This window comes from Ornithorhynchus anatinus, chromosome 7, assembly GCF_004115215.2.
Source record: "Ornithorhynchus anatinus isolate Pmale09 chromosome 7, mOrnAna1.pri.v4, whole genome shotgun sequence".
NCBI classification, from domain to species: Eukaryota; Metazoa; Chordata; class Mammalia; order Monotremata; family Ornithorhynchidae; genus Ornithorhynchus; species Ornithorhynchus anatinus.
Genome location: NC_041734.1, coordinates 71,777,094 through 71,918,034, shown reverse-complemented (window position 1 = coordinate 71,918,034; position 140,941 = coordinate 71,777,094). Strand labels below are relative to the sequence as shown.

The 140,941-nt window shown below is 49.9% G+C and overlaps 4 protein-coding genes and 1 non-coding gene across 11 annotated transcripts in view; all 5 read left to right on the top strand.

Moving 5' to 3' along the window:
- Positions 1-3,829, top strand: part of PHLDA3 (pleckstrin homology like domain family A member 3) — a 4,399-nt gene extending 570 nt beyond the window's left edge. The window contains exons 1-2 of the mRNA XM_001510182.3: positions 1-71; positions 3,041-3,829. The exon at positions 1-71 is cut by the window's left edge and continues 570 nt beyond it. Of these exons, the coding sequence (XP_001510232.1) occupies positions 1-8 (8 nt within the window). The 3' untranslated portion in view covers positions 9-71; positions 3,041-3,829. The remainder of the gene's footprint in view (positions 72-3,040) is intronic.
- A 19,367-nt stretch (positions 3,830-23,196) lies between these two features.
- On the top strand, positions 23,197-23,334 carry LOC114813374. Its single transcript, XR_003761095.1, has one exon. It is a non-coding gene; the product is annotated as a small nucleolar RNA SNORA7 (small nucleolar RNA).
- A 12,620-nt stretch (positions 23,335-35,954) lies between these two features.
- Positions 35,955-64,026, top strand: TNNI1 (troponin I1, slow skeletal type). The gene is made up of 9 exons (XM_029069677.2): positions 35,955-36,103; positions 44,081-44,200; positions 54,232-54,262; positions 57,073-57,114; positions 57,396-57,527; positions 58,681-58,770; positions 60,721-60,897; positions 62,713-62,823; positions 63,452-64,026. Exons 1-8 carry the CDS (start codon positions 35,955-35,957, stop codon positions 62,818-62,820), a joined length of 849 nt encoding a protein of 282 aa, XP_028925510.1. The 3' UTR covers positions 62,821-62,823; positions 63,452-64,026.
- A 12,845-nt stretch (positions 64,027-76,871) lies between these two features.
- On the top strand, positions 76,872-97,401 carry LAD1 (ladinin 1). Of its 2 annotated transcripts, XM_029069041.1 has the most exons (11): positions 76,872-76,977; positions 86,725-86,850; positions 87,486-87,777; positions 87,808-88,446; positions 89,245-89,346; positions 90,564-90,607; positions 91,637-91,709; positions 92,355-92,495; positions 93,844-93,933; positions 94,237-94,317; positions 95,528-97,401. In XM_029069041.1, exons 1-11 carry the CDS (start codon positions 76,940-76,942, stop codon positions 95,531-95,533), a joined length of 1,632 nt encoding a protein of 543 aa, XP_028924874.1. In that variant the 5' UTR covers positions 76,872-76,939; the 3' UTR covers positions 95,534-97,401. The 2 variants fall into 2 exon arrangements, with proteins under 2 accessions (XP_028924874.1, XP_028924873.1); XM_029069040.1 differs by having other exon boundaries at positions 87,486-88,446.
- Positions 97,402-100,004: 2,603 nt separating this feature from the next.
- Positions 100,005-125,980, top strand: TNNT2 (troponin T2, cardiac type). 6 transcript variants are annotated; one of them, XM_029069044.1, is made up of 17 exons: positions 100,006-100,080; positions 105,889-105,936; positions 106,948-106,958; positions 107,063-107,074; positions 108,774-108,809; positions 111,170-111,217; positions 113,077-113,112; positions 113,416-113,449; positions 114,956-115,016; positions 116,259-116,375; positions 116,674-116,751; positions 117,037-117,147; positions 117,915-117,920; positions 118,336-118,445; positions 123,249-123,339; positions 124,366-124,406; positions 125,663-125,980. In XM_029069044.1, exons 2-17 carry the CDS (start codon positions 105,899-105,901, stop codon positions 125,706-125,708), a joined length of 876 nt encoding a protein of 291 aa, XP_028924877.1. In that variant the 5' UTR covers positions 100,006-100,080; positions 105,889-105,898; the 3' UTR covers positions 125,709-125,980. The 6 variants fall into 6 exon arrangements, with proteins under 6 accessions (XP_028924878.1, XP_028924877.1, XP_028924875.1 ...); XM_029069042.1 differs by having other exon boundaries at positions 107,060-107,074; XM_029069045.1 differs by lacking the exon at positions 117,915-117,920 and having other exon boundaries at positions 100,005-100,080; positions 107,060-107,074.
- The last annotated feature ends 14,961 nt before the right edge of the window (positions 125,981-140,941 follow it).

Sequence of the window (140,941 nt, the reverse complement as noted above, 5' to 3'; positions counted from 1 at the left end):
TCTCCTAGGGAGGGGGGAAGCCTCTCCGCCTTCCTTCCCTTCCCCTCCGACGAGCGAGGACGCCGCGCAAGGTAAGGAATTGCCACGGACCCGGGCGTCCTGGTAATAGTAATGAGAACGATGGTATTGGCTGAGCGCTTACTATGCGCACAGCACTGTACTAAGCGCCCGGGGGGATGCAAGGTCATCGGGTTGTCCCACGTGGGGCTCACGGTCTCAATCCCCATTTTAATAATGTTGGTATTTGTTAAGCGCTTACCATGTGCCAAGCACAGTTCGGAGCGCTGGGGCGGATACAAGGTCATCAGGTGGTCACAGTCCTCGTCCCCATTTTACGGAGGAGGTAACGGAGGCACAGAGGAGTTAAGTGACTCGCCCAAGGTCACACAGCTGACGAGCCGCGGAGCCGGGATGAGAACCCGTGACGTCCGACTCCCAAGCCCCGGCTCTTTCCACTGAGCCACCCTGCGGGAACCGGGGCCCGGAGAAGTTAAGTGACCTCCCCAAAGGCACACGGCTGACAAGCGGCGGAGCCGGTATTAGAACCCATGACTTCTGACTCCCAAGCCCGTGCTCTTTCCACTGAGCCACGCTGCTTCTCCGATAATAGAGAATATAATATAGTCTCTAGTATTGATAATGCTGCTGATGATATCTGCTAAACGCATACTATTCATTCGATCGTATTTCTTGAGCGCTTACTGTGTGCAGAGCACTCTACTAAGCGCACTGTACTGAGAAGCAGCGTGGTTCAGTGGAAATACCGTGGGCTTGGGAGTCAGAGGTCATGGGTTCTTATCCCGGCTCCGCCACTTGTCAGCTGTGTGATTTCGGGCAACTCAAGTTAACTTCTCTTGCCTCGGTTCCCTCATCTGTAAAATGGGGATTAAGACCGTGAGCCCCACCTGGGACAACCTCATTCCTTGTATCCCCCCCCCTCCCCCGCCCAGTGCTTAGAACAGTGTTCTGCATATACTGTAAGCGCTTAACAAATACCATTATTATTACTAAGCGCTTGGAAAGTTTAATTCGGCAGTAGGGACAATCCCTGCTCACGGCGGGATTACATGTGCTAGGCACTGTACTAAGTGCCGGGGTGGATATGAGCAAATCGAGTTGGACACAGTCCCTCTCTCAAGCCCCATTTTGGAGGGGGACTTGCCCAAAGTCACCCAGCAGACAGGAGCCGGAGTCCTGCCCCCTCCTCCCTCTCCAGCGAGGCCCAGGGGCCCGCAGGTCCTAGCCAGGCTGCCCTCCGGAAGCCAGTGCTCTAGTGGGACGAGCACAGGATTGGGAGCCAGGAGATGTGAGTTCTAATCCCAACTCTGTCCCATGCTTGCTCTGTCACCTTGGGCACTTTTCTGTGGCTCAGTTTCCCCATATGTAAAGCGGGGATGAAATACCTGTTCTCCCTCCTCTAAAACGGTGAGTCCCAGGTGGGACCGGTTCTGTGTCTCAGTTGATTGTACCGAATGAACGCCAGAGCCTGGCACAGAGTAAATGTTTAAAGAATACCACAATTCATATTATCATTATTATTATTACTACTACTGTTATTGAGACCCACGTGTCCTGCCCTCCCCAGCGCGAGCCTCAGGGCACAGGGGATCTCTACAACAGACTGGAATTCCCCTGGGACCAGAACTTGGTCGGTGGTCGGTAAAATTGCTTGCAGCGCCCCAGCCCCAGCATCGTGGGAGAGCTGCAGACATTGAAGGGGTGGGGCGGGGAGGGGCGGGAGTGTTGGACGGTGTCGGAATGAGGTTGAGAACTGTGGCTCGCCCGTTTCCCATCCCGCCCTCCTTCTACCTGCTGCCTTTCACACGGAGCTGCAATAGCCACCTTGGACTCTCCTGTCCTCCATCTCTCCCGGAAGCAGGGCCTGGGCAGCTAGAGAGGTCACTTGGGCTCACCGGGAGGACTGAGGTTCAAAGAGTGGGCTGGACTTGCCCAAGGTCATGCACAGTCATCGAGGAGTGGGGCAGAAAGAGGGGCCTGAGGGTCTGCTCCAGGACCCCAGCCTTGCTCCCTCATCTCACTCCCTCCTCTCTCCCTGGGGAGCTAGGAGGGTGCTCTTGGACAAGGGTTGGAGACCCTACTCCCCTAGACTAAAGAAGGCCTCTGAGAAGAGGCTCTTGGGAGCTGAAAGTTTCACCTTTTGCACCTAGTTTGTGGTCAGCCTCCATTGGAGATTGGAGGGGCCTTTCTTGAGTTGGACCACTTCCCTGGCCAGCCCTGCCCTCGGAACCATGGAGAAAGGGCAGGTTGATGCCCTCCTCCACCCCCAGTGCCAGGCTCTGCCCCAGCCATTGCCTCCAGAAAGGGGTTGTCACCTCATTCTCCACTCTGTGGAAAGACAGAGAGAGGGTGCCCAGCAGGGAGGAAAAGGTTAAAAGAGCCATGGACCAGGCCTTGCCCGATGGGCTCCGGGGCGAGGCGGAAGGGTGAGGAGCCGGGGTGCTTCTGGAGTCTGCCCCCAGCCTCCGCTGTGGAGAGTAGGGGTGTGGGCGGCGGCTGCGTGGCCGGTTCTGCCCTGGGATCGGCAGAACCTAGAGGAGTCTGGCCAGAGACGCTGCCCAGCCAGGCCTTTTGGCATAGGATGGGGAGAGGGCAGTACTTGAAGCTGACCCCTCTGGCCTACTGGGCCTAAGGTCACTGAAGGCAGCGGTCACTGAAGCAGGAAACAGTGAGGCCAAGCCCAGCTGGAGGTTTCAGCTCCACGAAGGTGGGGAGAGACAGTATGTGTGGGCTGCTCAAGGAGATGATTATTATCTGTAACTAATTTGTTATCAGTCCTGAGGAAAGTGCCTTGGGGAAATGGAGGCCTATTGCCTCACCACTGGCTCAGAAGGCAAGACCCTGCACTCAAAGGCCAGAGCTGCCTTCAGGCCCAAGCTGCCTTGTGCCCTAGCACCAAGGCCCTCTCTGTGCCCCCTGAATCCACCCTGGGCACCTCTTTATGCACCTCCCCTCCTCCCGCCACCCCCCGAGCTCGCAGGGTCTGCCAACCTTTCCCTAACCACTGACCTTCCTTCCACAGCTTCTCAGGCCCTGGGCACCAAGGATCTGAACTGTTCTACACAAGGATGATGGCGGCCCGGAGAAGCGGACCTCAGAGCGGCCCTGGATCTGGCCCTCTGGGTCAGAGGAGAGGAGCCTCGAAGCTGAGATCGAACCCTGTGTGCCCTCACTGCCCTCTGTCTGACCTGGAGAGCTGGAGCTCTGGATGCCGAGGTCCCCAGCCCCATCAAACCTCCAGGGAGCTCAGGGCAGCTGATCTGGTCAGGACTGTTGTCCACCTTGGCTCCTCACGGCCCGACCCAGCCCTCCTCCAGAACCTCTGACGGAACCTGGCGCACGCTGGAGCCCGCCTGCAGGCCCCTGTCCCGGACTCCGGACACCTCAGGCGGGGGTCGAGGGAGAGGGTACCCCGACCTTGACGGAAGCAGTGGACTGGAGAGTCCCGGACTGCCCTGCCACAGCCCCCACCCCTGCCCACCACTCTCCCAGTGATAAGAGGCATCAGCTGGGCTGTTCCTGCTTCAGGGGGCAGCACAGCCTTTCTGGTGCCAGACCTGCTGGGGAGGAACTCACATCTACACCATAACTCAGGCTTACTTTGTGTGTTCCCCAACCTTGCCCCCTTGCTGTAGAACAAGCCTGGAAAGGACTTGGGAGGGAGTGGGTGGGGTCTCCCCAAGGGGTGAACTGTGTCTCGTGCCTCCTGCCAGGCCCCCCCAACCCACCCCCTCACTGCCCAGCTGCCAGGCAGTTTGGTGTGGTGGGGAGCTATTTCTTGCTGATTACAGCCCAGGGCAATAACAGTGTCTTTGCCAGTGTCTTTTTCTTTGGCTGCGTCATCTTGTTTGTTAAGCATTTACTATATGTCAAACACTGTTCTAAGCACTGGGGTAGGTACAAAGTCAATTAGGTTGGACAAGGTCCCCGTCCCACTTAGGGCTCATAGTCTTAAGCGGGAGGGAGAGCAGGTATTGAATCCCCATTTTCAGTTGAGGAAAGTGAGACACAGAAAAGTTAAATGATTGCCCAATGTCACTCAGCTGGCGATTGGCAGAGCCAGGATTAGAACCCAGGTCCTCTGACTCCCAGGACAGTGCTCTTTCCACTAGGCCATGCTGCTTCTTGGGGGTAGGCAGGTTGGCTTCTCTCTCCTGGCCATGCTGACTCCCCTCTCCTCGGGCCCGAAGGCAGCTCTGCCACGTCAGGCCTGGCTTCTCTTTCCATTCCTTCCCCATCCCCTCACATGGGTCCACCAACCGATCACTTTCCTGGCAGCTCTTGAAAAGAAGGAATCGCAGCCCCCTTTTCCTATTTTACAGAAACTCAGAATGGGATTGACTTTGTTTCCCCATTCTTCCTTGACCCAGGCTCCTCTTCCCTAACACTGATGCAGAAACAGGCACACGGAGAGGCCTGAGATCATCAGCCATCATCAGCCAATTTTTAAATGATACTAAATTGGGAAAATGTGATTCAGAACCATTTAATGGTATTGATTAATTAATGCTGTCATAAAAAAAATGTGGCACTTGGATGAATCAACAGCAGTGGAACATGCCTAGAGTCAGAAAGGAGTCAGGAAGGAGTTCTTTTTCCTGGCCTAGACAGATCTTAAGAGGGGTTGGGGTTTGGGTCCAGGTCCAGATTTGATGCCTGTGCTGTGAATCAATCACTCAATGGTGGGTTTTTTTAGCATTTATTTTGTGCAAAGCACTGTACTAAACCCTTGGGAGAGTACAATACAACAATGTTGGTAGACACGTTCCCGGTCCATAATGAGATCACAGTCTAGAGTGGATGTGGAGGACTGTAAGGGGTTAGAAAGGTGCAGCATATGATTAAAAGTTTGGAAAACAAGGCTGTATGAAGAAAGCTACTGGAGTCGTTTTAGTTTGGAGAAGGGAGGATTCGGGGAGGGGCAATAGGTTTCTTCCAGCCTAGGAAGAGTTTTACAAGAACACTGCTGGCCATGTCCAGTGAGGGCCAGAGGAAACAGGCTGGGAAGTTCAGAAGAAGTGAATTCAGGCCAACTGAAGATCTGTTTTGGGGATAAACATTAGAATAAGAGACCAAGAGTGGTTGTACTGTCTTCACTCTGATGGAGATTAAAAACAAAAACAGACTTGTATCTGTTTTGGATGGTTTAATCATTCAACTGCCTAAGGACAAAATCCTGGACTAAATGACCATTGGAGGTCCCTTCCTACTGTTGGATTCTGAAAAAATAATAGTAACTGTGGCATTTGTTAAGCACATAGGATAGAGACACAATAACCAGGTTGGACATGGTCCCTGTCCCACTTAGAGCTTAAAGTCTAAGGGTTGGAGGAGAACAAGTAGTTACTCCCCACTGTACAGAGAAGGAAATGGAGGTACAGAGAAATTAACTGACTTGCCCAAGGTTTCAGCAGGCATGTGGCAGAGCCAGGATTAGAACCCAGGTCTTCTGCCTCCCCTCTTCCACTAGGTCATGCTTCTCATCCTCTATTAGTCCTGAGAGCTCAGCTTCCTCTACTGCACAGGAGGGGCAGGGGCAGGAGAGAGGAAAGTGAAGATCCCGGCTGCTGTCCTTGAGGAACCTATTAATCGATTGATGGTATTTATTGAGCATTTACTGTGTGGACAACACTTAACCAAGAGCTTGGGAGAGTACAATATAACAGTTGGTAGACATGTTCCCTACCCACAAGGAGCTTACAGTCTAGAGGGCTGTAGAGGTTACAGCCTAAAGGACCTACAGGGCAAGAGCTGGGTCTGGCACACCTGGTCCATGGTGGAGTGTCTGCTGGAGCACCCAGCTGGCAGAAGGGCCAGCTCAGGAACCAAGACACTCGGTTATGTGTGTGGGGGAGATTTGGGCCAGATTTCACTGAGGGAAAACCAGGCTTGGGGTGAGCCGCGGTCGAGAGAGAGTGGTGAGTTCTCAGGTGTCTGTCCGTTACACCCAGGTTCACTCGGGCCACAGACTCGCTGCCTTTTCCCTGAGCCAGCAGCCTGAGGGACTCCAGGACAGGAGCCTCTGAGCATGGAGCCTCCTGCCTGGGTGGGCAGCTGCTTCAGGGGAGAGGAGGGGCTCCAATCACTCACTTTCTCCTACCCTCATTGGCCCGCTTGGCATTGCTGCGGCTACCCTGAGCTGTAGGAGACTGTGGAGGTCCGTTTCAGGGCTTTCTTGGGGGGCCAGTGAGCATTTGGATCTTCCCAGATCAGAACCACCTGAGCCAGCCAGAAACCTGGGGCGGCCTTTCTGTACCAATCTGCCCTGCTTCTCTGCCTTCAGCTCCCGAGGGGGAGCCTGCTCAACTCCCCATGCAGGCTGGGAAATGCCACAGGCAGAGGGGAGGAGCCTAATGCCTCATTCCTAGGCTCAGATGCATTGGTGCCACAGTTAGCACAGATTCAGGAACTGTGGCAACAACAGAAACAGTAGCCCATGTTGACATCGTGTCTATGTAAGACCTCCTGCATAGGCTGCTCACACTATCACCCGCCTGTGGAGGTAAAGGGTCACATTACCCTTTTCTCTGTCAGGTACAAGTCCTGGGTTTACTTCTGCTATTCAATACATGCTTACCCTGTGCCAAGCACTGTGCTAAGCCCCGAGGCTGGTAAATGCAAAGTAATCAGTTAGACTCAATCCCTTTATCACATGGGTCAAAGTCTAAAAGGGAGTAGAGCAGGTAGCTTCTTCCCACTTTATAGATGAGAAAACTGAGGCTACAGAGAGGATAATGGAATGGCCATTTATTATTTATTTATTTAGCACTTACTGTGTGCAGAGCACTGTACTGTTTGGGAGAGTAAAATATAACAATAAACAGACACATTCCCTGCCCACAATGAGCTTACAGTCTAGAGAATGGCCCCAGCACTGGCTCCTTCCCCCACAGCAGGATCTACAGCCAGACCCATCAGCCTAAAGCGTGGAACTTCCTGGAGCACAGCAGTTCCAGAATGGCTTCTAGAACTGCCCTCACATTGAAGTGAAGGGTGGGGTTAGGGGTTCGAACTCACTGGAAGGGTCAGGGCCCAGCGAGACCCAGTACAGCCACAGTTCGGCCCTTGGCGTACTGGTGGGTGAGTCAAGTAAAGAGTTTTAATGATCCAAATGTAGCTGCACCCCAAAGGTTGGGGACCATGAGGACAGCGTTTCTGAGAAATCTCGCAATTTAAAACATTCCAATTCCCTCCACCCTGCTCTAACCCCTTAGGAATCTGGAGTTCCCCAGGGCAGGACCCTGGGAGAGGGGTTTGGGGGAGGGGAGGATAGGCTGTATCAAGCGAGGGGGTGCACATGAGGTGGAAAATGTGCTTCTTCGGTTGGGAGGGCCCCAGGGTGGACGGGTGGGAGCTGATGGCTCCCTCCACACCCCAGCAGCCCCAGCATCCTGTCCCCAGCCCTGTCTGTCAGCAGATGACTCACCGCTCAGAAAATAGAACAGGGCGATTCACGGCTAAGCGGCAGGAACCTCGTTGAGCCCGTAGGCTGGAAGCTGGATGAACTCATTCCCACACAGCTCATCTCCAGGGGGCGAGAAAGTATGGGGGAGGTCATGGGCTGGGAGTGCGGATAGGAGCCGGGGAGAACAGGGGTCGGTGACGGGGCCAGAAACTCTCCTCCTGTGGGGCGGCAAGTTTAGAAACGCCCCTCTTCCCCACCACCAAGAGGCTGAGAACTAAATTGATAGAAATGGTCTTGAGCACAGAAAGAATGAGGATAAACTCGATTTTCAAGGTTGTATGTCCCTGGCGCCGGGTCGGAAGAGGGTCGGGTACTCTACGGAGGGCTGCCTCTGGTCTCTGAGGACCACCTGCTTGGGATGAGTTGGGTCAACTCGGAAGCAGGAGGGAACAGTGGAAGAAGTCAGGGGGTTGAAGAAGCTTAGGGATAGGGATTTTCAGGAGCTCTCTGGGTGAAGGGTCACTGTGGGGACGACACTAATCGGGCCTTCTCCGGGGCTGAACAAGAGGAAGAGGATTGACATTGCACAAGACAAGTTTCGTTACGTCGGCGGGTGGATATCCTGGCTGCCGTGGGGAATTAGCATCAGGCCAAGCTACTGGCTACCAGACTATCAGGATAGTTGTGGAGGACTTTAAAAACCAATCTAGATTCTGGTCTCTCCAGGTCAGTGACGATGACAAGGTGTTTGACCAGATGACCTTTCAAGGCCCCTTCTGGCCCTGGTTTGATGATCTCTATCCTCAGCCAAATGACAGCTGTCTGGGGCAATAGTGGAAAACCAATCCCTGTTCTCTCTCCTAAGGCATCTCCATGGTCAGCACTTCCATGGAAAGCACATTCATCTCCCATCTCTCCCCTTCCTCCCCACTTGATGCCTCGATCCAGCCTCCACCCCAAGGCCCAGGGGACCAAAGGGGAAGGGGCGAGGCGCTGGCAGGACAGACTGTCACAGCCAGGTAATTTAAGACAAGAAAAATACTTCTGAACTGAGAGGCTGCGTTTGCAATCCAATCTCTGGGGCCTGCTCACTCGAGGCTTTCCAGCTGACGTGCCCAAAAAGGTTTAATGTAACTCCTTTCTCTTCTCTTCTCTCATTGGTCAAGTCTGCTCCACATAGCCACTCCTCCCACCCCACACACTTTTTTTTCCTCCTTCATCCCAGCTTCCCTGCTAGTACCTTTGTTCCTCACCCTCTGAGAACTGGGTTCAAATCTTTAGGAAAGATTAAGGGTCGGAAGATTTGGGGTCAAGGAAGGTGGAACATGAGCTAAGTGAAGGTAGACCAGGAAGGGGATGGAGAAAAACAGAGACAAAAAGGGGAAGAGAAGCAGTGTGGCCTATTGGGTAGAGCAGGGGTTTGGGAGTCAGTAGCACCTGGGTTTAAATTTGACTCTGCCACTAGTCTGCGGTGTGACCTTGGGTGTGTCACTTCACTTTTCTGTGCCTCAATTACCTCATCTGTAAAATGGGGATTAAGACTGTGAGCCTCATGTGGGGGACAGCCCCGTGTGGGACATATCTTGTATCTACCCCAGACTTTAGTACAGTGCCTCCCACAGAGTAAGCACTTAAATAGCATAAAACAAAAACATAGTAAGCACTTAACAAATACCACTAAAAAAAGGCAAAAAGTGAAGGGTGAGGAGAGCAGACTGTAAACTCATTTTGGGCAGGGAATGAGTCTTACTACCATGCACAGTAAGCGCTCGATAAGTGTGATTGATTGAAAACCAGAGGGTAAGGTGGTGTGGGTTGCTTGGGTAGAGGGGAGGGGCACTCATGGCAGCATTCAGCTTCTGAAGAGAGAAGAGGGAAATCTCTCCCTCTCACCCCATCAGCCATCCTGCATACCACCCGAGAGAAATTGGACTCTGGCTAAAATTCTGGGGACCCCTTTTCTGAGTTATTCCCACTCAACTACTTTCATATAAGTTTCCCCCACTCAGGAATGGCCTCTAATGGTCTCCTCCCCTTCCCTGCCCTGAGCCTTGACCACCCTTGTATCACTCCTAACAGCCTCTTTACTGGAACTAATAATGACCCTTCCGCCCAATCCAACACATACACACACACACACACACACACACACACACACCTGCCTCCCCCACACCCCCCGAGGTTTCCTGAATTTAGAGATCACCAGTTTGCCACATGCTGCCAGGCTTCTAAGGAGAAGGAGACAACTAGTTTGGGATGAAACGAGGAACTTGGCGCTAGCAAACAATATCCTGGGTTTTCTCTTCCTTCCTGGTTTCAACCAGGTTTGGCAGAGAAAGCCAGGATTATTCTGATTATAATGGATGCATTATTTACTCCACCTTGGATTTCTCCACTGCCCCAGAGCCCTTTAAACTCATGATCTCATTCATCTCCACATCCGGGCAAAGCAGGGAGGGAACAAGATAGAGTGTCTCCCTTCCCCAGTTGGGAAAACCAAAGCCCAAAGTCGGGTAAGTGACTTTCCTAAGACCACAAGGCACATGGTTCTGAACCAGAACCCAGGGATGCTGGTCTCCCAGCTGAGGTCTCCAGCTTTTCACTACCTCTTGACGGAAAATGAATTACCCTGAGAAAGCCCGGATTAGAGAAACCAATCAAAGGACCGACTCATTTAGAAGGGTGGTAATTAGACATGTGTTTGTGGAGTTCCGGGCCAGGGGAGGGGAAGGGAGGGAAGCAGCTGAGAAATCTCAGCTGTTTATCCCCAGGGAAGCTCTCCAGTTCCCCACCCTAAAGGATCGGCTCAGCCTGTGTGGTCTAGGGCTCCCCTGTCCGGGACCAGCTGATTCAGCCTCTAATGAGAAGAACCCCCAAAATCTGCATTTCACAGTTTGGTTATCAGAAACATTTTCACAAGAACCAGAAGCAGGCAAACAGATTGGCACAGAGAACGTCCTGGAGAATGGGTGGAAGCAATGAAGGTTGGGGGCCGGGAGACCACCCACCCCTCCAACCAAAAAGACTCCCGACTGAGCCTCTCCTGAGATCGCACAAATGATAAAAATTCCATGAGGGGGTGCGGGGAAGCCCTGGGTCCAGGTGTTTTTGAATCTGTGGCAAGTACTGGCTGCTAGGGTATTAATATTTAATTAAAAATACTTAAATATGCCTGAAGATATTCTATAAAAATGTCTTCCGAAAGAATTTTTTGAGATTTCTACATAAATTTTATTATTACTATTGTTAACAACACTATTTATTAAGCACTTACTATGTGTCAAGCACTGTTCTAAGAGCTGGGGTAGATACAAGCTAATCAGGTTGGACACAGTCCATGTCCCATATGGGCTCACTGTCTTAAACCTCATTTTACAAACAAGGTAACGGAGGCACAGAGAAGTTAAGTGCACTGCCCAAGGTCATACAGCAGACAAGTGACGGAGTCAAGATTAGAACCCAAGTCCTTCTGACTCCCAGGGCCATGCTCTATCCACTAAACCATGCTGCTTCCTGCTTCCACCTGCATGGTGAGGTCACCCTGGTCATCTAACAGTCTCACCAGGCTTAAGCAGGGCACCAGCATTAAAATGTGCTCAGAAGACAGAGGACTTCAGACTGGTTCCCACCAATCTCCCACCCTATTCCTTCCCAATCCATTTCTAAATGTCATCATCCACCAGCAAGTCAAGGGCACAGGGTATTTTTAAAGACTCAAAAATACCTGCCGCTCCTTTGGGGCTGGGGGTGGGGGAGGCAGCAAAGATGGAATCATCTCTCTCTTTCTCCACTGAGTCTGAGGTCTGAATCACCCTCTGAAAGGTCAAGGGGCCATTCTGTCCCTGGCACACCAGCTAGAGACCGGCTCCCTGCCCAGATGGCCGCTGTTCTGAATCCCCTAGCTACTCTGTGGCCCAGCTCCCTCCCGACATCTCCAAGGAAGCCCACCCAGTACAAGGTGGCTCACAGTCTTCCTGAAATCCCAACTCCCCCATCCTGCCTTCCCTGATTAACTCCCAACTACCCAAGTTTCATCAACCAGACAGGCCCCTCTGACATATTTATGTCCCTCGGCAGGAGGGCTCGTGAATAAACTTTATTTTTTTCTGGAATTTGTTAAGCATTTACTAAATGCCAGACACTGTACTAAGCACTGGGGTAACTACCAGACACAATCCCTATCAATTTTTTTTTTATTGAGGGTTTACTGTGTGCAGAGCACTGTACTAAGTACTTGGGAGAATACAATATAAGACTTGATAGACATGTTCTCTCCCCAAAACAAGCTTACAGTCGAGAGGGGAAGGCAGGCATTAATATAAATAAATTACAGATATGTAGATAAAGTGCTGTGAGACTGAGGGAGGAGTGAAAACAAGGAGCAAAACCAAGGGCGAGGGTGCCTTACAAAGGGCTCACAGTCTCAACCCCCATTTTACAGATGAGGTAACTGAAGCCCAGAGAAATTAAGTGACTTGCCCAAGGTTACCTAGCAGACAAATGGCAAAGCCAGGATTAAAACCCAGGTTCTCCGACTCCAAGGTCCGTGCTCTTTCCACCAGGCCATGCTGCTAAGTAAACTGTAATGTCTGCTATTTTTTCAGATTACTCGACATATAAATATTTCTTTCACCCTCAGGAGAATGTCACCTCCTTCTGGGCAGGGAATGTGTCCCATTTATCTGTTGTACCTTCCCATGTGTTTAGTACAGTGCAGTGCACCCTGAGGATGCTCAATAAATTCAGTTGCTATTACTAAATTGGCATTATTCCTGACATAGATGTGGTAGGCCAGTCATATTGTTCAGAAACAGACCTGAGCACTTCCTGCCGATATCTTGGGGGAGAAGAAGCCATACTGTCTGGGGGCCAAGCCCCTTTGCCTCAGGGATCTGAAGACATTGGACAGTGGGTGAAAAAGAAATCAGATAGCTGGTCTCCAAGGAAAATAATTTGCTGTCTCCTTCCATCGGGTCTGGAGGGTGGGAAATAAGCACCAAACCCTGGGGTCTCTGCCAGCTTAGGGCCTGTGCCCAGCCTGTCTGCCCATAAAACAACAGCCAGCTTTGAGAGTCTGTCAAACCAATCTTCACCCTCCCTGGCATTCCCTTCCCTGCCCTCCCACCCATTCTCCTGGGCTCCAGTTTTGATTTCCAGGAGAATTGAAGCCTCGGCAGGGGAAACTCTTGAAAGCCGACCCACTGTTGTATTATAATAATTGTATTTGTTAAGTGCTTACTATGTCCCAGCACTGTACTAAGCACTAGGGTTGATACAAGCAAATCAGGTTGGGCACAGTCCTTGTCCCACATGGGGTTCACAGTCTCAATCCCCATTTTACAGATGAGGTAACGGAGGCCCAGAGAAGTGAAACGAATTGCCGAAGGTCACAAAGCAGACATGTAACAGAGCCCGCATTAGAACCCATGACCTTCTGACTCCCAGGCCCATGCTCTATCCCCTACACCATGCTGCTTCATTCATTCATTCATTCAACTGTATTTATTGAATGCTTACTGTGTGCAGAGCACTGTACTAAGCGCTTGGAAATGACAATTCAGCAATAGAGACAATCCCTGCCCACAGTAGGCTTACAGTCTAGTAAGGGGAGACAGACATCAAAACAAGTAAATAGGCATCAATAGTGTCAACATGAATACAATTATAGACACATATACATCAAAATAAGTAAACAGGCATTAATATAAATAAATGGAATTATAGATAGGTATATATATATATATATATATACACACAAGTGCTCTGGGGCTGGGAAGGGGGATAGAGCAAAGGGAGCGAGTCGGGGTGATGGGGAAGGGAGCTTGCAATGCTGACCAAAACCTTTTTTCAAAAAGAAAAGACAATGGAAATACATCTCCAGTGCAATAAATGTAAGCACATAGGCACTGTGAAATTACAAAACATATAGCCTGAATGGTACTACCTCCCTTCCAAATTGCAAGACCTCCTTCAGCTGCAGCTTGTGTAACTTTTCTTAAGCCAAGGCTGTCACCTTAGCAAGGAATGGAGGGAACTATGCACACAAGAGAGGCGCTCAATAAATACGACTGAATGAAGGGAACAGTGGCATGCAGCTGCTGTGAGGATCCCCACCATGGTTTCAGGCACCCCAATGGGTCCCCTTTGCCGATCACTGCCCTTAGCCAGAGCTAAACACTCTTATTACTCTCTTCTAGAGTTTACAAGTGGCATTATGTTTCATGCTTCTCTACTAGGCCATGATGCTTCTTATTTGGTTAGCATGTTCTCCCATCCCACTGAGGGTCATGAGGAGCGGGTCACCTGGTTCTGATCACCTGGGCTGGCAACTCAGAATTGTTCAGTGTGACTGGTACAACTCTGAAAAGTAAAGTACTTACCAAGTTTCACTGGGCCAGAAAGGGGCAATCCTGCCTCAGTGTCTTTATGGGGAGTCTATGAGGGGTCATCCAGTCTAAACCCCTATCTCGAGGCAAATTAGTGCCCCAACCCCACAACAGCACTTGAATGTCAGGATGTTCTCCCTAATCCAATTTACTCTTGCTGCAACTCCAATTAATTTCCTCTTTTTCATTTCTCTCCAGAGAAGGGGTCAGTGCCAGGATTGGAACCCAGGAGTCCTGCCTCCCAGGGGTCTAGCCTGTGCCCACTACACCCTGTGCCTGAGAGACCTCCTTCAGGGAAGGGGAGGAGAGGGAAAGGGAGGAAGGCAATGATGGCCAACTCTGGGCCCCCTCTCCCCTCTCCACTTCTCCCCGTTCCCACTTTGGCGCCGCGTGGGAGGCCTTGGCCGGGGGACCCTGGAATCCGGCTGCAGCAAGGAGGATAAACTTCCTTCTTTTCAGCAAGATACTCTAGCTCCCACACAGGGAATCGCTGCCCGATTCCGTTGGGAACTGTAAATCCACCGCCCACGGAGACAGCTGCAATGAGGCTGAAGCTCTTTGGAGGGCTTAACTCTTTCCATCCCTGTGCAGAGGGGAAGGGGTGGTGGTGGTGTGTGTGTGTGTGTACTCACTAATTTTCTCTCCTCTTCAGGATGGTTTTGACCACCCCTCCCTTGATCACCCCCACTTCCCAGTAATGCTTTTATTCACTTTTATTAGGGTGATTGTAATAGTGTTTGTTAAGCACTGGGGTAAATACCATACAATCAGATTAGACACAGTCCCTGTCTCTCCATTATTCCCTCTCCCCAGAAATGGTTTAGCTCACTTTCTCCTGCCCCTACTCCTCCCACTCCCCAGGAATGTTTTTTCCCACTCTACCCACTCCCCAGAGATGGTTTTGTCCATTCTTCCCATTCTCTTCCACAAGTTTCTTCCTCAAATCTTCCTCCGGCACTCCCCAGGGATGGTTTTGCCCACTCTTCTCCTACCTCAAGAATAGTTTTTTCCACTTTCCACTCCCTAGGGATGGTGTTGTTTACTTTCCCAACTACCCATCTGCCCCCCCAGGGCTGGTTCCCCCCTAGTCCTCCAGGGGGGCATGGGCCTGGAACAGCTGGGGTAGAAAGGGGTGAGGTCCTTGGAGCTGGCCAGTGAACCCCCTGCTCCCCAACACCCACTCCTTACCCGCCCAAGGCCTGGGGTTCAGTGCCAGGAGCCTTAGCCTAGGTCTAGAGTGGCTGGAAGTGTCCTGGGGCAATTGGATGGCCACTTGGGTATTGTTTATTGTAGCTGCCACATCCAGCGGGGAAGGAAGCTGACACTTACCCTCTTGGGTACAGCACCCTGGCTGGACCCCCTTGATTCCAGAAAGGGGTGAAGAGGGCAGACCTAGGGCCAACCTCTGTTGGGCTTGGTCGCCCAGAACTGAACCACAGAACCACACTAGAGCTGGGCTGCCCCTGGCAGCAAGAAACCCCCTCTAGGCTGTAAACTCATTATGGGCAGGGAATGTGTCTGTTATATTGTTATACTGCAATCTCCCAAGTGCTTAGTACAGTGGTCTGCACACAGTAAGCGCTCAATAAATACGATTGATTGGTCCCTGTCCTTTCACCTGCAGGTAAGTGGGCACTGAGGCTCTGGATGACAACCCTGAGCAAGGAGAGGCACGAAAGGAGAGGGAAGGAACCTGGAGCCTAGAACTCTGTATAACCCGGGAATGGGGCAGGAACTCTCCCTGTCTTTGGGGATCTTTGTGTTTCATTAAACAGTCATGGCCCTTCAGCTCACTCCACAAATCAATCAGTGGTTTTTAATAAGTAGTGGTATTTAATAAGTACTTGTTGGGCACAAAGTGCTGTACTTGGGAGAGTAAAACAGAATTGGTAGATATGTTCCCTGTGCACAGAGAGCATACAGTTGAGAAGGGGAGACAGATATTCAGATTAACTAGTCCTTGTACATAAGAGTTGTGGGGCTGGGTGTAGGCTGAACTTTAAGTTCCTAAAGGGTACAGATCTGAGTCCATAGGCAATGCAGAAGGGACAGGGAATAGGGGAAAGGAGGGTTGGCTGGAGAAGGTGTCTTGGCTATTTCCCCTATCAGTAATCTTTTTCAAATGTGTGCCTCCCACTTTAGACTGTAATAATAATAATAATAATAATGTTGGTATTTGTTAAGCGCTTACTATGTGCCGAGCACTGTTCTAAGCGCTGGGGTAGACACAGGGGAATTAGGTTGTTCCACGTGGGGCTCACAGTCTTAATCCCCATTTTACAGATGAGGGAACTGAGGCACAGAGAAGTTAAGTGACTTGCCCACAGTCACACAGCCGACAAGTGGCAGAGCTGGGATTCGAACTCATGAGCCCTGACTCCAAAGCCCATGCTCTTTCCACTGAGCCACGCTGCTTCTCATTAATGTTTCTCTCCCCCTCTAAGCTGTAAGCTCGTTATAGTCGTATTTGTTAAGCGCTTACTATGTGCAAAGCACTGTTCTGAGCGCTGGGGGATACAAGGTAATCAGGTTGTCCCACGTGGGGCTCACAGTTTTAATCCCCATTTTACATATGAGGTAACTGAGGCACAGAGAAGTTAAGTGACTTGCCCAAAGTCACACAGCTGGCAAGTGGCGAAGCCGGGATTCGAACCCATGAACTCTGACTCCCAAGCCCACGCTCTTTCCACTGTACCACGCTGCTTCTGCACCTAGTGGGTAGATATCATGTCTGTCAACCCAATTATACCATACTTGCCTCAGGGCTTAGTTCAGTGCCCTGCACAAAGTAGGGTAATAAATACCACTGATTGATTGATTGGAAGATACGTGATTTTAGTGTATTTTGGAACATGGGGAAATATTGATTGATCGATTGACTGGGGAGGGTGGTGGTCTGTCGTATATGAAGGCAGAGGGAGTTCCAAAGTTGGCTTCAAAGCTCTCCATCCCTTTGCCCCCTCCTACCTCACCTACCTTCTCTCCTTCTACAACCCACCCCATACACTCCTCTCCTCTGCCGCTAACCTCCTCACGGTCTCTCGTTCGCGGCTGACGTGCTGTCGACCCCTGGCCCACGTCCTACCGCTGACCTAGAATGCCCTCCCTCCTCACATCTGCCAAACTCTCTTTCCCTCTTCAAAGCCCTACTGAGAGCTCACCTCTTCCAGGAGACCTTTCCAGACTGAGCCCTCCCTTGCCCTCTGCTCCTCCTCCCCTCCCCATTCCCCCTTCTCCCACCCTCTGCTCTTCCCCCTTCCCCTCCCCACAGCACTTGTGCATATTTGTATATATTATTTATTACTCTATTTTGTTAATGATGTGTAGGTATCTATGATTCTATTTATCTTGATGATATTAACTCCAGACTACTTGTTTTGTTCTGTTTTGTTTTGTTGTCTGTCTCCCCCGTTTAACTGTGAGCCCGTTGTTGGGCAGGGATTGTCTCTATCTGTTGCCGAATTGTACATTCCAAGGACTTAGTACAATGCTCTGCAAATAGTAAGTGCTCAATAAATAGGATTGAATGAATACATGAATGAATGAAGTTCCAGGCCAGAAGGAGGATGTGGGTGAGAGGTCAGCGGTGAGATAGATGAAATTGTAGTACATGAAATTGAGTAGGTTGTCAGAGGAGCAAAGTGTGCAGGCTGGTTTGTAGTAGGAAATCAGCGAGGTAAGATAGGGGGTGGGTGAACTGACTGAGGGCTTTAAAGCCGATGGCAAGTAGTTTCTGTTTAATATGGAAGTGGAAGGGCAATGACTAAAGGTTCTTGAGCTGTGGGTGACATGGACTGAATGGTTTTTGTAGAAAAATCATCTGGGCAACAGAGTGAATTATGGACCAGAGGGGGTAGAAACAAGAAATAAGGAGGTCAACAAGGAGACCAATGAGTAGTCATAGTGGGATAAACTAAGTGCTTGCTTCAGCATGGGAGCAGTTTGGATGGGGAGGAAAGGATGGATTTTAGAGACCAGATCTCTTTCTCCTACTTCTCCCTTCTCTTCTCCCACTACAGCTCACAGACTACTCCCTGAGCCTTATTCTCACCTCTCCCAGCCCTCCTGCTCGGAACTCCCTTCCCCTCCACATCTGCATGAACACTGCTCTTCCTAACTTTATATCTCTTCCAAGAAGCCTCCCCTGATTCATCTCCCCTCCTACACTGCCATTTAAGCTTTTCCCTGCCACTTATGCATTTCCAACCCCCTTCCATAACATTTATGTGCTTATTGTTCTGTTCAATTATTTCTTTGTACCTGAAATTTATTTGAAGGTACATCATCCACTCCTCAACAACTCTCCGCCAGTTTTACTGACATTTTCACAGACAGGTAGGGGTTTGTGGTTTAGTGGAAAGAGCAGGGAGTTGAGTGATCTAGGTTCTAAACCCCGGACTTCCACTTGTCTGCTGTGTGGCCTTGGGTGAGTCATTTACATCCTCATCTGTAAAATGGGGATAGAATACTTGTTCGTGCCCTCACTTAGACTCTGAGCCCCATGTGGGACAGGGGCTGTGTTTGAGCGCTTAGAACAGTACCCAGCACTTAGAACAGTGCTCGGCACATAGTAAACACTTAACAAATACCATCATCATTATTACTTTGTCAATCCCAGTGCTTAGAACGGTGTTTGCACATAGTAAGTGCTTAACAAACACCACTTTTATCATATTTGTTAAGTTCTTACTATGTGTCAGGAACTCTACTAGGCACTAGGGTAAATACAAGCTAATTAGGATAAACATAGTCAATGTTACACATGGGGCTCACAGTCTTAATCCTCACTTTACAGGTGAGGTGACTGAGGAACAGAGAAGTAAAGTGACTTCCCTAAAGTCACCCAGCAGACAAGTGGTGATTATTTTCTCTTCTGGGATGGTGGGGTGAGAAAGGGGCTAGGCTAAGCCCCTCAACCCCAGCCTCACTGTCACTACATACTGGAGGACACATGGATGAATTCCTGCCAGCTGTGGCCCCTCAGCTTCCCCTGGGGGCAGGGTTGGTGGCAGCTGGTCAAGCCCTTAGCTGAGGGCGAGGGTCAGGTCATCTGCACCCAGGTCTGGGCTGGGCTGCTCCCAGACCATGTGATAGCCTCACTGTACCCCCTGTTAAGTTCCAGAGGGAAAACAAAGCACATGTTCCTGGAACGGACTACGTCCTCAGAGCAGCTCGTCTGGCTCCACCCGGCCAGCCCGGACAATCAGCTGTTGTTCGGGGCTATAGGCTGTGGGTGCAGAACCTGTCCTGCCCCAGCTCCCAGCTCTGAAGGTCAGTCCTGGGTCCCAGGCCCTGAGTACCCAGGCCCAGAGAGTCAAGGGCCCTAAGTGTCCTGGGCTCTGAATGTTCCTGGGCTCTGAATGTCACAGGCCCGAAGTGTCATGGGCTCTGAGTGTAACATGCCCTGAGTGTCCTGGGCTCTGAATGTCACGGACCCTGGAAGTCACGGGCCTGGAGTATTCTAGACTCTGAACGTCATGAGACCCGAGTGTTCCAAGCTCTGAGTGACACGGACCTTGAATCAATCAGTCACTTGTATTTAATGAGCTTATATTGTGTGCAGAGAACTGTACTGAGCGCTTGGTAGAATACAATATTACAATACGACAGACACATTCCCTGTCCACCATGACAGACTCTATTATAAATCAATCAATCAGGGATATGTATATGTGTTGTGGGGCTGGGAGTGGGGGATGAATAAAGGGAGCACGTCAGGGCAATGCAAAAGGGAGAGGGAGAAGAGGAAAGGAGGGCTTAGTCAGGGAAGGCCTCATGGGGGAGATGGGCCCTCAATAGGGCTTTGAAGCAGGGGAGAGTAATTGTCTGTAGGATCTGAGGAGGGAGGGCAGTCCAAGTCAGAGGAAGGACTTAAGTGAGAGGTCAGTGGCACATGGGCCCTGAGTGTCATGGATCCTGAATGTCAAGGGCCCCGAGTATCCCGGGTCCGGAGTGCCTCTTCTTCGGCTCAGCAGCTGGAAGTGGGGGCTGCAGATTGGAGACTGACCCGGCTATCTATGAAAGGTTTGGGGAGCCTGGCTTTGAGCGTGGTCCTCTGAGGGAGGGCTGGTTGGGGTCCAGATAAGTGGAGTCAGGCAAGAAGGTTCTGATGTTGCAGCCGGACCTGAGATCTGACCTCCGCATGCTGGTCCAGATGGGGCCTATTCTCAGCAAGGACCCCTCCTCCTCCTCCCGGGGGCGTCCCACAGAGACAGCAGCAAAGAGACGAGGCTGCTGGTTGGCTCAGTCTTTCCAGCCCAGCCCCGTTCTCACGCCGGCCTAGCTCCTCCAGACCCATCACCAGGCCTGGAGAATCCCAGACCCAAGCCCAGGGAGGCTGCACGGGCGGGGGGGGAGGGTCAAAGCGAGACCCGGCCAAACGGACTTTTCCCTGAAATTCCACACACCCAGGGGGTTTGGCAGGATCTGGGGAATGTGCCTTATCTGAACAATTTGTCTTTCATGCGATGTTTGGATCAATCGCGCTATTGTTCATTTCCGCCGGGGCTCAGTCCATTGTGGGTGGAAAGAGGAGGAAGGAGAGCGGGGCGGTGGCGAACGATGCCAGCGCCCCCTGGTGGTCGGTCCAACACTCACCGCTCCAGTCCCTTTGCAGAGTTGAAGTTCTCTCTGCCTCAGGCCTCGATGTTAATAATGTTGGGTTTTTTTAAGCGCTTACTATGTGCAGAGCACTGTTCTACGCGCTGGGGTAGATACAGGGTAATCAGGTTGTCCCACATGAGGCTCACAGTTAGTCCCCATTTTACAGATGAGGTAACTGAGGCCCAGAGAAGTGGAGTGACTTGCCCACAGTCACCCAGCTGACAAGTGGCAGAACTGGGCTTCGAACCCATGACCTCTGACTCCCAAGCCCAGGCTCTTTCCACTGAGCCACGCTGCTTCTCTAATTGAATGTTGGATGTTCCAGCCAACATTGCCGTGCCAGGGCCCCAAGCCCAGCAACACCCCCTAAACCTTGCCCTTTCCCCCCAATCCTGGTCCTTGGAGAGAGGGCACCGAAGGAACAGGGATCTACAGGTGAATTTCTGCTAATTCATTCAACAGTATTTATTGAGCGCTTACTATGTGCAGAGCACCGTCTGTTGTATTGTACTCTTCCAGTCAATTGTATTTATTGAGCACTAACCGTGTGTAGAGCAATGTACTAAGTACTTGGGAGAGTACATTAGAAGAATAAACAGACATATTCACTAGCTCTTAGTATAGTGCTCTGCACACAGTAAACGTTCAAATAAATGCCCCTGATTGATTGATTTCTGGGGGAGCAGTTGTTTGATCTTGATTCTATTTATTTGCTATTGTTTTAATGAGATGTTCATCCCCTTGATTCTATTTATTGCTATTGTTCTTGTCTGTCCGTCTCCCCCGATTAGACTGTAAGCCCATCAAAGGGCAGGGACTGTCTCTATCTGTTACCGATGTGTACACTCCAAGCGCTTAGTACAGTGCTCTGCACATACTAAGCGCTCAATAAATACTATTGAATAAATGAATGACTCCCCCAGCCCGAACCTTGTTCTCATCCTGGCTCTGCTCTCCACACCTTCTGGGTGGCCTCAGGTCACTTCTCCTCTCTGTGCTTGAGGAACCTCCTGCAGAGGGACAGTGCCTCCACAAATTCCATCCACCACTCATTGCTGTTGGGTTGGGGAGGGGGAGAAACAGCCATAATAATAATAATAACAATAATAATAATACTTGTGGTATTTGTTAAGCCAAGCACCGCACTAAACACTGGGGCACATATAAGTCAATCAGGTCAGACACAGAAGTATAGTAATGTCTGTCAGGGCCGTGCCATTGGTGGTGAAGGCTTCAGACTGAGAGACGGGCCAGGCTTCAGGGCATCTCACAGGGTAGCCAGGCCCAGTAATAATAATTATGGTATTTGCTAAGTGCTTACCATGTGCAAAGCACTGTTCTAAGTGCTGCGGTATACAAGGTAATCAGCTTGTCCCGCATGGGGCTCACAGTCTTAATCCCCATTTTACAGATGAGGTAACTGAGGCAAAGAGAAGTTAAGTGACTTGCCCAAAGTCACTCAGCTGATAAGTGGTGGAGCTGGGATTAGAACCCACCACCTCCGACTCCCAAGCCCAGGATCTTTCCACTAAGCCATGCTGCTTCTCTTAGCTGGCTAATATGGGCAGTAAAGACTGCAGTGGGTACCATGGCTTAGTGGCAAAAACACGGGCTTGGGAGTCAGATGACGTGGGTTCTAAACCCAACTCTGCTACTTATCTGCTGTGTGAACTTGGGCAAGCCACTTAACTTCTCTGTGCTACAGTTACCTCATCTGTAAAATGGGAATTTTGACTGATCCCCACATGGTACAATCTGATTACCTTGTATCTACCCCAGTGATTAGAACAGTGCTTGGCACATAGTAAGCACTTAACTACCATAATAATTATTGTTATTGTTATATTATTCCCCATCCTAGTCACCCGTCCTTCTGTATCATCTAGAGAAGGAGCATGGCCTAGTGGAAAGAACATGGGCCTGGGAACCAGAAAGTCCTGAGTTCTAATCCTGGCTCTGCCATTTGTCTGTCGTGGATCTTGGGCAAGGCACTTTATTTCTCTGTGCCTCAGTTACCTTATCTGTAAAATGGGGATTCAGACTGTGATCCCCTTGTGGGACAGGGACTGAGTCCAACCTGATTAACTTGTGTCTACCCCAGTGCTCAGCACAAATAAATGCTTAACAAGTACGACAGTTATTATTATTATTACCAAAACAGCTGACCTAGCCACTAGCTTCCAGTCTAGGGGCTATAACTTAGTATCAACATTGTGTAGCGGTCATTTTGGTTATAAATGGGTTTTGTCCAAAAGGTTGCCTGCTTCTTGCAATGTGCTGCACTCCTGCTCACCTTCTTGCTTGTTGCACTCTGGTACCCACAGGGACACAACCGGCAGGGATGAGGGAGAGTGGATAATGCTGCACAAGCTCCAGAGTCAACTCCAATGTTGTGATGGTAGTCTCTAGCTGCCTGCATCACCCAGAGCCCCAGCTGTGGACATAAGATGAATTCCACTGATGAGTGAGTATGATGAAGTGTGTGTAGGTACGAGCGGGTCTGTTCTTATGTTCCTGGTCCCTTCAGCTTTAGCAGGGAGGCTAAGTTACAAGCAGAGAAGCAACATGGTCTAGTGGAAAGAGCCCGGGCCTGGGAGTCGAGAGGTCCTTAGTTCTAGTTCCAGTTCTGCCAATTGCTTCCTGTGTCACCTAGCTTCTCTTTACCTATTTCCTCAATGGTAAAATGGGGATTAAATACATATTCTCCCTCCTACTTAGACTGTGAGCCCCAAATGGGGCAGAGTCTGTGTTTGACCTAATTAACGTGTACCTACCCCAACGCTGCCCCTCTCAGGGTCGCACCTGGAGAGTTTCCAGTACTCTACCAGTCTTGGCTATGGGAGGGAGAGTCAAGCAGAGGCCTAACCCTTCCAATCCTAGCTTGGCCAGTGGCTAGCGAGTGGCAGACAATCTGCTATAAGTCAAAACTCACCCGTGCTGGGTAGCAGCAGCATGGGAGAGAGTCGAGGGAGGAGACTCAAGTTTATTGTGTGGAAGGCGGCAATGGTAAACCACTTCCGGTATTTTTACCAAGAAAACTCTATGGATACACTACCAGAACGATTGCAGATGGAGAGTGAAGCATTCTGGGAGAGAACTGAGAGTCAAGAACCCATGATTTTAATCAGTCAATCAAGGGCACTATTGAGCACTCACTATGTGCAGACCATTGTACTAAGCACTTAAGATAATATACTAGCATTACTAGACATGATTTCACAATAGGGAAGGCAACTGGAGTATAAAGATAGATACATAAGTGCTGTGGGGGGTGAGGAAAGGAAGGATGGTCACCTTAACCCCTCCTACCTTACCTCACTGCTTTCCCACTACAACCCAGCCCACACACTCCGTTCCTCTGATGCCAACCTACTCACTGTACCTCGATCTTGTCTATCTTGCTGCCAACCTCTCGCCCATGTCCTGTCTCTGGCCTGGAATGCCCTCCCTCCTCATATCTGACAATTACTTTCTCCACCTTCAAAACTTTATTGAAGGCACATCTCCTCCAACAGGCCTTCCCTGACTAAGCCCATTTTTCCTCTTCTCCCACTCCCAGGCCCCTGTTCTTTCCACTGGGCCACCCTGCTTCTCAAAATTCTCGGGTTTGCTTCATGTCAGGTCACAGCCAAGCGCAGATGGTCAGTCCAGTGGGCCCTTAAGGTGCAGCTCTGTTCCAGGCACTCTGGGGAGAAATGGAAAAAGCAGCCTAGTCTTGCCCTCAAGGGACAGACTGGTGGGGAATCAGGACAGACAGACAGACAGACACACACACACACACACACTCTTTCTCTCGATTACTGAGAGCAGAGGAAGGGGAGGATCTGGGTTCTGCTTCTGCTGGCTAGTAGTGTAATGGGGGAAACAGGAGAGGCACAGACACACTATGCTGGCTGCTGAGGCCAGGAGAGACTAAGGTTGAGAGGATCAAGATGGAAGTTTGCCTGATCATGGAGGGATTCTGGTGGATGTCAGGGCAAACACTGTTGTACTTGCTTTTCATCAAATGCCCCAATCCTGGGCAGCCCCAGGGAGGACCCAATGATGCTGAAAATTAGGAGTTTCAAAATAAACAAAAGGAAAAACTCTGTGCAGTGGGTGGTAAGCATGGAACTTTTAACCACACAAAATTGGGCAGATGAAAAAGATTAATGGATTCAAGAAGGGTTTGGATAAATGTGGGAATCAATTCACCCATTATTGAGTTTTAAAGGAAAAGGTAGGACTAGGGAGGGGCAAGGTTATTAGTCCTAACTGGCTGTGAAGATGGGGGTGCACCGGGGCGACCATCACACAGTTCCTCCAAGCAACCCACTGTTGCGGTCAGAGGCAGAATTCATAGCCGAGTGGTTCATTGATCTGATCCTCTTCTGCATTTCTCATGTCCTTATGTCCTGGAAAGCGTAACCAGAGCCTAGTCTCAAGGGGCTGCCAGTCTAATGGGTATGATGAGGAGACAGGCACAGACACACGCTCACTCTGATTGGCACAGTAGGGCAGGACATAGTAAAGAAAAGACACAGTCCCTTCTTTGTAGGAAGTGACAGTTTGATGGAGGAGATAAAGCAAACCCCAAAACAAGATTAAAAAATCAGGGGGTGGGGTGAATATATAAAAGTACATAAGGACACATGTTATGGAAACACAGAGAAGCAGCGTGGCATAGTAGAAGGGGCACGGGCTTGGGAGTCAGAGGACATGGGTTCTAATTCTGGCTCTGCCACTTGTCTGCTGTGTCACCTTAGGCAAGCCACAAGAAGCAGCGTGGCACAGTGAAAAGAGCACAGGCTTAGGAGTCAGAGGTCACGGGTTCTATTCCCGGCTCCGCTGCTTGTCAGCTGGGTGACTTTGGGCAAGTCACTTAACTTCTCTGTGCCTCAGTTACCTCATCTGGAAAATGGGGATTAAGACTGTGAGCCCCACGTGGGACCTGATTACCCTGTATCTACCCCAGCGCTTAGAACAGTGCTCGGCACATAGTAAGCGCTTAACAAATACCAACATTATTACATCACTTCTCTGTGCTTCAGTTCCCTCATCTGTAAAATGGGGATTAAGACTATGAGCCCCACGAGGGGCAAGCTGATTACCTTGTAACTATCCCAGAGCTTAGAACACTGCTTGGAATATAGCGCTTAACAAATACCATAATTATTATTTAATTTTTAGATATGCCACTAAGCTGAGGATGCATGGCCTCCATTTTGACCTTTTCCTTCTTTTAGAAACGATAGAAAGTTAGCCTGAAGCAGACACTACACATTCTGACTGGTGCAAAGCAGGCCAGCCTTCATGTATGTCATCCCAGCCTTGCAATAAGGACTGGTGGTCAGCTCACAACTGAGCAGAAAGGAGCCCAAGGGACCTCACCTCATACAGAAGGGAATGGGTGGGGTGGAGAGTGCCAGGGGGTGTTAATATAGGAAGGCTTCTTGGAGGAGGTGAAAATTTTTAAGAGTGTTTTGAAGGAGGAGAAAGATCTCATTGGTGAAGAGGAAGCTTTTGAGGACCCTTCCACCCTCCCTTGGAGGTAGAGATCCACAAAAGAGAAGCTCAATTTTGTGAAGGGAAGAGAGGGGTGGGCGTCTGGGAACTACCTTTTGGGGGACATTTTGGCCTCACCAGCGGGTCTCCCTCTTCTGAAATCCTCCCAGGGACCATGTCAGTACCAACCAGACCAAGGTGTTCAATCAATCAATCAATAAATCAATGGTATTAGCACTTACTGTGTGCAAAGTGCCATGCTAAGTGCTTGGGAGAGTAAAATTCAACAGACTTGGTAGGCAGGTTCCCTGCCCATAAGGAACTTACAGTCTAGAGGGGGAGACAGACATTAATAAAAATAAATAAATTACAGATATGTACATAAGTGCTGGGGATGTGGGGGTGAAGGTGGAAAGAATATCAAGTGCTTAAAGGGTATAGATCCAAGTTCATAAGCAGCATAGAAAGGAGAAGGAGCCAGGGAGATGAAAGGTCAGATAGGGAAGGCTTCTTGGAGGAGGTGTAATTTTAGTAAAGCTTTGAAGATGGGGACAGTGGTGGTCTGTTGTGGTGAGCCAGCTGTAGGTCATCTTGTCAATCCCCTCCCCTCCAGACTGGTCAGTTCACTCAGCTCAAACATGCATATGTGGGGTGTTGGGGGAGCTTCCTGAATGGGTGGCATCAAAGGAGACTCCCTAATCACTATTGGTCAGAAAGTCCAGTCCCATCATCATCATTACCAATGGTATTTATTGAGTGCTTACTGTGTGCAGAGCACTGTACTGAGTGCTTGGGAGAGCACAATACAATAGAGTTGGGAGACTGGAGCTCACACACTGGAGAAAGGTTCCCTCCATACTGGAAATGGAGAGCACGTAGTCAGTCTGGCCTTTGGGCAGGTTTTCCTTTGGTCTAATGGGACAGCTGAGTGGGAGTGGGGCTATGATTATGAATACATTCTGGGTTATTAATCATTATTCTGTTCTTGGCTCTTGACTGAATTGTTCTACTGGACTGTAGCCCCTTGTGTCTTCCTAAGAGGAGGGAGGAGATGTATATTATCATACAGTGTAGCCCCTAGAGCCCATGAGACGCCACGTCCCTTTCCTTTTGGCGATGGGGAAAGGGGACAACTGTGCTCTTACTCCTCTTTAGAGAAGGGGCTCCAAAATGGTGCCATTCCCCATCTCAGAGGTGCTTTCCAGTGAAATGTTCCAAAACTCTGCACAGATTGGGTGAGCGAGAGCAAGGCTGGAGAAGGGTGAGTCAACCTAGAGATAGAATTGAGGAGGGATAGATGGACAATCAAGAACAGAGAGGAAGGAAAATGGGCCTAGAGTGGACAGGGTGAGAGACACTAAATCAATCAATCGATCATATTTATTGAATGCTTACTGTGGGAACAGCACTGTTCTAAGTGCTGGGGAGAATGAAATATAACAGAGTTGGTTAATATGTTCCCTGCTCACGTAGAGCTTACAGTCTAGAGGGGGAGGTAATGTTAATATAGATAAAAAAATTATGGGTATGAACATAAATGCAGTGGGGCTGAGGGATGGGTGAATAAAGCGTGGAAATCCAAGTGCAAGATGATGGAGAAGAGGAAATGAGGGCCTAGCCCAGGAAGCCTCAGAGGAAGTTACCTGCAAGAGTTAAAGGAAGGCAGGTTTAACAAGAAAGGGGAGAGGTAACAAGTAGTGGGGAGATGATGAGAACTGGAGAGAGATGAAGAGAAGTGAGGACAAGGAAGTACTGAGGCAGGGAAGACTTTCCTCCCACCCTTACTTATGACATAATCATGTTATTCTATGTGCTGACATCGTATCCATGTGACATCATTTCATAATTCTGTATGCATGCACAGCATACTGTGATGATGCCATGTGGAAGCCAGCTTGGACCCCCAAAACTTGAGCATCTCTCCATGGGCACCCCAGGGATCCCCTCATTGCACAAGAGCCACTGCACAAGATCCACTGCACGCTGCACAGAGAAGCAGCGTGGCTTAGTGGAAAGAGCCTGGGCTTGGGAGTCAGAGGTCATGAGTTCGAATCCCAGCTCTGCCACTTGTCAGCTGGGTGACTGTGGGCAAGTCACTTCACTTCTCTGTGCCTCAGTTCCCTCATCAGTAAAATGGGGATTAACTGTGAGCCTCACGTGGGACAACCTGATGACCCTGTATCTACCCCAGCGCTTAGAACAGTTGCTCTGCACATAGTAAGAGCTTAACAAATACCAACATTATTAAGATCCAATTCCCACCCCCCCACACTTCTAGACTGTGAGCCTGTTGGGTAGGGTAGGGTAGAGCTATCTGTTGCCGAATTGTACTTCCAAGTGCTCTGCAAACAATAAGCACCCAATTAATATGAGTGAATGAATGAATTGCATTCCCTTCCCAGTTCCCATTCCCACAGATGCCGCTTCCAATCAAGTCTGTACTTTTACAATCTGAGCCGTAGTCATCCATGGCCTCCCGCTGCCCATGCCCCTAGAGGCAAGCACCTATCTGGCATCCCGTCCGAAGCAGCCCTGCCCTCCGGTCCCCTTGGGGTCCCCACTGGAGAAGCCAAGTGTCCGCTCTGCTTCTCTCTGGGAGAACTCAGTCAACAGACAGCAGCCCAGTAGCTCAGAGCCCTGTACAACCTCGCCCCGTCGGTTCCCCAACAGAATGAGAAGCAGTGCGGCTTAGTGGATAGAACACGGGCCTAGGAATCAGAAGGACCTGGGTTCTAATCCTGGTTCTGCCCCTTCTTGGCTGTGTGACCTTGGGCAAGTCTTTTAACTTCTCTGTGCTTCAGTTCCCTCATCTATAAAATGAGGATTAAGATTGAAAGCCCTATATGGGACAGGGACTAACCCGATTATCTTGTTGTAACCCAGCATGTAGAACAGTGCCTGGCACATAGTAAGAGCTTAACAAATATCACCTTATTATTATTATTATTGTGGTTACCCTAGCAGCCAATCCACTCAGCTGAGGGTCCACAAGGGTCTGCTGAGGAGGGGGCATGGTCAGGATGTGTCAATGGGGGATTTCCACAAAGGACTGGCTCGCCTTCTGCAGGACTCAAAGAGCAGGGGACGAGGATTAATGAGGGGAAAGGCGAGGCAGCTGGACTGGGTCTGTTTGCTTTGTGCTCTGTTCTGCCCTCCCCACTCCCCCAGCCCCCAGCCAAGGGATGGGGGGTGGGGGAAGCATATTTCAGGGATGACCTCTGAGGGGCTATGTTTAAGAACAACAAAGGTTCAGCTGTTGTTTCTAAGTCTGTCGTAAGCCCCTGTAGCCTTTGTTGAGGGAGGCGAGGAATCATCAAGGTCAGCAAGGGAGTGGGGCGGGGAGGCAGCCGGCAGATGGCGGCTTTGGGGTGACTCCAAGGTCTTAAAATGTCTCCCATCATCAGCGGCCCATCAGCCCCTCATCCCGAGGCACTCCTGAGCACCCTCTGGGCAATGAGCCCACACCTGGCGGGGCCAGATTCGTAGCTTTCTGGCTTTTATTTCTAAAGCCTAGTATTATTATGGCGTGTATTGAGCGCTTACTATGTGCTAAACAGAGCACTGTTCCATCTACAGGAGGTGCTCAGTAAATACTGTTGATACCGTTGATTAACATGTTGGAAAGAGAGATAGAGGAAGAAGCCACGATCTCTGTCTTCAAGAAGCTGACAGTCTTGAAAGTCAATCTGTCAACAAGAGAATTAGAAGACCCAATCTATGCCCTCAAGAAGTTTAAAATTTAGCAGAGTAAATATAAAGCTCACACGTCAGAGCCAAAGAATGTGCAAAATGTGCTTGGATAAAAACAAAACAAAGCCCACAGGATCACCTCGCTTCACATAATAATAGTATTTATGGTATTTGTTAAGCACTTACTATGTGTCAAACACTGTTCTAAGCATTGGGGCAGATTCTAAACATTAGGGCAAATTCTAAGCATTGGGGCAGGTAAGGTTAATCAGGTCAGACACAGTCTGTCTCACATGGAGTTCACAGTCTAAGTAGGAGGGAGAAAAACTATTGAAACCTCATTTTACAGTCGAGGAAACTGAGGCACAGAGAAGTTAAGAAATTTGTCTAAGGTCACACAGCAAGCAAGTGGCTAAGTTGGACTCAGACCCAGGTCCTCTGACTCCCAGACCTGGGTTTTTTCTAAAAGGCTATACCACTTCCTATAGACCACTAAGGCAGCTGAAGTTGGGTGGGATGAATCTGGGAAGGCTTCCTGGAAGACATAATTTTGCCCAGGGATTCCTTGGGGATGAGACCTCTGTAAAACTCTGGAACATAGCCATTCTGATCACCACATTTTTGGAAGCACAGTATGGAGCTGGAGAAAGTATAGGAAATCAATCAATCAATCGCATTTGTTGAGTGCTTACAGAGCACTGTACTAAGCGCTTGGGAGAGCACAATGTAACAGAGTTGGTAGACATGTTTCCTGCCCACAAAGAGTTTACAGTCTAGAGGGGCAACCAAGGTGATCAAGAGGGCAGAGAAGCCTTCGAATGAGGATAGACTGAAAAGATCTGGACTCTCGTCAAGAAAGATGAAGGTGAAGAAGTTGATGATTGAAACCCACAAAGTCATCAAGGGTGGAGACCGGGCAAGCATGCAATTGCTCTTTACCAGGTCCCCAACATCCCAGTGAAGTTTAAAGTGGTGGACCAGGAAAAAACAAAGGAAATGCTTTTTCACCTGCCAAAGGCAAACATGGAATTTGTTACTACAGAAAGTGGTGCGGACCCAAGTAGATTGAAATAGTTTGGAAAATAGTTACTGGAGGGACAATTAGGAGTTAATTTTTTTTAAATGATATTTGTTAAGCTCAGTACTAAGCACTAGGGCCATATAAGATAATCAGGTTGGACTTGGGTCCTTCCCCAAATGAGACTCACTGTCTAAATGGGAGGGAGAACAAGACCATGGGCATCAGGGACCCCCGGCTCAAGGAAGACAGCATCCCCAACATAACTGTAGACAGAGATGGGGGGGATGTTGAAGGGTCACTCGTGCCACCCTCCCCTGGGTGAAAAGAAGGGGCTCCGGCTTGTGGGGGACCCCCCCGTAGCCCCTCCTCAGATAGGAAAGTTGCCATCAGTCCTTGAGGTGGGCTGGTGTTGGTCCGTCGGTCCTGTTAGGCCTCACCTTCATAACTTTTAGGATGAATGTTAAGGAGGACAACCATCCCATGTTGTTCCTTAGAGTTTCCTGTGGCCACTCTTGGAGGCAGAATCCTAAGATGGAGGGACTATTGGCCGGCCCAGGCTGCCACTGCTCATAAGCTTGTGTTCTTATGGCTCACTAAGCAGCTGGGTCCTCTCCGAGGGCCGGGCTCAGGGCTGGACAACTTCCGCCCAGCAGGCAAGCGCATTTCCATGATGTTAGGCCTTTGGCTGGAACATATCTGGGTATGGATTAGTAGGATTGGTGATGATCTGTGTGATGTCACTTGGGAGTTGGGGTGTGGGGAGGAGGCACAGCCAGAAGTCCTGCTGTTCATCCCCCTCTTTATCCTCAACTTTCACCCTTGCAAATGCCTGCCATAGTTCAACAGTGAAAAGCAGCATGACCTAGTGGATAGAGCATGGGCCTGGAAGTCAAAAGGACCAGGGTTCTAATCCCAGCTCCTTCACTTGTCTGCCATGTGATCTGGGGCAAATCACTTAATTTCTCTGTACCTCAGTGTCCTCATCTGCAAATGGGGATTAGGACCGTAAATCCCGTGGGGGACAGGGACTGTGTCCAATCTGATTAGCTTGTATCCACTCTGGCACTTAGTAAAGTGACTGGCACATAGTAAGCACTTAATAAATGCCATTGAAAAATAAATTCGTTAAAAAAATGGTTTATCATGACCAAGCTAGAATTCCAGACCCTGACTCTCTCCAGTACCCAGTTTCCACTTGAGGCCCCAATCTTCCAAGCAACACTGGAGGATCCACTCTTAGCCCCGTGGGACAACACTGACAGTTCCATGCATGCTAGAGAAACAGTGTGGCCTTGTGGAAAGAGCGTTTATCTGCTCTGTGACCTTGTGTAAATCACCTCACTGCTCTGTGCCTCAGTTTCCTCATCTGTAAAATGAGGATCAAATGCTAATTCCTCCTACCTAGACTAGGAGCCCCTTGCAGGCCAGGGACAGTGTCCGAACTGATAACTGTTTATCTAACCCAGCGCTTATAACGGTGCTTGGAACATAGTAAGCACGTAACAAATACCATATTATTATTAATTATTAAGTTACTTTCCCCTGATTCACAGTTCTAGTTCCAGCCAGATTCGGGGCAGGGTGCAGGATAGAAATACTAGGGAATGCCCTTCTCCAAGGCCCAATCTGCAACCCCATTTGCTATTCTTCCTGCCAACCTCTCCACCGACCCACCCCCAACACGCCTTAAAGTCCCTCAACAAGAGGAGAGAGCAGCCAGCCCCAAGCCCTGCCACTTTATTAAGCAGAACTACCAAGCAGTGGCCTGGGCTACCCCAACACGCCAGGACCCAGAATCAAGTCCACTTTGCCCAGGAGAGAAACTCAGGCCACAACCCCTGGATCAGGCTCCAGAAGAAGGGGAGTCTCAGAGAAGATTTCCACCCCGCAGAAGCCTTCCCACCTACAGAGGATTTCTGGGGAGATTCAGAAGGGAGGGGTGGGAAGGGAGGGAGAGAAGGAGGAATCAGAAGATGATGTGAAGCAGCAGGTTTGGGCAGAGCAAGAGGGAGGGAGTGGGAGGAATTCAGAACTGAGCTCATTGAGGGTGGAAAATAGAGGGTGGAGGCACCACCCTTTGAAAATCTGCTACTAGGATCTGATACTGAAGGAGGAAGGGAAGGAGGAGCGGCTGAGAGAGGTAGGAGAATCTTGTCGGAGGGAGAGTGAAGGGTGAGCCCCAGACTCTCAGTCTGACCCACTCTCCTCCTCTCCCCATCCACCACCTCTCAGTTTCCTCATGTTTTTACCACTAGCCCTGAATCCAGCCAGTTGTTTCCCAACTTTCCCCTTCCCCCCAACAGCAAGAAGGTGCCCCCTTCCCTTCCCCATCTCTTCCCATCTCATCTTCATCACCACAGTCCACAGAAAGCACCTCCTTCCTCTCCTTGTCTCTCCCCATCTCACCTCCACCCACCAGATTCCATGGAAGCTCCCACTGGCCTGGGCCCTGGGCTCACCTGGACTCTAACTTCGAGTGCACAGTGGCCAGTGGTCTGCTGCAGAGTTGCCTGCCCATAGTTTCAGTAGGCAACCCCAACTGAAGTTCTGGGGACCACCCATCACCTGGGTTGCCCGAAGAGGCTGTTTCTAGGAGCCTCGCTCCAGCTTCTGACCCCTCACCTAGAACCAAGCAGGAGGGAGTTCAAATCTCACACTTGAGACTATCCTACTAGATGATTTTGGCTAAGGTATCCACTCTCTCTGAGCCCCAGCTGAGAGCAACTACATCATCATCAGTGGTGTCTATTGAGTACTTACTGTAAAGCAGAGCACTGTCCTAAGCACTTGGGAGAAATCAGAGTTGGTAAGTATGTTCCCTGAACACAACAAGCTTACATCACGGCTCCTAGAGATGGAGGAGGAGGGAGAGGCATCATGGGGAAGGATAGCAAGGAAGGATTGCAAGGTTTGTGTGACCCCCCTCCTACCTTACCTCACTTGTCTGCTACTATAACCAGCCTGCACACTTCGCTCCTCTAATGCCAACCTACTCATTGTACCTCGAGCTCATCTATTTCGCTGTTGACCTCTCACCCACATTCTGCCTTTAACCTGGAACGCCTTCCCACTTCAAACCTGAAAGACAGTTATTCTAGAAGCAGCGTGGCTCAGTGGAAAGAGCACGGGCTTTGGAGTCAGGGCTCATGAGTTCGAATCCCAGCTCTGCCACTTGTCGGCTCTGTGACTGTGGGCAAGTCACTTAACTTCTCCGTGCCTCAGTTCCCTCATCTGTAAAATGGGGATTAAGACTGTGAGCCCCACGTGGGACAACCTGATTCCCCTATGTCTACCCCAGCGCTTAGAACAGTGCTCGGCACATAGTAAGCGCTTAACAAATACCAACATTATTATTATTATTATTATCCCTGCCTTCAAAGCCTTATTTGAAGGCATATCTCCTCCAAGAGGCCTTCCCTGACTAAACCCTCTTTTCTCTTTCTTCCATTCCCTTTTGTCCCTCTGTGTCATCCTGACTTGCTCCCTTTATTCATCCCCCTTCCCAGTCCCACAGCAATTATGTACATATCTGTAATTGTTTTTAATATTATTTATATTTCATCTGTCTCCCTTTCTAGACTATAAGCTCATTGTGGGCAGGGAATGTGTCTGTTTATATTATTATATTGTACTCTTTCAAGCACTTAGTACAGTGCTCTGCACACAGTAAGTGCTCAATAAGTATGATTGATTAACTGATTGACCTTGTGCAAGTCATTTAACTTTTCTGTGTCTCAGTTCTCTCATCTGTAAAATGGGGATTAAGACTATTAACCTGATTATTTGTATCCACCCCCTTGCTTAGTACGGTGCCTGGCACATAATAAATACCTAACACATACCAATTTTTAAAAAAAGGATGACTTAAGAAGTAGTACACATATGTCAGTTCCACAGGTCTAAGCCACAGACAAAGGTCGATTGAGACCACTGATCTACGGATTAATATTCACAAGTGCTAAGGGGATTGTGGTGGCAGTATTTGGTGGGAATTAATCAAGGAAGACTTTCTGAAACAGGTGGGTTTTCAGAAGGGCTTTGAAGTTGGGAGAAAGGGAATTTAGGAGGGGTGAGAATGCCATCTGGGAGAAGAGAATCAATACACTGGAGAGCTGCTGCTGGAGAGTCTTTGAGCAGATGGTCAGGACCTTTGGCTTGGTGAGGAGGGGAATGGATGAGAGAGATGTTTGCAGAATGACACTGTAGGAAGGTGGCCCTGGCAGTGGCAGGTAGTCCAGAATGAAGAGCGGAGAGGTTGGAAGCCAGACTGGGAACCCACCCTCTTGGGAGTTTCTGGCCAGGAGTACTGGGGGCTCCATGCTGCTCCCCTCCTCCTTGGGTCACTCTACCTGGATACTGCAAAAGGGTCAGAGGGACAGGCTGAGGTGTGGCAAAGCCCCAATTCTTTCAATCCATCAATGAGGCCTAGTGGATAGAGCCCAGTTTTAGGAGTCAGAAGGACCTGGGTTCTAATCCCATCTCCATCACTTGTCTATGTGACCTTGAGCAAGTCACTTCACTTCTCTGTGTCTCATTTACCTCATCTTTCAAATGGGAATTAAGACTGTGAGCCCTACGTGGGACAGGGACTGTGTCCAAACTGATTAGCTTGTATCTACTCCAGGGCTTAGAACAGTGCTTGACACCTATTAAGTGCTCAATGAATACCATTATTAATATCATCATCATTATTATTATTATTATCTGAGCACTTACTGTGTGCAGAGCACTGAACTATATGCTTGGGAGAGTACAATACAACAGAGTTAGTTGGTAGCCATGATCCCTGTCAAGGAGTTTATAATCTAGTAGGGGAGGGAGACATTAAGTCAGTTACAGGTAAGGGAAGCGGCAGAGTATAAGGCAATGCATGGGAATGCTGAGGGGGTGGGGTGGGCCTTTGCACCTGGCAATCACACCAAGGCCGGGGACCAGGGCAGGTTTGGATTGGGCTAGTAGGATGAGGCTCTGAAAATAGCCGACGGGACTTCTCGAGCCTACACCTACTGATGTGGACTTGAGGCTAAGAGCCCTTTGTTTCCCCCGCTTTTCTCCCCCTTCCTTTCCTCCTCCTCCCTCAAGGGATGGTCAGTCAGCCAGTCAATCATATTCATTGAGTGTTTACTGTGTACAGAGCACTGTACTAAGCGCTGGGGAGAGTACACAATAAACAGACACATTCCCTGCCACAATGAGCTTACAGTCTAGAGGGGGAGACAGACATTAATTTAAATAAATGATCCCAGGCAGAGTCAGAACAGGAAGAGAAATCCCGCAAGAGAGACCCTGCCCCAAAAGGCACCTGGTTGCGGGGCTCAAAGGCATAGGAAAGGAAGCTTCCGTCAGCATGGATCCTTTCTCTGTCCTCCCCATGCCTGCCCTGGCCCGCGCTCCCTCTGGACCTCAGCCAGACAAAAGAAGCGACCACGTGGCCCAGGAGCGCCAGGCAGCTCAGACGCGAAGGATCTTTGGTCTGCGGCCGCTGGCCCAGGCTGCGTACTCTGGGGTGGGCAGTCAGGAGTAGGGGGCTGGGAGTGGATGGCCAGGGGTGGGGGGCTGGCATCTCTGTCACCTACTAATTTTGGGTCTTCCAGGTTCCGAAAACAATCTCGGCGCAGACAAGAGTGAGGGAGGGCACAACTGTCCCAGAGCTGATGCTTAAAGACCCAGCCCCCAGCTCAGGCCTGTGGCCTTATAAAGGTTTAACTGCATCTGCCTGGTGGCTTCCAGTGTCCCCAGGTCCCCTGGAGGGCGGGAGTGGGGGAGGGAGTGGGCTGTCTGCCAGACCCTGGGAAACTGTGGTCTGGAAACCCTTCAACCTCTGATCTCTCCCTTTCCCTAGCTTGGTCCTGTTCTGGGACGCTCCTGCCTCTGCCCTCTTCCCCTCTTCCCTTCATTTGTGTCCTGCTGCTTCTTTGAGGGGTCATATGGGCCAGCCCCAATTCCCATTAGTCATTCACTTTGACCATATTTATTTATATTAATGTCTAACTCCTCTTCTAGACTATAATCTCATTGTGGGCAGGCAACCTGTCTACCAACTCTGTTATACTGTACTCTCCCAAGCACTTAGTATAGTGCTTTGCACACAGTAAGCACTCAATAAATATGATTGATAGACCATTCCAAGAAATTATAAACTCCTTGAGAGCAGAGATCATGTCTATGAATTCTATTTCAGTCACCCAAACACAGTACAGTGTTCTGCCCACAATAAATGCTCAATAAATACCTTAGATCTGTTGATTGACTGATAGATGGGGAGGTCAGAAGGGACTCTCCTGCTTGCAGAGATCTTTAAGGATGGCATCTTATCTGGTCCCCTGTCCTAGTGTTTAATCCCCCTGACTGTAAGGTCATTGTGGCCAGGGAACACAACTACCAACTCTGTTATATTGTATCCTTCCAAGAGATTAGGATAGTGCTCTGCACACAGTAGGTCTAAAATAAATATGCTTGATTGATTGATTGATTGATTGACAGGAAGTTCTTCTTTACCTCTAGACAAACTCCTTCTCTGAGGTCTAAGTCCCTTTCAGCCTGTTGAGCCCTCTCTGGACATGGAGAACACGGTCACCTTCCTCTTCAGAAACAGCTTTCACCAGAAGGCAGTTAGGCAGTTGGGAAATCATCGTTTCTATTATTGTTATTATTATTTCTCCCTTCAGCTTCTCTTCTTCACAGAGGCCTAGAATAAGAGGTCATCCTGAAGAGGTCAAAATGTCCATTCCCCTGCTTCCAGTCCAGCTTGAACCTAAACTCTGCTAACCAGCAGTGGCCACCCCAGAGAGCGCCTGTATCCAGTATGCTATAATCCAGTCAAGGAGTCAGCCAAGAGACATGCTTTTAACTTTGGGATGTCAGATATTGGGGTCTAGCATAGTGGAATCCTTGTCTAGGGCTGCTCTCCTCTGCAAGGTGAGAATTGGTCTGTGAGAGACAGTGGGACACTACTAGCCTCTTCCACTAACTCAGGTACCGAGCAGAATGAGCACGACACTGGAAGGTAGGAGAGCTGGACTCCATTCCCCATTCTGCCACTGAGCAGTTGTGTGACCTTGTCATTTAACCTCTCTGAGTCTCAGTTTCCACCTCTGTAAAATTGGGATAAAATACTTGTTTTCATTGTGAACACTGTGTGGGACATGGGCTGTCTGATATTTATTAAGCACTTCTTATGTCCAACAGTACTTTGCTAAATGCTGGAGCTTCCCCTCGTCAAGGCCCTACTGAGAGCTCACCTCCTCCAAGAGGCCTTCCCAGACTGAGCTTCCGCTTTTCCCTCTGCTCCCTATCTGCTCCCCCCTCCTCCCTCTGCTCCCTCCCCCTTCCCCCCTTTACCTCTCCTCAGATAAGCCCCCTTTCCCTCTGCTCCTCCTCCTCTCCCTTCCCCTACCCTCAGCACTGTGCTCATTTGTATTTATTTTTATTACCCTATTTATTTTGTTAATGAGGTGTACATCCCCTTGATTCTATTTATCGTGATTATGTTTTGCTTCTGTCCGTCTGTCTCCCCCGATTAGACTGTAAGCCTGTCACTGGGCAAGGATTGTCTCTACCCGTTGCTGAATTGTACATTCCAAGCGCTTAGTACAGTGCTCTGCACATAGTAAGTGCTCAATAAATACTATTGAATGAATGAATGAATGACTTACAGTGCAGTTAGCACATAAGAGGTGTTTAATATATATCACATTATTATTATTTCTATTATTGTTATTATTATTGTGATCTCCCCCCTCCAGTCCATACTTCATTCTGCTACCTGGATCATTTTCTACAAAAATGTTCAGTCCAAGCTTCCCTAATCCTCAAGAATCTCCAGTGGTTGCCCATCCACCTCTGCATCAAACAGAAACTCCTTACCACTGGTTTTAAAGTAGTCAATCTCTTTGCTCACTCCTACACCACCTACTGAAACCCAGCCTGCATAGTCCACTCCTCTACTGCCAACCTACCTACTCTACTTCGATCTTGTCTATCTTGCTGACATCCTCTCTCCCATGTCCTGTTGCTGTCTTGGAACACTCTCCCTCTTTGTAATTGACAGGTGATTACTTTCCCCACATTCAAAGCCTTATTGAAGGCACATCTCCTCCAAGAGGCTGAATTGTACTTTCAAATCGCTTAGTACAGTGTTCTGCACACAGTAAGCACTCAGTAAATACTATTGAATGAATGAATGAAGAGGCCTTCCCTGACTAAACCCTCATTTCCTCTTCACTCACTCTCTTCTGGGTCACCCTTGAACTTGGATTTTCTCCCTTTCTCATCCCTCCCTCAGCTCCACAGCATTTATGTACATATCCATAATTCATTTAGTCATATTAGTCTCCCCTTCTTGATTGTTAGCTCGTTGAGGGCAGGGAACGTGTCTACCAACTCTTACACTGTATTCTCCCAAGTGCCTGGTACAATACTCTGCCCACAGTAATCACTCAATAAATACTACTAATAATAATAATGTTGGTATTTGTTAAGCGCTTACTATGTGCAGAGCACTGTTCTAAGCGCTGGGATAGATACAGGGTAATCAGGTTGTCCCACATGAGGCTCACACTTAATCCCCATTTTACAGATGAGGTAACTGAGGCACAGAGAAGTGAAGTGACTTGCCCATAGTCACACAGCTGACAAGTGGCAGAGCCGGGAGTCGAACCCATGACCTCTGACTCCGAAGCCCAGGTTCTTTCCACTGAGCCACGCTGCTTCCCCAAATACTATTGATTGATTGTCTGCTCCCTTTGCTGCAGTCCAGTCATCCCTTTGGCTTTGGAACAATCTCCCACTCTCTAACCTCTCTCTGTTCAACTCACCTTCTCCAGGGACCTTTCCTAGATTGAGTGAGGCCAGCCAGGGCGGGTTTTGGAGAGCATACTCGGGGTGTAGCATAGGTGGGAAGGGAATGGGAAATTGTCAGTATGGGGGAGTTAAAGACCTAAAAGGGAGGGCTAGTCAGAAGTGGTGCTTGTATGAATGGAAAGCTGGGTGATGTAATGGCTCTGGGAAGATGGGGACGGGGCAGGAGACCCTACGTCTGGGAGACAGAGCATGTAGTCATACTGAATGATGCATGTACGAACAGTGTAACATGGTGACATCATACAGAATGTTATGTCCGTATACTGAGTTACATAATGACATCATACAGAGCAGGACAGGGCAGCAAATGATGATGATGATGATAATGGTATTTAAGCATTTACCATGTGTCAAGCTCTGTTGTAAGCGCTGGGGTAGATACAGACTAAACAAGTTGGGCCCAGGCCCTTTCCCGAATGGGACTCACAGACTTAATTCCCATTTTACAGATGAGGAAACTGAGGCCCAGCGAACTTAAGTGACTTACCCAGGTCACACAGCAGACAAGTAGAGGTCTGGGATTAGAATCCAGGTCCTCTGATTAAAGTTTTGTCCTCTTTGGGCCGTCAAATGTCTGAAGTCTGCATTTACGTACTTATCCTTATGCTCTGTTACTTCTCACTCCTTGTATTGTATTTAGTGTCTGTTTCCCAGATAATAATAACAACAACAATAATAATAATGATAATATTTGTTAAGGATTTACTACGTGCCAAGCACTGTACTAAGGGCTTGGGTAGAAACGAGATAACAAGGTCAAACACAGTCCCTCTTCCTCAATGGCCTCACAGACCAAATAGGAGGGAGAACAGGTATTTAATCCCCATTTTACTGATGAAGAAACTGAAGCACAGACAAGTTTGTAACTTGTTTAAATTCCCACATCAGGCAAGTGGCAGAGCTGGGATGAGAACCCAGCCTCTCTGAGTCTCAGCCTCATATTCTTTCCACTAGGCCATGCTGCTTCCCTGTAAATTAGTTGGTGAACTCTTCGAGGGCCAGAGATCATGTCTACTAATTATACTTTACTATCCCAAGCACTTAGTACAGTGTTTTGCACAGAGTAGATGTTCCATAAATACAATTGATCGACGCCAGTGGCACACCAGCTCCCTGCAAGAACGAAAAAGAACAAATCCTCCTCAGAAAGGAGAGCTTATTCAGGTCAGTTCCTTGAGGGCAGGGAGAATGCCTCTGTGTGTCCTGTAGGGCAACCAGCCTGCTGAGAGCACTCAGTTGATCCTCATTTATGATGGATCCTCAGGGGTCTCGAAGTCCTCTCCCCACCAGCCCCAAAGAGCAGACTCCAATCAAGCCCTCAGCTCTCTGCCAGGGTCCTCTGGGTCTCTCTCTGCCCTCTCCGATGCCCCTGGCCCTGGCTCACCCCGCCCCAACCCCCATCCCTGGGGTGCAGCTCCACCCCGGTCTGAACTAATGTAGCTGCCAGGGCTGACATAGCAGGCATTGTCTTTCCGTGACTATAGGGGGAGAATTCTGTGTCCACCAGATCCGTCCTAAAAATACCCAGAAAACAGGTGTCGTCCCCGTCTGCCCGGATGGAGACAAAGGCAGGGGCCAGAGGAGAGGAAGACCTGGCCATTGGTGGAGCAGGCAAGCTGGCCTTGATTTGTTTTCGGTTCTTGGTGAACTGAGCCCCCAGAACCCACCTTGCGGTCAGGAACCCCCTAGGCTATTCCCACGGCCTTCAGACTGGCAGCGGCTCCACCCGCATCTGTCAATTCCACCCCCGCTCTCTGCTCCTCGCTATCACTTTCCTCCTGTAGAGAGGGCACACCCGTCTGCAGCCGACTCTGGTTCTCACAGCCTGGCCTAATGGATAGAGAACAGACCTGAGAGTCAGAAGGACCTGGGTTCTAATCCTACCTCCACCACTGATCCACGGTGTAACCTCGGACAGGTCACTTAACTTCTCAGTGCCTCAGTTACCACATCTGTAAAATGGGGATTAAGACTGTGAGACTCACGTGGGTCAGGGACTCTGTCCAACCTAATTAGCTAGTATCTATCCCAATGCTTAGAACAATGCCTGACACCACAAATTCCGTCATTACTATTATTATTTTCAAACACAGCAAAGTCCCAAACTCTAAAGTGAAGTCCACTTTCAGATCTCCCTCTGCCCCTCACCGTGGTCACAGCCCTGCTGGTGATCCCTTGGGACAAGCATGGCTCTGGGAGTCAGGGGACCTGGGTTCTAGTCCTGGCTCTTCCTACTGCTAGCTGAAGAAGGTGAAAACTGCCCACGCACTCTACAGTGGACTGTCCTCATGTCTGCCCTCTGCATTTGCTGTACCCTGTGCCCTCATGGAAAGTCATCCAACAGGGCGAGAGCATGCAAGTGGTCACGCTGGTTCTCGGTCCTGAAGTCCCGAAGGTTTGGCCCCGAGGTTCAACCATCCTTCCTTATTGGAGGTTCCATCATCGCCATGGACCTCAGCCCTCCAAAGTCATCATAACTCTTCGGTGGGCTGCCTCCTTCTGCTCTCTTTCCTACTCTTCCATTCAAGGATGTAGCAGTCTTATCCAAGCAGCCCCCAAGTTATTACATCAGAATTTGAACTCGGTTTCCCAGAGTTTCCCGGTTTCTCCCCACCTGGGTTGTCAGCTTGAGAGTCGGTCTTGCCAAGGCCCTGACTGCTGTCATTGGTAAGCCTTTTTCTAGGCCTCTTCTCAAACATTTTTTTAATTGAGCACTTACTGTGTACAGACTACTGTACTAAGTGCTTGGGAGAGTACACTGTAATGGGGATGGTAGACACATTCCCTGCCCACAGTGATTTTACAGTCTAGAGGGGGAGATAGACATTAATATAAATACATAATTTAGGGAATCTTCTCCCTGCTAAGATCACTGCCAAGATTCCTGGGCCATTTCAGCCAACTTTCAATGGCCACTCCAAGGCCTCCCCTTCCCCTTCCCCTTCCCCTCCATTCCCATATGGCCCTGAATCCCCCAGATGAGGGGGGAAAGGTCTCAGATTTGAGATCGGCAGAAAGATCATGGGCAGATCTCCAGACTGGAGGCCCTGGTCTCCCAACCTCCTGACATCTGGGCTAGAAACTCTGGGGCTGGAAAACCCAGATCCTCCCAAATTTCCTCTTTTAGTATTGGGCTAAGGGAGAGTGGAGTGGGCCACTAAAATAAGAGCAGCTGGCCATCAGTCCCTCACAACTCTACCCCAGATTTTCTCATCCCCTACCAAGGCTCACACCCAATGAAAACACTCCTGTGTGGATTTAGGCATGTTCACAGACTGAAGCAGTGTAGCCTAATAGAAAGAACATGGAGCTGGGAGTCAGGAAACCTGGGTTCTACTTCCAGGTCTGCCACTTGCTTGTTGTGTGTCTTTAGGCAAATCATTTAACTTCTCTGTGCCTCAGTTTCCTCAATATGTACTACCCATTTTCCCTCCTACTCAGACTGCAAACCCCATGTAGGACAGGGACTGTATCTGACCTGATTTTGTTCTATTTCCTCCAAGACAATCCAGTACTTGGCACAGAGAAGGGTTTAACAAATGCTGTTACTATTATTACTATTATTTAAATGAGAATATACCCATTCTCCCTCCCCATTAGACTGTGAGCCCCACGTGGAACAAGGATTGGGTCTGATCTGGTTGTACTTTATCTATCACAGCACTTAGCATCGTGCTTAGCATACGGCATTAAGGTCTGGGGTAGAAAGATTCAGAGAAGCAGCACAGTCTTGTGGAAAGAGCCCAGGCCTGGGAGTCAGAGGTCCTGGGTTCCAATCTCAGCTTCACCACTTGTTTGTTATATGGCCTTTGGCCAGTCACTTCACTCTTCTGCCTCAGTTACCTCTTCTGTGAGGCACAAATGGGGATTAAGACTGTGAGTCCTATGTGTGCCAGGGTCTGAATCCAACCCAATTAGCTTGTATCTACCCCATCACTTAGTACAGTGCCTGACATGTAGTAAGTGCTTAAGCAAAAAAAAAAGCTGTGGGGTCTCCCCCCCCCCCATCTTCTGCTTAGTCTCTCAGAAGACAGAGATGAATACGAATGAATGAGTCATTTATATTACGTAATTTATAGATATGTGCACATAACTTCTGTGGGGTTGACAATGGTGTGGAGATGATCAGAAGGTCATGGGTTCTAATTCTGCCTCCGCCACTTGTCTGCTGTGTGACCTTGGGCAAGTCACTTAACTTCTCTGTGCCTGAGTTCCCTCATCTGTAAAATGGGGATCAAGACTGTGAGCCTCATGTGGGTCAGGGACTGTGTCCAACCCAATTATTTTGAGTCCCTCTCAACGCTTAGTACAGTGCCCGGCACATAGTGCTTGACAAATACCATAATTATTATTATTAGTTGTAACAGTAGTATTACTAGTCTCATCAGAAAAATGAGAACCCTGGATGGTGTTGCATCTCAAAGGGTTGTGGTTGAGCTTGTTTCAAATAAACAATGGATGGGAGAATCAAGGAGTGCAGATACCCCTGTATCTGTGCTGCAAGAATGTGTGTGTGTGTGTGTGTGTGTGTGTGTGTGTGTGCGCACAAAAGGGATTGGGGCGGGGGGAGGGGGCCGGGAGGGGGGTGTCCGTAGGCTGTGCTATTTTTAGTCACCAGTTGCAGCTGGAGGAGGATTTTATAGTCTCATCAGTGGCCGGGCCCCTCTCAGTCTGCTGCCCTCCGCCCTCCGCCCCGCAGAAACGCTCCGGGCTACAGTTGCATCGCCTTAGGTAAGTACCTGTTCCCCAATCTCCCCCTCCAGACTTTGGTTCTCCATCTGCCCCCCACACCCCATAAGCTCCTGGGCCCTGAGTCCCCTCTGGGATTTACCAAAATGGACTAGGGAGTTTGCAGGGAGAGTCCCCGGCTCCCAACTTGCAAAAGTGTCCCACCTGTGTGCAGCATCCCAGCCCTGTAAGAAGCACTACACAGTGCCACCACCGCAGCCAAGTGGATGGGCAAAGTCGACGGAGCGCTCTCCAGGCATTCCCTGGGCATTCTTTGGGCATTCCTCGGGTGTTCCCAGGGCATTACCCAGACGTTCTCCAGGCATTCTCTGGGTGCTCTCCGGATGACCCCTGGGCATTTTCCAGGTGTTCCCAGGGCATTCTCCAGGCATTCTCCAGGAGCTCTCTGGGCGTTCCCCAGACGCTTTCAGGGAATTCCCCAGAATTTCTCTGGGGGTTCTCTGAGCATTCCCCGGGCCTTCTCCAGACGCTCTCTGAGTGTTTCGCAGCAGGGTTTTGGGGCCCTTAGGAGATAGTGGCCGTGGAAGAGCCAGGGGCCACGGAGGGGGAAAAAGCCAGATAAGCAGCATGGCCTAGTGTATGAGCACGAGTCTGGGAGTCAGAGGACCTGGGTTCTAATCCCCACTTTGCCACTTACCTGCTGTGTGACCCTGAGCAAATCAATTCAACCTGTCTCCATCTCAGTTTCCTTACCTGTAAAAGAGGATTCAATTCCTGTTCTCCTCTTTAGCTTTCCCAGCTCTTAGTCATGTTTGGTACATAGTAAGCGCTTAGCAAATACCACAGTTATTATTAGGATTACTCAACAGCCCCCTGGTCGTTTGGGACTCTGAGTTAACCCCTTTCCAATTCTTTGAACTTCGATTATTTCGGTGCTGAGACCAGGAGGGCTTTTGGCCGCAGCTCTGCGAACCCCAGCGTCTGAATCGTGCCCCCATCCTGCAGCCCTCTGCCATTCCATCCCAGTCCCCAGGAGCCCCGGCTCAGCTCCGAGTGGTGGGTTGTGGAGGGAGCAAAGATGGGAAGGCAGGGGGAGAGCGATGCTTCCCAAGTCTTTTTTGTTTGGGGGGGGGAGGTCGTCAGGGAGCTACTGTGAGATGACCAGTCACCTCAGTAGTTTTAATAGTGTTTATTAAGCTCAGAGCACCGTGCTAAGTGCTGGAACAGAGGGCACGGATGAGATGTGGCCTAGTGGAAAGACCATGGGCCTGGAAGTCAGGAAACCTGGGTTCTACTTCAGCTCTACCACTTGCCGTGTGTCCTTGGGCAAGTCATTTAACTTCTCTGTGTTTCAGTTTCCTCAATATGTAAAATAATAGTAATTATTATTATTATGGTACTTGTTAAGCATTTACTATGTGCCAGGCACTTTACAAAGTGCTGGGGTAGGTACAAGCAAATCGGGTTGGACACAGTCCCTGTCCCACGTGGGTCTCACAGTCTCAATCCCCATTTTACAGATGAAGTAACTAAGACCCAGAGAAATGAAGTGACTTGCCCAAGGTCACACAGCAGACAGGTGGCAGAGTTGGGATTAGAAGCCATGACCCTCTGACTCTCAGGCCCGTGCCCTAGCCACTACACCATGTTGCAACTGGAATAGGGATTAATAGGAATTAAGTACCCATTCTCCCTCCTACTTAGCCTGCAAACCCCATGTAGGTAGGGACTGTATCTGACCTGCTTTCATTCTATTGCTCCCAGGACTTAGGGATAGGCTTAACAAATGCTATTATTATTATTACCATTATTTAAATAAGGAGAAGATAACCATTCTCCCTCCCCACTAGTCTGCGAGCCCTAAGTGGAACAAGGATTGGGCCTGATCTGTTTGTACTCTATCTAACCCAGCACTTAACACAGTGTTTACCATTCAGTATTATTAGTATTACGAGTCTCATGAGAAAAATGAGCAGCGTGTATGTCTCTGCATCTAACAGGGCTGTGCTTATGCTTGTTTCTGCCGCTGACAATCTTAGAACCATAGAGACAGAAAGCCGCTGACCGGTCCGAGCAGCTGTTGCCCTGCTGGAGGAGTGCTGACTCCGGAGTGCCTGGCTGCCAGCTCTCTGCCCCAGGGCCAGAGAGCCCAGGACTTTGGCGCTGAGCCACGGTGATGATGGAGGGGTGGGGGGAACGGATCCTTTCCTCCCCCTCCATCCTGACCCCCCTCAATATACAGCGGCACTGGGGAGAGGGGATCCAGGAACACGATTCAAGGTCAAACTTTGGAGCCGCTGAAGGATCTATCTGACTCCCAAGTCACTATAGGGGTCTCTATCTCTGTCTGGCTCTGTTTCTGTCTCGGTCTCTCTGCCCTGCTCCCACTGATCCAGGCTCCAGGGGCCTCGTCGTTCCAGGTGGGGGAACTGGTGAGGACCCAATGGGAGATCTTTCCCTTGCCCAGGGGCTGCCAGGCCAACTTGGGACCCAGACCCCATCCCCTTCTCCCCACTCCCTCCATCAGCCCAAGGACTGGTGGCACCAGTGGAGATGGGATGAGTGAAAAGGGGCAAGAAGGGCTCAGAGTAAGGCTCCGGAGTGGTGGGAGCCAGGTGTGCCCATGAAGGAGAGTTCAGAGGGCTGTTTACAAGATGGGGTGACTGATGCCCTGATCCCAGAGAAACGTGAAGCATGGGGCATTCAGTTCAGGGGAAATTTGATCGGTCTCAGGACTGCTAGATTGCCCTGAAGCTGCCCAGGACCCAGAAGAGCCCTTGTCCCTTGGGCAGGGATCCTATCTGGATGGACACTGGGTATGGGGTGCTACTCCCCACTTACTCCTCCCTCCAGGACCACCTTGCACAGCCCCTCTCCCCTGATTTCTGAGGGTATCCACTTCCTTGAACCCACTTCTGTCTCCTCTTCAGGCAGAAGATGCCCCACAGACACTCTGTACACCTTCATCCTCTAGTCACCCTGGGAAAACTGGACCTTTGCCACTGGAGGACCAATGACCCCCACACTCGGCAACCAGCACTTCCATGATCCCTGGATCCAGGGTTCTTTAAATTGGTTCATGTGGTTCATCTTCCCCTGCCGACTGGGGTCCTCGATTCCACAGACCCCAGACTCAGCCCCAGTACCTTCAAATGGCCAGCCTAATGGGGGGTCAGGGCAGCAATAGAGGATGGAGAAAGAGGGTCAGGTCAAGTTTGGATTGACTAGGTAGCCAGGTGAGGCAATCAATAGCCCTGGGATGGCTAATGGGCTACCAGATTCAGGGGCCAGATAGGTGGATGACATTTGTGGTCATTGCTTCTGGGCCCCTCCAAACACCCCCGACCATTAATCTGATGTGGCATTTTTTGCCAGGAGTGATACCCAGACTTGGAGCTCGAGATCCCAACCGTGGTAGGATCCCCACCGGGTAGCGCCACAGGAGGTCCAGGCTGGGGGCAAGGGTATGGGCAGTGCCGCCGCTGCTGCCCAGGAATGGCTGGATTCACTTTGAGGGTGAAGTCAGTCAGTCAGTCAATGGTATTTCTTGAGCACTTACTGTATGCAGAGCACTGTACTAAGCACCTGGGGGAGTACAATTTTCAGTCAATTGTATTTACTGAGCACTTACTGAGCGCTTACTGAAGATGCAGAAGGGAGTGGGAGAAGGGGAAAGGAGGGCTTGGTCAGGTTAGGCCTCTTGAAGGAGATGTGCCTTCAATAACGCTTTGACGCTGGGGAGAATAAATGTCCGATATGAAGAGGGAAAGCGTTCCAGGCTACAGGCAGCAAGTGGGTGAGAGGTTTGTGGTGAAATAGATGAGATCCAGGTACTGTGAGAAGGTTAGCATTAGGAGGAGCAAAGTGTGTGGGCTGGGTTTTAGGAGAGTAGCAAGGTGAGGTAAGAGGAGGCAAGGTGATTGAGTGCCTTAAAGTCAGTGGTAAGGAGCTTCTGTGGCCCTAGCCCCAAGAACCGACAGAGCACAGATGACTAGAGGGAGGAAGGGAGAACCCAGAGCGAATGGAGAGTCACTGGTCCAGAAAGTGCCTGGGGCCTTAAAGGCTCAGAGTAGCAGCCTCTGGGGAAGAAGAGGAGTGTGAGACCCAGGACGGACTGGGAGTGTGTGTACCTGAGTGGGAGAATGTGTGCGTATTCATTCAATCATATTTACTGAGCACTTACTCTGTGCAGAGCACTGTACTTAGCATTTGAAATGTACAATTCATCAACAGAGACAATCCCTGCCCAACAATGGTCTCACGGTCTGAACGGGGGAGAAAGACAACAAAATAAAACAAAACAGAACAAAACAAGTAGTCTGGCATATATATCATCAAGATAAATAGAATGTGTGTGTGTGTGCATGTGGATGTGAGTGCAGGCCATTGTGGGTATGTGCATGTGAGTATGTATGTGAATTAAATGTTTGTGAGTATTGTATAAGTGCTTATGAGAGTGCACGTTTGCATGTGAGAAACAAGATGGACTAGGGGAAAGCATGGGCCTTGCTGTCAGTAAACTGTTCTGACCCTACCTCTGCTTCTTGCCTGCTGGGTGACCTTGGGAAAGTCACTTAACTTCTCTGGGCTTTAGTTTCTACCTTTATGAAGTGGGGATTCAAGACTGTGTCTGACCTGGTTGTTTATCTTTAATTTTTTTCGTGGTATTTGTTAAGCACTTACTATGTGCCAGACACTGTGCTAAGTGCTGGATAGATACAAGCTAATAAGGTTGAACATAGTCCCTGCCCAAATTGGGGCTCCTAGTCTTTATCCCCATTTTACAGATGACCTAACTGAGGCACAGAGAAGTGAAATGAAGGTCACACAGCAGACAAGTGGGAAAGGTGGGATTAGAACCCAGGTCCTTCTGATGCCCAGGCCTGTGCTGTGTCCACTAGACCATATTGTCTCTCAAGTATCTACCCTAGCACTTAATACAATTCTTGGCACATAGTAAGAGCTTAACAACTACTATTATTATTTTGATGATGATGTTTGTCATGATGCTGTGTGTGTGTTTTTGCTTTCACCCTGAGCTGGGTGTTCTGTTTGTTCTTCCAAAGGTATTGGGGGTGGGGAGGAACCCCTTCTACGTTTCCCTGCCCTATCTGTCCCCTTCCCATTCCAGCTTTATAACCCTGACACCTTTTCAGCCCCTTCCCATGGGGTAGGAGGGTCCCTTGGAGGGGTTCAGCCTGTAACTCTCACTCTAGGCTTCAAGGCTCTCCATCATCTTGTTCTCTCCCACCTCTCCTCCCTTCTCTCTTTCTACTGCCCACCCCACACGCTCCGCTCCTCCGCCGCCCACCTCCTCCCCGTCCCCTGTTCTCGCCTATCCCACCGACGACCCCTGGGCCGCGTCCTCCCGCGGTCCCGGAATACCCTCCCTCCTCACTTCCGCCAAACTAATTCTCTTCCCCTCTTCAAAACCCTACTTAAAGCTCACCTCCTCCAAGAGGCCTGCCCAGACTGAGCTCCCCTTTCCCTCTGCTCCCTCTGCTCCCCCTCTACCACCCCCTTCACCTCTCCTCAGCTAAGCCCTCTTTTCCCCCCTTTCCCTCTGCTCCTCCCCCCTCCCTTCCCATCCCCTCAGCACCGTACTCGTCCGCTCCACTGTATATATTTTCTTTACCCTATTTATTTTGCTAATGAGATGTGCATCACCTTGATTCTATTTATTTGCTATTGTTTTAATGAGATGTTCATCCCCTTGATTCTATTTCTTGCTATTGTTCTTGTCTGTCTGTCTCCCCCGATTAGACTGTAAACCCGTCCGAGGGCAGGGACTGTCTCTGTCTGTTACCTATTTGTACATTCCAAGCGCTTAGTACAGTGCTCTGCACATAGTAAGCGCTCAATAAATACTAATGAATGAATGAAAGGAATACTACATATCGGGAGAGGGCTTGCCCCACTTTACTCTGCTGCCCTCTGCTGGCAACTGCAGTGTCTCAACCATCCCAGCCCAGGGTCTCCTACCACCAGCCACCACCGGCTATCTGTACCCTGTACCCTGTCTCCCTCTTCCCCTCCTGGGCCCCTAGCAGTGTTCCGGGGGTGGACACCACCGGCTATCTGGACCCTATCTCCCTCTTCCCCGCCTGGGCCCCTAGCTGTGCCCTGGGTGTGGACACCGGCCAAAAACACAATTAAGGCCTCACACCCTCTAGAGCCAGAAGCGATCTGGAGAAGTGGCCTGGTCCAGCCCTTTGTCTCCAAACCCTCCAGCGGCTACTCCCCATCCCCTCCAGAGTCCACAGGGGGAAAATCAGGACAAAATGAAATCAGAGCTGGGTGTCAAAGAGCATCACTTAACTTCTCTGTGCCTCAGTTACCTCATCTGTAAAATGGGGATTAAGACTGTGAGTCCCACGTGGGACAATCTGATTCCCTTGTGTCTACCCCAGCACTTAGAACAGTGCTCTGCACATAGTAAGCGCTTAACAAATACCAACATTATTATTATTATTAGAAAGCCTGTAACTCTCACAGGCCGACCCAGCCTGGATCACGGAGACCCTGGAGAGAGTGGAGTCAGGGTTCTGGCCTTTGTCACTCAGAACCACCTCTGTCACTCAGAAGCTCCTCTGGCTTCTGCTCTGCCCCTGCATGGAACCAGTCTCTCAGGATGCCGCCTTGAGATGCCGCATCTTCAGTTGTCTGTCTGGGCTCCTCTCTCCAGAGCTCCCTTGCACAGCGACTCAGCAGTGTAAAACTCACATGCCAGGCAAGAAGGCTTCTGGAGGTGCTTCCCAACCCTAGCACTGCAGAGGCACTACAAAGAAATAGCAAGTCCAGAGGGGGCAGTTTGTGTATGGGGTGGGGGGGACGGGGGACGGGGGAGGCGGGAATGTGGTGGTAGGGCTTCCAGAAGGAAATGGTAAGGTGGTAAGGTGCCAAGAGCCTTGCCAAGCCAGGGCCTGTCCCTTGGTCCGTCCTGCTCCAGGGGCTCCTGGGATTGTTCTGGTGGAAGCTGGCTCCCACCCCACTGAGCAAGGGCAGCAAACCATGGAATGTGGAGAGGGTGAGGTGAGGAGAAGGGTGAGTGGGGCAGGTGCGTATCTGTGGTGGCCCCCAGCCTCCGTATTGGCCTGGGATAATAACCAGAAGCCAGCTGTCACTGCCTATCACTACTTCCACCAAGGAAGAATGCACAGGACCCTGATCGTCTGCTTGCCCACACTGTCTGAGTAGAGGCCCAGGGACCCAAGGCTCAGTAGGGATCATCCCTGTGGCCCAAGGGACAGTCTCCCCACAAGATATGAGCCCAGCATATGTGGGGAGGGAGACCCTGCCCCAAGGCCATGGGCCACAGCTCCTGGGAGTATTTTTTTTATTGGTATTTGTTAAGCTCTTACTATGTGCCAGGCACTGTACTAAGTACTGGGGTAGTACAAGTTAATCAGGTGGAACCCAGTCCCTGTCCCATATAGGGCTTTCAGTTTTAATCCTCATTTTACAGAGGTAACTGAGGCCCAGAGAAATGAAGTGACTTTCTCAAAGTCACACAGCAGATACGTGGTGGAGTGAGGATTAGAACACAGTTTCTTCTGACTCCTAATCCCGTGCATTATCCATAGGGCCATTCTGCTTCCTGGTGTAGGGAAACCATCCGCCGACACAGACCTAGTGATGGAAAGTCCCTCAAAAGCCAAAGGAATGGGAGCCATCAAAATTAATTAACTGCCCAAATCAGGTTGAGTTAATCTGGGAAGTCTTCTGGAGGGACGTGACCTTTTAGTAGATTTGGGAAGGAAAATTGCAGTTTGGTGAAGAGGAGGAAAGAACAGGGGCTGTGGCCCGGTCACAGAGGAATTGCCTGGCTGGGGTGGCAAGAGGGAGTAGCAAGGGAGGAGGGAAGGGATATGGGGTTATGAGGGGATGTGAGCAATGCATGGTAGGCCTGAAGCCCAGTGACAGGAGTTGCCTAAACTGGCTCTGTCCTGGCCATTATTCTAGGGGCGAGTCACAACTCGGGTTTCTCTCTAAACTTGCCTGGGACCATGACTTGGGATAAGTAGGGCCATAAAAGGTCTAATTTTGGCTCAACGGGCCTGAAGCATTTCAGGAATTTACTAGCTGTCTCTGGCCCTCCAGCCCACTCCCCTGAGCCCTAGGGAGGCAGTTAGGGCTGTGACCCTAGCCATCACTCACTTTCCACAGCCGGGAAGCACAGGGGGATGGGATTAGGGCTCCCTAAAGGAAAGAAGACTACCCTAGGGGTGGACAAGGTGAAGGCAGGGCAAAACATCCCCAGACAGAGGATAATAATGGTATTTGTTAAGCTCTTACTATGTTCCAAGCACTGTAATACATACATCTGCACAGAGATCCCTTTTCCACATGGAGTTCCAAGTTTTACAGAGAGAAAGAAGAGGAGTTCAATCAATCATCATTAATCGTATTTACTGAGCAGTTACTATTTGTAGACCAGTGTACTAAGTGCTTGGGCGAGCACAATAAAACAGAACTAGCAGGCACGTTCCCTGCCCACAATAACCTTATAGTCTAGAGTGGGAGACAAACCTTAATGTGAATAAAATCCCCATTATTTGGCACAGAGAAGTTAAGCAACTTTCCCGAAGACAGAGTAAGTACTGCAGCCAGAATTAGAACCAAGACTCCAGACTCTTTCTCCTATGGCACTGCTCTTCTCCCTCAGTATTAATAATTGTGGTATTTAAGTGCTTACTATGTGCCAGGCACTGTTCTAAGCTCTGGGATGTATACAAGCAAATCAGGTTGGGTAATGTCCCTCCAGTCCGCCTCTTCCCCAGACACCAGCCAGTCACCAGTCTTTACCTGGCCTAGGGCCACAGCTGAGACCCAGCCACAGGTGCCCATTCCGTGGGGTGAATAGGGTGAGGGGAAAAGGGATTTGTGACCCACAGGGCTGTTTGGATTGCGCTTAGTACATTGATCTGCACACAGTAAGTGCTCAATAAATACGATTGAATGACCACCCCCCACAGGCTCATTCAAACAATTAATCAATGATATTTGTTTACTTTGTGCTGAGCACTGTACTAAGCCCTTGGGAGAGTACAGTATCACTGAGTTGGTAGACATGTTCCCTGACCACAAGGAGCTTAAAGTGTAGAGGGGGAGATAGACATTAAAATAAATTCTGGATATATACAGAAGTGCTGTGGGGCAGAGGAACGGTTGAGTACCAAGGGCTTAAAGGGTACAGATTCAAGGGCATCCCAGGTCCCTGACAAGACTTGAGGATTTCCGATCTGGGCTGAAAAGACCCAATATATGATTTTCTGACTGGCAAATTCTGTGAAGCTTTTCCCCTTTATCCTCCCACCCTCCAACACACACCAAGGCCCTGTCTTCTTTTGCCCCACCCACAAAATGAGCACCTGGCCTCTCCCAGCCACCATCTTTAAAGGAATTTGAGAGGATTTGGACCCAAGTACATAGGTCCAGAAGAGAGGGTGAGTGGGGTTTCAAAGCCTGTTGTCTCTCATACTTATAGAAGCAGCATGGCCTAGTGGATAGAGCAAGGACCTAGGAGTCAGAAGGACCTATGGTTCTAATCCCAGTTCCACCTCTTGTCAGCTGTGTGATCAAGGAAACTCACTTCACTTTTCTGTGCTTCAGTTACCTCATCTGTAAAATGGAGACTAAGACTGTGAGTCCCGTTTGAGACAGGATCTGTGTCCAACCTGATTTTCCCATAACCACCTGAGTGCTTAGTACAGTGCCTGGAACATAGTATGTACTTAACAAGTACCATTATTATTTGTAATAATTAATAATAGTAATAATAATAAAGTGGGACAAGGACTGGGTTCAACGTGGCTATCTTGTATCTATCCCAGTGCTTAGTACAGTGTTTATCCCCCAGTATACATTTTAACAAATATAATAATAATAACAATAATCATAGTAATAATAAGATGGAGAGGTAAGAGGTTTGTCTGGGAAGGCTTCTTGGAGGAGATCGCCGATCACTGTCAATGCTGACCACATTTTTTCTCTGCCCGAGGACACAACTGTCAATGTGGTGATTTGTTCACGTGATATTTCTCTAATAACAATGACATCCATGTTGTTTCCAGATCCAGACCCATCAGCCATCATGCCGGAACTGTAAGTAGCTCTGATTTCCACTTGACTTTTGCATCCCCTTGCTCTCCCACCTTAGGCTGGGAAGTCTGGGCTCATCAGTGACAGCAGTTTGGGTTCCCCAAGTTCTCTCCATAAATGCACATCAACTCCTGACTAGCTCTGTGGATGGGGAGTACAGTGATACAGATGATATAAAATGGGGTGGTCGGTTTGAACCCTGAGTTAGCAGTGGGGGTGAGTCACCCCAGCACGGTCAGGGTGATGGGTCCTGAGGAGAGGGACTGCTGGGGCAGAAGGCCAGGAGAAAGGGAGACTCACAGTCAGTGAGAACACACAACTCTTGTGACAAATAACCCACGAGGTGGAAAATCCACTTGCGAGGATTGACTGCCCCCATGAGCTTCTACAAGTGTTGCCCAGGGAAAGCTGGGCCTTGGCTCTTGGATCAATGCAGTGACATGATTTGATGCGCTATAAGAAGCCTTGGCTGTGGGTCAGGAGTTTCTGGCTAATCAATGGTCAGTGGCAAAAGGGCTGGGGAGAAAGCCGGCAGGGAGAAGAAACAAGGGCTTGTCTCTCCCTTCACCTCTGGCTAGCTCTCTCTTTTTTCCCCCAAGCTCCCCTATGCTGCCCCTCTCTGGGCCTCTCCACCCTCAGGTCCTTCCCAACTGACGCCTCTGGTGATGATCATGATGATATTTGTTAAGTGCTTACTATGTGTCAAGCACCGTTCTAAACGGCTGCTGCGGTAAATACATGCTAATTAGGTTGGACACAGTCCTTGTCCCACATGGGGCTCACAGTCTTAATCCCCATTTTATAGTTGAGGCACAGAGGAAATGGAATAACTTGCCCAAGATCACACAACAGAGAAGTGAAGGGGCTGGGATTAGAAACCAGGTCCTTCTGACTCCCAAGCCCATCCTCTATCCATTAGGCCCACGCTGCTTCTCACAAAGTGACAGTAGTCCAAGAATTTTGCACATGGATTGAGAAAACCAGCATGGTCTCATGAAAAGAGTGTGGACTAGGAACCAGGAGACCTGGATCTAGTTCTGGCTCTGCCTTCTCCTTCCCTGCTGTATGACCTTGGGTGAGCCACTTAACTTCTCTGGACCTCAGTTTCCTTATCTGTAAAATGGTAATAAAATACTTATTCTCCCTCCCTCTTAAACTGTGTCTAATCTAATTACTTTTTGTGTACCACAGCATTTGCACATAGTAGAAATTTAATAAATGCCATCGTTATTAAATTCCAAATTTCCCAGGTCCCTAGCCACCCACCTCCTGTCGGACCTCCCTCTCCGAAGCTTAGCCGGACCCCGTCTCGTCGGTGCCAGGGAAGACTGGAAGGATGATTGACATGAGAAGGTTTTTTTTCCTTTCATGACAATTCTTAATTGGCCAACTGCCAGGTTCTTTTTTAGACCTGCTCTAGTTTTGGTGAACTACTGTCTGTGGACACCAGCCAGAGATATTCTGCGTAATCAGTCTGTAGAATTCTTCTTCATCCTCACTCTTTTGTTCTTCTCTCCTCTCTCTTTTTCCTTCTCTGAATGGATCTCTGAAGGGAGGTAAGAGATTTGGGAATTGGGGGAGGAGGAGGGATGAGGGGTGCAGAAGGGGGAGAAGGGGCATGGGGAGGGGTCTCTTTACCCCATTGTTATACCAGAGTGCACCACCCCCACCCCCCGCAATCTTCGAATGGTGTTTGTAAGCGCCTCATGAGTGGGAAACGTCTCTATCAACTCTGTTATATTGTACCCTCCCAAGTGCTTATTGCAATGCTCTGTATCCAGAAAGTGCTCAATAAATGCCATTGATTGATTGTAGGTAAGGGTCATTCATTCATTGAATAGTATTTATTGAGCACTTACTATGTGCAGAGCACTGTACTAAGCTCTTGGAATGTGCAATTCGGCAACAGGTAGAGACAATCCCTGCCCAATGATGGGCTCACAGTCTAAATGGGGTCCTGTGACTTTGGTCTCATAGAGAAGCAACGTGGCTTAATGGAAAGAGCACAGGCTTGGGAGTCAGAGGTCATGGGTTCTAATCCCGACTCTCCCTCTTGTCAGCTGTGTGACCTTGGGCAAGTCACTTAGCTTTTCTGTGCCTCAGTTACCTCATCTGTAAAATGGGGATTAAGACTGTAAACCCCACGTGGGACAATCTAGTTACCTTGTATCAACCCCAACTCTTAGAACAGTGCTTGGCACATAGCAAGTGCTTAACAAATAGCAACATTATTCGCATCTTGAAGATAGAGAGAAGGGTTTGAAGTCATCCCCTGGATGGGTCCAGAAAGAATCAAGGGGAGATCCTGGGGAAGATCTCCTGAACAAGGAAAGGAACACAGATAGTGAACAGGGGAGTCGCTTTTGGGAAAACCACAAAGCTTGTGGTTGGAAACCAATCGATCTAACAATGGTATTTATTGAGCACTTACTGTGTGCAGAGCACTCTACTAAGCACTTTACCATTCGTGGAGATAATGGCTACTGCTTAGTAACCAAGGGCCAGAGCCTGTCACGTGAAGGTGGGCAGAGCTGGGGCGTGGAGAACTTGGCTGTTGGAGGGTGACTACCGAGGAAGGATGCTGCTGTTAACAGCCTCAGGGATTCGTTTTCTTTGAGGAGTTGGCTGAAGTGGGGACTCTGATAGCGCCGGGAAGGAGGTTAGTTTTAGCGTCTTAAGTACAGAAGAGCATTCTGGGAATTGGCTTGCCAATGACCTGTCCACCTACCCCCATTTCGGAATTTGTGGAGTTGTTGGCAGGTTGGGTGAGGGAGTCACCGACCTGCCTCTCCCTTCCCTTCTGTTTTGCTCAGAGGAAATCCAAGATCACGGCTTCACGCAAGCTCCTGCTAAAGGTGAGTCCACTCAGAATTGTCTGCCCAATCCAGGGGGTCCCTGAGAATGAGGTGGGGCTGGGATGGAGGGCTGAGGAGGGGTCAGGGTCTCGGAGGGCTAATACCCCAGATGTCTCTTGGGTGAGGCAGGGGGGAGGGGAAAAAGGGTGGGCTGGGGAGAAATAAGGGAGGGGAGGAGGCTGAAGCTGGGATTGGCTGAGGGGAGGGGCAGGCCCAAGGAGGGAGGTCCTAATCAGATGGGGCCCATCCTTCAGTGGGTTCTCTGCTCCTGTGTGCTCTAGAGCTTGATGCTGGCCAAAGCTAAGGAGTGCTGGGAACAAGAGCACTTGGAGAGGGAAGCTGAGAAGGAGCGCTACCTCGCCGAACGGATCCCAACCCTCCAGACCAGGGGACTGTCCCTCAGTGACCTCCAGGTAAGCCGCTGCCCACCCCAGGGGAAGTTGGGGCACGGGCATAGCTGTCAGGAGAGGTGGAGGTTCCAAGGTTCCAAGGTGGCAGCTAGGTTTCCATGACTGCCCTCTTCCTACAACCCCTCTTCCTTAACTCTACTTCTTCCTACCTGGGATTTCTTCCACCAGATAGAATGAGCACTTCTTTGTAGGGTGGGAAGAGCTTTGATGGAGACACCTGTGTTAGGTTGGTTGCACTTCACGAAGTTGAGTAGCACTCTTCCTGGGAGTTCTGTGCCTTTTCCCATCTGATATCTCACTTTGTTCTCATCCTGTCCCCACAGGGAAGGGAGAGACAGGGCGATTTTACAAGCAAGGAAAACTGAGGCCCAGATTGGCTGAGTGAGGCCCCTGAGTTCACATAGCAAGTTAGGGGCGGAAGAGGGATTAGAACCCAGGAGGCCCCTATTTTCCAGTCCACCTGCCTTTCCTTTGCTGTCAGAGCCCTCCTTCAGGATCTCATTTTTACACCAGACCTTGCCTCATGACCAGCTAAAGCCCTGGCTATGGGGACCCAACTCCCCCTCATTCTCCTCCCAAGCTGCAAAGCCTCTCGGTCAATTAATTAATAGTATTTACTGAGTCTCTGTTCTTTGCAGAACACTGTACTAAGCACCTGGGCAAGTACAATAGAATAGCTAAACATAATCCCTGCCCTCAAAGGATCTTACAAGCTAGTGGAGGAGAATCAGTTGATCCATCATTAGTATTTACTGAACATTTACTCTGTGCAGAGCATTGTACTAAGTGCTTGGGAGAGAGTACAATACTTTTGGATACAGTGGATACTGTTGTGGGCGGAGAACATGTCTACCAAATCTGTTATGTTGTACTCTTCCGAGTGCTTAGTACCACTGCTCTGCCCACATAAACACTCGATAAATATGATTGATAGACATGATCCTTTCCCTCAAGGTGATTACAAACTAGGGGAGGAGAATCAATCAATCAATGGTACGAAGCTCTTGGGAGAGCTCAATAGAGACTCCCTTTCCCCGTACCCCCAACCTAGGTGCCCAATGGCCCCCAACCTCCCCCCACACACACACACCCTCTCCTCTCTCAAACCTAATTGGGCTGCTCCACCACCAGTTTCCTTCTCTCCGTCCCCCACCAGGACTTGTGCCGGGAACTGCATGAGAAGGTGGAAGTGGTGGACGAAGAGAGGTACGACATCGAGGCCAAGTGCGTCCACAACACCCGAGAGGTGAGGGTCCAGGGCCAGGTGGCCAGAGACCTCGGCCGGCTGATCAGCCCAGTGATGATGATGTCGATAATGGAAGTGGGGAGGATGAACCTCCATCCTGGAGCTTCAGACCTGAGAATCTGCACAGGAGGGAGTCAATTTCAGTGCTGGTGGCATGTGTGCTGTCTCCTTCCTGTTTTGTTTTGGTCGTGTTTTGGCTGGGGCCTGAGATGTCACAAGCGAATGGGCGGGAAGGGGCATGGCCCATTGCCACTAGCAAATGCCACCTCCGCCCCTGTTAGCTGGGTACAGAGTTGGGCCTAGAACGCGGGTCTCCTGAATCTAGGAGCACAGCTCTCTCTCCTCAGTCTGGCAAACATGACCTCAGGGGGCAGGTCTTAAGGACCCCTCTGAGGCATCTTCAATCTAAACTTCTGCACCATTAGATAGATGCTGGCAGGTTCTGAACTGCAGCGTGAGCTTGTAGAACCAATTGGTTCTAATCCCAGCTCTGTTGCTTACCTGCTGTATGACCTTGGAAAAGTCACTTAACTTCTCTATGATTTAGTTTCCTCAACTGTAAAATGGGATTTCAATACCAGTTCTTCCTCCTACTTAGAATGTCAGCCCCAACCCCAGGACTTAGAAAAGTGCTTGACACATACCATTAAAAAAAACCCACAAAAACAACTCTTTCCCACAAGGCCAGGGATGAGAGTAACTCTTTAGACCACAGATTCCCAACCTACCAACCTCCAGAGTTGGTAGGTATCTGCACCTGACTAAACAAACACTCAGCACAGATTTCCAAAATAATGATGGCTTATTAATAATGATAATAATAATAATAGTATTTAAGTGCTTACTAGGTGTCAAGCACTGTTCCAAGTGCCAGAGTAGATACAAGCTAATCAGGTTGGACACAGTCCCTATCCCACATAGGACTCACAATCTTAATTCCCATTTTACAGGTGAGGTAACTGAGGCACAGAAAAGTAACTTGCCCAAGGTCTCATAGCAGACAAGTGGTGGAGGCAGGATTAGAACCCATGTCCTTCTGACTCCAAGTCCTGTGGTCTCTCCACTAGGCCATGCTGCTTCCCATATTAAGCGCTAGTTATGTGCCAAGCTCTGGGAAAGGTACAAAGAAGACAGATCAGGCCCAGTCCTTGTTCCCCCTGGAGCCCATGGTCTCATAGGTCATGAAAGCAGGTATTTTAGCCCCATTTTGCAGTCTAGAGAGGTTAAGTGATTTGCCCAAGGTGACCTGGCAGCTCAGTGGCAGGGCTTAGTTTAGGATCTGCGTCTTCTGACTTCCTGTCCCCACTAGGTCACTTTGCCACTCTTCCAGGACAAGAACCAGCTGATTTCCTGAGTCTAAGCTCCTTTTCCCCTAGGGGCACCTCAGGTAGTAAAGTAAATTATTTATAATAATAATAGTGGTATTTATTAAACACTTACTATGTGCCAACCCCTGAGGTAAATACAATACAGTCAGATCAGACAGTCCCTGTTCTACATGGCACTTAGTTCAGTGCTCTGCACATGATAAGCGCTCAATAAATGATTGAATGAATAAATGAATGAATGGGACTCACAGAAAGATGGGCAACAGATACAGATGAGGAAACTAATGTGTAGAAAGGCTAAGTGACTTGCCCAAGGTCACACAGCAGATAAGTGTCAGAGTCAGGATTAGAACTCAGGTCTCCTGATTCCCAGGCCCATGCTTTTTCTCCTAGGCCACATTGCTGCCTCTTTTTTTGCTGGCAGAAAGCAGGATTTCCTGTTGGGAAGCGGGAGAGTGGTTGTTTTCTCAGTTCGTGGTCTGCGGTTCCCAAGGTCTCAGCTTTCTGCAAGGCACAGGAGGTTGTTGGAAGAAGCAGGTGGGGCCGGACCTCGTCTGGCAGTGAAGCTTGTGCTGCAGTTTCCAACCTCTGGGTGCTGGATCTCTCTCCCTTTCCCATGCAGATCAAAGATCTGAAGCTGAAGGTGCTGGACCTGCGGGGGAAGTTCAAGCGCCCCCCTCTTCGCCGGGTTCGGGTCTCAGCTGACGCCATGCTCCGGGCCCTGCTTGGCTCCAAGCACAAGGTGTCCATGGACCTGAGGGCCAACCTCAAGTCGGTCAAGAAGGAGGACTCAGAGAAGGTGGGAGTCACTGCCAACCACCCTTGAGCTTTCACTGGAAATGAGCAAGGGGAGGGGCCACAGGATGAGGGCGGGGCCACCCACGCAGTGCCAAAGGAACCACAGTGTACCTCCTTACTCATCCAAGATTACTTCCCTTGTCCCCTCTCCTGGTGAGTTTCAGATTCACCTCATCACAGATCCCCAACTCTAGCAAAGCCATCAGCCCTCCCTAGGTGTAGAAAGGAGGATCACATGTTGGGGGCTCATTAGGTAACTGGGGAGGTTCTCATTCTGGGGAGAAAGCTGCCAACTCCACCCCCACCCCTGCCTCTTTCCTAGGTGTCACGGCTCTGACTCCTGACAACCATAGAGTGGCAGGATCCGGGAGCAGGGCAGGGTTGAGGCAGGAAAGGAGTGTGACCTTCTCCAGGGATTAAAGTCCTGTTTGCCTGAGGACTGGGTTTATGGGCCTGGGTAGCCAGGATCTAAGCCAAAATCTGAACAGTCCGGAGAGCTCAGAAAGTGTAAAACAGAGGATTGAGGTCATGGTAGAGGGCACAGAGAGTCCCTGCCTGGAGAAATACCCAGGCTAATGGGTGACAGGTCAGGCACTGGGACCACCCAAGCCCATAAAGACAGACAGGGACAGAAAGGACAGCCTGCATTGAAGGGGAGGAGAGGAGTTGGTCGTGGATTGATTGGTCAGAGAAGAGAGAGGTGGATTGTGGATTGGTGAGTGAGTCAATTGTATTTATTGAGCACTTACCGTGTGCCGAGTACTGTACTGAGTGCTGGGGAGAGTACAGTATAATAATAAACAGATACATTCTCTGCCCACAGTGAGCTACCAGCCTAGAGGGGGAGAGAGGCGTTAATATAAAATACATTACAGATATGTACTCAAGTGCTGTGGGGTTGGGAGGAGGGATGAATAAAGGGAGCAAGTCAGGGTGGTGCAGAAGGGAGTGGGAGCAGAGGAAAGGAAGGCTTAGTCAGGGAAGGCCTCGTAGACAAAATATGCCTTCAATAAGGCTTTTAAGTGGGGGATAGCAATTGGTCATTCACTCATTCATTCAATCATGTTTACTGAGTGCTTGCTGTGTGCAAAGCATTGTACTAAGTGTTTTGGAGAGTACAGAGAAAAGTGGGTTCTGGATTGGTTAGAAAGAAAGAGGAATGGGTCATGGATTGGTCAGAAAAAAAAGGTGAGTCGTAGACTGGTGAGAGGAGACTAGTCTTTTGAAGATTGATGAGAAGAGAGGAGTAGGCCATGGGTTGGTCAGAGGAGAGAGGTAGGTTGTGGATTGGTTGGTGAGAGGAGATGAGTAGCTTGTGGATCAGTCAGAGGAGAGTGATGGGTCGGGGATTGGTCAGAAGAGAGGAGTGGGTTGAGGACTGGTTTATGAGAGGAGAGAAGTGGGTTGAGGACTGGTTTATAAGAGGAGAGGAGTCAGTTGTGGATTGGTCAGAAGAGAGGAGTAGGTTGTGGATTGGTTAGAAGAGAGTGGATTGGGAATGGTCAGAGTAGAGGAGTGCGTCATGGAGTGGTCAAAGAATAGGAGTGGGTGGTGGAATGATCAGAGTAAATAGGTTTAATTAGGGGAAGGGGGTCTTAAGCAATGATGCAAAGGGACATGTGGCTCCTTATCTCCTCCCTGACGCCCTCTCCCCAGACCTCACATTTTGGCAGGGAAGGCTTCTGGGAAGAAGAGGCCATGGTGATCTGTGAGGCAAGGAAGGAGAGGTTTTAGTCTGCTGGCCCAGCTCCCATCCAAGTTAAAATTCTCAGCTTGGGTGAGCCCTCCCCAATTCCTCACCCTGCATGTACCACAGGAGCGCCCGGTGGAGGTGGGTGACTGGAGGAAGAACGTTGAGGCCATGTCTGGCATGGAGGGACGGAAGAAGATGTTTGATGCCGCCAAGTCTCCAACTACCCAGTGAAAGGTAGTGAGCGTGGCCCTGTGGACCCTCCAACCCCCTTGTCATCCCAACTCTCTGCTCCCCCCCAACTCCCATGGCTGGGGTCGCCATGAGGTTGAGCCCAGAAGATTAGGAGATGCTCTGGAAGGGGGACTGTGCTGCGATGGGAGGGGGCATGCCTGGCTATGAAAGGGTGGGGGTGGAGCTTGGGTAGGACAGGGCATGATTAGCAGTGAGGGGGTGGAATGGAGCCTGGGAAGGAGGGGGCATGGTTGGCTATGATGGGCAGAGGAGCTTGGGAGAGATGGAGTGTATCTTGGCTGGAATGAAGGGGAACATCCAGGGATGGAACCAGGAAGTATTGGGGAGGAGCTGTGTGAGTGGTTTAGGAGGAGTACCACAGGCACTAAAGGGCACGTTGATATTTACTGAGCACTTGGGTGCAGAGCACTGGACTAAGTGCTTGGGTGAGCACAATATCATTTTTAAACATTAAACCTGCCCACATGGAGCATACAGTCTTTGGACTATTTCAGCGCAGCCCTCCCTGGGAGAGGGTCCTCAGGGTCATTTGGCCAAGGGGGAAATCCAGTCCTTCTCCTTCTTTGCCACTCCCCATTCCAGGCAGATGCTCTCTGACTTTTTCTTCCAGGTGGGTTTTCCTGACTGAACTGTAGCAACAGCCCTTGCCCACTGACCCTGCCTGCGCTCACGCCCCTCCTCCTGGCCCCCGCGGAGAGCAGTCCTTCAAACGCTTCTGCCAGATCTCGTGGCCTGAAACTCCTGGGTCCGGCCTCATGGCCATTGCCAGTTACCAACCACCCTGGGCTGCAGCCCCCAGTGAAGCCGGCCAGGGAAGCGGACTTGGAGCACCCACTGTGGGAGGAACCTAGGCTGAGACCCGACCTGAGGCTGCAGCTCGACCCCAGGCTACGGGCTTGATCTGAGGTTGCATCTCAGCCCCTGCCAAGCCAGGAAGGTCCCCAGAGCTCATTCTTCCCCGTGGCATCCCTGCCATTCTCCCCCCAACTCACCCTGCCCACCTGCCCACAAGGGGCTTCCCCGCATCCCTGCCAGGCAAGTGCCAGGCTGGCAATCTCCCCCTAAAGCCCTTCCCTCCCCTTTCACTCTCTTCTCTGTTCTTGTCCCACCCTTTCCCTTCCTTCCACTTTTCAGGTGTGACTCCTTGCCTGTCTATTAAAAGAAGCCATATCCTGGCAGGTTGGAGGTTTTTGTGGTTATTGCTTTGGGTGGGGGTGGGAGGCCACCATATGGACTCAATTCCTAGGGCCCTTCCCTTTGGCCGGCCCTTCTCCCCTCCCTCTCTCCCAGCCTCTGAAACAATGCTGGGAGGATTGTCCCCCCTGCTGAGTGTGGGAAAGATACAGCAGAAGACACCTGGGGGGCAGACTGGCTCTGCCACTGACTTGCTGTGTATCCTAGAGAATACCCCTCTCCCCTTCTGTCCTCCATTTTCCCCACTCCCTCCCCATCTTGCAGGCGATTGGGAGGGCTAGAACCAGACTCAGATGGAAGGAATGAGGTCTGGGAGGATGTTTTGTGAACACATCAGAGAAAGAAAGGCCTCCAAGAATACTGGGAATCCTAGCTCCAGTGTCTCCATTTGTCATAATTCATTCATTAGTTTACTCAACCAAATTTATTGAGGGTTTACTGGGTGCAGAGCACTGTACTAAGTGCTTGGGAGAGTACAATACAACAATAAACTGCCACATTCCCTGCCCACAATGAGCTTATATAATTGTTTCCTGGGAAGCCAGAACAGGGTGGCCCCAGGAACTGCAGGTGGAGAAATGGGGTTTATAGCTACTTTACAGTCACTTGATCCAACTCCAATTCCAGTAATAACGATAATAATAACTGTGGGCTTTGCGAAGTGCCTCGTATTTGCCAAAGCACCTCCTATGTGCCAAAGCGCCTCCCATGTGCCAAGCACTGGTAGGGTAGATATAGTGCAATAATAATAATAATAATAATGTTGATATTTGTTAAGTGCTTACTATGTGCAGAGCAGTGTTCTAAGCGCTGGGGTAGATACGGGGTAATCAGGTTGTCCCACGTGAGGCTCACAGTCTTCATCCCCATTTTCCAGATGAGGGAACTGAGGCACAGAGAAGTGAAGTGACTTGCCCACAGTCAGCTGACAAGTAGCAGAGCGGGGATTCGAACCCATGACCTCTGACTCCCAAGCCCGGGCTCTTTCCACTGAGCCACGCAAGTGATGATCCCTGTCCCACTGGCAGTCTAAGGTGAGAGAAGGGATTGAATCCCCTTTTAAAGATGCTAAAGTGATTTGCCAAAGGTCACACAGCAGGCAAATGGTGGAACCTGAATGAGAGCCCAGATCTCTTCCCGAACCTGGGCTCTTTTCACTAGGCAACACTGCTTTTCTAATTTTCTAGATCTACTCATTTCCGGCCAAGGCCTTTTCTGATGTCCAAGGCTCTGCCCTATTCTCCTAAAACTTCGTTAGGCCCAGATGGACGAGGGGTTTCCCATCTCCCTCGGCCAAGAAGAAGGTCTGATGCTGCACTGACACCCACTGGGCTGTCCAAGATCCCGAAGATCCCTTGCAGTTCTGTAAATCGCGACTAGATGGCGCCTCCATAATTCTAGAGCAGGGATTCTCCCACTTTATCTCAATCAGTCAATCGCATTTATTGAGCCCTTCCTTAGAGCTGTGCACTGTACTAAGCGCTTGGGAGGGTACATTCTAACAGAGTTAGTAGACACGTTCCCTGCCCACAACAAGGTTTTAGTCTAGAGGGGCAGACAGACATTAATATGAATAAATAAATTACAGATGTGTACATAAGTGCTGAGGGAGAAGTGAGTAAAGGAAATAAGTCCAAGTTCAAGAGCGATGCAAAAGGGAGTGGGAGAAGAGGAAATAAGGGCTTAGTTGGGGAAGCCCTCTTGGAGGAGATGTGATTTTAATAAGTCTCCTCCCACCTCCCCTATAATTAGAAAAAGGGAGGAAAGTAATAATGTTGGTATTTGTTAAGCGCTTACTATGTGCCGAGCACTGTTCTAAGCGCTGGGGTAGACACAGGGGAATCAGGTTGTCCCACGTGGGGCTCACAGTCTTAATCCCCATTTTCCAGATGAGGGAACTGAGGCACCGAGAAGTGAAGTGACTTGCCCGCAGTCACACAGCTGACAAGTGGTAGAGCCAGGGTTCGAACCCATGACCTCTGACTCCAAAGCCCGTGCTCTTTCCAGTGAGCCACGCTGCTTCCCTAAAGGAAAGGACATCTCTTCCTAGCAGCTGCCCACCGCACTAAGAGAATGTTATAATGTTGGTATTTGTTAAGCGCTTACTATGTGCAGAGCACTGTTCTAAGCGCTGGGGGAGATACAGGGTAATCAAGTTGTCCCACATGAGGCTCACAGTCTTCATCCCCATTTTCCAGATGAGGGAACTGAGCCCCAGAGAAGTGAAGTGACTTGCCCACAGTCACACAGCTGACAAGCGGCAGAGCTGGGATTCGAACCCATGACCTCTGACTTCCAAGCCCGGGCTCTTTCCACTGAGCCATGCTGCTTGAGGAGGCCCAAGGGGGCAGGAAGAGGACACCTCCAAGTAGTAGATGAGGGGAAAAGAGAGAACAACCTTTAGTAGCAAGTTGGCAGGATCCTCTTTGGTCTGACTGAACCCAGGCCCTCCTTGGGCGAAGCCAGGCTTGAGAGGCTCAGCTCAACTAGTGCCACTCAGGCAGTCAGTCGGTTGTATTTATTGAGAGTTTACTGTGTGGAGAGCACTGTACTAAACGCTTGGGAGAGTACAGTATAACAATATAATAGACACATTCCCTCCCCACAGTGAGCTTACAATCTGGAGGGGGAGACAGATATGTGGAGTAGTGGATAGAGCATGGACCTGGGAGTCAGAAGGTCATGGGTTCTCATACCAGCTCTGCCACTCGTCTACTGTGTGACCTTGGACAAGTCACTTCACTTCTCTGGGCCTCAGTTACCTCATCTGTAAAATGGGGTTTGAGACGGCAAGCACCACATGGGACAGGGACTGTGTTCAACCCGATTTGCTTGTATGCACCCCCATGCTTAGTACAGTATCTGGCACCTAGTAAGCACTTAAAAACACACCCTCATTATAATAATATAAATAGATAAATTACAGATAATAACATAAGTACATAAACCATACAGCCATGCCCTGCCACTCCTCCCACACACCCACCCGCTCTCCCAACCATTATCAGTGTAAACTCCGGAAGGGAGAGGCAGAGACCAGTCGACCTGGTACCATGGTGACTGGCTGTTCCTTTAAAGGTCTGGAAGTTGGGGGAGGGGGCTACCATGAGTGGACATTGGGGCAGGGATCTGGCCTTTCCCACCCGCCCAACAGGAGAAGGCTGGGGAACCTGCTGAGATTAGAAGCTCCCGTGGACATTGGCACCTGGGCACCCTGCCCAGCCTGCCCCTAACACCCACCCGCCCCGCCCTCCTTGCCCCACCCAAACTCTAATTGGAGAACCCTGGGCACCTGGAAAACTTCCAGAAGAAAACTGCTTCTGCCCAAGCCCTTTTTTAGTGCCCATTCTTAGACCCCTTGCCAAGCACCCCTGGCTGCTGAGTCAGGGCAGCCCGAGGGGCTACAAACCCCAAGTTAAGAATCAGCCCTCTTCTTGTGGGAGGTGGGGAGCAGAGACAGGGAGAGCTAAAAGTAAATGGAGAGAGGAGAAAACCAGGAACTCAGCTGGGAATTCTGCCAGAAGGGCCAAACAAAACCCTAGAGCCTTTGAGCTGAAAATAAATTCCCCAGGTCATACCTTCCATCTCTCTTTTTCTAGGCAGGGCTGCCCCTCACCCATAGTGGACACAGTGGAAGATCGCCCAGAGCTTCCCAAAGTTTAACCCTACTTGGGAGTTAGGGACTTCTGAGTGCCACCCTACTTGGGAGTTAGGGACCTATCTGAGTGCCCATGAGGGCTTGTCACTGAACTAGGCAGACTCTCAGCTCCTCCCCGCTGGGACGGTCTCATCCTCTGCAGAAGACTTGTGGCCTCTGGTGTCTAATGGCCCAGTTTCCACTCCCAGAAGAATCAGATCAGGCTGGTGGATCATGGAAAGCAGCATGGTCTTGGGAAAGAACACTGGCCTGGAACCTAGGTTCTAATCCCAGGTCTGCCCTTTGCCTGCTATGTGACCTTGGGTGACTCTCTTCACTTTTCTGGGCCCAGGTTTCCTCCTAAAATGGGGATTCAATTCCTGTTCTCTCTCCTACTTAGACTATAATCCCCATATGGGACAGGGACTGTATCCAATTTATCTCGTAACTACCTTAGTGCTTAGCTCAGAGAAGGCTCTTGAAAAGTATCACAATGATTGTTGTTCATAGGGGTGATTGATACAAAACTCTCCCAACACTCTCTTCCCACCCTACTTCCAGACAGTGACTGGCTTGCTAAGGGTGAATGTGGGTCTCCCTCACAAGATATTTGGGGAAGGGCCAGATGGAATCTGGTGGAAAGCCAGGGATGGAAAAAATAATCTCTGGAGGGCTTGGCCAGCCAAAGGTCTTCAATGCCTCTATGCTGGGTTGGGGCTGCTGAGCTTGGAGCCCTCGAGAGGTCATATGTCATACTCAGAGCAAAGCAAGGTGTGGAGGAAGAAGAAAAAATATTTGGAGAGCATTGGGGATGGGGTGGAGTGGGGATATGGGAGAAGGGAGGAGGAAGGGGCAGATGGAAGAGGGAGTCTGGGAACACAAGAGGCAGGGCGGGCAGAGGCAGGGAAGAGGGAGAACTGAGGAAAAGAGAGGCACTAGAAGACTGCATCAGGGACTCCAGTGGGGGGGAGAGGTACCTGTGTGAGAGCAGGCAAGGGACACTGGGAGGGAAGGAGGCAGGGGAGGGCAGGGCAAGGGCAGGAGGGATACAGGAGGTAGGGAGTGGGCAGGAAGAGGGCAGAGGATGGGAGGGGGAAAAAGTTTAGGGAGAGGTCAGGGACAAGGCAGTGGGTCAGGGCACTCTCAGCACTATGAGGTAGTAGAGACTGAGCAGAGCCCAACCCTGACGGGCCTGAGATTCCAGTGGTGGAGGATCTGGGAAATGGCAGTAAAAGAACGGGAGCTGGGGCCTCTTCTGGTCTCATGACTTGAAATGAACAACAGGCCACTTAGCACCAGACTTTGGAAGAGAGAAACAGGGTGGTCTGATGGATAGAGCATGGGCCTGTGAGTCAGAAAGACTGGGTTCTAATCCAGGCTTCTCTACTTGTCCACTGCGTGACCTTGGGGATGTCACTTAACTTCTCTGTGCCCGAGTGACCTCATCTGTAAAATGGGAATTAAGACTGTGAGCTCCATGTTGGACATGGACTGTGTCCACCCTGATTAGCTTGTATCTACCCAGGCTTAATATAGTGCATGACACATAGTAAGTGCTTAACAAACACCATAAAAAAGAGGGAAAGGCAGGAGTGCTGAGGTGTTCTCCTCAGTGGTATGGCAGTCCAGCAACACCAGTCTCTCTGGACTCAGCTTCTCTCTCTGATTGTGAAGGGTGGCAGGGGAATAAAGTAGGGAGGGGTCCAAGCAGCAATTGCCAGGTCACTGACTCTGGGCCCTCCCCTCTACCCCCATATTGGCGGACTCCATGTAATCCCACACCTAAATCTACTCCCCCTCAGAGGTTTGAAAGTGGAAGGGGGTGGGCAAGGGGTTTGGACTCTAACCAGTTGGGGTTGGGGGCTGGGCCCCAGCGGGGGAATGGATAAAGAAGGAAGGAAAGAGGGCAGAAGAGAGGACAACTGGAGAAGGGAGAAGGCATGAAGAGAGAAAAGAGGCGAGGGAAGAGAGGACGAGAAGAGCCTGAGAAGGGAAGTAGAAGTGATATTTAGTACAGAGCACTGTACTAAATGCTGAGATAATACACAGGTGGGAATTAGACAGTGCCTATTATGGTGGGGGGTGGATCAAAGAAGGGTCAGAGCCCAGGAAAGGAGAAAGGAGAGGTGACGAGGGGAGGGGAGGGAAGAGGCAAGGGGATGGGAGAGAGGAGGGGGAGGGGAGATGGGGGGGAAAGGAAAGGGGTAGCCTAGAAGGGGAGGGGAGTGGAGAGGCCAAGAGGGGAGGGGAGAGGTGGGAGAAGAAAAGAGGGGAAGAGATGAGAGGTGAGGGGAGTGAGGAGGGGAGGGGAAAGGCGAGGGAGGGAAGGGAAGAGGTGAGTGCAGGGAGAGGCAAGAAGTCATTCAGTCAGGCAGTCATATTTATTGTGCAGAGCAGTGTACTAAGTGCTTGGGAGAGTACAGTATAACAATATAGCAGACACATTCCTTGACCACAGTGAGCAAGGAAAGGAGGAAGAGGCCGGGATCTTTTCTTCCCAGCACAGAGCAATTCCCCAGCTGGACCAAAGTGCTGAGCCTGACAGGGAGTGGGAAGTCAATGATTAGCTTGGATGCCCCCCAACGGCTCCCTGGCCGCTCCCCCACACAGCCCCGGCTGCCCCCCACGTGGTTCCGGTCACCTGCTGGCCAGGCTGTGGCCTGGCCTAGCCTCGTTCCGCATGGGCGAGAGCCCGCTGCAACCGCCCCAGGGAGCAGCCAGTCCTCTGCAGGCCCTGACGGGCAACTGGGACATTTAGGAGCCCCCACCAAGAGACTCTTCTTCAGGGACCTCAAAGCAAACATCTCTGGGGGTTAACCCTGTCCTGGCACCTGAGGAGCTTGGGGGAGGTGGGGCCGATGCCAGGCATTTGTTTTTCCAGCCCAGCGCCCAGCCTTGAAACCAGCATCCAGCACCTACACCTTGCACCCTGCACCCAGCACCAGCACCAGCACCTGGCACTGGCACCTGTAGTACCCAGCATCCTCACCCTACACCCAGCATCTAGTACCAGCACCAACACTGGCACTAGCACCAGGACCACCACCGGCACCTAGCACCAGTACCAGCACTAGCATCTAACATCCACCATCCCCATCCTGCACCCAGCAGCAGCACACACATCCTGCACCCTGCACCCAGCACCAGCGCAATTATCCAGCACTGGCATTCAGCACCAGAACCCACATTCTGAACGCTGCATCCAGCACCTAGCACGAACACCCAACACTGGCACTCAGCACTGGCACCTAGCAACCAGCACCCACACCCTACACCCAGCACCTAGCACCTACATCCTGTACCCTGTACCCAGCACCAGCAGCCACACTCAGCACCCTGAAACAGCACCCAGCCTGTAATAAGAAGCATTGATTTGTTTGTTAATGATATTTGTTAGCACTTACTATTTGCCAGACACTGTACTCAGGATTGGGTAGATACAGAATAATCAGTTTGGACACATTCCATGTCCTATATAAGGGTCATTGTCTTAATCCCCATTTTCCATAGAAGGTAACTGAGACCCATAGAAGTTAAGTGACTTGCCCAAGGTAACCCAGCGGACAAATGGCAGAACCTGGATTAGAACCCAGGTTCTCTGACTCCCAAGCCCATGCTCTTTCCACTAGACCATGATGCTTCTTATGCCCTATTATTGAGTGCCTACTGTATGGAGAGCCTGAGTGTGTGTGTGTATATATGTGGGTGTGTGCCTGAGTGTGCAGGTATGTATATATATGTCCTATGTGTGTTTGGATGGATGGATGGATGGGTGTGCCTGTGAGTGAGCACTCCTACTAGATGCTTGGGAGAGTACAATACACTTAAGAGACACAATCCCTGCCCTTAGGGATCTTACAGTCTTGTGGGTGAGGCAGACACTAAAATAAATTACATATAAGAAGAGGGAGGAGAAGGGGATGTGTAACATGGTCTTGTGGATAGAGAGCATGGGCCTGGGAGTCAGATGGTCATGGGTTCTAATCCCAGCTCTGCTACTTGTCTGCTGTGTGACCTTAGGCAAATCATTTCACTTTTCTGTGCCTCAATTACCTCATCTGTACAATGGGGATTAAGACGGTGAGCCCCACGTGGGACAGGGATTGGGTCCACCCCAACAATTAGGACAGTGCCTGGCCCATAGTAAGGGCTTAACAAATACCACAATTATTATATTATTATTATTATATGAGTTAGTACTTAAGTAACAGACACAGATGTTGAGGGGAAGCTAACCCACCTCCATTTCTTCACTGTTGCACATGATGCTGATGGCAGCTGCAGTTGGCAGGGATTGTCACTCTTTATTGCTTTAGTGTACTTTCCCAAGCATTTAATATGTGCAGAGCACTATGAGCTCTGCACATAGTAAGTGCTTAATAAATACAATTGAATGAATGAATAAGGAAAAGAGGACCTGGAGCCACACCCAGCTCTTCCTGGCTCCGTGGACATAATTGGAAAGAAAGGGACCATGGAGAGACATTTGTGAGTTCCATGTGGGACAGGTACTGTGTCCAACCTGATTATCTTATATCTACTCAGTGCTTAGTAGAGTGCTTGACACCTAGTAAGTACTAAACAAATACCCCTCAACTACCAACTCTATGCAAGTAATCTACAACTCCAAATCTACAACTCCAGCCCTGATCTCTCTCCTCCTCTAAAGTCTCACATTTCCTTCTGCCTTCATGATATCTCTACCTGGATTTCCTCCCCTCACCTCAAAACTTAACGTGTCCAAAACAGAACTCCTCATCTTCCCACCCAAACCCTATCCTCCCTGCGACTTTCCCATCACTGTAGACAGAACCCCCATCCTCCCTGACTCACAAACCCATAATCTTGGCATTTTTCTCTGCTTATCTCTCTTGTTCAAACCACATAATCTGTCACCAAATCCTGCCAGTTCCACATTCATAACATCGCTAAAATCAGCCCTCTCTTCTCCATCCAAATTGCTACCATGCTAATCCTAGTACTTATCCTATTGCACCTTGCAATAGGTGCCTCTTTGGTGACCTTACTGCCTCTTGGTGACCTTCTTGCCCCCACTACAGTTCATATTTTGCTCTGCTGCCTGGAACATTTTCCAAAAAAAATGTTCAGTTCATGTCTTCCCACTCCTCAAGAACCTCCAGTGGTTGCCCATCCCCCCCCTGCATCTAACAGAAACCCCTTATCATCGACTTTAAAGCACTTAATCACCTTGCTCCCTCCTATCTTACCTCACTGATTTCCTACAACAACCCAGCAAGCTCACTTCACTTTTCTAATGCCAACCTATTCACTATACTTCGATCTCATCTACCTCACCGCCTACTCCTAGCCCACCTCCTCCCTCTGGCCTGGAACTCCCTCCCCCTTCATTCCTGACAGATGATCTCTCTCCCTACCTTCAAACTTTATTAAAATCACGTCACCTCCAAGAGGCCTACTCTGACTAAGCTCCCATTTCCCCTACTCCCTCTCCCTCTGTGTTGTCTCTGAATTTGGATTTGTACTTATTCATTCCACCTTCAATCCCACAGCACATAGATACCTAGCCCCTCTAGACCGTAAGCTCCTGTGGGCAGAGAAGGTGTCTACCAAGCCTATTATTTTGTTCTCTCCCAAGTGCTTAGTACACTGGTCTGCACACAGTAAAAACTCAATATGACTGATGACCAGAATTACTATTATTATTAGTAATAGTAGTTTTAATAAAGCCTTAGGGATCAATGGATCCTTAAAATCATGGCAGTCGACATCTGCTTTGAGAACATTTATCCAGGGGAGGCTGGGTGGCCTAGTGAAAAATAATAATAATAGTAATTGGGGTATTTGTTAAGGACTTACTATGTGTCAAGCACTGTACTGAGTGTTGGGGTAGTTACAGGATAATCAGGTCCCACATAGGCTTGCAGTCTGAATAGGAGGGAGAACAGGCATTGAATCTTCATTTGGCTGATGAGGGAAGTGAGGCACAGAGACGTGAAGTGACCTACCTAAGGTCACACAGCAGATAAGTGGCAGGATCAGGATTAGAACTACGCCCTCTGACTCCCAGGTCCATGCTCTAATCACTAGGGTACACTTCTTTACTAGGTCACAAGACTGGGAGTCAAGAGATCTGAGTTGGAACCCCAGCTCCTTTACAGGCCTATTGGGTGACCTTGGATAATCCCTTCAACTCTTGGGACTTCAGTTCTCTCATCTGTAAAATAGGGATAGAATGGATTGCAAACCCCATGTATGACAGGGTCTGTGTCTGATCTGATAATCTTACATCTACCCTAGCACCTAGCACATATGAAGTGCTTAATAAGCATTATTACTCTCATCATTATTATCATTATTTATCTAGGTGCCAAGCACAGTTCTAAGCACTGGGGAAGATAGAATGTAATCAGGTTGTCCCGCGTGGGGCTCCCAGTCTTAATCCTCATTTTGCAGATAAGGTAAATGAGGCCCAGAGAAGTTAAGCGACTTGCCCAAAGTCACACAGCTGACAAGTGGCAGAACTGGGATTGGAACCCATGACCTCTGACTCCCAAAACCGGGCTCTTTCCATTAAGCCAGGCTGCTTCTCATATCCACCCCAGTGCTTAGTACATTGCTTGGCATATAGTAAGTGCTTAATAAATACCATAAGTATTATTATTATTAATAAACTCACTGTAGGTAGGGAACGTTTCTACCAACTCTGTTATAATGTACTCTCCCAAGTGCTTAGTACAGTGTTCTATACACAGTAAAAACTCAATTAATACCATTGATTGATTGATTGATTGAACTGAGTCCTAATCCTGGCTCTGCTACTTGCCTGCTGTTTGACTTTGGGCAAATCACCTCATTTGTCTGTGCCTCAGTTTCCCCATCTGTAACATGAGACATCAATCTCTGTTCTCCCTCCCCCTTAGCCTAGGAACCCAATGAGGGACTGTGACCTCATAATCTGGTATCTGTTCCAGTGCCTAGGACTGTACTCAGCACCTAGTAAGGATTTAACAAATAGGATGATAATTAGCGTTTAGAAGAGTGCTGGACACATAGTAAGTGCTTAACAAATACCCTAATTATTATTATTACTAGCGGGGGAGAGGAGCAGGGAAGATGAGAGGCATAGGGGAGGAGGAGGGAGGGAGAAGGTGAGTCGCCCTGTAGTCATTTCAGTTGTGCAAGAAAATGTGAGCCAGAGAGAGGGGTGCGGGCCCCAGGTAGGGTGCGGTGCTGAGGGAGCGACAAGGGAGCGTGGGAATGGGAAGATGTATGTCCGAGTGAACAGAGCCTGGGCCTGGGAGTCAGAAGGTCATGGGTTCTAATGCCGCTCCGCCGCTTGTCTGCTGTGTGACCTTGGGCAAGTCACTTCTCTTCTCTGGGCCTAAGTTACCTCCTCTGTAAAATGGGGATAGGGACTATATCCAACTCGATTTGCTCGAATCCACCCCCAGCGTTGAGTACAGTGCGTGGCACATAGTAAGCACTTAATAATAGTAATAATAATGCTGGTATTTCTTAAGCGCTTACTATATGCCAAGCACTGTTCTAAGCGCTGGGGGGTAGATACAAGCAGCGTGGCTCAGTGGAAAGAGCACGGGCTTGGGAGTCAGAGGTCATGAGTTCGAATCCCGGCTCTGCCACTTGTCAGCTGTGTGACTGTGGGCAAGTCACTTCACTTCTCTGTGCCTCAGTTACCTCATCTGTAAAATGGGGATTAACTGTGAGCCTCACGTGGGACAACCTGATTACCCTGTATCTACCCCAGCGCTTAGAACAGTGCTCTGCACATAGTAAGCGCTTAACAAATACCAACATTATTATACAAGGTAATTAGGTTATTCCACATGGGGCTCACAGTCGTAATCCCCATTATACAGATGAGGCACAGAGAAGTGAAGTGACTTGCCCAAAGTCACACAGCTGACAAGTGGCGGAGCTGGAATTAGAACCCACGCCCTCTGACTCCCAAGCCCGGCTCTTTCCACTGAGCCACGCTGCTTCTCCAAATACCAGCCATTATTAACAGATACCAGCATGATTTTTAGAGAAGCAGCGTGCCTCAGTGGAAAGACCACGGGCTTGGGAGTCAGAGGTCAGGGGTTCGAACCGTGGCTCTGCCACTTGTCAGCTGTGTGACTATGGGCAAGTCACTTAACTTCTCTGTGCCTAGGTTCCCTCATCTGGAAAATGGGGATGAAGACTGTGAGCCTCATGTGGGACAACCTGATGACCTTGTATCTCCCCCAGAGCTTAAAACAGTGCTCTTTCATTCATTCATTCAATAGTATTTATTGAGCGCTTACTATGTGCAGAGCACTGTACTAAGCGCTTGGAATGAACAAGTCGGCAACAGATAGAGACAGTCCCTGCCATTTGACGGGCTTACGGTCTAATCGGGGGAGACGGACAGACGAGAACGATGGCAATAAATAGAGTCGAGGGGAAGAACATCTCGTAAAAACAATGGCGACTAAATAGAATCGAGGCGATGTACAATTCATTAACAAAATAAATAGGGCAATGAAAATATATACAGTTGAGCGGACGAGTACAGTGCTGTGGGCAAGGGAAGGGAGAGGTGGAGGAGCAGAGGGAAAAGGGGAAAAAGAGGGTTTAGCTGCGGAGAGGTAAAGAGGGGGTGGCAGAGGGAGTAGAGGGAGAAGAGGAGCTCAGTCTGGGAAGGCCTCTCGGAGGAGGTGAGTTTTAAGTAGGGTTTTGAAGAGGGGAAGAGAATCAGTTTGGCGGAGGAGAGGAGGGAGGGCGTTCCGGGACCGCGGGAGGACGTGGCCCGGGGGTCGACGGCGGGATAGGCGAGACCGAAGGACGGTGAGGAGGTGGGCGGCGGAGGAGCGGAGCGTGCGGGGTGGGTGGTAGAAAGAGAGAAGGGAGGAGAGGTAGGAAGGGGCAAGGTGATGCAGAGCCTTGAAGCCTAGAGTGAGTTGTTACTATGTGCTCTGCACATAGTAAGCGCTTAACAAATACCAACATTATTATTATTATTATTACTATTATACGGGGCAGCAGCCGGTCGGATAGGGACCCCAGCAGGAAGGGACCCAAGCGGGGGGACGGGGACAGGGACGGGGACGGGCCCGAAGGTTTTTAACGGCGCCGCTAGTCGGCACATTACGGGCCGGCGGGGCGGGGTCCGAGATAAGGGAGCACGTGAGGCGGGCGGCCCACCTGGCGGGGCCCGAAGGCCAGGTGAGGAGGGGCGGGGCCTGGCCGCGGGGCCGAGGCGAAGGGGACTCCTGGCTCCGTCCTCTCGAGCCGTCCCCGGGGACCATGGCTTCCCGGGAGAAAAGCTGGTCTAAACTGTCCAGGTGAGCTCGCCCAGGTGTGCGTGTGGGGGGGGGGTGGAGGGAGGGAAAACTGGGAAGGGGGGGCGTTAAGGATGGCATTTGTTAAGCGCCTACTATGTGCAAAGCACTGTTCTAAGCGCTGGGGAAGAAACAAGGTGATCAGGTTGGCCCACGTGAGGCTCACAGTCTTAGTCCCCATTTTACAGATGGGGTAAGTGAAGTTAAATGACTTGCCCAGAGTCACTGTGCTGAGCACTGTCTTAAGCGCTTGGGAAAGTACAGTAAAGCAGTAAAGAGTGCCAGTCCCAGCCCACAACGAGCTCAGTCTGTGGAGGGAAGAAAAAACCAGCTTTAAAGCAAGAGCAAAACACTGGCTCTAACAGTTTGACAGACCAGTGGACTTTTGGGGGACCGGTGCAACAGATTGGTGTGGGGAAATTGCCTGGGGGAGTTGCTCTCCTTTTTTTTAAATGGTATTTGTTGAGCACTTACTATGTGCCGGGCATTATATTAAGTGCTGGGTAGATACAAGCTAATCAGGGTGGATGCAGTCCCTGTCACACAATGGGCTCACAGTCTTAATCCCTGTTTTACAGAGGAGGTAACTCCAAAGCCCCCCAAGCTCAGGATCCCCCTTCTCCAAGATCTAGGGGGTCGGGGAGCTCCCTCCTCTTTGCACCTCCCTCCACTGGCCCTATTAGTCCCCAACCTGGACGCCAGGAGCCCAGGAAGGGAAGGATGGGGCAGATGAGCCAGTGGTGGAGGAAGGGGTAAATAATAATTGTGGTATTTGTTAAGCACTTACTGTGTGCCAGTCACTGTACTAAGCGCTGGGGTGGATTCAAGTTAATTGTCTCTATTTATTTGCTGTATCGTACTTTTCACCTACTTAGTACAGTGCTCTGCACACAGTAAGCGCTCAATAAATAACGATTGAATGATCAGGTTGGACCCAGTCCCTGTCCCACGTGGGTCTCTCAGTCTCCATCCCCATTTTACAGATGAGGTAACTGAGGCACAGAGAAGTGAAGTGACTTGCCCAAGGGCACAGAACAGATAAGCGGACAAACTAGGATTAGAATCCTTGACTTTCTGACTCTCAGGCCCGTGCTTTATCCACTATGCCTCAAATCGCGGAGCTCATCCAGAGCGGATTGGGGGGCGGAGGGGAGGAGCATTCAGTGGTAGCTGCCAGAACGAACTCAGAAGAGGTCCCACGTCTGTGCAACTGAGAGACCCCTGGGGACCCCAAGACCATGGGCCACGGGGGATCACTGTGGTGCTGCCTATAGTGATGGGAAAGTAGAGGGAAGACAGGGTTTGGGTGGGAAGATAAGGAGTTCTGTTTTTGACATGTTAAGTTTGAGGAGATGGCAGGACATCCAGGTAGAGATGTCTTACAGGTAGGATGAAATGCAAGACTGAAGAGAGGGAGAGGGATCAGGGCTGGAGATGTAGATTTGGAAATCATCCACGTAGAGGTGGTAGTTGAAGCCATGTGAGCAAGTGAGTTCTCCGAGGGAGTGGGTGGAAATGGGGAATAGAAGGGGACTCAGAACTGAACCTTGAGGGATGCCCATGCTTAGGGGGTGGGAGACAGAGGAGGAGCCCATGAAAGAGACCGAGAATGAGCATCTAGAGAGTTAGGAAGAGAACCAGGAGAGGACAGTGTCAGTGAAGCCGAGGTTGGATAATATGTCCAGTGTGGGGGGGGAAGGGTGGTCAACAGTGTCGAAGGGAGCCAAGAGGTCCAGGAGGATTAGGATAGAGGATTAGGATAGAGTAGGGACCATTGGATTTGTCAAGAAGGAGATCATTTGTGACCTTTGAGAGGGCGGTTTCTATGGAATGAAGGGGACGGAAGCCAGATTGGACAGGGTTGAGCACTCTCTGCCATGCACTGTACTAAGTGCTGGGGTAGATAAAAGATAATCAGGTCCCACGTGGAACTCCCATTCTAAGTAACAGGGAGAACAGGTTTTGAATCTCTATTTTGCAGATGAGGCACTGAGAAGTTAAGTGACTTGCCTAAGGTCAAATGTCAGACAGTTAGCAAACCTGGGATTTTAACTCAGGTCCTCTGTCTCCCGTGTTCTTTCCACTAGGCCATACTGCTTCCCCCAAGATGCATTACTCTCCCAACTACTATGGGAAGAACTTTCCTATTGAAGTAGTAGTACTAGTTGCAGGAAGAGCAATTATAAAGCATTTACTGTGTACAGAGCAGTGGTAGGAGATAATACAAAGGTGAGAATTAAACAGGGTTACTCTCCCTCCCCAGGAGGAATCCAAAGTGCACATCTCACAGCTGAGAAGTACTAGGCTGTGGTGGTATTAAGTGCTTACTGCATGCCATGCACAACACTAAGCACTGTGGTAGATACAAGATAACCATGTCCCACATGGGGCTCACCTTCTAAATAGAAGGGAGAACAAGGGTCAAATCCCCATTTTACATGTTAGGGAACTGAGTCCCAGAGAAGTTGTCAAGGTAAAACAGAAGGTAAGTTGTAGAGCTGGATTAGAACCCAGGCCCTCTGACTCTCAGGTTTGTGCTCTTTCCATTAGACAACACTGCTCCCCTGGTGTTAGGGAAACCCAGTTCGGGAGTTGGATTGAAAGAGGCTGTGTAACCCTAGGCAAGCTTCTAGACCTCTCTGGGCCTTTGTCACCTTCCAGATGTGGTGGGAATGGAGCCTAACCAGGCAGAGAAGACTTAGTAACTTGTCTGTAAAAATCCTGCCCTACTGCGAGTAAGCTGTCATCACAAGAGTGAATAATAATAAAAATATGCCCCCTTGGGTTTATAGAGCATTTTGTCTCCAAAGAGCCCAAAGTACTTTGATCTCTACCCTCCCTCCTTTAGGTGGCAGGGAAGGGCGGGGGTGACTTTCCCTACTGTACACAGAGGAACATTGAGGCTCAGAGAGGGTGAGGCGTTTGCCCCAGATCACACAGTGCATCCGGAGTTGAGCCAGGTTAGAACCCAGGGTTGCTGTCTTCCCACCCAGGACTTTCCTGCTGCTGGGTCAGCCTCCCAGGGTCAGATGAAATTGGGTGACCCGAGGCAAGGTGAAATGTGCCGGCAGCTTGGAGAGAGGAGAAATTGTATAAAGAGCAGAATTTATGGCCGGGAGTTCCATCCGCAGTCAATCAGTCAATTGTATTTATTTAATGCTTACTGGGTGCAGAGCACTGTACTAAGTGCTCAGGAGCTTCCTATACAACAGAGTTGGTAGGGTTACCTGTCCACAAGGAGCTTACAGTCTAGCGGGACTGTAGAATCTAGAGTCAAGTAGCTCTCCTCATTCCCCTTTGAACAAGAAGCAATGTGGCCTAGTGGATAGACCACAGGCCTGGGAGTCAGGAGGACCTGATTTCTAATCCCAGCTCCACCACTTGTCTATTGTGTGACATTGGGAAAGTCACTTAACTTCTCTGGGCCTCAGTTACCTTGTCTGTAAAAGAGGGATTAATACTGTGAGCCCCATGCTATACAGGGACTGTGTTCAACCTGATTAGCTTGTGTCTATCCCAGTACTTAATACAGTGCCTGGCACATAGTAAGCGTTTAACAAATACCATTAAAAAAAAGTGCCTTTGAGGTGGTTGATGCTCCCCTAGCGGGAAACTAAGCACAGAGGACCAATGCTTTGCTCAAGAGCAGGCCAAGAGGCCAGAGAAGAGACCTGTGCCCTAGCTCCTAGCAGGGACGATGCCCAGAGACCCATTAAAGTATCCACGACCACATGTGGCCTCCTTCCTCACCAATGGTATTTTTTGAGCACTTACTTTGTGCAGAGCACTATACTAAGTGCTTGGGAGAGTACAGTACAAAAGAAGTGTACATTCCTTGCCCACAGCGAGTTTACAGTCTAACCCGATTCTTCTTTTTATGTTTGTCTCCCCTGTTCTTGTGGGTAGGGAATGTGTCGCTTCCTTATTCTGTATTTCCCAAGGGTCTGAAACAGTGCAGTGCATTAAGTGAGCAGTCCATAAGTCCTGATGATTAATTGTAGCATTTGTTTAGCACTTACTATGTAGTAAACACTGGAGTAGATGCAATTGGATCAGATCAGATGCTGTCCCTGTTCCATGGGGACATGGAGCTCTCGGCCTAATGGAGAAAACGAACAGGTTATCTTATCTCCATTTTCCAGATGAGGATATTCAGGGATAGAGCAGTTGAGTGACTCACCCAGGGTCACCCAGCAGGCAGTGACAGAGCCAGGATTAGAACCCAGGCCTCCTGACTCCCAGTCCTGATAACTGCTCCTCTTCTGCACCCATCCTTCCCAACCTCTGCTTTACCTTGCTCTGCCACAGCAGCAGGAAGTGGGTGAGGAGGAGTGAGGAGGCCCGCACCCCCATAGCTTGTACAGCCCTACACAGCTGAGCACGAGAGCCGCCCTTCTCATCAGACCACAGCTCCCTTGATTAAACATAGGGTAGCAGAGGGAAGCTCTCTGGAGCCCTATTAAAAAACAACCCGAGGAGGGATGGGGGTGTGAGTCACTGAAACTCGAGCCACTCTGCCGCCCTGCCTCTGTCTGGCCTGTGCTCTGCTCCCTTTTCCCTGCCAGCTCTGGCTTGAAAGTGTTCACCAGGCATCCCTGCTCTCCCTCTCTCCTCCTCCTCCCCCTTCTCTTCCCCACTTTCCTTGCCACAAGGCCAAGCTGGGCTTCTGGGGGTTTCTGGTTGGTCCTGCACAGCCCAGCCCTGGATTAATGATTCACCGACACACAGTGATGGTGCTACTTCTTGCCCTGACATTCTTCATTGGGGCTGCCCACCCCTTGGATGGCCCTGACTGACCGCCTGTCCTCGGCAAGATGTTCCAGCAGGAGACCGTTGATGACAAGGCAGTCCTGGGGACCTGGGAGCAGGAGATGAACAGGGGCAAGGGGCAGGGCCCTGGGGGACTGGACTACCTGCTCTGGAGCAGTTTGAGAGATTGAGGCTGCAGCACTGGGGTGAGAGGAGCGTTCGGACTCCCAGGATGCATTAGCGGGAGATTGGGACCTCTCAATCCCCCAGCGGCCAAGTAACCTAATCATGACTAAAAAAGATGGAGGAGACTGGGGTATTTTCAAGGAGTTTTGGCTCTTCTGATAACTCAGGTTGATTGATCTTGGCCTAAGGAAATTTCCAGAGGTCATTTTGTCCATTCCCCTGCCTCCAACCTCAGCAACAGAAAGATCCTCAAATTAATCTTGCTTCAGCTCCCCCTTGTTCACTCTCCTTCTTTCTTGCTATTTGTTGGTTTGCTAAGCCCCCTCTGGGGGGGCTGTGAGTGTCTCCCTTAGGGGTTAGGGCTTGGTATGGGGAAGCCTGGATTGCTGATGGTTTCAGAGCAGAGATCTAGGCTGGGCCCTCAGACAGGAAGGAGGCTGGGAGTGGCTAGGGCCATGATGATCCCTGGAAAAGCAGGGCCATAAACTGGACTGGAAGACTGGGTCTTTTAGGGGGAGTTCCTGCCTGGGGTCGGCCTCATGTCAACACTCTTCTAAGTCCCCTGGCATTAGAAAAGACAGAAAGCAAGAGGACAAAGGTGAGTCTGTTGCTAGGACTGCCCCCCCCAGAACCTCCTAATAGTTTGGGACATGCTGTCTCCCCTCTGACCTCTCACTCCTAGGAGAATTTGGAGGAGGTCATCAGAAAAATCAATCAATATTCATTGAGTATGTATTGAGTGCAGAGGACTTGGGCACACCTGAAACAAGACATACCTTCCCTGCTTTCAAGGAATTTCCAGTGTAATGAGCAGAAAGGAGGGCTGAGCAAAGTTCAAGGAGCTGGGGCTGTTCAGTCTGGAGCAGAGGATGCTGAGGGACCTGAGCAGTGGCTTTAGGAAGGGAGATCCTGATGGCCTGAGAAATGTACTAGATCTCCTGCAGGGGTAGGTTGGATCTGGTTATGTAAACGCTGCCTTCAGGCTCCAACAAAGGCAGCTCAGTAGAGGTAGGTGTTTACAGATTCAAGTTGCAGCAAAAGAGAGTTCGGTTAGAGGCAGTTAAGAACTTTCTGGCTGTTTAAGATGTGAGGCCTAGGAATGGATCAGCCCTGAGAGAGGGTATGAGATTCCCCTTTAAAAAATGGTGTCAGTCTACCATGTCCTTGGGGCAGACCTTTCTGGAGAAAGGGTGTTGGCCCAAATGCCCTCAGACCTTGTCATACTGCTAGTGTCTCAGCGAATATTCGGGGAGGAATGGCAGAACTGTGAACTTTGTATCGATGACGGCAAGGTTGAAAACACACAGAAGCCAAAAACAGCTGCCCAAGGAATGGGATGGGCTGCTCAGCTGGTCCAGAGGAATGGAATGAATGTCTTGGGTGATGGAGACTGGGATGGCTGCCAATTATTCCTTGCGGGGGTGGCGGGCTGAAGGCTCCAGAGGAGAGATTGGGGGCAAAAGGGCAAGGGAAGCAGCCTGGAGAGCATGGGGACACACTCTTTGCCGTGAGGTTAGGAAAGAAAAACCTGATACTGGAGTAGGGCGATCAGGTGCAGGGAGTCTATGTCCACCTCAGTAGTAGTAATAATATTTATTAAATGCCCTCTATGTGCAAAGCACTGTATTGAGTGCTAGGAGAAATACACAGGGGGGCATTAAACATGGATCCTGTCCCTTGTGGGGCTCACAATCAAAAAATTACGGCCTTAGCTGTAATTGGTCTGATTTATTCCTCTCCTCTGCTTCACAGGCAGGAAATGACAGTGGGAAAAAGTCAATCCCAATACTATTCCCCAGGAATCAATCAATGGTATTTGAGTGCTTAAAGTGTACAAGCTCTTGGGAGAGTAGAGTGAGTAGACATGATCTTTGCTCTCAAGGGGCTTACAGTCTAATGTCAGAGACCAACAGTAGAAAATAAATTTCAGGAAAAGGAAGCAACAGACTATGATATTGTCATGAGACCAAGGGAGTATCTGTGTGCTTAGAGGGTGAGACTGAGGCAACAGGGAAGGAAGATAGGGTAAGGTGGGGATGAGAGTTTAGTGTTAGAAGGCTTCCTGAAGGAGATATATCAGTGGGGTTTGGAAGATGGAGAGAATGCTGGTCTGGGCATTGATCAATCAATGATCTTTATTGACCACTTACTGTATTGATCACTTACATCTCCTCCAAGAGGCCTTCCCTGTCCTTAGTCATTTCCTCATTTCTTCTTCTCCCCCTCCCTTCTGTCTCTCCCTTGCATTGTGGATTTCCACCCCTCTCTCAGCCCCACAGCACTTATGTACATAGTCATAATTTATTTGTTTATTTTAATGTCTGTAAGCACTGTACTAAGGGCTTGGGGATGCATGGAGAAGGACACCAGACAATCATCCATCTCCCTCCCTGTGCGCCAGTCATCCAACCCCCTGCCTCCAAGCTGACTGCTCCTACACCATGACATGTTCCTAAAGATAATCAGAGATTAGCTGTTCTTGTGACTCCCTGCAGCATTTACAGTTTAAGCTCTGAGGCCCTCATTAGTAAGATTCATTCTTGTAATCAATCAATTGTATTTATTGAGTGGTTACTGTGTGCAAAGTGCTGTACTAAATGCTAGGGAGAGTGAGCCCGTTTAGACTGTGAGCATGTCATTGGGCAGGGATTGTCTCTATCTGTTGCCAAATTGTACATTCCAAGTGCTTAGTACAGTGCTCTGTGCATAGTAAGTGCTCAATAAATACTAATGAATGAATGAGTACAATATATCAGAGTTGGTAGACATGTTCCTTGCCCAAAACGAGCTTACTGTTTAGAACGGGAAACAGACATTAAAATAAACAAATAAATTATGGCTACGTACATAAATGCTGTGGGACTGAGGGAGGGGTGAAAAAACAGAGTAAATACAAATGCAAGGGTGACACAGAAGGAAGTGGGAGAAGAGGAAATGAGGGCTTAGTCAGGGAAGGCCTCTTGGAGGAGTTGTGCCTTCAATAAGGTTTTGAAGGTAGGGAGAGTAATTGCCTGTTGGATATGGGAGCGGGGTGGGGGCATTCCAGGCCAGTTGCAGGATGTGGGTGAGAAGTCGGTGGTGAGATAGAAATACTGTGAGTAGGTTGGCATTAGAGGAGCAAAGTGTACTGGCTGGGTTGTAGTGGGAGAGCCCTGGAAGAGCAGGTAAGGATTTTCTGTTTGATGAAGAGGTGGCTGGGCAACCACTGGAGGTTCTTGAGGAGTGGGGACACATGGACTGAACGCTTTTGGTAGAAAAATGATCTGGGCAGCAGAGTGAAGTGTAGACTAGACTGGGGAGAGTCAGGAGTCAGGAAGGTTAGCAAAGAGGCTGATACCGTAATCAAGGCAGAATAGGGTAAATTGTTGGATTAACTTGGTGGCAGTTTGGCTGGAGAGGAAAGGGCAGATTTTAGCAGTGTTGTGACATTTGAACCAACAGGATTTAGTGTCAGATTGAATATGTGGGTTGAATGAGAGAGATGAATCGAGGATAACACCAAGGTTACAGGCTTTTGAGACAGGCAGAATGCTGGTGCTGTCTACAATGACAGAAAAGTCATGGGGAGGACAGAGTTTGGATTGGAAGGTGAGGTGTTCTCTTTTGGACATGTTAAGTTTGAGAAGATGGCAGAACATCCAGATAGAGATGTATTGAAGGCAGGAGGAAATTTGAGACTGCAGAGAAGGAGAGAGATCAGGGCTGGAGATGTAAGAGGTAGCATTTGAATCCATGGGAGCAAATAAGCTCCCCAAAGGAGTGGGTGTAGATGAAGTATTGAAGGGGACCCAAAACTGAACCTGGAAGGACTCCCATTGTCAGAGGATAGGAGGCAGAGGAGGACCCTGTGAAAGAGACAGAATGAGTGACCAGAGAGAAAGAGAAGAACAAGGAGATGACAATGTAAGTGAACCCAAGATTAGGTAATGTTTCCAGGAGAAAGGAGTGGTCAGCAGTGTCTAAGGCAGCTGAGAGGTCAAGATGAATTAGGATGGAGTAGAGGCCATTGGATTTGTCAAAAAGGAGATCATTTGTGACCTTTGAGAGGGCGGTTTGTCTGGAGTGAAGGGGACGGAAGCCGATTGGAGGGGGTCAAGGAGAGGAACTGGAGACAGTGAATGTAGACAGCTCACCCAAGAAGGTTGGAGAAGAATATTAGGAGAAAATGCCATCTTAGATGGTTTGAAGGGGTAGTCTGTGAAAAAATTAATTGTCAAAAAGAATACACTGCCTTGATACAGGCTGTCTTTGGTTCCCATAATTGTGGCTTGCCAATAAATATAAAATCCCCAGATGGACTTGCAGAAAACTGTGCTGGGGGAATCATGGGCCAAATTACTAAATTCCTTGTTAATCTATTTCACCACCCTAATCTGTGCTTTTCCAGTCAGGTCCTCTCAGTCCTCTTGGGAACTCTTATTATCTGGTGCGGGAGGGGTGTCTTTGTGCCTCACACCCCTCTGACTGACACAAGCACCTTTTGCAAAAGCGGAGCAGGTCAGCACGCAGGCCTCTGAACAGTAGCAGCAGCAACACCCCCCACCCCCAGGTTCCAGGGGCCCCAAGCTGGAGGGAACCTGGGGCACAGTCATCTGCAAGATCCACTTATCTCCAAGTGAGATAAGGAGGAGGAGGAGGAGGTGGCAGTGGCAGGGAGGGGTGGAGCCCGTGGGTCTGACCCTTCTTGAACCTAGAAGGCTTTAACAAGGGACCAAAGCACGCCCCAAGGGGACCTTCCCACCCCCCATGGCCCAAGTGGGAGTCTGTCGCCATTGCCTCTGGCTTCATGATCTGACCCAACCCTGTGTCCTGCAGCCTGGCCAAGCAGTGGTCGCTGGAAGATGAAGAGGAGGTGGAGAGGGAACGTCGGAGAAGATACCGCAACTTGAGTTCCTCTACAGATGATGAAGGCCCCAGTGGGGGCCAGCAGGCGGTGGAGAGGTAAGGTGGGGCTGGTCGGAGGTGTGTTTGTCAGGGATCCCACCAGGAATGGAGGCCCAGTTCAGCCATGCCATGTCTCAGTTTCCCCCTCTAACTCAGCTGGAGGAGGCACTGCTTCTTCCTCCAAAAATTCCCCCTCCCAAGCTCCATCACCTCCAGTCCTTTTGGGGTTAGTCCCTCAGCCTAGATTTTCTTGGAATTACCTTGGGTCAGAGGGACGAGGGGAGGTCCTGGCTAGGCCAGGAGTAGGATGGGGTGGAGAGACTACCGACCAACCCTGGCTCTCCTCTCAGGCAGTTTCCAAGTCCCTAGTTCCCCACAATCCCCCAGGCCCCAGAGTTCTGACTCCACGAGCTTCTCCTTCCACCTAACAGGCCCACACCCAGAGATCCAAGGGGAGAGAATATGGTTTTCCTATAAAGCTCTCTGCTGGAGTGGGGAGAGGGCAAGCCTCTTCTCAGGGCTGATTCTTTCACCAGAAGATGGCACTGGGAGCCAGGCAGGCAAGACTGTGCCAAGTGAGAATTGATTCATTTTTCCTTAAGCCCCAGGGTCTTCCCCAACCTGGCCTTTTCCCCTGAAGCCTCCCCACTCCTAGTCTGGATTCCAGGTGACATCTCCCTTGGCTGTTGCAGACTCCCCAGCGTGGATGAGGCCAGTGTCCTCAAGTTGTCACCACCACCCTCTCCTGACCAGGACGAAGCTTTTGAGGCCGTACTGCAGACGGGATCCAAGCAGCGGCAGAGGTGGCAGGCGGAGCCTGGGCAGAGCCAGAGGAAGGAGAGGAAGAGGACAGAGAGTAACTCAAGTCAGAAGCAGGATGAAGCAACTGAGAAGAGCCATATGCAGGAGAGACAAGAAGCAGAAGTCAGAGGAAGCCAGGGACAGGAAGCAGAGGCTGGAGGGAGCAAGAGTCAGGAAATAGAGGCTGGAGGGAGCAAGAGTCAGGAAGTAGAGGCTGGAGGGAACAAGAGGCAGGAGAGGCAAGAAGTAGAGACTGGAGGGAGTGAGAGTCAGGAAATAGAGACTGGAGGGAGCGAGAGTCAGGAAGTAGAGGTTGGAGGGAGCAAGAGGCAGGAGAGGCAGGAAGTAGAGACTGGAGGGAGTGAGAGACAGGAAACGGGGGCTGGAGAGAGTGAGAAGCAGGAGAGACATGAAGCAGAAGCTGGAGAGAGTGAGAAGGAGAGACAAGAAGCAAAGCTTGAAGAGAGACAAGAAGCAGAGCCTGGAGAGACCAAAAGGCAGCAAATGAAAGCAGTTGGTCCCCAGGACCCGGAACAGCCCCAGGACTTAGGGTCAAAGCAGAAGGAAGTACCTCGTCCACCTCCCCGTCAGAGACTCCTCAGGGAGCAGAGGAGACTGCAGGCTGAAGGAGCCATTGGGTCAGACAAGGAAGAGAAGCATCTGAGGGGAGTAGAACTCCAAGGGGAGAAGGCAGAGCCTCTGGCCTCTGCTCCGGGCCAGGAGACTCCAACTGGAGACCAACCGGGATCTGAACCATCAGGGCAGAAGGCCCCCGCTAGGGAAAATCAGAGAGAAGAGCAGAAACCAACACCACCAGTAGGGGCTGTGTGTGAGCAGCCCATCACACTTCAGGTCAGTAGCAAACACTCAGCATCTCTCCAGGATTTCCCCTTTTTGCTTTCTGTCCCTTCTCCTCATTCCCCGCATGGGAATTCAGCAGTGCCTAGTGAAAGAAGCCCAGGCCTGGAAGTCAGGAAACTTGAGCTCTAATCCTGGCTCTGCCACTTGAATACTGTGGGGGCTTGGCGAAGTCACTGGGCCTCAGTTTTCTCATCTGTCCAAAATGGATATAAAATAGCTGTTTGTTTTCACTGGCCTTAGATTGTGAGCCTCATGGGGAAGAGGACTGTGTCCAATCTGATTATCCTGTATCTACACCAAGCACAGAGTACATGTCTAGCAAGTGGCACAATGATTATCCTTACTTTCCCCTCCTTGGGCAGCAGGGTAGGACTTCCTTTGGCACTTGGACATTTGTTTGAAAGTCTGCAGAGAAGCTGGAACATATTATGGCACAAGGCAGGGGGTGCCAACAAAAAACCATTTACTGGGCCCCTGAACCACCCCTTCATGCCCACCCCCCATACCACCCCTTCCCCTAGGGACACCATGTTGGCCTGACAAAATGGGGATTTGTCCAGCTCATAGGCAGAGGTAGCCTGACCCTGCTGGATTGGCATCTTTGTGTCAGCCACCCTCTGAGGCCTCTTTAGGCCATCCCTCCTTGCCCACCACTCTGAGCTTCCTACTGCCCCCTTGATGGAGCACAATGTGGGGTGGTAGGGGTGGCTGTAAAGCGTTCTTTGGACTGGTGCATCCCATCATTCCCAGGATCCCAGCCTAAGCCCTCTGGTCTCTCCTTTTATCCAGGTGAAGGTTGGCAGAGCAGAGGCAGAGGAGGTCACCTCTCCCACCCAGAGCACCCAAAACGTTTCTTTCAGCCGTGCCAACCCTAGGACCATCTCCTTCCGGGTAAGAGCCGAGGCCTTCTGGAGGTGGGTAGCAGTGGATCACCAAGCCACCAAGGACCAGGGCTTTCCCTGCAGTAGAAAAGGATTCAGGTTAGGCACTGGAAAACTTCCCCAACAGGGAGGGCTGTTGGATCAAGGGAGGCTGAGAATCACCTTTTATAACTGCTTTAGATCTCAATCAGTGGTACTTAATGAGTATTTACTGTGTGCAGAGCACTGTACTAAGAGCTTGGGACAGCAAAATATAGCTGAGTTGGTAGACACATTCTCTGCCCAAAAGGTGCTTACAGTCTAGAGGGGGAGACAGACATCAAAATAAATTACAAGTAAGTACATACGTGCTATGGAGCTGAGATCCAAATGTAAGGGTAACTCAGAAGGGAGAGGGAGTAGGGGAAATGAAGGCTAAGTGTGGGGAAGCCTCTTGGAGGAGATGTGATTTTGGTAAGGCTTTGAAGGTGGGGAGAGTGGTAGTCTGTCAGGCCAGAGGGAAGACATGGACAAGGAGTCAGTGGTGAGATAGACGCGATCAAGGTACAGAGCGTAGGCTGGTGTTAGAGGACTGAAATGTGTGGACTGGAAACACAGGAAATTCTCATCTCTCTGGAATGGGTTTGCACTATCAAGAAAATCAACTGTCATTCCATCATCCCCGGAGTGGGAGGGAACAAGGGGTACGTTTGAGTACATGTTGACCGGAGGTGGTTATGGGGGAAGAGGCAATTGGGAGGGCGAGGGGCATGAACAGCCGGGTGGGACTAGGCCACTGTCTGGCCCATGTGTGGGACATTTAAGGTTGAAGCCCAGCCAGGAGGCAGGAAGTTGGGCTTGGGCTAAATAACCCCAAGAGGTCATTTCTTGCCTGAGGATTCTTGAATTCCAACATTTCAGTGGGGCAAGCTCAGGTTCCCATGAGGCCCCATGCTCTTGCATTTCTACCCAGGCCAGAACACTCCTAGCACTAACCAGGGAAACCCCCTCTGCTCCCCACTCTTCTCCACCTCCCCACTCTTCCCCACTTCTCTCATCCTTGGCCAGAGAGCCAATCACAGACTCTGAGGGCTGGAAGGGACCTCTTAAGGCATGACCTCTTTAAGGCATCTGCTCCATTGTCTAAATTTCTGGTGGCTTGGCAGCCTCTCCTTGGTTCTAACTCCATTCCCCCTTGTTGCAGCTAAGTGATTCTTCTTCAGTGATGCCTTCCCTTGTGCTTTCCAGGTGAACTCCAAGAAAGAGAGCTCAGAGATGCCCTTCACTCGCAGGTGAGAGGGGAGTCTTTCTGGCTTGGACCCCATCACAGAGGGGACAGAGTGGGAATGCCGGGGGGGGGGGGGAATCTTGGGGCTGGAGAGTCGGGGGGCAATTCCCAGCTCACCCCAGGCATCCTCTTGTCAAGTTCCCTTGGCACCAACTTGTCAGGGCCAAGACCAGCCCTGAGCTTGAGGCAGTGCAGTGACTGGGCAGGGGCTGGGCGGCAGTGCTGGAATGGAGTGACGCAGGTGGGGTGAGGAGGTTAACCTGGAACCATGAGTCCAGGGAGGAGCAGGAGCAACTAAAATGTGGTCCGAGAAGGTTGTTCAGGCAGCAGCGTGGGCTGATGTTGGCTTCCGGGCAGGGCCAGGGCTGGAACACCACATTCTTCCTCCTGTAGCAGGTGGCAGACTTGGATTGTCCTTGGGGACACTGCTTGCCCTTACCTGGACAGAGGTTGGGGGTGGCAGAAGGGCAGTTGGGGGTCCTCAGTGTCACAGACAGGGGACAGGCCTTTAGCAGCCTGGCCTAGTGAAAGAGCACAATCCTCAGAGTCAGGACCTGGGTTCTAATCTAAAAACTTATTTTTTCTAAGCTTCAGTTACCTCATCTGTAAAATGGGGAAAAAAATACCCGTTCTGCCTGGCTCTTAGAGTGTGAGTCCCATGTGGGACAGGGACTGTGTCCAACCTGATTATCTTTTATTTACCCCAGAGTTTAGTGCAGTGCTTGGTTCATTGTTAGGTACTTAAGAAATGCCACAACGATGATGCTTATTTCCTTGAGCCCTGGTGTTTGAGGTCAGAGCAGAGATGCAGCCTCTGGTGTGAGAGGGATTGAGCATAGGCCTTGGGAGTGCCTGGGTTGTGGTGCTTGTGCCCCTTGTCTAGGGGTGGGCTAGGGCTGGCATGAGCACAACTTCCTGGGAAGAGTGTGTGGCCCTCAGAGTCTGCCCAGGCTCTAAGAGGAGAAGGAAGCTTCCTGGGAGAGATACTGACTGTTTTTGTTTTTTTTTTTTATCTGCTCCCTTACCTGCCCAGTGCCAGCATGAGGATACCACCCAGTAGGGTCAAATTAGAGGAGAAGCTGGAAAAATACAATTCTGCTGTGCAGGTCAGGGGTGAGGAGGGCTGGGGAGGGCCTGCCCTAGGTGTGGGGGAATCGAGGGTAGGCCCTGTCCTTTGTGGAGTGGGGGTGGGAACCGGAGCCTGGACCGGATATGGGAGATAATGGGTAAACCCGGTCGCGGGGAGGGGCTGGGGACTGGACTAGGTGTGGGAGTGGAAGAGCAGGCCCAGGGAAGGGAGGGACCATGGGCTGGTCTAGATGTGGGGGTGGTTAAAAGGCAGGCCTGGTCCTGGGGAATGAGGGGAAGAGCCAGGATCTGGACTAGGTGTTGGGGGTAAAGGGCAGAAGGTGGGGAAAGGAAGGTGGTATGGGGAGCAAAGGGATGAACAGGTCCTGGGATGAGAAGCAGCGTGGCGCAATGGAAAGAGCACGGGCTTTGGAGTCAGGGCTCATGAGTTCAAATCCCAGCTCTGCCACTTGTCAGCTGTGTGACTGTGGGCAAGTCACTTAACTTCTCTGTGCCTCAGTTCCCTCATCTGTAAAATGGGGATTAAGACTGTGAGCCCCACGTGGGACAACCTGATTCCCCTGTGTTTACCCCAGCGTTTAGAACAGTGCTCTGCACATAGTAAGCACTTAACAAATACCAACATTATTATTATTATTATGTCCTCCTGCCCTTGCTTTCAGAGATCAGAATCCATCAAGTGTCCCAGTTCCTCCCGGACCGATTTGCTCGTGGCGCCTCTGGGTGTGGCCAGCAAGCGGAGTTTCTTTGAGAAGGAGCAGATCAGCTCAAACCAGGCCGACTTTTCCACCTCCCGTCGGAAGGTGAGCATGCAGCTGTTGGAGGAACTGCCCCCTGGAACTGAAGGAGCAGCGGGACGATCAGCAGCAGGAGGAAGGAATACCAGCAGCAGCAGTAGTGGCATCCAAAATAGCAAAAACCGCAGTGGTAGAAGTAGAATATATTGAGCACCCACTGGATACAGTATATGGTACTGAGAGAAAGCATTCATTAAATTCCATTGATTTTAAAGGAACAAAACAGATAAATTATACCCTCTCTACTCACAAGTGCCCTCTAGTTGGGGAGATGGGCCTGAAAATATTTACTAATAGAGTAGTCAAAGGAAACCAAGGAACATGGAGTTGAATGGTTCGGTGCTGCAGATCGGTAGATAAAAGTGTTGGCAATTCTGGTGGGTTAGTACAACTTGAGATGCTGGGAATGACTTGGAGAGGGTGAGTCATTTTAGGAAGTGAGGTTTGAGGAAGGCATAGAGAAGCAGCGTGGCTTAGTGGAAAGAGTGCGGGCTTGGGAGTCAGAAGACGTGGGTTCTAACCCCGCCAATGCCACTTGTCTGCTGTGTGACCATGGCCAATTCACTTAACTTCTCTGTGCCTCAGTTACCTCATCTGTAAAATGGGGATTAAAAGTGTAAGCCCCATGTGGGACAACCTGATTGCCCTGTATCTACCCCAGCACTTAGAACAGTGCCTGGCAATAGTAAGCACTTAACAAATGCCATCATTATTATTATTATGTGGGTAGCACTGTGATCCGTCAGATTTGGGAAGGGAGGGACCCCGTGCCCGGGAACAGCATGGGCGAAGGGATGGAGGCCGGAGAGGCAAGAATGAGAGACAGTTGAAAGATTGGCTTGCGGAGAGAACAAGATGGGGACTCCTTGGAGGTCCTGGTTATCTCTGCCTAGGCCAGACTTTCATTTGCATATGCCGATGAACTGTGACTCCTCCCCACAGTACCCTGAGTTATAATAACAATAATAATTATGATATTTAAGCACTATGTGCCAAGCACTGTTCTAAGCACTGGGGTAGATATAAGGTAATCAGGTTGGACATAGTCCCTGTCCCACATGGGGCTCACAGTCTTAATACCCATTTTACAGATGAGGTAACTGAGGCACAGAGAAGTTATCTTCATCAATGGTATTAATTGAATGCTTCCTGTGTGCAAAGCACCGTTCTAAGGACTTGAGAGAGTACAATACAAGAGTTGGTAAACATGTCTTCTGCCCACAATAAGCTCACAGTCTAGTTATAAGAATTACAGCTTCATATTTGCAAATTCTTTTCAATCCTGCCTTCCCGCATGGTGGCTCTTCTGGGGTCCCTCATGCCCTTCCCCGGATGCATGGATCACTCACTTTAGGAGGACCTGAAGCTCTCGGGGGTGGTGACAACACGGCTCAACCAGTGGATCAGCAGGAGCCAAAAATCCAGGGAGGAACGAGAGGCCAAGGTAACCAGCCTCTTCCCTCTGAGCTATGGGTGCTCGCTGTCCGGGGGGCTGATCATGGAATCTGGGTGTGGGAAGGGAGGGTTATGGCAGGGACAGACCAGTAAGGAGTGGGTTCTGGTTTGCTCGTGGTCTATCTGGGTCCTTACTCCTCCTGCTCCACCCAGCCTGCCTGCAGGGCCTTCTCAGTTTCTTTCTCATTCCTGTTTCCTTTTCTCTTCTCCCCTTCCTCCTCCTCCTTCTCGTCTTTTCCTCCTCCTTGTCCTCCTTCTTTTCTTCCTTTCCTATCCCACATTTCCCCCTCAGGATGTGCAGAAGGAGCCTGCTGCTTCTATCAAGCAACCTCTCCAGGGAGACAAAGTCACCACCTCTTCCACTGACACACAGGTGAGAGCCGTGGGTGACGGGAGGAGCCATGGCTGAGGGGAGGAGCAGTAGCTGAGCGGAGGAGCCAGTGGAATCTGAGCCCTAAGACCTGCTAACCCTGCGTGGCCTTTCCTCCTTTCTCCCCACCCCCAGTGAAGCCCCTATTGGCCGCAGTTGCAAGACTAGGGATGGATATTCCTGTTGCTTTGAGTGGCACCAACTACTCCACACCTTCTGCTCTGTTTAGGGGCATCCAGTAGCAGCTGAGAGAACCAGAGCCACCAGCTGTGCTAGAGGCCCCTCCTCAAAAGTGCCTGAACCTCTGACTCAGAAGCAGCCGGCCTGGGGTTAATTTCCTGGCCAAAGGCCCATGCTCCTTTCAGGCCCATGCTCCTTTTCCTGCCAGTTCCCTGCCATCTCCACACCTTCCATGCCCTGCTAGGCTGTCCCAGCCTGGAAAAATTCCAGGTTGGCACTGCTGCCAAAGATTATATGTGACCTCACTTGTGTAAGCAACTACCCTCCCTTACTAAGGGAAAAGGCATTGTGGCCACTGTCAACCAACCAGGCAACCAGCAGTCTGGGAACCTGCCTTGGGTAGAGGCCTAGACCAGTCCTATACTGGTGGCTGGCCATATGCCTGTGGCCAGTCATGTGTCTGTGGCTCAGTGTCCAGTTGCTATGTAGGGTAAAAAGTGTGAGAGAGGGGTCACTTCCCCTTCCTCCTCCTCACCTCACTCCTGGTCTTGCAGCAACAAGGTTAAAGGGAAAATGATTGACCCCTTCTTAAGGCCTGTCTGTGAAAAAGGGCTAGAAACCACATCCTTGGCATGGCCAGATTTATTCATTGAGTGCTTACTATGTGCAGAGCACTTTGCTCAATGCCTGGGAGAGTACAATACAACCAAGTTGTCAGACACGTTTCCTGCCCACAATGAGTTTATGGTATTTATTGAACTCTTACTATATGCTAAGCACTTGAGTAGATATGTTACCCTTCAAGACCAACTGGGGATGTGGGTCTTATCATGCTCTTCCAAGCATTTAGTATGATGCTCCGCACCCTGGAAGTGGCCAATAAATACCTTTGATTGGATGCATTTAGGCTGGAGAGAAGAGGGTGGATCAGGAGGGAGGTCTTTGCACTCTGGAGCTGAGCTCGCCCAAGTATAACTATGTTTTCTACCTGCGGTTGAGTCCCCCAGACTGACTGTGACCTTTGCCCCCACAGCTGTAGCAGGAAGTGCCTCAGAATCCACCAGCTGAGCTTGGACCCCACCGACCTTGCTCTTCCCCTTTGCTCCTGTTCTGCCTCTCCTGCTACTGCTGATCCTGGAACCTGCAGGGATTGAACTCCAGGTCCTGGAGGGGGACCAGGGAGCTTCTGGGAAGACTGGCAATCTCAGAGGGAGCCGGCTGTGGTCGAGGACTGAGAGAAAATCAGGGCAACAAAGTAGCTGCCTTTTCCTGAGAAGTTTCTCTATCTGAGGCCCTGGTGGTTGGCTCGGTGCAGGGGTCATGCCCTCTGAGGATACCAGGCAAAGGTCCAGGCTGTGACCCTCTGTGAAGCTGATTCAATCCTCCCACTCAGCCCTGTGGAAGGCCTCTGTGCAGTAGACATGGGGCCCCAGCACAGAAAAGCCACAGAAGAATAGAACCAGTCGCTTCTCCCTCCAGGGCACCACCTCTATCAGTGATCCCAGGGTGGGATCTCTCAGCCACCAGATTTGCTTCTTTTTCCCCCCAGAATGTTTCTCCATCTGCTTCTGTAGTTCTCAGGGACTCCCCCATCCCCCCTTCCCTATCACCTTCCTTTTTTTATCCGAAACAGCCAAAGGTCTGAGTCCTCAAAGGAGGTGTGAAAGGCGGGGGAGACCCAAACAGGTGAGCTTCTTCCAAGCTCTTCAATCAGACTGTCTGCCCCCCACCTATCTCCCAGCCAGTCAGTACATCAATTTAACACTTGCTGTGTTCCGAGTATTGTTTTAGATTGTTATTATTTAATGCTTGCTGGGTTCAGAATACTGTTTTAGAGTCTTATTGTTTCCCCACTCCATGTATTATTATCATGCTCCTCCACTTTTGTCTCTCCACTCCTCGTTGTCTTTCTCTTCTCTCGTCCTCAAGCACCAAGCCCCCACCCCACTTTTTTCTGTGGATGTATGACAGGGTACAGGGGATTCTGAATGTAGAAAGGCCCCAAACCCAGCCTGTTTTGAACTTTGGACTCCAAAAAGGCCAACTTAGTTTCGCCAGCCCCCTTGCCTCCTTGGGGAGGTGAATGGTCATTTGTGCCAAGTGAGTGATAAAGAAGGCAGGTTCCACCCAGTTCAGTTTTGAGGTGGAGAGAAGAAGGGAAAGAGACTACTCACACATAGGCCTCTTGGGCCGATTACCCACCAAGACCAAGATCAGACTGAACCTGAGGAAAAAGACAGCTCCCAGTGGTGAGGTGCTGATCCGGAACTAGTTTGAACTCGGACAAAGGGCTGGCTGAAATTCATAGGTAACATAGCCAGTCAGCAGCAGCAACAGAATGCATTTCCTCTCTAAAGCCCAGGCCCTGGCTGGCGGAAAGGGTAGGGGGCATCCGTAGCTGTTGCTTTTCCAACTTCTGGCAGATGGAGGCACTCATCTCTTCGCTGAGTAGGTTCGAGTCAGCTGACTGCCCTTCCCTTTGAAAAGAAAACTACCACTGGCCTCAGCCTCTGTGGGCTCATACTCTGGTTCCAGACATTTCCTCGGACTTGAGGATGTGCTAGGAAAGGACCAGTCCACAGGCGTGCTGCAACCTGGGGCCTGACCTGCCTGAGGTTAATCTCTGGGGGTGCCTACAACGGGGGTGCCCCTGGTGGTTGGGGGACAGGAGGGTGGCCTGGCTCTTGGACCTGTGAGGAGCTCTCCTGCAGTCTTTTGACACCACTTTCATGGAGTGTTACCATGGCTGACTGGCTCAGTCGAATCTTCTTCCCTTCTCCCCCCTCCCCGCCCCCTGCTTTCAAGGTGGGATCCTGATGGAAACTGCTTTCCTGGCTCCTAGGCCAGGGGATTAGTACATGGTGTAGTGGGGAAACTTTTGTCTTGAATAAAGTCATAGTTGTCCTATCCCCTTTTTCCCCATCTTTTTGAGATATGGGTCAGGAGCTGTGGGGTTGGGAAGGCTTACTCTTTTGAACAGGTTGGTCAGCCTTTCCAGGTTCATCTGAGCCTGTGGATATTCTGGGCCCCCCAGGCCAGGATGGGGAAAAGAAGAGGGCAGCTCAAGCTGCACACCCCACTCCCTCTCTTCCTGTCCCACCTCCCCATAATCTCCCTCTGCTCCTTTACCTTTCTGCCCATTATCCTGACCACGTACTGAGAAATTTTAGAAAAAAACATTAATCAATCCCTTGTATTCATTAGCTGCTAACTCTTTGCAGACTACTGTACTAAGTGCTTGAGTGAGAACAATATAGTAGTTGGTAGACTCAATAATAATGTTGGTACTTGTTAAGCGCTTACTATGTGCAGAGCACTGTTCTAAGCGCTGGGGTAGATACAGGGAGCCCATGTGGGGCTCAAAGTCTTAATCCCCATTTTCCATCTGAGGGAACTGAGGCACAGAGAAGTTAAGTGACTTGTCCACAGTCACACAGCTGACCAGTGGCAGAGCTGGGATTCGAACCCACGACCTCTGACTCCCAAGCCCAGGCTCTTTCCACTGAGCCACGAATCTCTGCCCACGAAGAGTTTACACTCTAGAAGGGGAGACAGACATTAAAATAAGTTACAGATATATACGTAAGGGCTATGGGGCTAAGGGGTGAATATCAAGTGCTTAAAGGGTACAGATCCAAGTGTACAGGGAGTGAAGAAATGGAAGAGTAAAATGAGGACTTAGTCGGGGAAGGCCTCTTGAAGGAGATATGATTTTAATAAGGCTTTGAAAGTAGGGAGAGTGATGGTCTCTGGGATACAGACGGGGAGGGAGTTACAGGCCAGAGGGATGATGTGGGCAAGAGGCTCACGCTAAAATATATGAGAATGAGATACAATAATTAGGTTGGCATAAGAGGAACGAAGCATACGGGCTGGATTGTAGAAATCAGTGAGATTGAACAATAATAATAATAATAATAATGTTGGTATTTGTTAAGCGCTTACTCTGTGCAGAGCACTGTTCTAATCCCTGGGGTAGATACAGGATAATCAGGTTGTCCCACGTGAGGCTCACAGTTAATCCCCCTTTTTACAGATGAGGTAACTGAGGCACACAGAGAAGTGAAGGGACTTGCCTATAGTCACACAGCTGCCAAGTGGCAGAGCCAGGATTCGAACCCATGACCTCTGGCTCTCAAGCCCGGGCTCTTTCCCCTTTGTTAAGCATTTACTTTGTACGAGGCACTGTACTAAGTGCTGGGGTGGATACAAGCAAATGGGGTTGGACACAGTCTCTGTCCCACATGCGGCTCACACTTTCAATCCCCATTTTACACTTGAGATAAATGAGGTACAGAGAAGTGAAGTGACTTGCCCAAGGTCACATAGCAGACAAGCGACAGTAGGGATCAAGACCCATGACCTTCTGACCCCCAAGCCTGTGCTCTATCCGCTATGGCATGCTGCTTCTCTAATAGGAGAGGATGAGCTGATTGAGAAATAGAATTTGTTAAGCACCTACTAAGTGCCAAGCACTGTATAAAGAGCTGAGATATATACCATGTAAGATCAAACACAGTCACTGTCCCAGATGGAGCTAGTAGTCTGAGGAGGGAGATCAGGTATTTAATCCATATTTTACAGATGAAGAAATTTAGACATAAAGAAGTTAAGCAGCTTGTCCCAGCAGACAAGTGGCAGATGTGGGATGAGAACCCACTAGACCGCACCACTTCCCAGGTGTGTTGTGAAGGTTTTAGTGAACAGATGAGGGCATTCTGGGCCCACCAAGAAGCTCTGCCTCACTCTGGCCCAGGTCTGGCACCCTCCTTCAAGGTGCCCCACACTGGAACATGACAAGTGGAGCCCTGCCCTGGAAGGAAAGGTGAAAAGCCACACAGTGTCCCTAGGACACTCAGCACAGTGCCCTACACATTATAGGCTCCCAATAAATATTATGGCCATGTCCCAGCCACTTGACCTCAAATCACTTTCTCTACATTCAGCTGCTTTATAGTAATAGTAATTATGGTATTTGTTAAGCGCTTACTATGTGCCAAGCACTGTTCTAAGCATATTTAGTGGCAGGCTCTAACCGCCGGACTCCACTGGTCTTTTTCAGGGAGGTCTCGCATCTCCCCGAGGAGTCCAGTGATGGCAGAAAACAGAATAAAGCCAGGGACCAGGCCAACGCTCAGACTGGCTGGGATTGGCCCACCTTCCTGGCCTACCTTCCACCGTTCAGCCCCCACCAGGGTGTCTGCTTATCTGAATGGTGGCAGGGGCCAGCTGGCCTGTATCCCATCTCTGCCTGGCTCTCGAGGGTCGGCCCCAGGTCCTGATCTAAAATAGTCCATCTTAGCCACCAGACAATTGCATGTGCATATAAGGCTTTGCTGGGGCGGGAGGCGGTGTATGTGTATGGAGCGGCTGGGAGCCACGAGCCGAGTCCGACGCACCTGCCAAAATAGCCACGGTGACTATCGCAAACATTCCTCTCTCCTCTGACATTCCTCCAATCAGGACCGGTGCTCTGGGCCAGGGCAGGGAGCCCAGCTGGCCTGGTTAAAACCTCCCCCCACTCTCTTTCACCCACCAGTTCCACTTCGCAGGCACCAGCGGCAGGGAGCTGAGACTGTCTCTGAGGTAAGATCTCAGACCTCAATCCAGGAAGATTCTGACAAGGAGGGGCAGAGGGTTGAGGGACTGCTTTGGGGGGCAGAGATGCGATTTGGAGGAGCCTGTAGGTGCCATCTGTCAATGTCTGGGATCCCAGGAGCAGGTGAACACATCTAGATGAGGGAGTCAGACAGAGATTCAAGTCCCAGGCCATAGCAGGGACCATTAGGGGTCATTACATCCATCTCCCTGCCTCTTGTCTCGGAAGTCTCCCAGTTGTTGCGAGACTTCTAGCCCTTCAGAGTTTTTTGAAGAAAGAAATTCCAAGGCTTTTCTGGCCATCCATTCCAGAGTCTAACACCCCTTTTGGTCTAAACGTTTTTCCTTAAGTATAATCTAAATCAATCCCTTTGCATTTTCACCCCGTTTCCTCTAGGGACAGTGTCCCTGCTGAGGGGGGCGGGGGGTGAACAGCAGCTCAGGGTCAGAAATGAATACTCTGCAGGCAGAAAGCAGAGATCATCTGCCCTTTGAGTCAGTTATCCCGATATAGGGCAAGGTTGGGGCACCCTCCCACCGGACTCTGAAGGCAGGGGTGATGAACAAGGTGACATTTGGGTCCCACCCTAGAGACCTAGATTCCCCTTCCTGCTGAGCTGTGGTAAGAGGGCATTGGACAGGTGTGGGGGCCTGTGGTTGGAAATGGGTCAGAGGGTGTTATGACCCCAACAGCTGGAACCTATGTTCCCAACTGTTACCTCACTCTATTTCAAGGTAATCATAATGGTGGTAATAAGTGCTAACTAAGTGCCAAGCACGGTACTAAACGCTGGGGTAAATACAAATTAGCTAGGTTCGAGGCAGTCTCTGTCCCACATGGGGCTCACAGTCTAAGTAGAAGGGAGAACAGCCATTGAATCCCCATTTTACAGATGAGGGAAATGAAACTCAGAGAAGCTTTGTCTTGCTCGAGGTCACACAGCAGGTAAGTGGTCCAGCTAGGTTTAGAATCCAGGTCCTCTGACTCCCAGGTCTGTGTTCCTTCCACTAGGCCATGCCACTAATTGTCACAGATGCAGTCTTGGGGAATCCCCAGCCTGGGTAAAACCATCAAAGGAGAGGGGGCAAAAGGGAACCAGATCTGACAAGAAGCTCATCCACCCTCCGTCCCCCATGTGTCACCCTTTAGTTCTTGCCTTGGGTGGAGGATATATGGGGATTCTGCATATTTCTTTACTCATCCCAGCCTGGGCTCTTTTGCAAGGCCAGGCTTGCAATCCTCTGTCCTGGATCTCCCCACTGTTCCCTCCTTAATCTTGTTGAGGTTCCCCGCCTCAAATCCCACTGCCTCAGCTGAGGTCTCCAAACCCTCTTCACTCTCCAGCTTTCCCTGTGGGTGAGGGGTCATCCCACTCTGGAGAGGCAGGAGCACCTCTGAGGGTTTGAGATGCTAAATTCACCTCTTTCCCCTCTTTCTGGTTGTCCCAGACCGTGGATTAAGGCAGCCTCTACTGGAGCAGACCTGGGAGCCTCCCTGGTCTGGGCTGGGTTGACTTTGGCACTTTCTCTTCAAGGGACTCTCCATCAATCCATCCACCCTTTAGGCTGCACCTAGCAGAGAAGCCTCCGGATTTCAGGGATTTGTGGGGAGTAAAGGTTGCTTCATAATAAACATAATGCTGATCTTTAAGTACTTATTGTCTGCCAAGCACTGCTAAGTGCTGGGCTAGGTAGATCCAGTCCTTGTCCCCACCCAGGGCTCACAGTCTGAGGAGAGGAAGAACAGGAATTCTATCCCCATTTACCAGAGGAGGAAACTGAGACTCAGAGAAGTTAAGTGACTGGCCCAAGGACAGCCAGCTGGCAGGTGGCAGAGCTGAGATGAGAATCAGATCCTCTGATTCTCAGGCCTGTGCTCTTCCCACCAACCTCGAAAGAAAGCAAATAGTGACTGGCCTCTTGGGTGATTTCTCCTTGGAAGCCAAAGGAGGGCTCTGAGGAGGGCAGATACCCAACAGGCTTTCCACCCAACCCTTCCAGGCCCTTCTTTTTCCACAGCCAAAGGGCCTGCTTTATGTTTGCTATCAGTCAGAGAGGCGGAGTGGCTTATCACCTCCCTCATTATCTCCTCCTCATCCTCCCTGCCGAGCTGCCTTGGCCCCCTTCACAGGGGAACAAAGGAAAGGTGTTGCTATCTCTCCCCTTTGCTCCACTGAGAGGCCATCTTGACTGGAGACTTATTGAGAGCAGCGGTCTTGGGGACTGGATCTGGAGATCCACCACCCTGTGGGCAGAGCTGGCAGCCTAGAGAAGCAGCATGGCTTAGTGGAGAGAGCATGGGCCTGGGAGTCAGTAGGACCTATGTTCTAAACCTGCCTCTGCCACTGGTCAGCTGAGTGACCTTGGGCAAGAAACTTAAACTTCTCTGTGCTTGTTACTTTTTCTGTAAAATGAAGATTAAGACTGCAAGCCCACTGTGGGACCAGGACTGTGGTCAACCTGATTGAATGAATGAATGAATGATTGGTTTGTATCTACCCCAGCACTTAATACAATGCCTGGCACACAGTAAGTGCTTAACAAATACCATTCATTCATTCATTCAATAGTATTTATTGAGCACTTACTCTGTGCAGAGCACTGTACTAAGCCCTTGGAATGTACAATTTGGCAACAGATAGAGACAATTCCTGCCCATTGACGGGCTCACAGTCTAACTGGGGGGAGACAGATGGCAGAGCAAAGCAGAACAAAACAAAAACAAGACAACATTATCACAATAAATAGAATCACCATAAAAAAATAGTGGAAAGAACTTGGGCCTGGGAGTCAGGAGACTTGGGTTCTGTTCCTGATGTCTGACCTGGGACAAGTCACTTAACTTCTCTGGGCATCAGTTTCATCATCTGTCAAATGTGCATTAAATCTCTGTTCTCCCCTCCCTCTGGACAGGGAGCCTAATGTGGAAAGGTACTGTGACCAGTCTGATTGTGTGGCTTCTACACCTTTGCTTGGCATATTGGAAGCACTGCATAAACACAATTAATACAATTGTTAGCTGGGGTAGGGAAGCAGAGGGGAGAGGGCAGTCAGCATCTGTGGGCTGGACCCACAGGGGAAGCCCAGAGGGTGTTACTGGCAGGGTTTCCTCTCTCCAAACCCTCCTCTCCCCGGGTTTGGAGTACTCTGGAGTACTCTGGCCAGGAGGAAAGTCAGGGGGAATTGGGAGTGGAACTGGTTTGCCCAAGTTGAGCTCTGCCAGGGGCTCCTGGGAGGGAAGACACCAAGCACTGGAGTGGGGAGTGGGGAAGAACAAAGGGAGCAAGTCAGGGTAATGCAGAAAGGAGTGGGAGAAGAGGATATTTATTGAGTGTCTACTGTGTGCAGAACACTATATTAAGTGCTTGAGAGTACAATAGACAGTGAGTAGGTACAATCCCTGCCCTCAAGGATCCTACAGCCTAGAAGGGAATTTACAACCTAGCCAGGATGAGGGAGAGGGGACAGCTTTCCCTGAACTTCCAGGGGACATTCCTAGCGGTCATGTCAAGTGGCCCATCTGTCCATCACCTAATCCTATTCCCTAATGATGTCACACAGATCATCACCAATTCCAGTAGCCTCAGAATCCCCTTCCAGGAACTTGCCCAAGAGCAGATGAAGATAATCTTACCCAGGGTTAGCCTTTCTCAGAGTCCCAAGTTTGGCGCTCAGATGAGAGAGCTGAGCAGCCGGAGGGTGGAGAGATGTGGGCTGGCAAGCATCCTCCCTGAGAGCACCTGGATCCTTGTGGTCAAGTGATCCCAACAGTGAAGAGTCATTTGCCAAGGGGATGGCCCATTCAATAGCCCCTTGACTTAGAGTCACATCCCATTGGATGGTTGGTGCTTAGGTGAGTCAATGCTTAACTGAGACTTCTGGAATCATGACCCACCCAACTGGTCATACCAACCTCATTGGCCATCTAAGCACTCAAAAGCCCATCTGTTCATTTCTTTGTGACCTCTCTATTCGATCACTTTTGTTTTTATCCTGCCATAACTAAGCTTTGGCCTTTTGTCTATCTGGCAATACGTGTCAACTTGTCTTCCCCATTAGACTGTAAATTTCTTGAGATCAGAGAATATATAATAATAGTATTAGTTATTAAGTGCTTACTATGTGTCAAACACTATTCTAAGCACTGGGATAGACAAATTAATCAGTTTGGAGAAAGTCCCTATCCCACATGAGGCTCACAATGTAAGTAGGCAGGAGATCAGTTATTTAATCCCTATTTTACAGATGAGGTGACTGTGAAACAGAGAAATTAAGTGACTTGCACTAGGTCACACAGCAAGCAAGTGGCAGAATCAGGATTAATAATAATAATAATAATGTTGGTATTTGTAGAACCCAGGTCCTCTGACTCCTGGGCCCATGCATATCTATAGTCTCTGTTTCATTACTCTCCCAAGTAGCTAATAGAGTGCTCTACATACAGTAAGCACACAGTACATACAATTGATTGGTTTTATTTCTACTGAATGTTCCCCAGCACCAGGACAGAACTCTCCATGCAGAAGGGGCCCATTAAATATTATTGATGGGTTGATTGGTGCCTTGAGGACCCAGTGGAGGATTCTGGGAAACCTGGACCCTCATTGGAGAGGCAGCAGGGTCTAGCAGAAAGAACCATATAAATCCACACAGGGTGCAGCTCTTCCACTGGTGCCTGGGCTGTCCTGTGTTGTCATCCCCTCTCCAGGCCCTGCTTCCCTATTGGTGGAATAGTGTTCTCTGCGTCGCCCCAGGGGTGGTGAGGGTAAAATGATAGCTAGAAGCTGATTAGCCAGAAGGGTAATTTATCAAATTCAAGAGGCCTAAATGCAGGTTTGCAGCTTTGGAACACTGGAAGGTTATTCATTTAATTTTAAATGAATGACTAGAAGGGGTGGGGTAAATATGAGTCTATCTGCATCTGTGTAGGCAGCTGTGTTTTCCCCCTTCCAAAGAGTGCTCTGGGCTGGGAGACCTGCAGGAAAAATCCCTGGGAGGAGAGCAGGAAGATCCATGACACGAAAGGCCCAGGAGTTCATTGGCTGCCAGGTTCTTCCAAGAAGGAAGCCGTACCCCAGGCTTCTTGCCTTAGGCATACTTCTGCTGGAAACTTGGTCTCCTATGACCTTTGATTTTTGGGTGAAATGAGTCATTCATTCATTCATTCAACAGTATTTATTGAGTGCTTACTATGTGCAGAGCACTGTACTAAGCGCTTGGAATGTACAAATCTGTAACAGATAGAGAGGGTCTCTGCCCTTTGATGGGCTTACAGTCTCCTGAGCACCCAAGCCCCACCAAGCCTCAATGCTTAGTACTGTACTTGGAACATAAATAAGCACTTTACAAATACCACGTATATCACATTTATATCCCAAAGAATTGTGAAGCAGTGGTGGCCTAGTGGAAAAAAAAACAGGTCTGGAAATCAGGGGACCTGGGTTCTAATTCCTGTTCTGCCACATGCTTGTTGTGTGACCTAGGGCAAGTTACTTAACTTCTCTGTGCTTCAATTTCCTCACCTGTAAAATAGGAATGCAATACCTGTTCTCCTGTTTACTTAGACTGTAAGCCCTATGTAAGGCAGAGATTGTGTCCAACCTGATTAACTTGTATAATAATGATGGTATTTGTTAAGCACTTACTATGTGCCATGCACTGTTCTAAGCGGTGTATCTACTTCAATGCTTAGAACAATGCTTAACACGTAGCCCAACACTTGACAAGGAACTTTTTTTTAAAAGAAAACACCATACTGCTTAGCTTTTCACCAAAATCCACTCTTTCTTTGTTAAGCGGCTTGGCCATGTCTGACACAGAAGAAGTCGTGGAAAGCTACGAAGAGTAAGTAGCAGATCTGGGAAAGCCAATGTGTGTGATGGTTATCTGCAATCCCAGCCCTTAAGGTCACCTTGTCTATCCTGCAGCCCCCAGTCCAGACTCCTTTTTCCCTTTCTGCCCCATTCTTAAACCCTCTTCCCTCATCTTCCCTCCCACCCATCTCTAAAAAATCCTCCTCCTCCTTTGCCCCTCCCAGAAAATTTCTCCACCTCCCATCCACACCCCAAGCTTCTCTACCACCTTTCTAAAACACTCCCAGGGGAAGATTTCAATCGACCTACCAAACTGGCTAGGTGGCTGAGGTTGTGTGAGAAACTTGTGTGTGGTGAAAATATGTGAGTGTGTGTGTATATGTGGTGTGTGTATACATGAATGTGCACATGGGAGTGTCCACACTTGGGGAGGGGTGGCGGCATCTGATGATGATGGCATTTGTTAAGAGCTTACTATGTGCCAAGCACTGTTCTAAACACTTGTGTTGGGGGGGTACAAGTAATCAGGTTGTCTCACAATGGGACTCAGAGTCTTAATCCCCATTTTACAGATGAGGTAAATGAGGCATAGAGAAATTAAGTGACTTGCCCAAAGTCACACAGCTGACAGGTGGCGGAGGTGGGATTAGAACCCATGACCTCTGACTTCCAAGCCCGTGCTCATTCCACTGAGCCACGCTAAGCATATGTTAATTAATGGGTTAGTGGATGTGGTACAAGTGTGTGTGTGTATGTGTATGTGTGGCAATAGCTGCCCTCCTTTTACCCATTTGAGGTGTTTAGTGATAAGGGTTGACCTGGCTGTCCACATTCCACCCTCCTGATTATCAGCTGCTCTTCAGGCAGCTCTGCTCTGCATTCTTTCCAGCTGAGGTGGAAGCCAGGGGCTCCTTAGATAAGAGGGCTCAGTCCTAGGGCTATTTTGGGTTTAGAAGAGTTGGTGGGCTTAGGGGGTGGGGAGCCTAGATCACTGGATCAGGGGTTAGGTCTTGTGGCTAACCCCTTGGGCCTTTGTTCACAGGGAGCAGGAAGGTAAGAAAACAAGATTTGTCTTCCTTTGGCTCAAGAGATGCTGAGACTTTAAAATGACCATGTTCCTTCTTCTCTGCTCTCTCCCCTCCTCATCTGGACAGAAGAAGCTGAGGAAGGTGGGTTTTTTTGGCTTTTTTGTTTTTACTCCCAAAAGGTTGATGACCCAGGGCTGTAGAAACCCAAGCTCCTTGTTCCCCTACCTGCAGGGTTGGACTCTCAGTCACTCATCACATTTACTCATTGTCTTGTCGGGTAACGGGGTGTGGGGAGAGGAAAGAAGTAATGTCTACAAGCTGCTGTGTTGAATTACCACTCCTCCCAAGTCCTCCAGAGGACCCCCAGTCCTGGGAAGCCCAGTCACAGAAATCCCACTCTCCAAAACTGAGATCAGCACAGGAGCCTGCCTGTACCCTCAGACCTTCATTCACCTCTATACCATCTCCTTGCCCAGCCCAACCAGCCACATCTGGGGGTTCCCAGGGGTGTGGCCAGGTAACTCCTCCTACATGCAGGTTATCTAAGGCAGAGTGGATTGGGCTGCTACTAATGTACAGCAGGAGGGAATTAGGGAGAGGTCTGTTCAGCCTCCCTGTCTTCCCCGAAAGAAAGAGGTGGGTAGGAGGGAGCAGGTCAGGGCACTGCTGGGAGGGATGAAGGAAAAAGGTGGGGCAGGGCAGACCCTCCTCATATTGACACAGACCTGATCAAGATTTATACCTGGACACCTTGGTGGTGGTGGTTGCAGTGAGAACATTCATTAATTAGATCATTAATCTAACCCAGTGGTAGTGGGCCCTACCCCCACCCAACTGGCACCTGCCAACACTAACACCCTGGTTCACACTCGGGGATGGGTACCTGCTGGGGTGGAGGTAGGGGGGACAGGTGGACTACTGGGGTGCAGAGAGCCACCTGAAACTTCTGCCACTCCCGTCCTCTGGGGAACTTTCCCCCTTGCTCAGGTTGGAAGAGAGTTGCTTCAAGCTTTACCAAAAATCAGCCATTTACAGAGAAGTTGGAGAGAATCTATCAGCTCAGGAATTGGCAGCATGGAACTTCTCCACATGGTCTTCTTAAGTGGAAACCCAGTTCTTTGCAGCTGGTTTTGGGAATGGGGCTTCTAGAATGGGGGTGGGGGAATGCCTAACTCTTCCACACCTTGTCTCTCCACCCTCACTCATGGAGTTTGACTTCCTTCAGGCTAATAGCGGCTCCCTCGGGTAGCACAGTTCTGGGAGTTGAATCCAAACTAACCTTCCGGATAGACTCCCAGACTACTGCTGCTGTTGCTGCTGCTGCTGCTGCTGCTTCTGCTATGGCTGCTTCTGAGGATGTGTGGAAAGGATGAACTTTCTCGCCAAGAGAGAGGATGAGCCTCGGTCCTGAGACTTAAGGCCTGAGAACCTGCCTGTAGGAATTGATTCTAGTAATAGTGCTTTGCACAGCACCAAGTACCTGCTTTCATTCCTTTCTACCATATTCCTGCAGAGGCACAGAGGCGACAAGTATTCAGACAGGGATGCCGCACATTGTGACAGTCAAACAGAAGTTTTATTACATGTAGGACCGACAACCAGATTCTCCTTCCCATGTTGGGGGGCTCTGTGTGTGTGTGTGTGTGTGTGATAGAGTGAGGTGTATATTTCCCTCTGTGGGAGGGATGGGTTTGGCCTTCCCCTCCACCCTAGAAAAGTGGCTCTATGGCCCTCCAGAAAACAAAAGTGGAGTGGAGAGCTGCAGTGCCTCTTTCCCCGCTTTGCGCTGATCGACTAACTAACCACTGTCAACTCTTGCTTTTGCTGCTGCCATTTCCAGGCTCTGAAGAAGAAGAGTGGGCAGAGGAAGACGACGGTAGTACTGCCTTTCCCCTTTCCTGCCCATTCTCTGCCTTCCTTTCCCCCTCTTTCCTCTTCCCTGCCTTACCAAAATAGGTCTCAGTTCACCAGAAGTAGGAGCAGGGGTGGGGGCCAGGGGTGTATCTTGGATTCTACCTGACCATTTCCCTGGCCCCTTCATGGTCTGCTTGGGCCCTGATGCTTCTCATCTTCCTGTCATCAAGGTTTGGCCTTCTCCTCTCTTGGTGCTGAGCTGCAATCTGTGCAGACAAATTCTCCTGATTATTTAGACTTGAAACCACACAAAGATATCATAGACCTATAAGTTATTTCAGCCCCCCTGCTCCCCACCCTGTTTCTATATGATTTAAAAGCTGTTTTCAATAAAACTGTTTGGATAATCTTTTTCTACCAGGGTGAGAGGACTGTCCCAACTCTCTCCCTGCCTCAAAGACCCTTCTCATCCCACCACGCTGAAATCCCTTTTTGACCCTGCCCTCTCCTCAGAGACCCTCTTCACACTTGGCTTTCCCCAAGGGGCTTAGCCCCGTAAGGTGGGCAATAGACTCTCAGGGAGGAGAGGATTGAAGGTCCCCTGCCCCTCCCTACCTCTGAGAGGGGGTGAGTGGGAGGCTGTTGGTGTCCCGATCCTGAGAGTTTTGCCACTGCTACCATCTCTGCAGGCTTCCTCTAGCCCAGACCTCCCTGCTGGGCTACCCCACTCTTTGCCTATCTCTGCTCCATGAGCCCGGAAGGCTGAGAGAGGAGATACGGGCTAGGATTTGATGTTTCCAAGGTGGGCGAGTCAGACCAGGTCTTGGTAGCCTTTTCTTTAAGACTCCAGTGACTGATTGACTGATGAATCCATTGCCCTCCCCTGCACAATGGAAATGCCCAGCAATAGCTAGGCTCAGAATGAAAAACTTGAACAACACTTACAGTCTCCTAGCAAATGCTAACTCTTAGTCCCTAGAGTTCACTAGAGCTAATGTCAGCCAGATGATTCCTCCCATTCTCTTCAAGCCCTGCAAACAATTAGTCACTTTTATTGAGTGCTTACTGTGTGCAGACCACTGTATTAAGTGCTTGGGAGAATACAATGTAACAATAAACACATTTCCTGCCCACAATGAGCTTACAGTCTACACTAGTACCTGCAATGCTGCTGGCTTACTGTATGCTCTGCTCTGCACACAATAAACACACAATAAATGTAATTGATTGACTGATTTATTGAAAAAGGGTAGACCGGACCAGTTTAGTGCAGGAATTGACCCTACCCCTACCTTGGACCAGGCTGCCTGAGACCCAAAAGAAGCTTTTGGTCTTCCTCATGGTTGACCTACCCACAAACACTTGAGGTTATGGGAGGCAGCATGGCTTAATGGAAAGAACCTGGGGCTGTGAGTCAGAAGGCCTGGGTTCTAGTCCCCTCTCTGCTACTGGCCTGTTGTGTGATTTTAGCCAGGTCAATGGACCTCTCTGGGCCTCAATTTCCTCATCTGTAAAATGAGGATGATAATACCTGCCTCTCCCAAACTTACAGGGGTGTTGGGCAGCTAAAAGTGAAATTAGTGATGTGAAATTGCTCTGGAAAAATTATAAGCCAACTACAAATCCAAGGTAATATTGTTAAGTAGGTTCTAGTCAACCAGCCCAGGCTAAAGCCTCAAATTCATCAGGTACAAGGAAAGAGTTGGAATAGTCAGGAGTTGGAGACCTGTAGTTCAGGAGTCATATCTAGCTCTTGGGCCAGGGGTGGCAGCCACGCAGGGTGAGGGATCAGGCATTTACAGCCATTAAATTCACAAAGAAGTCAGTTACATCATTGTGTGCAATGTGTGTTTAAATTGTATGATTGGCTCTTTGCACACCAAATGCTCAAAGTTCTCATTGTGTTTGACTCTTTTATACAAAAAGAAGAGTGGCCCAGTGGATAGAGCATAGCCTGGGAGTCAGAAGGACCTGGGTTCTAATCCCAGCTTCACTCTTTGCCTGCTGCGTGACCTTGGGCAAGTCACTACACTTCTTTGTGCCTCAGTTACCTCATCTGCAAAATAACGAGGATTAAGATTAGGAGCCCCATGTGGGACAGGGATTGTATCCAACCTAACACAGCCTTTGTACCTACCCCAGACCTTAGTATAGTGCCTGGCACATAGTAAGTGCTTAACAAATGCCATAAAGAGAAAAAGAAAAGAAAAAAGGGTTTCTGATCACTGCTCTAGACCAAATGCTTCCAATTCCCAGAAGTGAAAAGTCACCAAATACTCTCCCCTTTCCCTTGGTTGGGAGCTTGAGGTCTTTCCTGGATTACAAAAAAACCATAAGTGGCTGCTCATACCTTCACCTTGTGCAATCCTCACTGTCTTTCAGAGCAAGAGGAGCCTGCAGAGGAGGAATCTGCGGAGACCAAAGCAGAAGGTATCACACTCAGGAGAAACCTCTACCAGCCCCCATGCCCTCTGGATGGTGGAGGGTAATTTGGAACTCCGAGATGGAATAAATATGGAGCTATTGGAGATCTTCCAAACAGATCCTCTTAGGAAGAGGAAAGCACTCAAGACAACCCTCTAGATTTTGTCAGCATGAATCTGTTCCTTGTGTGCCCGGCTGAAAGCCAAGGTTCTCAAATTTTGCCAAGTGATTGGCTAGAATCCTTAAATCCCAGAAGCTGGAAGGAATAACAAATGCTGGTTATTTCTCCAAGGAGGTGAATGGTCAAACTGAACAGGGAGGTTGAGTGTTTATGGGGAAACCCAGCTGAAAGGCAACTCTGGTGGGATTCATTCATTCACTCAATTGTATTTATTAAGCACTTACTGTGTGCAGAGCACTGTACTAAGCACTTGGGAAAGAACAATGCAACAATGAACAGTGACAATCCCTGCCCACAATGAGCTCACAGTCTAGAGGTCAATACAAATAACTAAAATTACAGATATATACATAAGTGCTGTGGGGCTGGGACGGGGCAGAAAGAGCAAAGGGAGCAAATTAGGGTGATGCAGAAGGGAGTGGGAGATGAGGAAAAGTGGAGCTTAGTCTGGGAAGGCTTCTTGGAGCCTTCAATAAGGTTTGAATGCGAGGAGAGTGATTGGCGAATTTGGGGAGGGAGGGCATTCCAGGCCACAGGCAGGTTGTGGGCCGGGGTGGACTGCAAGACAGGGGTGATCAAAGCACAGTGAGAAAGTTAGCACCAGATGAGTGAAGTGTGTGGACTGGGTTGTAGAAGGAGAGAAGAGAGGTGAGGTAGGAGGGAACAAGGTGATAGAGTGCTTTAAAGCCAATGGTGAGGAGTTTTTGTTTGGTACAGAAGTGGATAGGTAACCACCTGAGATTTCTGAGGAGGGGGCTGACATGTCCTGAACATTTTGGTAGAAAGGAGATCCAGGCAGCAGCATGAAGTATGGACTGGAGTGGGGAGAGACAGGAGGTTGGGATTCCAATTGATCAATCAGTACTATTTATTGAGTGCTTACTGTGTGCTAGAGCACTGTACTAAAAACTTGGGAGAGTATAACAGAGATAAATGATATCGTCCCTACCCTCAAGGAGTTTACAATCTAATGAGGGTGGAGGAGAGATAAAAGGCAGAATGAATTAGTTAAAGGATTTGAAAGAGACTAGAAAATAGGTGAATGAATTAGTGGTTAAATAATTGAATCCATAAACTGATTTGTACAAAAGTGTTACCAGAAGCTGTGGGGGCCTGAGTGGTAAAATGAGAGGAGTAGAGATGGGACTTGGGGAGGGGAAAGTTAATTAGGGGTGGCAGCATGAAGGAGGTGGGATTTCATGAGGGCTCTGAAAGTGGTGAGAGCTGGTGGATGAATGGGGAGGGAGCCAGGTGTCAGAGGAGGGAGAGATGAGAATCAAGCCCAGGACCTGGGAGGACTTGAGAAGGAGAGTGGCTTGGTGGATAGATCATGGGCTTGGGAGTCAGAAGGACTTGGGTTCTAGTCCCAGCTCTGCCTCTAGTCCACTCTGTAACCTTGGGAAAGTCACTTAACTTCTCTGTGCCTCAGTTACCTCATTTGTATAGCAGGGATTGAAAATGTGAGTCCCATGTGGGAGAACTGAGTACAGTCCAATTTGCTTGTATCCAATCCAGTGCTTCTATCAGTGTCTGCCACATAGTAAGCCCTTAACAGATTTTTTTTTTGAGTACTGGAGATAGGGGGCTGGGGTGTAAGATTATTCTGTCCTCAGGGGTTCTGATTCAGGAGTTATGTGACATGTTATCCTGCCTCACATAGAAACATGTCTCTCTTCTCATATAGAAACAGAACAAGAGGAAGAAGCGAAAGAAGCAGAAGGTAAAAAGAGGAGGAAGGGGAGGAGGACAATAGTCCAGGGTTGGCAGGGTGGATGAAAAGATGGCTTCAGTCGGGAGGAGCAGACCTCCTCTTGGAGCAATGTGAAGAGCTCTCTGGGGTTGAGAAATGAGAGGTAAGGGGAAGGAAGAGAACACAAACAGTGCTAAAGGATTGGAGAGTGGATGGGGTGAATCAGGGAAGGCTTTCTGGAGGGGGCAGCTTTCCCACAGTGATTTAAAAGCAGAGACAGAGGGGTTTGCTGTTGTCCACTAGCTTCCCAGGGGCTTTTCTTGTGTTTTGCAGATGAACCAGTGGAGGAGTCAAAACCAAAGCCCAAGTAAGTGGGATGGGTCCTGGGCCGTGCTGGCTACTGACGGGAAGACCCGGGGGAAAGAGACTTCCTGGGTTCCGTCTCCAGCCTGCTCTAATTAGCTCACAGTGGCTGAGTGCCAGTGGCAGACTGCTTTAGAGAAGCAGTGTGGCTCAGTGGAAAAAGCACTGGCTGGGGAGTCAAAGGTCATGGGTTCTACTCCCACCTCCACTGCTTGTCAGCTGTGTGACTTTGGGCAAGTCACTTAACTTCTCTGTGCCTCAGTTACCTCATCTGTAAAATGAGCATTAAGACTGTGAGCCCCATGTGGGACAACCTGAGCACCTTGTATCTTCCCCAGCACTTAGAACAGCGCTTTGTACATAGTAAGCGCTTAACAAATGTCATCATTATTATTGTTCAGAGCTCTGCTGGAAGTTCATGGCCTAGAAGGCGGGATATATTTAGATGCTCCCTGCCTAGGCACCCCCTATCTACATGCTCCCACCTACATCCCCATCTTTGAGACTCCTCCTATCTACATACCTTATCCAGACATACTCTTTGAGACACCATGATGCCCCCAATCTAGATATCTAGACCTCCTCCCCGCCGCAATTCAGATGCCTCTCATCTGCCAGTCCCCATCAACAAACCCTTCTCTCTAGACCTCTCATTTCATTGTTTAAAAGCATCCCATCTGCACATCCCCCATTTATATGGCTTCTTCTACACATGCCCAATAAACATGGCCTTATCTGCACATCCCCCCATCTATATGTTGTCATCTAACCGTCTCCTACCTCTTGTCCCCATCTACACCATATGCCATCTACAAATCCCCCATCTTCACGTCCCCTTCTACTCTTTCTCCATCTACACATCCCCCATCTACCTATGTACACACTCCTATCTACATAGGCCCCATCTTCATGATTCCCCATCTACACATCCCTGATCTGCACATCCCCAGCAGCACATCCCCTAATATAAGACCCTCTTTCTAGACCCATTCTGTCTAGATCACCCACATCTAGACACTCCCTTATAGATACCTAGATGTCCCATCTTCTGATGGGTTGAAATTAGCTTGAAGCTCGCAGTCTTATTGGGTTCCAGAACCCCATCATTAGTAGCCCTGTCCCTCTACCTGTGAGCCAGGGGCCTGATTGAAAGGCAGTGATCAAGGGGAATAGGATAAGCCAAGAAGTCTGAATAACTCCCATTAGTCTGAATAACTCACATTCCAGTTCATCAGCCCCTGGATAACTGAGAGTTGGTTGTTGGCAACATTGCCTGGAGGGAGGAAGGAATAATAATAATTGTATTTGCTAAGCACTTATTTTGTGCCAGACACTCTACTGAGTGCTAAGGTGGATATAAGTAAATGGGGTTGGACCCAGTCCCTGCCCCACATGAGGCTTATAATCTCAAGTTCTGACTCACAGAAGGGTTTACTGAACTGTGGACCCCCCTACTCTGGACCCCTAAAATCTGGTTTATCATTCCTGACTCAGTTTCTTTTCCTTCCAGGCCCTTCATGCCCAATCTGGTGCCCCCCAAAATCCCAGATGGAGAGAGAGTGGACTTTGACGTGAGTATTGGATAGAGTATTGGGTAGAACTAAGGGGACTGGCAATGTGCCAGTGGGTGAAGCTTGTATGGATCCCAGCTAAGAGGGAGGGAGAATAGATATTTAATCCCTATTTTTCAGATGAGGAAATGGAGAAATAGAGAAGTCAAGTGACTTACTCAAGGTCATAAGCAGGCTTATGGTGAAACTAGAATTAGAAACACTTCTTCTGACAGCCTGTACTGTTTCCACTTGGTCAAAATTAATTTTCTTATCAAGGTACCCCTTGATGGAAAGGAAGTATAAAATTAATGATTAATATTTATCATTATGAATTATTATAAGAACTATCAACATCTATTAGAAACTGTGCATTGTATTGTACTAAATGCCAGACTTCTTAGTGTGGCTCCTATACAGGGCAGAAGACTGGCCAAGCTGACACTAGGATCCTTTCTTACTTCAGTTTTCTGTGAGCAGTCACCCAGAATCCCAATTCCTGTGATCTCTCCTGTCAACCCAGATTTTCTGCTATCACTCAAGTGTTCTGAGCCAAGCACAGGTGCCCACTCTGCAGAGCCAATGGGGGTGGTGGGTCCGGTGGCCCCCCATAGCTGAGTGAGCAGGACTCCCAGTCTCTCCCAGCCCAGGGTGCTGACATGACCCAAGCATTTCCCATCAGGGCTGAAAAACCCAGTCCTCATCCCGCTCTATCAAAAAAAAAATTGTGGTATTTGTTAAACACTTACTATGTGCACTATACCAAGCCCTGGGTTAGATACAAGAGATCAGGTTGTGCAGTCTCTGTCACACATAGGTCTCACAGTCTTAGTCTGGATTTTACAGATGAGGCACAGAAGTGAAATGACTTACCCAAGGTCACACAGCAGATAAGTGGTAGAGCTGGGATTATAACCCAGGTCCTCTGACTCTCAGGCCTGTGCTCTTTCCTCTAGACAACATTGCTTTCCTCAATCAGTGGTATTTATTGATCAGTCGATCAATAGTTCTTATTGAGTGCTTACTGTGTGCAGAACACTATGCTAAGCCCTTGGGAGAGTACAATACAACAGAGTTGGTAGGTATGTTCCCTGCCCTCAGGAGCTGACAACCTAAAGGCCTAAGCCCCACAGCCCTCTAGGATCCCCACAATCACAATGAAGAGTGGGTCCTTCTGGGATCCCTCTGGGACCAAGGCGAGGCGTTTCCAGAACTGCCCAGAAGGCAGGGCTCGAGCTGAGCTCCCGCGGCCCTCCCTGGCAGGATATCCACCGGAAGCGCATGGAGAAGGATCTGAATGAGCTACAGACTCTGATCGAGGCGCACTTTGAGAACCGGAAGAAGGAAGAAGAGGAGCTCATCTCCCTTAAGGACAGGATTGTGAGCATGCCGTCTGCCCCCCTGTTTCCTGGCTCACCCCCAGCCCTGGCAGGGAGGGGACACTTCACTCCTCTAGGAGGGATCAGAGGAGACCCCAGGAGAGTCAGTGTTGATCTTCGAGGGTAGGAAAGTGGTGACCAGTTCATGGTGCTGACCCTGTCCTGCTCCCCAGCTCCCCAAGTCATCCCAGGATCCTGGGGCCATCCCAACCCTGCTATTCCCCCTTCCCCTCCAACCTCCAGGTGGCCAATGGCTTTCTGCCCCAGTGCCAACACCCCCATCCCCCTTCCATCCCCAGGAGAACCGGCGGGCTGAGCGGGCAGAGCAGCAGCGCATCCGGAGTGAGCGAGAGAAGGAGCGGCAGACGCGGTTGGCGGTGAGGTCCCGCTCCCCTGCAAGGATCTCCTGCAGGAACGGAAAACTTGCATGAAAATAATTCCTCTCTCCCCTCCTGCCCCTGAGTCTGAGGGCTGGGGTCAGAGTTCATGAGCCCTGTCTTGGCAATCCCCCACTAACTCTGGGGGGTGGGTCAGAAGTCGCCAGCCCCAACTTGACATTCCCCACAGACTCTGAGGGGTGGGGTCAAAGGTCACAAGGTCTAGCTTAACACTTGGGAGGGGCACCTGCCCCAGAAACCCCCTGAGGTCTTCTGTGCCCCCAGGAAGAAAAAGCTCGTCGGGAGGAGGAGGAGAACCGGAGGAGGGCTGCAGACGAAGCCAGGAAGAAGAAGGCCTTCTCAAACATGTTGCACTTTGGAGGCTATATCCAGAAGGTGGGAGGTCTGTCAGGGTCCCCGAGGTGCCGCTAGGCCTTCTGGGAGGGATCAGGGTCCTCACTTGCGGTTTCCCTCTCCCCATACAAATGTCCAGGGTTTTCACCCACTGCCTCAGGAAGAATCAGGGCTGACCTAAGGAAGTCTGACCCCCAATAGAAGTCATAGGTCTGTCTTGAGTTTGACCTACCCCACTGGGCTGGCCCCAGAGGAAACTTCCCATCCTGCAACTGCCCTCCATATGTAGGGGCCCCTAGGCCAATCTGTGCAGCTTCCTCTTGAACCTCCTTTACTCCCGGGGAAAGATCCTGGTGGGATCAATAGCAATAATGGTCTTGGGGCAGCTTCCGACCAGGAACCACTGCCCTGGCCACACCTGGAGCCTACATCTGCCTGTCCCCATGCTCTTTCATCCCCAATACTGTCTTGAGTTCAGTCGAGGCAGTGTCAGTGGCAACCCACCATCCCTATTTTAGCGCCAAGAAAGCAGGGTGAGATGGTACAAAGCAGAATGGTTCTTTCTTCTCCCCTTAGGCTCCCCAGAGTCCTGGCTCTGATGGGCACATGGACCAACCAGGCATAAGCATCTATAAATGTGTTCTCTGGGGGAAACTAGCCAGATTGTTAACTTTTCCTGGTTTTCCTTCTCCTCTTCCCCCTTCCAACCCCCCACCATCTTTATTTCTCTTGTGTCTTTCTCCCTGGGTCTCTGTCTGCCTGCTGTCTGTCTGTCTGTCTATCTCTCTCGTGATTTCCTGTTTGAGCAGGGCAAGGTGGGTATTCTCTCCTCACTGCATAGTCAGGGAAGGCTTCCTGAATGAGGGATCTCTGGGAAAAGAGATAGAGCAGTTAGCAGTGGGATTGAATTGACTGTGGGGAATGGCAAGGGGGAAGAGGCAGAATAGGGGACGGGAGGGGTGGAAGTACAGGAAACAGTGGGCAGGAAAGGGGGTGGGGTTTAGAAGGCAAAAACTGCAAAGTTGTGAATAATTTTTGGGTGGATTAAATCGCTATCTGGGCACCTCTAGGATTAAAAGTCATTGAAAGACTAGTGGGGAGGGGGTGGAGGGGGCAAGGGCTGGGTGGGACTCCTGGGTTCCTGGGCTCCCCCAAGAGTCAGATGAGGTGGTGCATTCAGAGTGGGATGAGTCAGGAGCATCCCCATTTTCTGGATTCCCCCTCCTCCAGACGGAGAGGAAAGGTGGGAAGAAGCAGACAGAGCGAGAGAAGAAGAAGAAGATCCTGGCGGAGAGAAGGAAGGTTCTGGCTATCGACCATCTGAATGAAGATCAGCTGAGGTAAAATCTGGGGGCAGGGAATCTCGTGCCAGGAGGTCCGGGAGCAGAGGGTCTGGGGGAAAGGAGCCTAGGTGCAGGGGAACCTGGTGGTAGGGGGTCCAGGTGCAGGGGGCAGGGAGTACAGGTGCAGGGGGAACTGAAAGGGGGAAGAGGCTTGGGGGCTCAGGAACAGGAAGGTCTAGGGGCAGGGAGGGCTTGGAGCATGAGGATCTGGCTGCAAGAGGGCCTAGGGGAAGAACGTCTAGGAGCTAGAGGGTCTGGGGTCAGGGAGTCTTGGGCAGGAGATCTGGGAGCAGGATGATTTGGAAATAGAGGGCCTAAGGGAAGAGGGGTTCCAGGGGAATCACACTTCACTCTACTGCCCAAATTATTTTTCTAAAATGTTGTAAACCTCCCCACTTCACAAAGTCCTCCAACAGTTCTCTGTTCCTTTCTACATAATGCAGAAACTCCTAATCTTCGGTTATAAGGCACTCAATTCTTTCTTGAACTCAATCCTTTCTCGCACTCAATCCTTTCTCCCCTCTTCTCCCACCAAACCACAGCTCACACTCTTCACTCCTCTCAAGCCAATAATAGTGATAATAATACAACGATGGCATTTGTTAAGCACTTACTATGTGTCAAGCACTGTTCTAAGTCCTAGGGTAGGTACAAGGTAATCAGGTTGGACAAAGTCCCTGTCCCACATGGGGCTCACCAGGTCTCTTTCTCTCTTATATCTCTTGCTCACACCCTCCCTTTTGCCTGGAACTAACTCCCATCTCCCATCTGGCTGATCTCCTCTCCCCCCATCTTCAGAGCCCTTTTGAAATCACATCTCCTCCAGGAGGCCTTCCCTGATTCATTTCTCATCTCCCTAGTCTATTCCTTCCCACAACTGCCTCTCAGCACTTCCACATCCCCTAAGCACTTGGAGACTCACACCCCACCCCAAAAGAACCTATGTTCATATCCTGTTACGCTGTTTACTCTGTTGTTTTCTCCTCCTTATAAATTATTTTACTATCTTCCCTGATCCATTGTAAGTTCTTTAGAGTCATGGATCATGTCTACTAACTCTCTGTACTCTTCAGGTGCTTAGTACAGTGCTCTGCACACAGAATACTCAGCACTAAGTACTATGAATTGATTGGTGGAATAGATAGATATGGGAGGAGTAAAGGTATTTATTGAGTAGCTTCTGTATGCCATGCACTGTACTTGTTGGGAAAATACAAGGACATGAAGAGTATTTCCTGCCTTCCCACTTGTAGGTTACACTGTAATGGGAAGGTGGACATAAAGACATTAAAGTATTTACCAAAAGAATGATTGGCATTGACAATTAAAAGCACACTTTGGGGTTGTTTTGATGTTTTGTTTTGTTTTCTTTGGCACTTGTTAAGTGCTTACTATGTGCCAAGCAATGAACTGAGTACTGAGTTGATACAGTCAGGTTGGACATAGTCTCTGTCCCTTAGAGAAGCAGCGTGGCTTAGTGGAAAGAGTATGGGCTTGGGAGTTAGAGGTCACGGGTTCTAATCCCACCTCTGCCATTTACCAGCTGTGTGACTTTGGGCAAGTCACTTAACTTGTCTGTGCCTCAGTTATCTCATCTGTAAAATGGGGATTAAGAATGTGAGCCCCAAGTGGGACACCCTGACAATTGTTCTGGACCTTTAACTCTCTCCTTAGGCCCCCTGTTCCTCCCCCTCCCCCATCTCTCACCCCCAATGATCTGGCCACCTACTTCATCACAAAAATCAACACAATCATGTCTGAGCTCCCCAAAGTCACCCCTTTCCCTCTCCCCTCCCCCCCACCAACCCTCTCCCCTACTTTCCCAACCTTCCCTGCAATATCCTCAGAGGAGATCTCCTCCCTCCTCGCAAGTGCCACCCCCTCCGCCTGCGCCTCGGACCCCATTTCCTCTCACCTCATTAAAAACATCACCCCCCCCACCTCCCTTCCTCAACTTCTATTTTTAACCACTCAATATCCAATGGCTCCTTCCCCTGTGCTTCAAACATGCCCACGTCTCCCCCATCCTAAAACAACCCGCTCTCAACCCCTCTTCCCCTTCCAGTTATTGCCCTATCTCCCTACTACCCTTCCTTTCCAAAATCCTAGAACGAGTCGTGTACAATCGCTGCTTAGAATTCCTTAACTCCCATTCTCTCCTGGACCCCCTCCAATCTGGCTTCCGTCCCCTCCACTCTAACGAGACTGCTCTCTCTAAGGTCACCCATGACCTCCTTCTTGCCAAATCCAATGGCTCCTACTCCATTCTAATCCTCCTTGACCTCTCAGCTGCCTTTGACACTGTCGACCACCCCCTCCTCCTCCACACCTTATCTCACCTTGGCTTCACGGACTCCGTCCTCTCCCGGTTCTCCTCTTATCTCTCTGGCGGGTCATTCTCGGTCTCCTTCGCAGGTGCCTCCTCCCCCTCCCATCCTTTAACTGTTGGAGTTCCTCAAGGGTCAGTTCTTGGCCCTCTTCTGTTCTCCATTTACACTCACTCCCTCGGTGAACTCATTCGCTCTCACGGCTTTGACTACCATCTCTACGCAGATGACACGCAGATCTACATCTCTGCCCCAACCTCTCCCCCTCCCTTCAGGCTTGCATCTCCTCCTGCCTCCGGGACGTCTCCACCTGGATGTCTGCCCGCCACCTAAAACTCAACATGAGCAAAACAGAGCTCCTCATCTTCCCTCCCAAGCCCGGTCCTCTCCCAGACTTCCCTATCACCATGGATGGTACGACCATCCTTCCCGTCTCTCGGGCCCGTGACCTCGGTGTCATCTTTGACTCGTCTCTCTCATTCATCCCACACATCCGATCCGTTACCGAGACCTGCCGGTCTCACCTTTACAATATTGCCAAGATCCACCCTTTCCTCTCCACCCAAACGGCTACCTTACTGCTACGGGCTCTCGTTATATCCCGGCTAGACTACTGTGTCAGCCTTCTCTCCGACCTCCCTTCCTCCTCTCTCGCCCCGCTCCAGTCTATTCTTCACTCCGCTGCCCGGCTCATCTCCCTGCAGAAACGATCTGGGCCTGTCACTCCCCTTCTTAAACACCTCCAGTGGTTGCCTATCGACCTCCGCTCAAAACAAAAACTCCCCACTCTAGGCTTCGAGGCTCTCCATCACCTTGCCCCTTCCTACCTCTCCTCCCTTCTCTCTTTCCACCGCCCACCCCACACGCTCCGCTTCTCCGCCGCCCACCTCCTCACCGTCCCTCGGTCTCGCCTATCCCGCCGTCGACCCCCGGGCCACGTCCTCCCGCGGTCCCGGAATGCCCTCCCTCCTCACCTCCAACAATCTAATTCTCTTCCCCTCTTCAAATCCCTACTTAAAGCTCACCTCCTCCAAGAGGCCTTCCCAGACTGAGCTCCCCCCTTTTTCCCTCTCATCCCTCTACCCCCCCTTCACCTCTCCACAGCTAAACCCTCTTCTCCCCCCTTTCCCTCTCCTCCTCCCTCTCTCCCGTCCCACCCCCTCAGCACTGTACTCGTCCGCTCAACTGTATACATCTTCATCACCCTATTTATTTTGTTTAATGAGATGTACATCACCCTGATTCTATTTATTTGCCATTGTTTTTTTGAGATGTTCTTCCCCTTGACTCTATTTATCGCCATTGTTCTCGTCTGCCCGTGTCCCCCGATTAGACTGTAAGCTCCTCAAAGGGCAGGGACTGCCTCTATCTGTTGCCGATTTGTCCATTCCAAGCGCTTAATACAGTGCTCTGCACATAGTAAGCGCTCAGTAAATACTATTGAATGAATCTAACCCATTGCTTAGAACAGTGCGTGGCACATAGTAAGCGTTTAACGAATACCATTATTATTACTATTTGGTGCTCACAGTCTAAGTCGGAGGGAGGACTGATTGATTATACAAATTTACACGAGGGCAGCGGGCATATACACATTTTTAGACACTAGAGGTAGCTGTTGGCTGGATACCACCGGGAAGTTGGGGATTATCGGAGGAGATTTTAGGAATTTAGGGATTTTTGGAAGGGTTTGATTATGGGGAGAGCTGTGATGTGGTGCCCTGGGGTCCGGGCGGTGCGGAGGGAGTTCCAGGCCGGGGAAACAGGGTGAGCGAGGGGACGAAAATGGAAGAGTTGAGAACAAGTTATAGTTGTTCTGGAGACGCCGGATTTTCTTAAAGGCCAATTTAATCGGAGAGATGCAGTTCCCAAAGATCCACACTAGGGGGCAGGCTTTCACCAGACTGTATGTTGGTTCCATCGGGCCCCGGCAGGGGGCGCTAGCCCATTCAGGTGACCCCCGGGGTCCTGGGACCCTTTTTTGGGCCAAATCTGGTGGCTCTGCCCCCACAAACCTACATCAGGAGGCCTGCCTTGAACTGGGTCAAGAAGACGTATTCAATCAATCACACTTCCTGCATGCTTACTGTGTGTAGAGCACCGTACTAAGCTCTTGGGAGAGTACAATATTAGAGTTGGTAGATACGTTCCCTGCCCACAACAAGCATACAGTCTAAAGCGGGAGGCAGACATTAATATAAATGAATTGGTGGGCAAGAGGGAACCTATGTCTCTGCTAGGGATTCTGAGACAGTTTTTAGGAGTCGCTTCACAATCGGAGGGCTTCAGGGAGCCAGTGAGCCAGCGGGGCTTTTTTAGGTGGCTCTGGATTGGGAAAGTCATAATGCCCAAGGTGGACCTTGTTAACAGGCTGTCTCAGGTTGGGGCTTGGGACCGGGGGTCTGCTAGAGATGGGCAGAGCCCTGACCATGCTTCTGTCGTCCTGGCTCGGACCCACCGGTTCGGGCTTCAGGGAGAAGGCTAAAGGCCTGTGGCAAAGCATTTACAACCTGGAAGCGGAGAAGTTCGACTTGCAGGAGAAACTCAAGCAGCAGAAGTATGAGGTGAGACTGGCCATCCTCTTCTCAACACTGCTTTTTGCCCCTCCAACTCCTTGAAAGACCCATCCTGTCCTCCCGGCTCCAGGCCCCTTGGGCAGCCACCGAGGGCTGGGAGAGAGACCCACCATCCCCCCAACTGACACACACCCACAGACGGGAAGCTCTTCTGGGGCTCCAGATCTCCGGGGAAAGTGATGCTACAACACGTCTCAGACACCAGTTCCTGAGACTTACACCCGGTTAAAAGATCTTCCTAATGTCTAGCCCAAGTCATTCATGCTGCAGCCCCAGCCCATTTCTCAGGTCCCTTTCAGGTTTGTCTCTATGACCTAAATCGGCTAGGGATCTGGAGATCGCTGGTCTGTCTCTGGAACCACAGTGCCATGGGGGCAAGATGTCATAATGACAATTATATTTGTTAAGTGCTCACCATGTGCCAAGCACTGTACTAGTGCTGTGGATGATACAAGATAAACATTTCCCACATGGGACTTCCAGTCTAAGAAGGAGGAAAAACAGGTATTGAATCCCCATTTAGCAGGTGGGGGAACTGAGGCACAGAGAAGTGAAGTGGCTTGCCCATGGTAATATAGCAGATACATGGTGCACCTGGGATTAGAATCCTGGTCCTTCTGACTACCAGACCTGAGGTCTTTCCACATCTTCTTGGGTCTTTCAGAAATTGGCTAGCTCATGGCTAGGGTGGTTGGTAGCAGGAGGAAACTCAGCTTTCCAGAAGAAAGATCTGCTGGGTCGGCACCTCTCGTGCTGATCTCACCACTGACAGTGGGGTTAATGCTGACAGTGGGTACACTGCTGACACTGGGTTCACCACTGACAGTGAAGTCACTACAGACAGGGGTCAAATTGGTGGATGGGAACAGAACCCTTGGGTCCCTCCAAGTCATGGTCAACGCTCATCCTTCTGCCTTGGCCTTGTCAGACACTCGGCTTCTCCATCCCAGCTCCAAGTTCGCCCCAGGAACTGGTATCCGCTTTGACTGGTCCCCCTCTTGCTCTTTCTTGCAGATCAATGTTCTCCGGAACCGGATAAACGATAACCAGAAAGTGTAAGTATTCAGGCTCTCTCCATGTCATCTGACCCCCTCATCCTACCTCTTCTTCCTTCCTGTCTGTCTCTTCCTCCTCATTAGGAAACTGAGCTCTCCTCAGTTCTGCCTTCTGTGCCTTCCATTTCTCTTTCCTTCTCCACCTCCTCTCCTTTTCATACCTTTCCCCCCTTTCTAGCCTTTAGCAAACTCCCCTTTGCCTTCCCCTGCACTGGTTCCCACCGTCAGAAAAAACAGTAGTTATAGTAGTAATAATAGTTTACTTACACAGGAGGAGGAGGAGGAGGCAGAGTAACAGCAGTGTGGCCTAATGTAAAGCACACTGCCCGAGTCAGAGAAACTGGATTCTAATCCCAGCGTGGCCACTTGCCTGCTGAACAACCTTGAATGAGTCACTTAACTTCACTGTGCCTCAGTTTCCTCATCTGTAAAATGGAGATTTGATACCTGTTCTCACTTCCCCTTAGACAGTGAACCCGATGTGGGACACGGATTGGGTCTTAGCTGATTATCTTGAACCTCCTCTAGTGTTAGAACAGTGTGTGGCACAGACTAAGCACTTAATATTATTGTTATTTCCTTGTATCTACCCCAGCACTTAGAACAGTACTTGGTATATAGTAAGCATTTTATTTTTAAGCTTAGTATAGTGCTCTGGACACAGTAAAAGCTCAACAGATACCACTGAATGAAAGAATGATTATTGTTGTTACTGTTAATAATAGGAGTGCTAGTAGTAGAAGCATGGATTGAGTGCCCTGTAGTGCAGTGTATGCTAGTAGGTGCTTGGGAAATGTAAAATAAAGAAATGACGCATTTCCTGCCAATTAGGTATTTCCAGTTAATTCTGAGCCCCACCCTGCCTTACAGACAATCCATCAGTGGTATTTATTAAGCACTTACTATGTGCAGATCCCTGTACTAAGCTCTTAGGAGAGTGCACTACAACAGCGAGGGTAGACACATTTCCTGCCCACGAGGAGCTTATAGTCTAGAGGGAGCTCACACTCAACATTGTGCTGCCCTGCAGGCTTGGGGGTTCAGACTGCAATGTCTCAGACAGAAGCCAGGCCCAAGGACTGGGGAGCAAGGGGTCCATGTTGGTTCTGTCCTAGGACCAGGGATACCCTGGGTGGGTCTGGCCCTTGGGTAGCACCCATCCTGCCGCTGACAGATAGGACTGGCAACTGGGCCCCACTGACAGCTGCTCTGCAACTTTTCTTTCCTCTGACCCACTCTTTCTGTTCCCCTTGCAGCTCCAAGACTCGAGGAAAGGCTAAAGTCACTGGGCGCTGGAAGTAGTAGGTCTGACTGTTCTGGAAGGGCCTGGTGTGCCCAGTCCCTTCCCCCCTCCCCGGCCTGAGGGAGGAGAGAAGACTGAGAGCTGACACCTCCCTAATCACATTGATCCTATAGGCCATTTCACCCCCACGCCCCCTTTTCTGGTGCTACCGTCCTCCCACCTCACCCCATCCCCGAGTGCCCAAGTGGGATCCGAAGCACTGAGCGGAAATTGACCCATGCTACATTCGTCTGAGCCCTTGAGTCTGGAAATAAAAATCAATGCAGTCCAATGGCTGTGGTATCCATTTTCCTGAAAGACTAACCGAGGGCCCCAGAGGAGGCAGGATGGGGTCACAGTCCGATAGGGAGCCAGGAGCGGGATTAAAACTCAGGACATCACAGTTCCCAGTTTCTTGCATGGACCACAGACTGCACCATTTTCTGGGGCTTAATAAGGAAGTCATGACGCCTGGATTCCAACTGCTGCCCTGTCACTTGTCTGCTGTGTAAAATCTTTTCTTTTAATGTTATACAAACCAGTTTAAGTAGCTTTCCATAATTGGGAATAGGACCCAGGCCACAGTGGTGAGAGCACCAATGATCACAGGCCATCGGCAAAGGAATTGGAATAAAAATCCAGGCTTCCTGTCCTCTAGTTCTGAACTCTTTCCACTAGGCAACATTGCCACCCTGTGACCTCCCCTAAAAGGATTTTTAAGAACATGAGGCATCCCTGTTGGGAACGGGTTAGAGGTTGTTCTGCCTGAAAGCCAGGAGAATTGACAAGCCGACATTTCATTGACAATCCCATCCCTCCACAAACACACTCACCCCAGCCAGGGGATTTTAGTTGTTCTTTCAATGTTTTTTTGTTTGTTTCCATCATCAATCAATTGGTAGTATTTACTGATTATGTACTGGTTGCAGAACACTATGCTAAGTATGTGGAGAATATAATGAAATGAATAGACATAATTCCCTGCCCTCAAGGAGTTTTTCAGCCTAGTGGAAAGTCTGGTCTGCCACTGGCCTGCAAGGTGACCTCTCTGGAACTCAGCTTCCTCCTCCCGAAAATGGGAATAATAATGCCCAATACTTGGGAATTTTGGAGGACCACATGAGATATGTCGTGAAGAAGTGTTTTGGAAAAATCAAAGCGGTACACAAATTTATTATAATTATAGTAGTAGTAATAATAATAATAATAATGAGACTCAGGGGATCCTTTCAGCCCAGGAGTATAGTAGAAAGGTGGAGAAGAAAGGGAGGTAGAGCATGCCACAAGGCCAGTTTCTTAGAAGCAGTGAACTCGGTTGGGGAATTAAAGGACATGGTGTAGTGGACAGAGCAAAGGCCTGGAAGTCAGAAGGTCATGGGTTCTAATCCTGACTGCTGCTTTTTGATGTGTGATTTTGGGCAAGTCACTTCACTTCTCTGTGCCTTAGTTACCTCATCTTTAAAATGGGGATTGAAACTGTGAAACTGTGGGCCAGGGTCTTTGTCCAACCCAATTTACTTGTATCTACCCCAGCACTTAGTACTGTGCCTGGCACATAGTGAGCACTTAACAAATACCATCATTATTATTGTTAGGGATGGTCCTTCGCTCCTCTTACTTCTCATCTCCACAGCAGATCTGCAGGGCACTGATAATAATAATAATTGTATTTGTTAATTGCTTACTATGTGCTACGTACTGCTTTAAGCGCTGGAGTAGATACAAAGTAATCAGGTTGTACTGCTAGGGGCTCACAGTCTTAATCCCCATTTTGCAGATGAGGTAACTGAGGCCCAGAGAAGTGAAATTATTTGCTCAAGGTCACACAGCTGACAAGTGGCAGAGGTGGGATTAGAACCCATGTCCTCTGACTCTGACTCCGTTTAGACTGTGAGCCTGTTGTTGGGCAGGGATTTTCTGTATCTGTTGCTGAATTGTACATGCCAAGCGCTTAGTGCAGTGCTCTGCACATAGTAAGCGCCTCAATAAGTACTATTGAACGAATAAATGAATGCTGCACACTGTTAAAAGCACTGGAGTAGAAAAAAGGCAATCAGTTTGTACCGCGAGGGGCTCACAGTCTTAATCCCCATTTTATTCATTCATTCATTCATTCAATAGTATTATTGAGCGCTTACTATGTGCAGAGCACTGTGCAAGCTTTTGGAATGTGCAATTCGACAACAGATAGAGACAATCCCTGCCCAACGACGGGCTCACAGTCTAAACGGGGGAGACAGACAGCAAAGCAAAACAGAACCAAACAAAAACAAGACAATATCATCAAGATAAATAGAATCAAGGGGATGTACACCTCATTAACAAAATAAATAGTATAATAAATAATATATATATACAAATGAGCACAGTGCTGAGGGGAGGGGAAGGGGGAGGAGCAGAGGGTCGGGAGGGGAGGGGAGGGGAAAAAAATGCTATGTGCCAAACACTGTTCTAAACACTGGAGGAGATAAAAGGTAATCAGGTTGTCCCAAGTGGGGCTCACAGTCTTCATCTCCATTTTACAGATGAGGTAACTGAGGCATAGAGAAGTTAAGTGACTTGCCCAAAGTCACACAAAGTTACACAGCTGACAAATGGCTCCCTTCTCCATCCTCTGCTCCTCCCTCCCTCCCCTTCCCCTCCCCTCCGCACTGTGCTCATTTGTATATAATATTATTACCCTATTTATTTTGTTAATGAGGTGTACATCCCCTAGATTCTATTTATCGTGATAATGTTGTCTTGTTTTTGTTTCGTTCTGTTTTCCTCTGCCGTCCGTCTCCCTCGCTTAGACTGTGAGCCCGTCATTGGGCAGGGATGGCCTCTGTCTGTTGCCGAACTGTCCATTCCGAGCGCTTAGTTCAGTGCTCTGCACATAGTAAGCCCTCAATAAATACTATTGAAGGAATGAATGGGTGGAGGTGGGATTAGGGTTAGGGTTAGAAGCAGCGTGGCTCACTGGAAAGAGCACGGAGTCAGAGGTCATGGGTTCGAACCCCGGCTCTACCACTTGTCAGCTGTGTGACTTTGGGCAAGTCACTTAACTTCTCGGTGCCTCAGTTACCTCATCTGTAAAATGGGGATTAAGACTGTGAGCCCCACGTGGGACAACCTGATTCCCCTGTGTCTACCCCAGCGCTTAGAACAGTGCTCGGCACATAGTAAGCGCTTAACAAATACCAACATTATTATTATTATTAGAACCCAGGACCTCTGACTCCCAAGCACGTGCTCTGTGCCGCCAGCAGGTGGCGCTACAGTCCCGGGGAGGTGCAGGAACCTTCTGGTTCCCCAGTCGGTGCTCTGCGCGCTCTTGGCCCTCTGCGCGCTCTCGGCCCTCTGCGCGCTCTGGGCGGCTGAGTCCTTGGAATGGACAATTCGGCAACAGATAGACTATCCCTGCCCAACAACGGGCTCACAGACTAAGCGCCCATTGCTCACGTCCTCCCCACACATCCTGGAACTTCTCCTCATTTATTTTAGCACAGTGCTCTGCACACAGTAAGTACTCAATAAATACTATTGAATTAATTAATTAATTAATTAGGCGTTTATAATAATGTAATAATAATGTCGGTATTTGTTAAGCGCTTACTATGTGCAGAGCACCGTTCTAAAGCGCTGGGGTAGATACAGGGCAATCAAGTTGTCCCTCGTGAGGCTCACAGTCTTAATCCCCATTTTACAGATGAGGTGACTGCATAGCGAAGTTAAATGACTTGCCCACAATCACACAGCTGACTGGGGGCAGAGCCACGATTCGAACCCATGACCTCTGACTCCCAAGCCTGTGCTCTTTCCACTGAGCCATGCTGCTTCTCTAACTTGCTGCATCTCTAATTTACTGATTCTCTAACTTGCTTACTGTGTACAGAGCACAGTACAATTCAGCAACAGAGACAATCCCTGCCCACCTATGAACCTAAGCTCAGCCCTCCCCATCCTCAAAGCCTTCCTAAAATCTGACCTCCTTTCCCGCAACATGATGATGATGGTATTTGTTAAGCTCTACTATGTGCCAAGCGTTGTTCTAAGCGCTGGATAATTACAAGGTAATCAGGTTGTCCCACGTGGGGTTTACAGTCTTAATCCCCATTTTACAGATGAGGTCACTGAGGCCCAGTGAAGTTAAGTGATTTGCCCAAAGTCACACAGCTGATAAGTGGCGGAAATGGAATTAGAACCCATGACCTCTGACTCCCAAGCCCGTGCTCTTGACACTAAGCCACACTGCTTCTCGAGAAGTGGCACGGCCAGATGGATAGATTACGGGCCCGGGACCTTGGCGAAGTGGATAGAGCACCAGCCTGGGAATCAAAAGGTCAAGGGTTCTAATCCTGACTCCACCACTTGTCTGCTCTGTGGCCTTGGGCAAGTCACTGCACTTCTCGGTGCCTCAGTTACCTCATCTGTAAAATGGGGATGAAGACTGCGAGCCCCTCATGGGACAACCCGATTACCTTATATTCTACCCCAGTGCTTGGCACATAGTAAGCACTTAACAGATACCATAATAATTATTACTTCTACCACTACTGCTACTACCAGTAGTGCTGCTCCTAGTACTACTATTACTGCTGCTAGGGGAGTAGAGGCAAGGCTCAGAGCTCAAGGCCAGGACCCTTGGCTCCTCTTGCTCTCACTGATGAAATTATTATTTTGGGCATAGAATGAGTGCTTCCTTCATGTCCAGCACCAAACTAACTGCTGGGGAGAGGGGCAAGGAGAATATTTCAGACAAGGCTCCTGGCCCACTAGGGATCTCATTTTTAAAGCTCAGGAAAATCGCATGCTCATTGGACTCATCCCGGCTCCACCACTTGTCTGCTGTGTGACCTTGGGCAGGCCACTAAACTTCTATGTACCTCAGTTACCTCATCTATAAAATGAGGATTAAGACTTGAGCCCCATGTGTGAGATGGACTGTGCCCAACCTGATTAACTTGTATCTACCCCAGGGCTTAGTATGGTGCCTGACACATAGTCAGAGATTAACAAATACCATTAAAAAATACAGTAATCCAGCAAATTAATTATGTGCCCTGCTATGTCAGAAGCTTCAGTGAAACAGCAGGAATCAATCATTCAATGGTATTTATTGAGTGTTTTCTGTGCATAGAGCACTGTGCTAAGGGTTTGGGAGAGCACAATATGACAGAATTGGTAGACATGTCCCCTGCCCACAGCGGGCTTTCAGTCTAGATGGGGAGATGGAAGGCAGTTCACGATTACCTGCCTGCCGAATTGTACATTCCAAGCGCTTAGTACAGTGTTCTGCACATAGTAAGCACTCAATAAATACTATTGAATGAATGAATGAATGAATGAATGAAAGAGGCCCCGGGGCTCTTCACTAGTGCAGTCAGGGTTGCTCCTAGGCTAAGCGGTCACAGTCACCCCCAGATTGAACAGGGAGGAAGGTCCGTCGCCCAGGTGGTGATGGTTGGGAAGGAGGGGGAGGATATCCCTTTCCCTGATGATGGCGAACTGAGTTCCACAAGTCCTGTCCCACGGGATTCTCAGGCCTCTACTTCCCCAAAGAGGAAACCCTTCCCTCTCCTCCTCCCCACTTCATTCCCCAGGTCTGAGTTTCCTTCCCACCTCCTTACCCTCACTGTCTCCACCCCTGGAAGAGCTGGGGGCCAGGGCCTGAGGGGCAGAGAAGCAGGTAAGGGTAGTTTATTGAATCCTGGGTGGGAACTTACTTCCAGAAAGTGTCTGGGTTAGCATGATTCAGAGGTGATGGATTTGTAGTCATTTTTATATCATTAACGTGTAAATTGATTGCATGCCACAATGCTCAGAAATGTGTCTCCCCCTCCCCCACTTACCTCAGGCCTTGCTTCTCTCTGGAAGCGGCATGGCGTAGTGAATAGAGCAAAGGCCTGGGAGGCAGAAGGTCATAGTTTCTAATTCCAGCTCCTCCACTTGTCTATTGTATGACCTTGGACAAGTCACCTCACATGTCTGTGCCTCAGTTACCTCATCTGTAGAATGGTACTGAGATTGTGAGCCCAGGTGGAACAGGGACTGTGTTCAATTCTATGTACTTGTACCCACCCCAGAGCTTAATACAGTGCCTGGCACATACTAAACACTTACCAAATACCACAGTTATTATCAATCAACCAATCAATGATATTTTAATAATAAGAATGATGGTATTTGTTAAGCACTTACTATGTGCCAAGCACTGTTCTAAGCTTTGGGGTAGATACAAGGTCATCAGGTTGTCCCACCTGGGGCTCACAGTCTTAATCTCCCTTTTACAGATGAGGTAACTGAGGCACAGAGAAGTGAAGTGACTTGCCCAAAGTAACAAGTGTGGAGCCAGGTTTAGAACCCATGACCTCTGACTCCCAAGCCCTTGCTTTTTCCATTAAGCCATGCTGCTTCTCTATTAAGTGCTTACTAGTGCGTTATTAAGTGTTTACTATTTCCTAAGCACTTGGGAGTGTACATTATAACAGTTAGTAGACACATTTGCTGCCCACAATGATTCTATTATCTAAAGTGGGAGACAAACATTAATATAAATAAGAATATATGGATGTGTACATATAAGTGCTCTCTACCTCCAAGATGGACTGCAGCACCCCTTTTCCAAAGAGAGGATTGGGAGTAGGTGAAGGGTGATGGAGGAGGTAGAGGAGAAAGGAGGGGCAGAGGGGAATTTCCTATTTCAAAGGTTTCTATTTCACACCCTCACTGAATCCCTCTTGTCAGTGATCAAAATCCGCCATTCAAATTCTGCTTTTTCCATTTCCTGCCCTGATTTCTCAGTGTTTCTGTCTCCACCCTGGGGGTCCCGGTCAGTCCTTGAGATAATGGAGTTGTCCAGCCTCCCCTGACCTGGAAGCATCTGTCCTCAACCTTCTGTGGGAGGTCGGGATAGTCCAGAGGAGGAAGGGAAACACGGACAGTGGTCCTGTGACACTGGGCACGTGGCCTCTCTGCTGGGGTCTCAAGGTATCTCGGGCATTGAATGGGAAGCTACAGCACCGATGAAGTGCTCACTCTGGGCTGACCACTACTGGGTTTGGGGTAGATGCAGGATCATCCACTTACATGGGGTCTAAGCGCCTCACCATGGCCCAGAACCCAGGAGCATTTGACAGTTTCAAAGTGGAGTCCTCTCTGAACACCCCTTTATGGTTCCAGAGCTGACTTTTCCAATGAGGAGTTGCTCCTCCTGCCTCTGTTTGGGCCCGCTGAATGGGTTGAAGCTAGGAAGGGAGCGGGTTCCTGGTCCACAGCCTCTTTGTCCCTCCCCTCCCACTGGTCCTGTAGAGGGTGTGGAGTGTGGGAAGGGGTGGGCAGCACTGGCAGGGGGCGAACTGGCCCAGGAGGGCCTTCTGTGGGGAGAATGTATCCCACAGTCTGATTATCTTCAGGGTGCCCACAGTGGGACTTTGGAGATCCAGCTTTCCCTGAGAAGCAGTGCTCCACCTTATCACTCTCGGGGATTTCTCCGAGGAACCCGGGAACGGAGGCAGAAGGTAAGTGGAAAATGGAGGCTGTAGCCCTACCTCTGTCCCTATCATGCTGTGTAACTTTGGGTTAACTCTTTCACCTTGGTGGGCCTCAGTTCAGTATGAAGCTGGCCTAGGGTAGGAAGTTTGAGTACAAGGAGGTAGGCTGGCCCTGGTTGGTAGGGCAGCAGCTCTGGGAAGCAGGGTTGGCAGATTCTGTTCACACTCGGAGCCAGAAAGGATACTTCTTCTGGTCAATGTCTGGTCATCCCCAAGACCTGTCTCCTTCCTCCATGAGCTGAGGGAGCATTTAGGTGGTTACCTGGCCTGGCCCTCTGGGTAGGTCGGAATCTGTACCTTCCACATCAATTGGGGGTCGATTCTTTTGTAAAGACCTTCAGGCCAAGCACTTAGTACAGTGCTTTGCATAGAATAAGTGCTTAATACATATAATTGAATGAATGAATGATGGGAGATTCCACAACCTAGGAATTCCTCTAGTCTATAAGCTCATTGTGGGCAGGAAACATCTCTACCAACTCTATTGCTTTGCACTCTCCCAAGCACTTTAGTAGAGTACTCTGAACACTATAAGTGCTCAATAAATGCTGTTGATTGATTGATTATTTCATTGAACCTGTCTGGGGTGGCCATTCTAGGGTCTGAGACTTGGGATGGGGAAACCCTTCCTTAAATCCAGCCATGCTCTTTCTGCCTGCAATGCAACCCTATTTCCTCTTTTATCGCAAGCCTCATTTCTTCCAGAGTACCTGGTTCTGAGCCAGGCACTGAAGATCTCTGGCTTCTGACATCTGCTTTTTCCCGAGGGTGTTACCCCCAATCAATCAATCAATCATACCCCCTAGCATACATAGCTTGTTCCGCAGCATCTGCCCTCACCTTGCCTAGGAGGATGGCTTTACTGCACTTAGGATCAAGCTCATTACCTTTTCATCTTACTATTTTTTTATGGCATTTGTTAAGTGTTTACTATGTGCCACGCACTATACTAAACCCAGGCCTGCACTGTATCCACTATATCACCCTGCTTCTCACAGAATCATTGAGAGGAAGAATGGAGATTGAACTAATCCAAGGGCCTATGTACCAGAGAGGTGAAGACACTCACTCAAAGTCACACAATAAATCAAGGATGGAGTGGGACCTGAACTCATTTCACTAGGCCTCCCTGACAAGCAGCATGGCTTAGTGGAAAGTGAACAAGCCTGGGAGTCAGAGTTTTAATCCCAAACCCACCACATATCTTCTGTGTGATATCAGGCAAGTAATTTAACTTTCTGGGCCTCAGTTACCTCATCTATAAAATGGGGATTAAAACTGTGAGCTCCATGTGGGACATGACCTGTGTCCAACATAATTAGTTTATATCTACCCTAATGCTTAGTACAGTGCTCGGTACATAGTAAGCACTTAACAAATACCATTTTTTTAATGAGTTTATGAGAAATCATCCAGTTCTCTGATCCCGGCTCCCCCTCAGACTCTCCAAACAGCCCTATTAAGTCTTCCCTTCTTCATTCACTATCACCCTTCTTCCCATTACCTGGGGAGAGAGAGCAGAGATTTTCCTGGCAAAGGACACCGAGAAAGAAATTGGCCTGTGAGGAGAAAAGTAGATTCTGGAGAACAGAATGGTGTGGGGACTTTCCAAGCACGTAGTACAGTGCTCTGCACACATTAAGTGCTCAATAAATACGATTGAATAAATGAATGAATGACAGAAAATATCATTCTCCCCATTTCCCATTTTCAATGCCTCTCCCTTGGGCAGTTAGTCAGAGTGTCCAGATTCCCACAGAGTTCTCACCAGGGTCTTTCTCTCAGTCCCCCGACTCTCGAGTTCAAATATACCAACCACTGAAAGACTTTTCCTCTCCGGGAAGGGTCCATGGGCTAGAAGTTCTGCAGGCCAGGACTCGTAGCTTGGGGTTGACAACAGGAAGTGTTCCAGACCAGCCCAAAGATGCCCAGAAGCAGTGGGGGGTGGCTATCAGATGCCTTTCGAGATGGATCTTTAGGGCAGAAGAGACTTCTTTTATGTGTAGATTGGGTGAGGGGCTGCCTCAGGAGGTGGACAAGATTCTTTGATGGCTATTTCTTGCCTTGAAGGGGAACAATACAGGGCATGGAGAGCTTGGAAACCTGTACTGAGCCCACAAGGGATCAACAAGATCCAAAGAAACAATAATTCTGCTCCAGCTGGAGAGGCAGGCTCTAAGCCTGCACACCCCTCCACCACCTTCATTTTGATGGGAGCTTCCTTGAGGTTCCTCCTCCTCCTTCCCTCTTCCCAGAATCCTGTGTGCCTGGGCAGGGGTTGGGGAGCAGGAACAGTACTGGGCTCCTCAGTGAGACGCCAAATTTGACTCCTAGGATCTGGGATTATTGAAATGCCAGGCCCCACCCTAGAGAGTCGTCCGTCTGTCAGCAAGTTAGTAGACAGTATCCATTGGGGGTAAAGTCTGGCCAGGTGTGGGCATTGGGAAGGCCTCTGGGAGCAGACTCTGGCCTCCCCCCAAGAAGCTGACAATCTAGTAGGTCCCCGGCCACACTACTAGCCAAGCAAGGTGCCCAAAGCCCTCCCTTCTCCCCGGCCCCTGCACCCCAGACCGGCCCAACGCTGCGTCACCATGAAGCCAGGGCAGGGAAGGGCTGGGAGCCAGCAGGGGCCTGGGCGGGGCCCGTATTTTAGGAAAGCAAAAGGGCGAGGTTGTGGGAGATCAGCAGATCCCTGGGTTGTCCCGGGGCGGGGGTTTGCGCTTGGTGTGCACAATAGATGGGGAGGGCGGACATTTGCGGGATTACGAGCCTCACCCTCTCCCCAGCCACACCCTGCCATTTCCCGAAACGGGGAGACCATGGGGCAGGTATGTTGGCCTGGGCGGGGCAGGGAAGGCAAAGGGGACTAGGGGGTTGGGGAAGACCAAGCATCGGATCCGGTGGTGTCTCCCTGCTGCTGGAGCTGGCTCAGCTCCTCCTTGCCTTTGGGCCACTCTGCCCACCCCTAGACAGATGCCAGCTTCAGCTTCCACTAGAATTGGGCACTGGGCTTCTGTCTTTTGGCTTTGGGGGAGAGGCAGGCCCACCATCCTGGACAAAGGAGATGCTCACCTGTCCTTCCTCTCTCTAGGACAGGTTTCTTAGCTGATGGCTGTAAAGTTCCTGAAAACGGAAGTAGGGAGGAAGCAGGGAAGTGTGGGCAACATGGCAGAGGCAATCAAATAATCAATCAATGGTAGGAAAGGAAGTGTCTGAGGTGGCAGCAAGAGAGCCATGGAGGTTGGCACTAGGGATGTTCCCAGCCCCAACATTTTTAAACCCTGGAGCTGGGGTCAGGTGGCATAAGCAGCGTGGCTCAGTGGAAAGAGCACGGGCTTTGGAGTCAGGACTCATGAGTTCGAATCCCAGCTCTGCCACTTGTCGGCTGTGTGACTGTGGGCAAGTCACTTAACTTCTCTGGACCTCAGTTCCCTCATCTGTAAAATGGGGATTAAGACTGTGAGCCCCACGTGGGACAACCTGATTCCCCTATGTCTACCCCAGCGCTTAGAACAGTGCTCGGCACATAGTAAGTGCTTAACAAATACCAACATTATTATTCTTTACTCTGGAAGAGAGGCGTCTATTTGTTCAGAAGGAGTTTGTTACCTGCTGGCCAGCCACAAGGGGGTGGATAAGGTGAACCCTGGAGGTCCTTTCCAGCCCCGGGAAGCCTAGGGACAGAGTTGAGATGGAACTGATTATTGTAGGCAGGTAAATGGAGGTCATGAAAGTGGAAAAAGGGAGACCAGTCTAAGCTTTTCAGCTGGGAGACCTGGGAAGGGGGATGAGGAGGAGATAAGACAGGATCACTTGGGTAGGGTGGATAGGACCATGAAAACCCAACTGAAACCTTGGTCCAGGGAGGAGGAAGGCAAAGATCGGGGGAGAGGGAGCTAAGCAAACCAGCTGGGGGCAAGGGCAGGAGTTGAAGGCCTGAAAAGGGGTCGATCCTCTCACCATCTTTATCATCTGCTTCTCTTTGAACCTCGTTCCCATCCCTCTGCCCCTCCTTCTTTCGAATAATAGTAAAGATTGTGCTATTGGTTAAGTGCTTACTATGTGCCAGGCACTGTACTAAATGCTAGGGTAGATACAAGGTAAGTAGGTCAGACACAGTCCTGGGGTTCATGCTCTTAAAGGAAGAACAGGTATCAAATCCCCATTTTACAGCTGAGCCAACTGAGGCACAGAGAAATTAAGTGACTTCTCCATTTTCATTCGGAGGCAAGCAGTAGAGTTGGTTTTCAAACCAGGTTCCCCTGGCTCCCCAGTCCATGCTGTTTCTACTAGACCATGCTGTATCCCTGCTTTCTCCCATGCCTCTTTCTAGCCCATGTCTCTTTCTCTTTCTCTGCCCAGCTGCCCTTCCCAACTTTCAGGGACTTATAGGGGGTGGCTGCCTCAAGCTTCCACCCTCTGGTTCCCCTGCCGCTTGGGATGTTTGAGCTGGGCCAGGCCCGGCTCTCCTATCTCCTATCCCTCCCCTGAGCTTAGCCCTTTCCAGCTGGTCATGGGAAGCTGAGAGATGGGGCAGCAGGGAGGGGTCTGGCTCACTGACTCCCTGCTTGCCTGGGTCCACTGAGCACTTGACAACTCTGATGATTCTCCCGCACCAGCGTGGGCCCAACCAGGCATCGTAATCATCAGTGGTATTTACTGAGTGATACTATGTGCAGAATACTGAACTATATGCTTGGGCGAGTGCAATACAACAGAGTTGGCAGACAGGTTCCCTGCCCACAGTGAGCTTAGATGGAGAGAAGATATTAATATAAATGAATGTTATAATATATAAAGATTCGTTGGAGAGAGAGGGGCAAATGGACATGATGACAGAAGGCTCTGTGGGCAGTGACTGATGAATGGTTAAATGTGGAAGTCTGAGCCCAATGCCCTTTCAGGGATTTGCACCCCTCCTGACTGTAGCCTGAGGCCCTTGCCTGGTGTGATATCCCTCACCCCATCAGCCCTAGCTTTGCCATCAGTGGGCAGGGCAGCCAGAGAGCAGGGCTTCTCTTCCTTCCAACCCTCTCCCGACTCTCCCTCCACATAGCTCCTCCTCCAGGGTTTGGGAGGCTTGACGGCATCTCCAACCCAACTCAGTGGCTGCCTTAGTCCCTTTACTCTGTGGATCAGGCTCTCAGGCTTCCCTCAGCCCCTCTTGTTTCCTTTCTCCCCCTCATTGCTTCAGGCTTTCTCCTCCCTCACTCCCCCTCGTGACCCTTAATACCTCTTTCCACTTCGCAAGGGCCGTCACAGCCCACTGCCTCCATTGTTGTACTGTACTCTCCCAAGCGCTTAGTACAGTACTCTGCACACAGTAAGTGCTCAATAAATACGATTGAATGAACGAACGAATGAAAGAATGAAGGCTTTCTGGATTGGGCCCAGTTTCACCTTATCATATCCTGCTCCTTCTTTCTCACAGATGGTACTCAATCCCTATCTTCTCCCTGGCCCTGTCTCTCTTAGTCCCTGCTGGAGAGCTTGGGAGCTGTGTTGCTTAAGTGGTAGAGATACTCCTTACTGAGCACCCGCCGGGTGCCCTGCCTATTCTGAGCACCTGGGATGGACAAGCGGCTGGGAGACAACACTGGCCAACAGCCAACAGGCGGTTCCTACCTAAGTCTCCAGGATTTGTGGTGCGGGCAAGCCCTTTCAGGAAGGAATGTCCAGTGACCCCTGGTCTAGCCAGAGAACTGCCTGGAGCCTTCTGGATCCCATGTGGATTTTTGTCTGGACTTCTGAAAGCCATTTGGCACCAGCAAACTGAGTCCTCCCTCCACAGTTAGCCCTTTGCCCCCAGTCACTCGTAATAAAAATGGTTGTGGTATTTGTTAAGCTCTCACTTTGTGCCAAGTACCATACTAAGCACTGGGATAGACTCAAGATAATCAGGTCAGACACAGCCTCTGTCCCAAATGGGGATCACAGTCTACAGGGAGGGAGAACAGGGAGAACTCCCCATTTTATGACTGAGGAAACTGGGGCACAGAGAAGTGAAGTGTTTTGTCCAAAGTCGCCCAGCAGGTGAATGGCAAAGCCGTGATTGGAACCCAGGTCCTCTGACTTCCAGGCCTGTCCTCTTTCCACTAGGCCATGCTACTTCTTGAGTCTCTCTCCTGGTCTCTGCCCTCCCCTGGGCCCACATGCCAGGCTTGTGCCCCAGTGGGAACTGCCTTGCCAGTTGGCCACAGAGGGAACTCCCACAGACAGGTGGACGAACCCCTAACCACTGCCCAAGCCCCTGCTGCTGGGGCCCTTTTGGCACCAGAATGGTTGGCACAGCAAAACAGAAGGGCGACTCCAACGGGCCACACCCAGACTCTCCAGCATGCTGGGCAGCGTGGGCATTTTGCCCCGAGTTGCGGGTTGCTTTTTCCAGACCTACCAGCTGGGTCCTGCAGCTGGAGTCATTACAGGGTGGGGTGGGGCTCTCCCCTTGGGCCCGGGGAAGCTTCCGCAGGTCCAGGGGGGAGGACCTGAGAAGGAGGAAAGGCAGAAAAACCATTCAAACAGAAGGCGTGAACCCACAGTGGGGGAATCCTGTACAGAGGGCGGGGAGAGGAGTTGTCCAAACTGACGACCCAGCAACATTCACCGGAGGAAATGGGCAGCGTCACTGGCATTGGAGAGAAGGGGAGGTGACGGAGGATGTTTTCACAGCCCATCCCCGGCCCGGCCGGGCCCAGACTTCTGCTGACTCTGGGATTATAGCCAACACGGGACCTGCAGGGCCAGTTGGGAGAGCATGAGTCGCCAGGCTGAGCCTAGCGAAGGGAGGATGTGCAGGGAGGGTGAGGGTGGGAAAGTCACCAGAGGAATGCAGAAGCGCATTCTCCCCTCACACCCTCCTCCTGGTTCTGGGTGGTCCCCCTTCTCAGTGCCCACGTCCCTGAGAAGCAGAGTGGCTCAGTGGAAAGAGCCCGGGCTTAGGAGTCAGAAGTCATGGGTTCGGATCCCGGCTCTGCCAATTGTCAGCTGTGTGACTGTGGGCAAGTCACTTCACTTCTCTGTGCCTCAGTGACCTCATCAGTAAAATAGGGATGAAGACTGTGAGCCTCATGTGGAACAACCCGATCACCCTGTATCTCCCCCAGCTCTTAGAACAGTGCTCTGCACATAGTAAGCGCTTAACAAATACTAACATTATTATTATTACTAACGGGGGCGTCTGAGGATCAAATGGTCCTGTGGGGAAATGAATAAGGGTGAGATGGTGTGAAAACACGGGGAGGGTAGAGTCATAGAGAGAGTTTGAGAGAAAGAGCGTGTGTGCATGTGTGTGTGTGTGTGTGTGTATGGGTATGTGTGTGTGTGTGTGTGTATATGTGTAGTAGAAAATGTGATACTTGTTAAGCTCTTACTGTGTGCCAGGCACTGTAGTAAGCACTGCGGTGGATACAAGCTAATCACGTTGGACACAGTCCCCGTCTCACATGAGATTCACAATCTCAATCTCCACTTTATAGATGAGGGAACTGAGGTATAAAGAAGTAAAGTGACTTGCCCAAGGTCACACAGCAGACAAATGGCAGAGCCAGGATTAGAACCTAGGTCCTCCTGACACCCCGGCTTGTGCTGTACCCAGTAGGACACACTGTGTGTGCGTGTGTGTGTGTGCGCACTTACCTGGGGGTGGAGGCATGGGCATCAGATCCCAACCTTCTCTCCAGATGTGGGGGACGGCACCATCCCCACCCTCCCTCCCACTCCTG

What these genes read in the sequence shown, in the direction of transcription:
- TNNT2 (XM_029069042.1), top strand. Translation starts at nt 105,899, where the DNA reads ATGTCTGACACAGAAGAAGTCGTGGAAAGCTACGAAGA. An exon ending in TGCGGAGACCAAAGCAGAAG is followed by an intron (nt 111,218 to 113,076) that starts GTATCACACTCA and finishes CTTCTCATATAG; the next exon opens with AAACAGAACAAGAGGAAGAA. An exon ending in AGCGGCAGACGCGGTTGGCG is followed by an intron (nt 116,752 to 117,036) that starts GTGAGGTCCCGC and finishes CTGTGCCCCCAG; the next exon opens with GAAGAAAAAGCTCGTCGGGA.
- TNNI1 (XM_029069677.2), top strand. Translation starts at nt 35,955, where the DNA reads ATGGATCCTTTCTCTGTCCTCCCCATGCCTGCCCTGGCCCGCGCTCCC. An exon ending in CTACAGTTGCATCGCCTTAG is followed by an intron (nt 44,201 to 54,231) that starts GTAAGTACCTGT and finishes TGTTGTTTCCAG; the next exon opens with ATCCAGACCCATCAGCCATC. An exon ending in AGAAGGAGGACTCAGAGAAG is followed by an intron (nt 60,898 to 62,712) that starts GTGGGAGTCACT and finishes CATGTACCACAG; the next exon opens with GAGCGCCCGGTGGAGGTGGG.
- LAD1 (XM_029069040.1), top strand. Translation starts at nt 76,940, where the DNA reads ATGGCTTCCCGGGAGAAAAGCTGGTCTAAACTGTCCAG. An exon ending in TTTCCACCTCCCGTCGGAAG is followed by an intron (nt 92,496 to 93,843) that starts GTGAGCATGCAG and finishes CACTCACTTTAG; the next exon opens with GAGGACCTGAAGCTCTCGGG. An exon ending in GGGAGGAACGAGAGGCCAAG is followed by an intron (nt 93,934 to 94,236) that starts GTAACCAGCCTC and finishes TTTCCCCCTCAG; the next exon opens with GATGTGCAGAAGGAGCCTGC.